Genomic DNA, 144,179 nt, shown 5'->3' with positions numbered 1-144,179 from the left:
ACTGAGCAGGCAAGGAATTACTAAAGAGATCTTCATCTCCTGCTAGGCAATAGAGGACTTTGATTTAGCCCACACCTGCGGGTCCCAATAGGCTATATACTTTGATGCTTTTTTAATCTCATAATGGCAATTAGATACGGATGATAGTAACAAAGTCCATCCCACAGATCTCTGATTCATGTCTTTCTCCAAGCAATGCCTGCTCAGCCCCATAAACTTTAAACAAGAAATCTCCGAATGGATATCCAGTGCAGTAACCCGCTAAGTGAACTATAAAAATAAGAAATACCACACAGGGACCTGCAGAGCAGCTCAAAGCTGCTAGCTTACTGAAAACTACAAACTGCGTGCATGTCTCTCACAATTCTTCATGCATCACACTGCTAAACGCTGCGTCTTAAAACATGATAACCACACCTTTGTGGTACTCATGCATGACATGCAAACATTTATCACACAGGAACAAAGACAACATCCTTCCAACCACACCCCTGCATGGTGTATCATGCTACCCATGTAGGAAAGCACTTCAGTGCTCCACATAGAGGCAGTAAGTGATATAGAAATGTTGCAGCACAACACAATACCTCAGTACACTGATAGACCTGCTTCAATAACTATCAGACAGAGAAACAGCCTACACACATATAGGGGAAAGATGTGCCGTGACTCTGCCTGTTACCAAGCAACACGGCAAAAAGAAGAAATGGATTATGTTAGAAAGGCCTCCTCTAAAGTTTTGATTAAGAGGTAGATATACATAAAACAATTCTAATGCAATGTTACTTACACTCTTAAATACAACTTGACAGTGCATCTGTCTGCAAGACGTACTGTTACCAATTCTTCATAATGCACACTGAGAGGGCTATTGATTCACACAGAGTGTTACTGTCTTACAACACTCCTATTGAGTGTTTGCTTTGCAGTGCCTGAAACATGACAATAAATTATTCATGTCACAGATGCAATGTATGCAATAAGCAATCGTTTTTTGTTTTATTCTTAATTGCAGCAAGTTTTATAATATTTTAGTCAGTAATCGAAATGCAAAGAAAAGTGTTGGCCTTGTTATTGTTTGTATTAAGTGTTATGGTGCATGAGAGTATAACATTTAAGGTTTGAAACATACTGTACAACAGTAAAGATGCATGAACAGTAACAAAACTCACTCTAAATGTGTTTCTAAAAGAATATGGTTCCACCTTGCAATTTTTGGGTGATAGAGCTATGTAAATATTGCTGAAGCGCTTGTTCTTGAGAGGAATCAGATTAACAGATGACTCCATACCACTGGGGCACTGTTAGACTTGGCATCCTTGACGTGGTCTCCCCTGACTTTTTGCCTCTGTTTCCCAGGTTGATGATGTGTGTTGGACTCTGCTTTTGCTGTTTTTGATATTCTGGGCAGTTTATCACTGCTATCCAGTGCAAACGTGCAAGTGCTCCTATGTAAAATGTATTCGTGATTGGGTTTCCATGATTGGCATATTTGATTTACTAGTAAGTCCCTAGTGCAGTGCACTAGAGGTGGCCAGGGCCTGTAAATCAAATGCTACTATTGGCCCTGCAGCACTGGTTGTGCCACCCACATTAGTAGCACTGTAAACATGGCTCAGACCTGCCAATGCAGTGTCTGTGGGTGCAGTTTTAAGCTGCCAATTTGACTTGGCAAGTATACCCACTTGCCAGGCCTAAACCTTCCCTTTTTAGACATGTAAGGCACCCCTAAGGTAGGCCCTAGGTAGCCCCATTGGCAGGGTGCAGTGTATGTTAAAGGTGGGACACGTACTTATGTGTTTTACATGTCCTGCCAGTGGAATACTGCCAAGTTCGGTTTTCACTGTTGCAAGGCCTATCTCTCTCATAGGTTAACATGTGGGCTACTTTTAGATATTATTAAAGCACAGATTCCCTTTGGGAGCAGATAGTCATGTGGAGTTTGGGGTCTCTGAACTCACAATTTAAAAATACATCTTTTAGTGAAGTTGGTTTTTAGATTGTGTGTTTGAAAATGCCACTTTTAGAAAGTAGGCATTTTCTTACTTAAACCATTCTGTGACTCTGCTTGATTGTGGATTCCCTGTCTGGGTCAGTTTGACAGTTGGGCTGTTTTCACCTCTCTCTAGACAGTGACACAAAGGGAGCTGGGGTGTAGCCTGCATATCCTGATGAGCCATCTGTGATGGGGGGGAGGAGTGGTCACTTACACCTGTAATTGCTGTGCCTGCCCTCACACAATGCAGTCTTCAACCCCCTGGTGTGTGTCTGGGACCTGGCCTGGGCAATGTAGGATCCTACAAACAAGAGAGACTTTCCTTTGAAGTTTCCCTACTTCAAAGGCAGAAAGGGGTATAAGAGGAGTACCCACAAACCCTGAAACTCAGATCACTTCTGGACTCAAGTGGAACCTCTGCCAAAGAGAGGAGCTATAGAGCTGAGGAGAAGTGCTGCCCCTGCGAGTGACTGTGCTTTGTTGGGCTATCCTGCAGTTGCTACTCATGCCTGTGAAAAGGGGGCAAAGTCTAGACTTTGCTGTGCATTCCTGCTTGAAGAAGAATCTCCATGGGCTTGAACTGAGCTTGCCTCCTGTTGTTGAAGTCTCAGGGCCATCAAAGATGTCCCCTGCCAGCACCTGGACTTTTTGCTGAGACTCCTGCCCTGCCAAGTGGTGCCCTTGAGAGGTGAAACTGGCAGCCAAGAACTGAAAATCCACGCACCGGACATTTTTTACACACCTTTCGTGTCGCGGCTGATAAATGAAGCACCGTCAGCTTCGTGGCTGAAATCAACGCTCCAACTGCATAGTGGCTGGAAGATCAATGCAACGTGGCTGGAGAAACGATGTGCAACACCCACTAATGGAAGCTGATACACACCCCATGCAGTGCGGTTTTGTAATACTGTGCGACTGGATTTCCAACACAACATCGCTGGGGGAGGAAAAACAGTGCAAAGCCTGCCTGGACCCGAGGTGCCCATCCGAACTGATGCATCGCTCTCTTCCGGGAGAGAAGAAACGACGCACTCTGACCCGACCGAAGGAGGAACAACAAATGATCTTGCTTGCGAGTGATAAATCGATGCATTGCTGGCTTTTTCTGATGCATACTCACCCGTGCCGTGTTGTTTTGACGTTACCCAGGTACTTTGTGTGCTAACTATGTTCTCACTCTTTTCTAAAGGATTAGGGCCCACATTAAACCCTGGCAGTCAGTTTTAAAGCGGCGGTAATACTGCCAACAGGCCGGCGGTAACAAAAATGGAATCATGTTCACCGTGGAAACCGCCAACACATACAGCCACTTTAACATTCTGACCGCCACGGCGGCAGCAACAAACACCGCAGCGGTCACCGCCAACAGCCAGGCGGAAGACAATGTACTGCCCACCCCATCACAACCCACCCATCCGCCAGCTTTTCCGCACGCCGGAAACAGTACTTTGAAGGGAAACCACTCACCTCTCGATCATCAAGGAAGAACCAGGACGCCATGTAGCCTGAACTACAGGTGTTACCCATGGTGGTGTATTTTCTCATCTACCAGGAGTACCAACGCTGGCGACGAAGACCACGGTGAGTACTGCACCTAGTATACAAGGGGGGAGGAAAAAGAGAGTGACACACACGCAACACGCAACACACCCACCCCCACCCCCACCCTCACCCCCAACACCATACACACAAACAGATGCAACAACATTACATATACACCCCGTAACCCTCAGGAATAACGCAAGGACAAAAGGAATGGAGTCAAATAAGTATAATATTAGAAATTTAGGGAAAACGTTCATAAATATACAAACAGTATGTACAATATATACACTATATACAAAATGATGGACAATGGCCACACAAAAATAGTCCGTGGCCCACTGGGCTATAACACATAGGCCAAGCCAACACTTGACTTCTGCCTCAAAATGGAGAGAACACTGCAGGGGCATCAGGTCGAAAACACACAGGCACCTCAAGGGGAAGGGGAAGGGGGGGCACCTCAGCCGGAAGATGGTACTACGTCACTGCTCCTGGAGGGGGCTCCATGCCCACTGTTTGTTCCTGGGGAGTGCAAAGCCACAGTTTCTAAAGTCTCTCAAGTGGGTGGTTTGCCCACTGCTTGGTCCTGGGGATTGCAAAGCCACAGTCTCTCAAGTCTCTCAAGTGGGTGGTTTGCCCACTGCTTGGTCCTGCGAAGTGCAAAGCCACAGTCTCTCAAGTGGGTGATGTGTTCCACTGGCTCTGGAGGGGTATTTGTGCCCAGTGTGCTTCATCCTGCCAAGGATAGGTTGAGTGGATGCCTTTCTCCACAGGCTCTGGAGGGGGCTTCGTGCCCAGTGTGCTTCATCCTGCCAAGGATAGCGTGAGTGAATGCCTTTCTCCACTGGTTCTGGAGGGGGCATGGTGCCCAGTGATGCAGCACATGGGGGGTGCCAGGTCACAGTCCCTCACCTGGGTGTCAGAGCCACAAGATTTGTAGTGGCTAGGATGCATGATAGTCTATGGAGGGAGGGCTACAGTCCATTGCCAGAGGCTACGGCTGCACAGTTTTGGTAGTGCCGGTGCTGGTGGTGGTGCTGCAAGTGGTAGGGGGAGGCTCCAGCCCTTCTCCTGCAGCGTCGGACAGCTGCCTACTAGGGGTTGCTGCTGCTGGCAGTGGTGCAACTGTCAGTAGTACAGGTGGTCATGCTTGCAGCGGTGCAGGTAGCGGTGCTGCCAGCGGTGCAGGTGCCAGTGCTACCAGTGGTGGGGGAGGCTCCAGCCCTTTTCCTGCAGCCTCGGGTGGCTCCCCACTGGGGCTGCTGCTGACAGTAGTGGTGCTTGGGGCGGTGCTTGCGGCAGTGCAGTTGGCGGTGCTTGCTGCAGTGCTTGCGGTGGTGCAGGTGGTGGTGCAGGTGCCGGTGCTGCCGGTTGTACTGGTAGCCACCAGGCCTTCACCTGCAGGCTCGGATGGCTGACATGGCTTGGCTGGTGTTTTGTGCCCCTTCCTGCCCTTGGCAGATGGTGGTGTCACCATGGGTCTGGCAACTGGAGTCTTTGAGGTGGCCTTGCTTTGTGGGTCCTTCCCCTTGCTGGGTGTTGTCCCTTTCTTCACCTTGCCAGGTGGCAGAATGTTCTTGCCCTTGGCAGGGCTTGGTGGCACACTGGCTGGGCTGACAGGTGCCCCCTTTGTGCCTCTGACAGCTGCAGACACCACAGCAGATGTGGATTTGGTGGCTGAGGTGCTGGGCTGGGTTTTGGCCACCGTGGCCCGAGGTGAAGGGGGGAGGTCAATGTTTGCTAGGAAGAGCTTCAAAGGAACATTGGGCAGGAAGGGGGAGAAGGTTTGGGAGTGAAAGAAGAGGGGGGGTTGTAGGAGGTGTCAGTCTGCTGTGTTTAGGTGCAGGTGCATGAGCTGGATGCTGTTGGGTGGGTATGTGCTTGCGTTTGTGTACTTTGGGAGGAGGGGTCACAGACACAGTGGGAGATGACACAGGGGACGTGTGCATGGATGTAGGGGTGGTGACTGCCAGTGAGGGGTGTCTAGTGATGGGCGTGCTGATGATGGAGGTAGTGGATGAGGATGTAGTGCATGCAGATGTGAGTGAAGACACAAATGGGAGGGAGGTGGACGAGGAGGAGGAGGGGGACACAGTGGAGGCAGTGGATGTTGGTGTGTTTGCATGGGGATGGTGCTTGTGTGAGTGCCGGTGAGATGAAGTGTGGTGCTTGTGTTTGCCTGAGCCACTTCAGTGTGTTGATTTGGGGGAATTTTGGTCTGAAGGTGTGCTTGGGATAGGCTGGAGTTGAGGGGATTGGGACTGGGTAGAGGAAGTTGGAGGGGGGAGGCTGGATACTGGGACAATGGCTGCAATCAGTCCGGAGGCCAGAGCCTGAAATGCTCTCTGTTGGGCCGCCACGCGAGAGTGAATGCCCTCTAGGTATGCATTTGTTTGTTGCAAATGCCTCTCGACTCCCTGGATGGCATTCAGAATGGTTGACTGCCCAACAGTGAGGGATCTCAGGAGGTCAATAGCTTCCTCACTGACGGTAGCAGGGCTGACTGGGGCCGGGCCGGGGCAAAGGAGATGCCCACCCTCCTGGGCACAGGAAACTCGCTGAGGGGCTGCTGGAGGGCGGTGCTGGTAGGGTGGGTGGCGCTGTACCTGTTGTTGGGGTGGGCACAGAGATGTCCGCCACCGCCAGGGAGCTTCCATCGGAGGAGGAGTCGCTGTCTGTAGTGTCCCCTCTGGTCTCCGTCGTGGTGCTCCCCTTGCCCTCCGTCCCACTGGTGCCCTCACCCTTGGTGGATTCGGCCTCCAGGCCCATGTGGGATGCAGCTCCCTCCGTCGCCAGTGCCTCTGCTCCTCCGCCAGATGATGCTAATGCACACATGGACAGGGTGACAAAACAAAAAGGGAGGGGAGAGACAGAGGATACACTTGGTCAATGCCAGCAAAAACACTACCTTTGGTGTACACAAAGCACAGGGAGCAGCCCTATGCACTAGGCCATGCACTATCAGTTACAAAGATAGTCACCAGCCCATGGGGTACCTAGAATAACGCCATCAGCTGCACACCTGAAACAAACAGGGCCCTGACTAGTTGGACATGCCCACTAACACCATTGGGGTTGGAGTGCTTCAGAGCCTGCCCAAAAAGGGACCTACCCAACCATGTTCGCCCTGGCCTAGGGGCACAAAAAGTCCACATCCCCACCCAGGTAAAACCTTAACGCATGCAAAGTCATGATTCTGAAATTGTACTCACCCCCTTGTGGCTGCTATGATGCCCTCAAGTGCCCATCCAACTATGGATAGGCCGCCGCCAGGATTCCTAACATCAGAGGGGTCAGGGTACGACAGGCACCCCTTCCTCATTGGGAGACCAGCCCCAGTTGGGCCTCCGCCGTCTTCCTTGCCCAGCGGCGCAGGTCCTCCCACCGTTAGCGACAGTGGGTGCACTGCCTGTCAAAGACCCCCAGGGTCCGCACCTCCTTGGTGATGGCACGCCAAATACCCTTTTTCTGATGGGCGCTGACCTGCAGGAAAAAGGCAGCAGAAAAGGGATTAGTCATACCGTCCGGACAGTCATACTCATGGCCCACCATATCCCACCCATCCCCTTACACACATACATTGACCACCATACATGCAGCACTCTGCCCAGGACACATCAGCACCCCCATAGATGTGGCTTACAGACACAGGAATCCATACATTCATGGGCCACTCATCATGCTCACAGTGTACTCACCTGTTTGTCTGGAGGGCCATAGAGTAAAGTGTACTGGGGTAGGACCCCATCCACCAGTCTCTCCAACTCCTCTGAATTGAAGGCAGGGGCCCTTTCCCCAGACACATGAGCCATTGTCGCTTCCAGACACAGGTCACAGAAGTGTAGGTCCTCTCCTGTTGAAGGTCAGGTAGCAATTGAGTGAACAGATAGAAAATGGCGTACCGTCACTGCGGGCGTACATCACCATTGGTTCCTGGAACCCACAGGGCCTAATGTTAACCAATGCGAAGTTGCACGGCAGTCATCGACCGCCGACCGCAATGGCGCACAACACCAGCAAAATTACTTCATTTCCACTTGTCCCTCCTCACAGGTCAGGCAGCCGCCATTTCAGGCCATGGCACCTAACTGCGTCACAGCAGACATTGGCACATCAACTGACTCTCGGATTCTCAAAGTGGTTCTGTAAATGATGAATATGAGATGGAGACATCCTCCAGTGTGCAGACCCCTGGTGGACCTGGCGACAATGGAGGACAGACACATTATCCTAACCTATAGACTTGATTGGGCCACAATCCAAAAACTGTGTGCCCAATTGGAGCCAGACCTGATTTCAGCTATCCGCCAACCCACAGGTATCTTCCCTCTAGTGCAGGCCCTGTCAGTGCTCCATTTCCTGGCAAGTGGTTCCTTCTAAACAACAGTGGCCATGGCATCAGGGATGTCTCAGCCAATGTTCTCCAATGTGTTTACCAGAGTGTTGTCTGTCCTGCCACTCTGGCTCCCGATGTGTTTACTGCTGCCCACTACAGGTCATACCAATGTATATATAACTGTACATATGAAATGCAATGTTTGCAGATTGTTGAGCCAATACATTTTTCAATCAATTGACAGACTCCAGACTTGTATTTGTTCCAAGGGTGTTTATTTAAGAGGTTGAGGGGGATGTGCAATGTGCTTGGGTGATGGTGGAAGAATGTCCAGTTAGAGTCTAGTCTCTTTGTATCACAGGTGCATTGTCCAAGGGGGCATAAGAAGGGGAGCAATGGCAGTTCAAGGTCGACAGGGTGACAGAGTGGGACACAGTGGTAACAATCAGGAGAGTGGTATTTCCTGGCAGGGTCTTGGCAATGTTCTCTGGCTTCTGCCTGGATTGCAGGGACTGTTTGAGGGGTTGTTCTCCTTCTGCAGGGAGTGGGATCCTGGTGGCCTGTTGTTCCAGTTGCAGGGCCTCCTGTCCACTAGCGCCGGCGGAGGTGGAGGACTGTTCTTCGGTTTGGCTAGTGTCAGGGGCCTGTTGGTGTGCCACTGCCTCCCTCATGGTGTTGGCCATGTCAGCCAGCACCCCTGCAATGGTGACTAGGATGTTGTGGATGTGTTTGAGTTCCTCCCTGATCCCCAGGTACTGTCCCTCCTGCAGCCGCTGTGTCTCCTGCAACTTGGCCAGTATCTGGCCCACGGTTTCCTGGGAATGGTGGTATGCTCCCAGGGCCTGTCCTCCCCCTGTCGCACAGCAGTCCTCCCAGCTTACCTTTTGTCCTGTGCCACTGGCCCCTGAACCGTGTGTCCACTACCACTGACCCCATGTCCCTGATTGTCTTGGGTTTGTGGGTTTCCTGGGGTTCCTTTAGTGGTGGACACCCTGCTGATTGACATGTCCTGGGGACAGTGGTATGGGCCCTCTGGGTGGGTGCTGTGCTGGTGTTTCCTGAGGGGGGAGGGTCTGTGGTGGCATGGGACTGTGCCTGGGTACCCGACTGTCCAGAGGTCCCTGATGGGCCAGGTTGGTCATCGTGATCCAGGCGTGCAGAGCTGCTGTCATCACTGTGGGCCTCTTCTATGGGGGACGGATGTTGGTTTCACCTCCTCTCCGGTGACGTTGAGTGGGGGTCCTGTGGGGATGTAAATGCAGTGTTATTGTATCTGTGTGTGCCATCTTGTGCATGGGTGTGTTTCCCTGTATGGTTGTGATGACCCTGTCAGCTTTGCATTGTGTGCGTGGTGATTTTGTGGGCTAGGTGATTCTCTCTATTGGGCATGCTTTAGTGATGGGTGTCCATGCAGGTCTGTGATGGGTGTTCATGCATAGGTGTTGCATACAGGGCTTGGTATTGAAATGGGTGGGTTGTGATGGTGGGGTATATGTGAGGTGGTGGAGTGATGGGGGTGAGGGTAGGGGTAGGAGTTTGTGATGGCATGCAGGTAGGGTGGGGGATATAGTAGTTAAGATTTGACTTACCAGAGTCCAGTCCTCCTGCTACTCCTGCCAGGCCCTCAGGATGCATTATTGCCAAGACTTGCTCTTCCCATGTTGTTAGTTGTGGGGGAGGAGGCGGGGGTCCACCGCCAGTCCTCTGTATGGCTACCTGGTGTCTTGCAACCACAGAACGCACCTTTCCAGGAAGGTCGTTCCACCTCTTCCTGATGTCATCCCTTGTTCTGGAGTGCTGTCCCACGGTGTTGACCCTGTCCACGACTCTGCCATAGCTCCATCTTCCTTGCAATGGACGTCTGCTGCACCTGTGACCCGAATAGTTGTGGCTCTACCCGGATGATTTCCTCCACCATGACCCTTAGCTCCTCCTCTGAAAACCTAGGGTGTCTTTGGGGTACTATGGATGTGGTGTGAGTGGTATGTGTGAGGATGTGTGGGGTGATGTGTTGTGGTGTGTGCTGTGAGGTGCGTGGATGGTGTTTGGGTGATGGTCAATCTGTGGCTCAGATTGAGTGGGTGCTCCTGGCTTGCCTCTCTCTCTGTTAGCTATCTTTGTTTTTCATTGAAAGGGTTGTGGGTAATGTGGGTGTGTGTTTTGTAGTGGTGTGGGTGTGTGGGTGTGGTGGGTGTATGTGTGTCAGGTGTGTGTAGTTTGAATTGTCCAATGTGGTGGAGTTTTGTAAGTTTGTGTGTATTATGAGCGCAGCGGTGTGTACTGCCAATGGTTTACCGCAGTTGAAAGACCGCCGCGGTGATTCATGGGTCCTGATACTGTGGGCGTATTCCTGTTGGCGTAACGGTGTGGGTTTTGGTACCTCCAGTTTATCAGTGACCTTTGGTCTGGCAGACTTGTGTGGGTGTCGGTATAGTGGTGGGTTTCTCTGTGTGGGTCATAATAACCGTACGGTCACGGTATATTGACGGCTGTCAGCAAGGCAGTAGGCGGCATTTACCGCTAATTTTGTAATGAGGGCCTAAGACTCGTATTCTTTTACAAATTCATATCTTGACTTGTGTAAGTTGGATTTTTGTTGTTTTGATCTTGTTTTGTTTAGATAAATAGTGCCTATTTTTCAAAACCTGTGTTGTGTCCTTTTGTTATGTTTTCACTGAGTTACTGTGTGTGTTGGTACAAATACTTTACAAATTGCTTCTGAAGTTAAGCCTGCCTGCTGGTGCCAAGCTACCAAGGGAGTGAGCGGGGGTTAACTGAGGGTGGTTCTCCTTTACCCTGACTAGAGTGAGGGTCCTTGCTTAGACAGGGGTAACCTGACTGCCAACCAAAGACCCCATTTCTAACAGGCACTAATCTTTTAAACCTGGGCTTTAAAAAGACATTACTTAGAGGTAGAGTGCAACTCCGATATTGTGCCAATCGTTTTGATCAGAGGCCAGAACTGGAAATATACAGTCCTCTAGTAGCCCCATGCAGGAATTTGATAGAGTGTTGTTTTACCTTGATTAAGATTTAATTTTAGGAGAAGGTTTTGTTGGCCTGACTACACGTTTATCTTTTTTATTTACCATTAGGTATTGTGATTTTATTTGCAAGTGGGATATAAAAGTACAACCACTTCTCATAAGCAATTGATTCCATTTGTGTGAGTGCTAGAAATGAACTACAAACACCATGTAGCAGTAAGACTTCATCATGTTCCTGAATATGAATTCAAGTGAATCACAAAGGACATCTGGTCTCTAGTTGGCATAGTTATGCAACCTGTCCAAGTTTGGACTGCAGTCCTCATCAGGATAAGTCAGATATGCACCCTAAATTAACCTGTGCACACTCTCTGGTAGCTTGGCACAGAGCAGTCAGGTTTAACTTAAGAGACAATGTGAAAAGTATTTGTGCAACACTTAATTACAGTAATACAGCTAAATTAATCAATCAATCATTAGTTTTATAGAGCGTGGCTTATCACACCTGGGGGTACCCAGGCACTTGGAGTACTTGCTGCAAGCTGGTAACTATTCCTCTAAGAGCTATGTTTTGAGCTTCTACTGAAGTCGTTGGGGGTGTGTGTGGGATGTCGATCGGAGCTCCCTGGTGGGCTGGTGGAAGGAAAGACTGTGGTTACTGAGACTGGGTCCGATGCTGTGGAGGGCTTAGTATGCGATGGTGAGGACCTTGAATTTGTAACTTATGTGCATGGCCAGTGGAGATCCCTGAGGTGGGGGGGCAACAGAGGTCCACCTGGGGAGATCCAGGATGAGTCATGCAGCTGTATTCTGGATGGTCTTGAGGAGGTGAAGGAATAGGACGTAGAGGGCATTTCCATAGTTTAGTGTGCTAGTGATGAAGGCTTGGGTTACTGTCTTTCTGGTTTTGATGGGGATCCATCTGAAAATCTTCCATAAAATGCAGAGGTTATGGAAGCTGGCAAAGGCCACTGCGTTTATCTGTCATTTGAAGGTGAGTTTGCTGTTGATGATGATGCCGAGGTTGCGGGCATCATCAGTTGGCGTGGGAGGTTGTCTGAGCATGGAGGCCTGCCAGGAGTCATCCCAGGGGGAGGAGTTGTTTCTGAAGATGTTCAGCTCAGCCTTGTTTGTCTTCAGTTTTAGGCAGTTGGATTTTATCCATTGTGTGTCATGGGTCATGGCATCGCTGAAGTTGTCTCTAGGGGAGGCACAGTCTTCAGAGAGGGAGAGTTTGAGTTGAGTGTCATCTGTGTATGAGATGATGGTGAGTCCATGGGAACGCACAATCTCAGCTAGGGGCATCATGTAGGTGTTAAAAAAGGTGGGGCTGAGTGAGAATACCTGGGGGATGCCCCAAATGTGCTCTTTGGTTCTGAGGTAAAAGGTGGGAGGGGGACACTCTGGTGAATCATGTGATGAAGGTGTGGATTCATATGAGGATGTTGCTTTGGATCCAGATGTGGTGGAGGCTTGCGGTGAAGGTGCATTGAGAGATGGTGTTGAACGCTGCCGAAAGGTCGAGGAGGATCAAGCCAGCCTTCTCTCCATGGTCTAGGAGAGAGCTGATGTCGTCTGTTGAGGCAATGAGGGCAGTCCCGGTGCTGTAGTTGGTGCAGAAACCACATTGGGTGGTGTCCAGTAGGTTGTGTCTTTCCAGGTGTTCGGAGAGCTGTTTGTTAATGGCTTTTTCCAGGACTTTAGCTGGAAAGGGGGACAGAAAAGTGGGGTAATAATATTTGAGTTTATTGGGGTCTGTGGATGGTTTCTTGAGGAGTGGCTTGACATCTGCTTGCTTCCAGGCTTCGGGGATGGTGGCATGTCCTGATGGAGATGTTGAGGATGGGAGTGAGGATGCTGCCGATTTCCTTCTGGCCCAGTTTGAAGATGTAGTGCGGCATTGGTCGTTAGGTGAGCCAGAGTGGGTCGAGCTCATGAAGACTACTGTTTCTGGGATAGAAAGACACCACAAAAAGACTCAATACCAAATTAGAAGAATAGATAACACTTATCTGATTAAAACAATACAAAAATAACAACAATTCAAGAAGTAGAAGTCGAAATATAAATTTCTAAAGAGTAAATGTGAAAACAGTGCTTAGAAGTCACTAGTGGTCAAAACGTTATTTGCGGTCACAAGGGACTGGTGCAAATCCAACATGCATGCCGACCGTGACGGAGGGTAGGCCAGCTACAGAACCCATGCAGGGTCTGCTGAACAGTACCTTTGATGGAGCAATGTGTTTGAAGGCGGGGACACAATGCGTTGGTAATATTAAGGTACTCTGGGCACGGTGTCATTGTCGAGCTCTGTGTAAGTGAAGGGGATGTGTCATCATTAGGCCATGCAGAGTGTCTTTGTCAGGCTGTTATAGCTATGAATTCTTCATGGTCGGGCAGCCACTGTATCGCCGTCGGGGATGTCATGGCATTGTTCTGCCACACTTTGAAGACTTTAGCTGCAGAACCCGCTTCTGAGACCCAGGACTGGAGTGGGCACCGGAGGCAAGGGCAAGGCTTACAGATGGCAGAGTCAAGTGGCACCAAGAGAGTTGCAAGAAGTCTTTGATGTCCCTGAGACTGCAGAAGAACAGGGGACAAGCCAGCAATCCCTTGGAAATTCTTGGGTTCAAGGAGGTAGAGAACAAGCCCAGTCCCTCTCACTGCAGGCAAGAGGCAGCAGGCCAACACAGCAAAGCAAATAGCAAAGTGGCAGTCCCTCCCACAGCAGCAGCAGTAGGCCAACACAGCAATGTAGTTGCAGAGTGACAGTCCCTCCTGGCAGTTCAGTATTCCTGGCAGAACTTCTTTGGTTCCAGTAGAGATCTGATTTGCTGGGTGTGGGGTCCAGTACTTACACCCAAAAAGGCAGTTAAAGGAGTCTTCTGAAGTGCACAAGAGTCCCTTTCATCCTATCCCAGTCTGCCATGCTATCTGTGGGGGGTAATCAGTCCTTTGTGTGGAGGAAGGACACTAACTATTGATGTATAAGTGTCAATCCTTCCCCTTCCATCTGTCCAAGTAGACCCATCAATATGCAGACAATTGCAGATGCAGCTGAGTGTCCTGTGTTTGTGGCTGTTTAGAGGGAATTCACAAAGTGTAGCTTTCATCCAGCCCAACCCATACATGTATTCAATGACAGGCTAAGACACATAAAGGTTAACATAAGAAGATGCCAACTTTCTAAAAGTAGCATTTTCAGGGTACAATTTAAAATCTGACTTCACCATAAGTTGTGTTTTGACATTGTGAGTCCAGAGATACCAAACTCTACATTTCTATCTTTTCTGAATTAGAAATTACACTTAAAAGATCTTTTAAGGTAATCCCAATGCTATCCTGTAGAAGAGATAGTCCTTGCCATAGTGAAAAGGAATGTAAGAGTTTTTCACTATCTGGAAATGCTAAACTTAAAATTACATGTCCAACCTTTTAGATACATTGCACCCTGCACTTGGGGCTAACTAAGGAAGACATATGTTATAGAAAGGAAGGTTTGGACCTGGCAAATGGTTAAACTTGCAAAGTCGAAATGGCAGTTTAATCTGCACACACAGGCTCTTCAGTGGTGAGACATGTTGAAAAGGCTACCATAGTGGGTGGCACAATTAATGCTGCAGGCCCACTAGTGGCATTCCAATAACAGGCCCTGGGCACTTATAGTGCACTTTACTAGGGACTTGCAGGTAAATTAAATATGCCAATTGTGGAAAAGCCAATGTTACCATGTTTTAGAGTGGAGACCACCTGTGATTTAGCACTGGTCAGCAGTGGTGAAGTGCCAAGGATCGTAAAAGTCAGCAAAAATGAAGTCAGAACACAGGAGGCCAGAAGGAAAAAAGTTAGAGGAAACCACACCACGGACGTCAGGTCTACCACCGGGTAGCAACGGTTCCAAAAGAGAGAACCTGGCATTCACAAGTATCTAACGAAACTTGCCTCCTTACCTTCGCAACGCAGTTCAGCAGTACATACATGGGGAATGCATCTACATAGCTTCGTGAGAGTTTGAAATGGATGCTGAAAGTAGGCAGAACAGCATTACAATTAATTACAGTAACCGCATCAGAAGGGCTTTTTCAGATTACAGAGTTGAATTTGAACAAAGTCAGCCCAAAAGACGTCTGCTCAGCATGTTCCTGGATAAGTTCAACCCCTAGGAGGTAACTGTTATCCATAGTTTGCCCTGTCGTAAGGGACCCTCTGGGTGCAGCGCTTCTTTTTTCTGACACTGAAGTTAAAGTCGGTGATGATGTATTGTCACAGTGAGGTTGGGTTCTGGAAAAGGGTTCCGATTTCAACTTCTACTCTGTGCAAAAACACATGTCCAAACTTAGTGAAATCTTTTGAAGCTTTGTCCACACCAGCAACTCGGAAATCCATTAATTTACAATTAAATGTGCACCTCTTTGAATTGGTCACCACCCCTACATCCCTCATCCTTGTCCCACTCATTACAATATCAGGTGATGCCACTTCATGACAGGCTATTTACAGGAGGAGTCAGGAGTGCCAGCTCCATTTATGGCACCCAGGTTGGGTGGATGGGGCTAGCCTTCAGGATCCTATTGTTTTTTGTTCTTTTTGAGAGGTGACATCACTTAACATTGTAATGACTGTGATGAGGACGAGATGGACTAAAGGTAATGAAGACTACTGGTAAGTTACCAAGCATTACCCCTAAGTCTCCTGTCTACATCCCAGTCATTACAATGTGAGGTATACCAAAGCCAAACATGAGAACAAAGTGATTATAATGCAAAGTTCAAAACACCTGTACCCAAACTCAAATGCAAATGAGAAACATTATTATTGTGATAATGCTTGACAAAAGTATGCTCTGAGGTCCAAGAGGCCACCCAAGACATTCAGTTGTGGAAGGTCAGCACAAGGGCATGCACATAACAGTCTTCATTGATGCAGCACATGCCTTTTTTGATACAAAAATATCAGAATACATCATCAGGGGCAGGGCAGCGAAGACAATGTGCGTCCACTGCCATCCCCATGTGATTGAACTGTAAAGGGGTGCAGTATAACCTGTGTAGGAATTTATAATATATTAGTCGCAGCCTGTAGTTAGGGGAGAGGGTCCCCGTAGGACCATTGATTGGGGGGACTAGTGTCTGTTTCCCAGGCCGTAAGTGTACCCGGCCTCCGGACGGCCACCATGGCTTGCATGATGGAGTAAAGGCATGTGACCAGTTTGTGAGGTGAGGGGTTTGTGAGTATGTGTTCTAGAGCTTGTAGCATGGGAGGAGGGTCAGAAAAAGTGTTGTGTATTACATGGCAGGTAGCTAATAGTTGGTGGTATAAGAGGATCTCAAGCACAGTAGGGTGTTGTTTCAGAGGCCTCAAACAAGGGTATGAAGTGGTCTTCTGGGTATGATTGGCAAAGGTTATGAAGCCTCACCCACGCTCCCTCATCCTGGCACCTTTGGTAGAAGGGGGGTATGCCCGATGGTAACAGAGGGTGTATAAAGGCATGGGGGACTGGTGTGCTGTCTCATGACATCCATGGCCCAGTGCAAGCACTCCATAGTGTCTACTTCAATCAATCAAAAAATACTTTATTCAATTGTATCTCACAATCATAAAAGCAAGTAAAATATACAAGATAGCACCAATCGACATCGACATAGTATACATAAAAAAAAGTGAATCAAAACATACAACAATTAATACCATGTAATAAAATTCACTACAAAAACTAAATCCAGTTATTATTCTAAAAACCAATATAAGATCAATAAAAGCAGACATTTGGAGAACAAGAAACTATTATCCTAGCTAAAAACATTTTAAGATGGAAGGCCTCCTCAATTTTGCCTAGAGATATAATCTGGCCTTCATTACTGCGCACAGATATACAGCTAGACCATTACAGATTTTGATTGATGGGAGAGACAACAAATAAATAAAGGCAGGGCGGCACTGTTTAAAATGCAGAGATTTTAAGAGTGGAATCACAAATACTTTCCTTAAATCAGAGTAAAATGTGCAGAACAAAACTATATGCATTGTGTTTTGGACTGACACTGAGTCACAGGGACATTTTTACAAGACTGGACTCCAGTCGTTGGTAAGCGGAAAGCTAACAAGTCGATGAAATGTCTCTAGTCTTAGGCGTGTGAGGACATATCAATGCCTTAGGTTCAATACATATTTTAAATATGGTTCCATGCCATCTGATTGCTGCAGCAGAAGATTCCTCCTTACACTAGATTTCTTTGACTCAGTAGCCCACCTCAGGTCAGCCAGGTGGGTAAGGCAGATATTTTTCAAGTCTTTCCTGGAAAGTGTTTCCATTTTTTCTGGTGTAATGTAAAACTCAGGATGGCCCAGGTCCGTAAAAAAATCTTTATATAATCCAGCCATGGAATTTGCAACGAATGACTTAGTGATTGAGTGTCTTCTATAATGGCCCTATTCAGGCTAGCAAATTCAGAGGTCCATACTTTATGCCAAAGTAAAATTGGTTGCATGTTTATGAAATCTGTGATGTATGTTACTCCCATTTCTGAATGGCACGCCAAGGTTGAGGTAGATTTTGGCACACTTAGGATGGACTTTAAAAAATCATTTTCAGCTATCTGTAGGGCATCACATTTCCTATATCCCCATAAGCCTGCCCCATACAGTGCAACAGAGACACATTTTGCGTTATAAGTTGTCATCATGTCTTTGGGAGTGGCCCTACCAACCTTTTTAGAATTTTTTTTTACAGCCATAATAGTTTTTGTGAAGAGTAATTTCATAGACCTAATGGCTTGCAGCCAGGTGCCTTTGTTATCAAACATAATAGATAAGAGGTATGAAAAAGTTTCTATGTCGTCTAATGTGACACACTTTAAAATGACATGTTTTTTTTTTGCAGATTTTCTACCACAGGTTATCATGAAGGTTTTAGAATGATTGATTTTAAGGCCTAAGTCTTCCATATAGTTGTCAAAGGTTGCCAGTAGTCGCTGCAAAGCTACTGGGGTACGTGCCATCAAAACAGCGTCATCCGCATACATAAGTGCTGGAATCTTTCGGAAACCAACTTGTGGAAGATTTCCACAAGCAGTAGATATAACAGCCTCTAATTTAATAATGTATAGGGAGAACAGTAGGGGAGCTAGAACACAGCCTTGGTGTACCCCCTGCTTTACAAGAAAGAAGGAGGTACACTCCCCCTGAGACCTGTAACACATCCTAGCTTTAGCTCCAGAATATAGTTCCCTGATAAAGTGAACTATTGTATTGTCTACCCCCATATGCAGCAAAATGGGCCAAAGTTTGCTGTGAATTACACAGTCAAACACCAAGGTCAGGTCTACAAATACAAGGTGTAGAGCTTCTGTCTTAGCCTTCGTGTATTGACCAATCAAAATATCTAAGTTCAGGGCCTGTTCCACAGTCCCTATCCCAGCCCTGAAGCCATATTGTAGGTCTGTTAGTGTATTATTAGCTTCCGTCCATTCCCACAACCTTTAGGACAACGTGTCCTGCAATCTTTGTGAGGGTGTCAAGCAGTGAAATTGGCCTGTAACATGCTGGATTTTGACGGTCGCCTTTTTTAAATATTGGAACAATAATGGACTCTGCCCAGGTAGGGATAAAGGCTGTGGCACAACAGGCCCGTAAGACCTGTGTCAATAAAGGGCCCAAAAGTGAAACATTAGACTTATAGATATCAATTGGTACTCAATCTGGTCCTGATGCTTTCCCACTCTTGCTGGTGTTAATGGCATCAATGACCTTGTTTAAACTGAATGGTGGAATAATAGGCTGAAAGTCTGCTCTATGGGCATTTGGATCTGGGACTACATTTTTTGAGGAGTATATTTTGGAAAAATAGGTAACCCACTCCTCTTCCTTGATGGCTATTTCGATACTTGGTGACGTTCCATCACCCAGGAGAGGGGAGTTCACTATCTTCCAGAATTTGGCATTGTTGTTCTGGAAGCTTGCATTATAGAGGGTATGCCACGCATCATCTTTTAGATTTTTTTTCCTGTTTTTTTTGGCCTTTTTATACTCATGTCTAAGAGTGATGATCTCGTGCTTGTGAGGGTTTTGTCTATGTAGATGCTGTTTAAGTCTCTTATGGGCCCGTGTACATTCAGTATCAAACCACCCTTTGTTTCCCCATGGTCTGGATTTACCTGTGCCTACTGTAAGAGACTGCTTGATTCCCGTGGTGGTTACTGTAAATGCTTTACAAGGCAGGTTTCAATCTCATTAGCATATTCCCTCAACAGTTGTTCCATAAAACCTATCAGTTCAATCTGTGACCAACAAATAGAGTCACCATTTCTTGAACCAAATTCAATGTTCGCTGCCTTATCTACTACTCTCTTGTGTTTGTTTATGGCTTGAGGCAATGCAAGGCAGAAGCTTTGAGGATAGTGATCGCTGAAAGCGATATCATGAATTTTGTACTCAGAGGTGCAAAAAACAAGATTATTAGATATTAATATAAAATCAATTATAGTATTTGCACATCTGCCATTAAAGGTAGGTTTAAGCTGTGAATTACTGTCATTTACACCATTGCAGAAAAAGAGATCGAATTTGAATAGTACATCATTCAACAAATTACCGTAATAGTTGTGAGTGAAATGAAATAGCTTGTCGTTTTCACCTACACCACAAGAACAAACTTTCTCATCTGTTTGGGAGCACAGGTGGGTGTTAAAATCTCCTCCCCACACAATAAAGGACTCTTCATGTGAGGAATTACATGCGCGATCCAAATCGTCCTGCAGTTGCCTGAGTGTATATGAGATTTTTTGTAAGGGGGCGTTATTATAGAAATTGATAATCACTAGGTGCGCTCCATTTTTTAATTCGCATAGTGTCAATTGATGAAACGTATTAGAAATTAGGCTGGTCACCTTTATTGAATCATACTTATTGGAGATAAATGTGCACAGTCCACCTTTCGCCCTGCCCTGTAGACAAGGGATTGCGGGGGTATAGAATGTCCTGAAACCATTTATATGAATGGGATCTACGGACCAAGTCTCCTGTAAACACACACAAGAAAAGGAACTAATGAATTCTAACCAATCCTCGTTCTTACTTTTGTTACGCAGACCTGCCACGTTCCAGAATAGGAGTTTGTCTCCCGATGTAATTGCGCCCAAACCCGGAGGATCGTGTTGCCCTACTTTCCTTGTTAGTGTGGAGATATTAGTCTCCATCTCTATGTGGAGTGTAGATATTGGTATGGGAGTGGCCAGATGGGCAGGAAGTCTGCCTGCTGATGTTTCATCAATAAAAACCTGTCAAGCTCTTTTTCCCCTTACCGCCGTTTCGTCCCCTTTGCTCCCCACCAGGCCGTCACCGCCTTTCAGTAGATCAGGAGCGGTACTCATCGATATAGACCTTATCTTGCCCGCAACCTGATCTATTGTCAGTCAATCAACTTCCTCCAAAGAGAGGGCATGAAATCTATTCTTAGTAGGGACCATATAATTTCTTTTGAGCCTACTTTGTTGATTTGAAGGGTCTGTGCTGAGTTGGTCATGCCTCCCATGAAAATTATAAAAAAAGCCTTGGGGGAGCAATGAAATGCCATGGTCAGAGATCTGTCGCAGGCTTAAGTTTCTCAAAATGTCCTTGACCAATTTTGGAGTTTTAAACGAAAGTACCACACAGTCACCTCTTAGTGTTTTATCGTTCCTGCCCACCCATTTAACCCTCCTGACCATTTTAATATCTTCAAAAAGTGTATCTATCATGCCAGGTTTCATCCGGGTCCCTATCCAGTTCAGGGATTTGTTTCTCAGGGCCGTCCATGTTTCCCTGTTGTCCATGGGTAAGGTGGGAACATTTGCAAGAACTACTACATAAGGAGTTACAGCAGGAGGGAGGTCTAGTGTATCTCTTGATGTTTGTAATATATCCAAATAAATTTTCGATCTATTCTGTGGTTCCGAACCATTTATATTCACATTTGATTGTTGGGAACTTCTGGTGCTAGTTAGAGAAGTACAGGGTTCTACATGAGGTTGGTAAACACGGGGAATGATTAGTGTGTATTGTCGCTCTTTAGGGGGATGTAAATTTCGATTTGGATCTATATCGCCACAATGTTGAGGAATTAAAGGCGGTGGGCCTAAAGTCCGAGCCTTCACTAAATTGAGTATTGATTCCACGTTTTCCTCCACTTGGGTTAGACGCTTTGTCAATAACTCAAAGGACATCTTAACTAGATGTTCCAGGGTGATAAAGGTATCTAAGGTGTTAGTTTTTGCTTTAACTATAGTTTGAGTAAACTTCTGACAGGATTTTATGTTGTCGAGATTAATTTGAGTTTGTACCGTGGGTTGAATTCCAGTGTTGCCATGTCTTCTTATGACAAATGGCTCTTGGCTGGATGCTCTACCCTTTATGGCTACTTTAGGTTTCCTTGTGCGTTTGGGTGGAGGTGGGTAGCTATCGGCCTCTGAGATAGACTCATTTAGATGGTGGATGCATCCATTTGGGCCTTTTATTTGGTCCCCACTTTCCAATAACTGGAGAGGATAATACTAGTAGTGGGGGGTTATTATTATTAGATGAAAATCCCAGCGGGCCCTTCTGGGTTGATATCCTTTCCTCGACATTAGTAAGCTGTTTGTCGATAGCACCCATTCCTCCTGAGATAAATTTTAGTATTGAGGAATGATCTTTATGGGAAGATATATCTTTTGCACTAAGTTGCTTCCTCTTACCCATTTTTAATACTCTCAGAGGTTCAGCTGATACTACTCTAGGACACGTCTAGCCAATGTCTAGGATTAGAAAAACAAACACAACAAGGACGAACTACAATGACCTTGTGACAGCACAGAAGTGAAAATAACCTTGCCAGGATTCAAATGGTAAAACTGTTAATGGAATAGCCTGTAGTAATGTGCAGCAGTTCACTCAATGGCAAAAAACAAGGAGCAAGAGTACCTGCCAAATTTCCTGCTGAACACACGTTCTCAGGTCCCGATGTACGAGTAGAGATTTCAGGAGGGGGGCATCGGCGCTATTTCACAGTTTTATCCCAATCATCGGGGCCCCCAAAGAAAAAAGATTGAAGGGGGGGCCCAGCCCAACCTCTTCCTGATGATGACGGGCCCGCCCTTGGCCCGGGCTTCGCCCGCACGCGTCCCGCGAGGCGGGATCACAATACCAAATTTAAAAGGGCTCTGCTCCTGCCGCCAGCCGGCAAATGCAGTCCAGCGCGTCCCGCGAGGCGGGAGCGCAATACCAAATTTAAAGGGGCTCTGCTCCCGCCCCCAGCCGCCAACCTCAGTCCAGCGCGTCCCGCGAGGCGGGAGTGCGATACCAAATTTAAAGGGGCTCTGCTCCTGCCCCCAGCCGCCAACCGCAGTCCAGCGCGTCCCCAATGTCTACTTAAGTTTGAGGCAGCTTGTAGGATAAATAGAGTGCTGTGACCAGAGGGCAGGGTGCTGCATGATCCGCCATGATGGCCGTGTGTGGTTGAAATTGCATGGGATAGAACCAGAAGTGAGTGTTTTGTGCGTGCGAGCTGAGAGGATACAGAGCCACATCAGGCATGCCCAAGCCCCCCCTGCTCTAGAGGTAAGGTGAGTATTTGTATTTTCAGGAAATCCTGGGTTGTCTGCCAGCCCAGATCAATGCAACAAGGTTAGTGCACAGCCACCACAGGAAATGAGCAGTGAGTGGGAGAGGTATGCTTGAAAAGAAGTACAAGAACTTAGGAACGATGACTATTTTTGCAATAGCTGTCCGTCCCATCACGGATTATGGCAGGTAGGACCATACCGGGACCCTGTCCTCCAGCCACACCATGGTGCAGTCATAATAGACCCTTCAAAGTTCCTCTGGGTCTCGGCTGAGCCAGTAGTGAAACAGATCGGATGCCCACTGCAGTAGGTATTCAGAGGCAAAAGACTGCGTGTAGTCAGTAAGGGGGAAAAGTGTGGACAGTATCCTCCAAAGTGTATGACCTCACGGATAACTGAGGCTACATTCTCCTGAGGCTTGTGGATGTATAAGGTCACATCATCTGCGTAGATTGATACCACCAGGCCTCTGCTGTAAAACCGAGTCAGCCATGGATCTGGTGCTATTATAGCTGGGCTGCAAGAGGCTCCAGCACCACAGCGAATAATATCGGAGACAGTGGGCATCCCTAGTGTGTCTCACAAGTTCTTAGGAAAAGTTCAGATATCACTCCTTTAAGTTGAAGGAGGGCAGTGGGGGGATAGAGAGAAGCTGGATCTGGCAGATAAATTGAGGCCTAAGGCTGAGTCACACAAGTAGCAGGAGGAGCTACAGTCATTCAAGATAATCCAAGTCCTTTATTGTTTCTAGTAATGCAGCGGCAAGTTGAGGGTTCAGAGTATGCATGAGGGCAAATGCTGTGCTGAGGTTATGTGAGGTACACAGGCCCAGAACAAATCTAGACAGATCTGGTCAAACAATAGTGGACATCAGGGGGAGGAGGCAGTTCGCTAACAGTTTGGCAAATATTTTTTTGTGGACTTTGAGCATAGAGAGCAGCCGGAATGAGTTTCATCAGTCTGTGGGCTTATCAGGTTTTAGAAATGGCACTATGACTACTTCTCACAGGTATGGTGGAAGAACCCCGTTCTCCAGAGATACCTATACATTGCTAGCAGGTGGTATGGATGCATATTCTTTGTAGAAGAAGGTGGTCAGTACTGCGAGACTCTGAATAACCTGTACAACTTCCTCTACTGTTTGGGGTTTGTGGAGCATGCCACAAGTGTCTTGCCAGGGTGTATTCCCTCCCCATATCAGCGCGCCATTATGTTGCAGACAGGATAGCTCACCTTGCTTGCAGCTTCCTCTTCTAACTTGGTTATTTGTGACTGAATAGCAGTCATGGTGGCTGTGCTTTTAAATGTGTAGTAGTCCTGCTTCAGGGATGAAAGTTCCCATTCCAGCCTAGTAGGCCTCCAGCATATTGCCCTGTAGATGCCAGATTGTTTCATGATACATGTTCCCCGGGTGACTAGATTGAAAGCTTCCCACAGAGTTGATGGGAAAGTTACTGATCCTTTGTCATTACTTGAAATAGTCAACAATCGCTGTGTGGAATGTGTTGCGGAATACTGCGTCCCGAAGAGACCCAGGCAGCAGATGTTAGCTGAAGGTCCGAGGGGCCACCTGTGGCAGAACGAGCTCCAATAAGATGAGTGCATGGTCAGAGAGGGTGCAGGGCAGATGTACCACCAATGTAGACCAGGTTTGGGGGTCTCAAGAAAATAACCAGAAATCAATATGTGACCACGCATTGTGGAAGGCGGTGACACAGGTGTCCTCTATGCCAGTTGTGTGAGTGAGCCATAAATGTCATTAAGGTGGTTGTCCTGTATTCCTGTATTTGCGTGTTGAGTTGTGTGGCAGCATTGGGGTTGGGGTGCCTAGAGGCGCTAGATGGGTCCACTATCAGATGCCTAACCTGGAACATCCGGGGACTGAAGACTTAAAACCACATAAAAGCCCAGTTGTCCATATGTACCTCAACAGGCACGACATAGACATTTGCTACCCTCAAATACAGTCCACAGCTCCAAGGCTACACACAGGCTGGCGCGAGGATGCCTACACCTCCCTATACTGTACCTATTCCAGGGGTGAAGCAATACTGATGCACTAAGGCTTGCCATGACAAATGCGACAAAGCCCTCTGTGATGATAAAGAATGATACATCTGCCTAGCTGATAATCTGCACAGACACCCCGTAATATTAGCTGCAATCTCTGGCCCTAGCAAATACAGCCCAGATTTTTTTCCTGAGGTCTGGAGACTGATTTACAACCTGGGCCCCGGAGCCATCCTTTGGGGAGGGGACTTCAATGTGACCGAAGATGACAGGCTGGACCGATCTGGTGCCCCTTGGCACCCCAACACCAAATGGGAAGTGGAACTTTCCTTCAGACTTCTTCAGGTCAGCGGAACACTGATTTCCAGCCCCAGATAGTTTTTTAAGTTAATAAGCATTAAAGTGAACCCCAGATCAGACTTTGTGCCCAGAAGCTGCGTTCTAGAGTGCAGCACTCAGGGACTTCCATTCACAACACATAGGAAAAGGTTTTGTCCTGTTTGGGAATGTGTTCAAGGCACAACTTTCCAATTCAATTTTCCTTATTTTTTTTTTTATTTGACGTTGTGTAATATGGCTATAAATGCTACTGTTTCCTCCAGATTGTTGTAGTATAAACTGATGGATTGATTTAGCTACTTAAATAACTATCCCAGTCCTACACTCTTTCTATTTTACTGATTGGTTTCAATGCACAAGATTTAGGCCCTCATTACAACCCTTGCGGTTGGTGTTAAAGTGGTGGTAATACCACCAATGGGCCGGCGACAATTACTGCCAAATTATTACCATGGCGGTGTTATCTCTGATAGACAGCCAATGTACCACACTGACCGCAAGGGCGGAAACAACAGACACCACGGCGGTAGCCGTCTACAGTCAGGCGGAAGTCAATGTTTTGCTCACCAAATTAAGACCCTGGAAATCGCCACCTTTTGCTGGGCAGTACCAATGACATCAAAAGCCTGGTGGAAACACTGCACAGAAGTGAAAGGACTCACTATTGGACACACAGGGAACAACCATGCCGCCATAAAGCCCGAGCTGCATGTCTTCCCCATGATTTTCTACGTGCTGGTTCCTAGCACACAAGGGAGGGAGGGAGGAAAAAGAGAGTGACACACACACACAACACACCCCCAACACCATACACACAGTCAGCTGCATCACAAAAACATTTGTACCCCGTACCTCAGATGAATAATGCAAGGACAAAACGATTTTGAGAAAGTGAATGTAATGAAACACATCAAGATAAATAAGTGAGGCAAGACAAGAGATATATACATATGTACACAAAAAGGTACACAGCCCAGTCCACAATCTATGAAGTCCACATGGCCACAGGCCAAAGTCCAAGGCCAAACATGGCACCTGCCTCAACACGGAGAAAACACTGCAGGGGCATCTGTTGTTAAATAGGCAGGCACCTCTGGGGGACAGGGTACGGGGGGTCACCTCAGCCGGGAGTCTGGAGGGGGAAACACGCCCTGTGCTTGGTCCTGGGGAGTGCAAGGCCACAGTCTCTTGAGTGGGTGACTTGCCCACTTGCTCTGGAGGGGGCAACATGACCTGTGCTTGGTCCTGGGGAGTGCAAGGCCACAGTCTCTCGAGTGGGTGCCTTACCCACTGGTTCTGGAGGGGGCATCGTGCCCTGTGCTCTTGATCCTGGGTAGGCTAGGGTAGGTGGGTGTCATACCCACTGGTTCTGGAGGGAGCATCGTGCCCTGTGCTCTTGATCCTGGAGACTGCAAGGTCACTATCTCTCAGGTGGGTGTCATCCCACTGGATTTGCAGGAGGCAGGCCGCACAGCAGCTCATGGAGGCAGGATTATACAGCGTCCGCCGGCGGTAATGTCTGCTCAGTGGTGGTGCTGCTGCTGGTGGGGGGAGGCTCCTGCCCATCCCCAGCAACCTTAGACGGCTGCTCACTGAAGGAGGTGGTGGTGGTGCTGCTGGGGGTAGGCTCCTGCCCATCCCCTGCAACCTCAGACGGCTGCACAACCATGGTTGGTGGTGGGGGCTCCATCACAGTTCCTGCTCCAGGCCCCTTGCTCTTACAGCCTGCTGGTGCAGGCCCCTTTCCCTTCTTGGCAGCAGGTTGGGCAGGCTCCTTTCCCTTTTTGGCAGCAGCTTTGGCAGGCTCCTATCCCTTTTTGGCAGCAGCTTGGGCAGGCTCCTTCACCCTCAGGACATATGCTCTGGATCCTTTTCTACCACGAATGGATGGGGTGACGACTGGGCTCGTTGACTGGGTGGCTGAGGCCCTTCCCACTCTGGCAAGACGTGCAGGACAGGGGGGTGGGTAGGGAAGAGGTCAATGGTGGATAGGAACAGGGCGGGAAGAGGGAGAAGGTTTGGGAGTGGAGGAAGAGGGAGTGGTTGTTGGAGGTGTCTGTCTGCTGATTTTGGGTGCAGGCGCATGGGCTGGATGCTGTTGTGAGGTTTATGGCGGTTGGGTGTCTGAGTGCTTGCTTTTGTGTACCTTAGGAGGGGTGGTAGATACAGTGGGAGAGGACACAGGGGAAGTGTGCATGGCTGTTGTGGAGGTGTCTGCCAGTGAGGTGTGTGTTCTGCTTGGTGTGGTGATGCTGGTATTGGATGATGATGTAGTGCATGCAGGTGTGAGTGTGGACGGAACTGGGTGTGAGGTGGATGAGGAGGAGCAGGGAGACAGTGGAAGTAGTGGATGTTGGTATGTCTGCAACTGGATGGTGTTTGTGTGAGTGCCTGTGGGATAAAGTGTGATGATCGTGTTTGCCTGAACCACTCTTGTGTGTTGTCTTGTGTGCATGCTCATCTGCCTGTATGCTTGGGATGGGTTGGGGTTGAGGAGAATGGGACGGGGAAGTGGAAGTTGGAGGGGGTACGGTAGAAACAGGGACAATGGCTGTCATCAGAGAGGAGGCCAGAGCCTCGATTGATCTCTGTTCGGCCGCCAATCCGGTGTGAATGCCCTCCAGGAATGCAATTAGTCTGTTGTATCTGGGCTGCCAGCCCCTGGATGGCATTCACAATGGTTGACTGCCCTACAGAGATGGATCTCAGGAGGTCAATAGCTTCCTCACTCAGGGCAGCAGGGTTCACTGGGCCAGGGCCTGAGGTGCCTTGGGTGTAGGAGATGCGCACCCACCTGGGTAAGTGGGTACAGGCAACCTGATGAGGGACTGCTTAGAAGGTGGTGCTGGTACGGGGTGGAGGCTGTACCTGTAGCTGGGGTGGTCACAGAGGTGTCCGTCACTACCAGGGAGCTTCCATCGGAGGAGGTATCTGTGTCTGAACTGTCCCATCCAGTCCCCGCCATGGTGCTCTCCTCGCCGACCGTCCCACTGGTGCCCTCAGCGTCGGTGGACTGCTTCCTGGGTCCTGTGGGATGCAGCTCCCTCCAACGCCGGTGCCTCTGCTTCTCTGCCAGATGATGCTAATGCACACAAGGACAGGATGACAAAACAATAAGGGGGGGAAGAGACAAAGGATACACTTGATCAATGGCTGCATCAACACCACAGTTGGCGTATACAGCACCCTCACACACAGGGAACAGGCCTACGCAATATGCCATAGCATTACCAGAGAAAAAGTTAGCTTCCAAGGCATTGGGAGGGGCACACACCGCCAAATGCAGCACACCTGGGACCCACGCAGTACTGGATGTTTACAAGCTAGGTAGCAGGATTATCCCCTCAGCACCCTAACTACCAGGAGATATACACTGTAATGTCAGGCCTTGCCTAGGGGCACCCACTGACACACAACCCCCAACCGGATACCACCATACCATGCGTAAATTGTAATGATGGGCACTGTACTCACCCCTTTGTGGCTGCTGTGATGCCCTCAAGTGCCCATCCAGCTCTGGATAGGCCACTGTCAGTATGTGGGCCATCGGGGGGTCAGGGTTCGACAGGTACCCCTTCCTCGTTGGGAGGCCATCCCCAGCTGGCCTCTGCCGTCTTCCGTGCCCAGCGTCTCAGGTCCTCCCACCGTTTCCAACAGTGGGTGCTCTTCCTGCCATAGACCCCTGGGTCCGCAAGTCCTTGGCGATGGCACGCCATTTACCCTTCTTTTGATGGGCGCTGACCTGCAGAGGCAATACAAACAGGGAAAAACCATTAGACAACGAGTCCAGCCTGTTACACATACGGCCCACCAAACCCGTTTCCATCACCATTGGCACACACATAGCCCAGCACACAACCTGTACACCGCCAAGAGGACTTTCACCCACCCCCGTTACATGAGGCCTTCACACACACCACTCCATGCATTCATGCCACATGCATTGTGCCCACAGTGTACTCACCTGTTGGTCTGGAGGACCATACAGTAGTCCGTACTGGGGTAGGACCAAATCCACCAGTCTCTCCAACTCCGCTGAACTGAAGGTAGGGGCCCTTTCCCCAGTCACACGGGCCATGGTAGGTTCCAGACACAGGTCACAGCAGCACATGCAGTGTGGGTCCTCTTCTGTGGATGATCAGGTAGCAAGTAAGGAATATGATAGAAAATGGCGGACACGTCCCCGGAGGTGCATACTGTCACGGCCAGCATAGATCCCCATTGGCCACTGTACCCCATAGGGCCCAATGTTACCCAATGAGGAGTTGCAAGGCATTCCCGGCTGCCTCCCGCAATGGCGCACAACGTCAGCGGAATTACCTCACTTCCACCTGTCCCTCCACACAGGACAGGCGGACGACATTTCAGGGTGTGGGGGGCAGGCCCTGGAAATTTCTGCATTACTGTTGAAAATTGGACATACTATACTAGTCACACTTACCCAGTGCAAGTTAACAGCATGCAAAGTTCTGTTGTAGCCCCATTGTTCATTTTGTGACCGGCTTCTCACTGTTTTGCCCCATAGATTGATACCACTGCAGATGAATAGGAGATGGAGACATACCCCTGTGTACAGACCCCTGGTGGACTTGGCAACAATGGAGGACAGGCACATTATCCTCACCTTTAGGTTTCACAGGGCCACAATCACAGAGCTGGAGTGGCCAATTGGAGCCTGACCAGATATCTACTATCCGTCACCCCACTGGGATCCCCCCTCTTATTCAAGTTCTATCAGTGCTCCATTTCCTGGCAACTGGTTCTTTCCAAGTGACTGTGGGCTTAGCAGCAGGAATGTCACAGCCAATGTTCTCAATAGTGCTAACCAGAGTGTTGTCTGCCCTGATTAAACACATGTGCAGCTACATTGTTTTCCCCCAGGTTGAAGATTTGGCCACAGTAAAGGCCGACTTCTATGCAATGGGACATATCCCCAACATAATTGGGGTGTTTGATGGAACACATACTGCATGTGTCACCCCCTGTCAAAATGAACAGGTGTTCAGAAATCATAAGAGTTTCCACTCTATGGATGTACAGATGGTGTGCTTGGCGGACCAGTACATCTCCCATGTCAATGCTAAGTATCCTGGGTCGGTGCATGATGCCTTTCTCCTGAGGAATAGCAGCACCCCTCATGTGATGGCCCAACTACAGAAACACAGAGTGTGGCTAATAAGTGAGCCCTGGTCCCCACCCAGTATATGTTGGTGTATGGGTATTGTGTGGGCCATATATGATAGTGTGTGGCTAAATGTTGTCCCTCAACATTTCAGGTGGCTCTGATTACCTAAACCTATCATGGCTGCTGACCCCTGTGAGGAATGCCAGGACAAGGCAGAAGAACGTTATAATGAGGCCCGTGGGCGAACCAGAAGGATAATAGAAAGGACCTTTGGCCTCCTGAAGGCCAGGTTCCGGTGCCTCCAACAGTTGGATCCCTGTGCTACTCACCCAAGAAAGTCTGCCAGATTATAGTGGCATGCTGCATGTTGTACAACCTTGAGACGCCATTTGTCTTTTCTGCAGGAGGAGGCTGGAGATGCCTGTGTGGCAGCAGTGGACCCTGTGGACAGTGAGGATGAGGAGGCAGAGGATGAGGACAACAGAACATCAGTCATCAGGAGTACTTCTAATGACATACAGGTAAGACAGTGTTACTTCACATTTAAATTACATTTCTTTAAATTTCTTTTGTACCGGCATGCTGTTATTTCACACTTCTATGCCCACTTACTGTACCCTTTGTCAATTCATTTTACAGATGTTGGTGACCTCACATATACTCCTGGTGTGATAATTGCAGCCAGCTACAGGGCCTAATCCTATGTTCATTTTCTATACAGTTGAATAGCAATGTCTGCACCTGTTGAAATGAATACATACTTTAAAAAATTGACATACTCCAAAGTTATTTATTTTCCAATGGTGTTTCTTGAAGTGCTAAAATTTGGAGGGGCAAGTGAAATGGGATGGAAGTGATGATGGAGGAAAGTCCAGGGTATAGTTCCAGTCTATTTGGAGCACAGGTGCATTGTCCAAGGGGACAAAGGAAGGGGAACAATGACAGTTCAAGGTGGACAGTGTGACATAGTGGGACACAAGGGTGACAATCAGGAGAGTCTCACTTCCTGGTGGGGGTCTTGGCAAGTGTTTCTGGCTTCTGTCTGGATCGCAGGAAACGTTTACGGGGTGGTTCACCTTCTGCAGGGAGAAAGGTGCTGGTGGCCTGTTGGTCCTGTGGTGGGGCGTGATAGAGGCAGCGGAGGTGGAAGGCTGTTCAGATATGTGGCTAGTGGCAGGGGCCCGCTGGTGTGAGACTGCCTCCATCATAATTTTGGCCATGTCTGTCAGTACCCCTGCAATGGAGACCATGGTGTTGTTAATGGCCAGCAAGTCCTCCCAGATCCCATGGTACTGTCCCTCCTGCAGCCATTGTGTCCTGGGAATGTTGATATGCTCCCAGGATCTCTGCAAGTGCCAACAGGAGAGTTGGATCCCTGTGCCTGGGCCTGTCCTCCCCCTGGTGCACAGCACTCCTCCCAGTTTCCCTGTTGGCCTGTGCCTCTGTCCCCTGAATCGTATGTCCACTGCCACTGACCGCAGGTCCCTGATTGTCTTGGGTATGAGGGGTAGCCTGGGGTCCCTGTAGCGGTGGACACACTGATGATTGGTGTGTCCTGGGACAGAGGTGTGGGTACGCTGGGTGGGTCCTGTGGTGGTGTTTCCTGATGGGGGAGGCTCTGTGGTGGTGTCTGACTGGGCCTGGGAAACTGGCTGTCCAGAGGTCCTTGATGGGGCAGGTTTGTCATCCAGATCCAGAAGACCAGAGTTGCTGTCATCACTGTGGGCCTCTTCTGTGGAGGGACTGGATACTGCTGGCACCTCCTCCCCGCTGACATTGGCTGGAGTACCTGTGGGGATGTAAATGCTGTGTTATTGTTTCTGTGTCTGACATATTGTGCATCCGTATCTTACCCGCTTTGGTTGCATTTGTCCTGTCAGGTTTCACTTGTCTAAGTTGGTATATGGTGGGTTAGCTGATTCTCTGTAGTGTGCATGCTTTAGTGATAGGTGTCCATGCAGGTCTGTGAGTGGTGTCATGCATTGGTATGGCATGCAGGGCTTGGCATTGGGATAAGTGTGATGAGATGGTGTGCTGCGTGGAAAGTGGTCGAGTGATGGGAGTGAGGGTGGGGGTATGTTTAGGATTGTGGGTTGCGGGGTAGTAGTAGTAGAGAGTTGACTTACCAGAGTCCAATCCTCCTCCTACTCTGGTCAGGCCCTCAGGATGCATGATTGCCAAGACTTGCTCCTCCCATGTTGTTAGTTGTGGGGGAGGATGTCGGGCTCCACCGCCAGTCCTCTGCACAGCGAGTTGGTGTCTTGCTGCAACGGAACGTACCTTCTCCCGTAGGTCGTTCCACCTCTTCCTGATCTCATCCCTAATTCATGGGTGCTGTCCCACGGCATTGACCCTGTCCACGATTCTCCGCCATAGATCCATCTTCCTAGCTATTGATATCTGTTGCACCTGTGCTCCAAATAGCTGTGGCTCTACCCTGATGATTTCCTGCACCATGACCCTTAGCTCCTCCTCTGTGAATCAGGGGTGTCTTTGTGGTGCCATGGGTGTTGTGTGAGCTGTGTAGGTGAGGGTGTGTAGGGTGATGTGTTGGGGTGTGTGATGTGGGGTGCGTGAGTGGTGTATTGGTGTAAGTAGTGTGTGGCTCTGGTTTTGTCTTTGGTGTCTGTCTTGGGTCTTGGTGTCTGTCTTGGGCCAATGGTTTGGAATGGTAAAGGATTGTGGGTAATGTGTGTGTGTTTTATAGTGGTGTGGGTGTGATGGGTGTATGGGTTTCAGGTGTGTGTTGTTTGAATTGTCCAATGTGGTGTTGTTTTGTATGAGTGTCTGTATTTTGAGCGCGATGGTATGTACCGCCAATAGTTTACCGCCTTTCAATGTCCGCCATGGTGATTTGTGGGTCATAATGTGATGGGCGTAGTTCTGTTGCCGTAATGGTGTGGGTTTTGAGACGGCCAGTTTATCACTAATCTTTGGTCTGGCGGATTTGTTTATGTGGCTGTATAGTGACAGATTGGTGTATGTGTGTCATAATATGGTGAACGGATATCCGCCGCCATGGCGGTATGTTGGCGGCAGTCAGCGTGGCCATAAGTGGGATTTATCAGCAATGTCATAATGAGGATCTTAATGTCTACTCCAACAACAGCGTTATTATCAGAACTTGGTAAAGAAATAGTTGGATAATGTATTAAATGTCTTTGGTAACAAAGACAGTAGCTGCTACTGTCAATCAAGGGTGGTGGGGCAGGGGGTGTTGGAGGCCGATGCCAGGTAGGGGGGTATACAAATAAAAAAAAACTTACCCGCTGCTCAGTTCCTCGGCTGCTCCCGGTCCCACTGCCAGCCGCTCTGTATCTTCCAAGCAGCAACCACAGGCTCCCAATCCAGACACTGCTCTCATGCTAAAGCAAGCATGAGAGCAACGCTAGGGTTAGCCTGAGCAGATTCGTTTGATGCTCGCTCAGGCACAGGGACCCTGTGCCATTTCTCCAGGCCAGCTGTGTAACACACCCGTGTTGGAGAAATGGAAGTGTGCATGTCGGTTTGGCTGGACTAAGATGGCCGGCCACACTGACCTGCGCACTTACAGTACCCACCACTCCTCCCTATGGCCCAGCCCCGCCCTGTATTACACATTTCAAGCTGTCAGAGAGATAGCAAAAAATGAAATGACAATAAATTAATGTTATTATCATTCCATTTGTCACTGCTTGCTGCCTCTGCACAGGGGGGTGACGTTCCTCCGCTATTACAGAGGAGCCACCCCCGAATAAGGAGTTTGTCCCAAAAAATAGTTCCCCATGTATAGGTTAAGATAAATACGAAGAAAAATAAATTGCATTATCCTGCTATGCTGTTGTAGATGCCTATTGTAATTAGTTAAATATAGCCATTCAATTTGGTTTTATAAATGTAATGAAGGTCAGTGGTGTAAGCTGGCAGGTAGCACGGATCAGGAACTTGGAAATTATTGTGTTAAGTTCTATTTCTAAATTTACATTTATTACTGTTGCAGGCAAACTGAGAAAAGAAGAATTCCATGCTCAAAACATGATACTGCTTCTCGTTTTTTCTACTAAATTTGGAACATTTCATACATTATAAATAACATCCTCTGATGAGATGTTTAGAGCCACTGCCAGTACAGAACATCTGTGGGGATTTTAGATTTGTAACTATTATTTGAGTCCTTCATTTGATTAAATGAACTCACTGCGTGAATTGTGCACTTCTCACCAGGCAAAATGTCTTTACTCACAGTGCAAGACAACTAATGAATGAAGTGAGCTGACCCTATGTGTGAGAAAGCAGGGCTGATTGCAGAGGCCCCCTAACATTTTGCCCCCATTTTTCACTTTTTGATGGTGTTTTCCTGACTCTGATGGTGCCCTGGATACTGCTAACCAGCCCCAGGGCCTGTGGTCTGTATCAAATAATGTGCAAATTAGGGAAATATGATTGGCTAAGTCAACCTACCTATATGTTCCTAGTATATGGTAGGGCATGTAGGTTTAGGGACCCCAGCATAGGTGGTGCCCCCATAGCTGCACCACTGAGGTGCCTAGTGTCATTTTAAAGGCAGGCCTGCCTTTCTGGCTGCTTTTAAACTGAAGTTATATGCAAATTCGACTTTGGAATTAAAAGTACTTTCAAAGTCTTAAATTGCCTTATTTTTACATAAAAGTCACCCCTAAGGTGTGCCCTATGTGTCTCATGATGGGTGCCATGTAACTATAAGCAGGGGCCTTATAACAATAGTTTTATAAGCCCCGGTGAGGTAAAATAGCCACATTTGTTTTTCCCTCACTGTAGTGTATGGCCTCCATAGGCAAAAATGGGGAGAATTTATTTTAATTAACAAAGTCCCCTTAAGTGTCAGATACATTGAGTTTGGTATCAAATTAATTGTTATAATAAATCCCACAACTTACAATAACTAGTTCAGGTAAAGAGTTTTAAACTCTACCTAAAAAGTTGCCAACTTCAGCTCTGTAGTACCATTCTCTGATTGGTCAGCCTCTGGCAGCTTGACCAGGCTGCCTTGATGAGGTGTGAAGTGGCCTGGGCTGAACACAAAAGATGTGCCTGGGGGGGAAATCTGCCTCCACAGATGGGGAAGCAGGAAGTGGGGAGGGCTGCCAAAATGGTCTTCAAAGACAGGGAAGGACATTTGGAGCAACCCACCACCTCCCTCACATTCTGCAACCCCAGACAATTGGGTGTTCTCTTGATTAGATTAGGAGAGGGCAGGAGAGGTGTGTGTTTAGGATTTTTAGCCACACCAGTGGGTGGGCTCAGCCAGATGTAACCTCCAAAAATCAGTTTCAGCCATGGTGGATTTTTGAAGAATGTTGCTCCCTGGGATTGATTTTTGACACACTTCCCAGGAAGTTGTCATCAAAGGGGGAAGGATCCTGCCTGTGATTGATACCGAGGACCCCCTGTTTTTCTCCCAGGGGCAAGGATTAATATGGCAGCGCTGCACCCACACCTCAGATACATGGAAGAAGAAAAAGAAGAAAAAGGACTGCCCTGTTGGACCCCTGACCTGCACCTGGACACTGCACTCTGAAGGACTGCACCAGCTTCACACTTGGGCTTCACCAATAATAGGACTTTTACTGTCTTCTACTGCTTCAAAAAGGGACTCCCTGTTTGCTACAGGTACAAAGGAGCTGCCCAGAGTCCCCTGCATAAAGTCCTGCAAGCAGAGCCCAGCTGACCAGTGTCCAGTGGCCATTTGAGGATTCTGACAAGGTTCATTCTGGGAATTGTAGTCCCAACTCCTAAGGAGTACCTCAGAGCTTCTTGAGCCTTGGATCAAGATGTGGACACTTAAAGGACCCAAAAAGGACCTCTGGAAGAAGATCCAGAAGTTTGGAGACGGTTGGAGAAACTCCATAAGTTGTAGAGGTGCATTGTGGGAGTTGTAGTGCTAAACCCCAAGGGGCAGGCCAAAGCCTCTGACCCCTTTGCTGGTGCTGTGGACCACTTTCCTGAATCAAGAAACACTTCTGAAAGTAAGTGTGACAGTGTTGCCTCATGGGTGGCCTGAACTCTGGACCGTCCCATTCCAGTGTGACCTTTTTTAACCCTTTAAGTGTTAGTTGCTTCTGTGCGCTAGATAGGCTCAATGGCCTATACTTTTCAAACTCTACATGAAGCCATTACCGGCATTTATCAATGAATCTCAGCACACATGCGAAAACTATGAGAATACACAAAAATACGTCTTAAACAGAAAGGCCCCAAAGACATTAAAAACTCAAAACTCTTCAGTTGCCTCACAGCTGTTAATCCATGGATGATATGGAGTCTTCTGAAATTGAATGCTTCCAAAACTGAAATAGTCAATGTGATAAAACTTATGGCCCACTCTGTCCTGACCTAGCGATCTGGGACCTCCTCCTAAAGTATCTAAGGAAGTAAGAAATTACCATGGACACCAAGTTATCAATGAATGCCCAAGTGGACAAATTAGCAATATCAAGCTTCATTAGTAAGAAAAGTCTGCAACACATCTTGCGCCCACTTAGAATTTCCACACAAGGTCTAGGCTGTTATCTCTTTTGTACTGTCTAAACTTGATTACATCAATGGCCTCTACCACGGATCATCTTTATCAACTATGAAATGACTTAAATGAATTCAGAACTCTGCTGCCAGACCACTCCTGCATGTAGAGACACAATCCCATATCTCCACTGCCTTGAGGGCCCTAAATTGATTAACAGTTGCCAGAAGATCTACCTCCAAGCTGCTTTCTACCACCCACAAAGCAATACATGGAACAGGACCGCTTTTCATCAGGAATAAAATCACTAAACACATAAATTGTTTTTTTTTTAAGATACACAAATTAGCTTCACTTTACAGCAACTCTTGAAAGTCTGAGTGCCTGATTCACAAAGATAAAGTTAGACTTTTGGTCTAAGTTTACACTAAAAGTCTAACTTTATGACTTTTTTGTACTCAGAAAGGTGAGATATGAGTCACATCTTTACATCTTCCCTCAGGGTGGAATTTCCAAACTGAGGACAGAATCCAGTTCAGAGTTCAGAGACTCTGCCCTGAGGGCAGGTGTAAAGATACAACTCATATCTTCCCTTTCTGAATAGTGCAAATTCATAAAGTTAGACTTCTGGCCTAAACGTAGACCAAAAGTCTAACTTTACCTTTGTGAATTGGGCCCTCAGTTTCTAACTATAGATCTACACATGCAAATATGGGACTTTTTACAATACAACCATAAACCTCAATATATTATCTTCTTTATACATATACACCCTTTCTATGTTGTTATTTATCTACATATTTATTAACTCACTCCTCTTGTAGAATAAAAAAACCTACAACTCTCTCCAATGCACTACTCTTTGTCTCATCCTACACCTCTCTCAATATATCCTCTAACTCCAGTCTCTGACTCAACCCAAACCTCATTCTACTACTATGAGCTCCCAAATAAACCTTTCCAGACTCTTCACTCTTCTATCTGTCCTTGGCTCACCCGAAACCTCATGTTGATACTATGACCCCCTATGTAACCCTTTTTAGAATCTTCCCTCATGTATTCCCACTTTGACTCATTAGAAAACTCTTTTAAATACTATGATCTCCCTAATCCATTTCTAGACCCTTCTCTCCTTTATCCCTGCTTTGACTCATCCTAAAAAACCTCATCTTACTAATATGATCCTCCAAATAGCACTTTCTTGACTTTTCTCTCCTCTGCCCCTCCATTATCCTATTCAATCAAACCAACAGACTCACATGTCCACCTTTCAATTCAACATCTTATATTTCCCTATACTAATCCGCCACTAATACTTTTTGGGATCTAGAAAAGCGAACCACTTGCCAAAAAGCGCTTCCACCTCTTGTCAGATGTAGTAAGCACTATGTAAATACAATTACAATATAATTATATTTTACAGTACTTTGTTGATGTATTGAACTTATTCTTATTAACCATTTCCAGAAAATCTTTAGTAAAAACTGTCGCATTTTCTATCTTTGTGCTCATATAGCTGTGTGAATTGCATATATACTAAATTGTCTCTTCTAAAAAAGTTTCTACATTCCAAGTGGTAATCTAATTTACATTGGATTTTTTCAACCACTACTATAATATTCCCCTTGATATGCTCACTTTTTTATTAAAATGCACTTGTGTGTAATCTTTACACACATTCATTGTAGAAAATTGGGTTACAGGTTGAGGGGGGTGAAACCCTACTCAGCAGCAACCACAATGTTTGTCCCGGTGAAACACAAGCAAACCCAAATTAACTCATGCTTAACCCTCTAGTAGCTTGGCACGAAAGCAGTCAGGCTTAACTTAGAGGCATGTGCAAAGTATTTGTGCAGCACTTCAAACAGTAATAAAGTGAAAACACAACACAAGAAAAATCCCACAATTTAGAAAGGTAGAGTAAAATGTAAAAAATAATTTGTGATCAAATCAGCAAAAATCCAATCAATAGGAGATATGCATTTTGCAAAGGCTAGTGAGGATAGTGCTAAAAGCACAAATCCTCAACTCTGGTTACCTGTTTGCGCCCGAACCTCACAAAGTCACAAGTTCAGGCCAACTGCGATGGGAGACTGTGGGCTGTGATGGGAGATCCAGCTCCAGGGATGCGTCTCCCTGGTTCTGATGCAGTTGCTAGAAGATGCATTGTGCTGCATTGGTTCTCCTCACGGGACCGCAGTTGTGCTGGCAGAGCACCTTCAACCTGCTTCCAAGGGCCCAGGCCTTGGGTGGCAACACGTAGGGTGTAGGACACACAGCAGACAGAGTACAAGTGCTGTGTTTAAGGTGGTTGGAGCCTTTTCTGTTCCTGAACGTTGACCAGGAGGCCAGCTAACTAGCCCTTGGAGTCACTCAGGTGGTCCTGGGATCAAGATGTCAATTGAGTCCTGTCACTCAGGCAGTAGGGCAGCAGGGAAACAGGACACAAGAATGCCAGTCCTTCTGAGTCTTTTACTGGCCTAGAAGTGTAATGAAGAGTTGGGTCTGAGGGTCTAAAATGTATACCTGGTGCCACTTTAAAGTAGAATAGGTTCTAGAGGTTCCCACACACAGAGGAGCCTGGAATTTCCTGCCTCCCTGCCATGACCCTAGCTTGTCTGAGGTCACAAAAGACTAGTGCAAACCCTTTATGAGTGTGCTCAGTCAGAGTGTTTGTGATGTGCAAGTGTGGAAGACGGCCCTCCTTCCCCTCATTAAGTCAGAGATGGCCCCTCCCACCAACACCTATTCCCCTCTGTCTCACTGTCTCTGAGCAATACACTGAGACCAATTGTGAACGACACCTAGTCATGTGACCCAGAATGCAGGCTGCAGGCACACAATGGTTAGGGCAAGAAAAAGCCAACTTTCTTAAAGTTGCATTTTCAGATTTGTGATTTAAAATACAACTTTAGCATTAAAGAGGGCTTTCAATTACAATTCCTTAGACACCAAACTCAAACTTAGCACTTACTAAATGTAATAAGGTAATCCAATGTTATTCTACTGGAGAGGTAGGCCTTGCAGTTGCTCTGCTCCCTGCCCTCTCGGCTACCCTAGGGGTGACTTATACGTATTAAAAAGGAAGGCTAAGACCTGGAAAAAGTTTTACTTTGCCAGGTTGAAATGGCAATTTACAGCTGCACACACAGGATGCAATGACGGGCCTGAGACATGTTTAAAGGGCTACTTAAGTGGATGGCACAATCAGTGCTGTGACCCACTAGTAGCATTAATTTAGAGTCCCTGCATAAATGTAGTATCATTTATTAGGGACATACATGTAAAACAAATGTGCCAATTGGGTGTGAGACAATTTTACTAGGTTTAAAGGAGAGAGCACAAGCACTTTAGCAGTGGTTAGCAGTGGTAAAGTGCTCAGAGTATTAAAAGCAGACCTAAATTAGTTCAGAAAACAGGAGGGTGAAGGGGAAAAGTTTGGGGCTGACCTTGCAGGAAGAGCTGAGTGCCACATATGTTAACATTTGTAAATGAAATGTAATGTACACATGCATAGATTACAACATTTTCCTGGTTTTTATATACCATAAGCCTGGGGTAAGCTTTCTGAATTGTCCCAAACAAATTACTTAAAATTGTAGACATGAAAAGACATATGTGTCAAAAAACGAACGGAAAATGAATATGTATAGAGCTTTTACAATTTGGTTTTTAAAAAAACATAATAAACTTTTATTCGAGTGGTAAAGGTGCAATTCATACTCTGCTAGGTGGCATTGTCCATGGATATGCCTCAGCGCCCACAGACAGAAATGCTGTAATATGCGCTGAGCACATTTCAGTGTTTCAGGATGTCATACATACTACCTCTTACAGTGCAGAGATTGTTTTCATGTCGCTGTGCTACCCTTTGATTTTTGCTAATAGTATATATGAATTAATTTATTTTCACTGTAACCACTAAAATCTTCCTTATGCTTCATTACATTTCATTTTCTATGACGAGAATTCAATTATATGTTACTTCATATTTATTCCACAATAGGAAGGGAAGTAGACATTTTCATTGTCCAATCCAGGCCCTGGAGGTTGTGTTTTAAGACCTGTATTTTTAAACATTTATAACACATAAGGTTGTCAGAAATACTGAAGAACGTAAATGATGATCCCACATTTATCTACATTAAATTTTCATTTCAACCTATTAGTCATGAAATGATCCATGTGATCCTCTAATTGGGGCCGTTCTTACTCATTATCTTGTGTCTTTACCCCTTCTCTTTTGTAGTAATTCTACACAAATCCGCTTTAACTTTCAGGGTCAAATGCAAAAATGATGAACCATCGTTTCATGTATGAAGCTCTTGACATGCTCTGACTGTAATGATTCACGCATAAGGGAATCTATGTAAAACGTTTCTATACATAAAGTGCACCTTTTTGATGTGCTTTCATCTTTGCTGCTCATCACGTGTAAACATCTCGCACTGCTTCCGAATTTTGAACATATCCTTTAGAATGGAAAGTAACCTACATTTTACAGTAAAGTTAACTCATCCATAAGGGATTGCTGTCGTGCCAAGATAAGATACAGACTCAAAGAAAGTTACTAGTGACAGATTTGCATTTGTTCCCTTGGCGGCTCTCAATATTTTAACAGGTAAGCCATTGAGGCTGGAAATGCAAAACACCCATTACACACCATTCAAAACATGTGTGCCTGACATAACATGTAGCATACCTACTCCTCCATCTGCGGAAACCCAGAGAATCAATATTCAGTCCAGTAGATAGCAAATGATTAAGCCTGTTATTTCGTTCCTTTTTCATAACAAAATAGCATTTTATCTGGAATCCATCACAACATTGGATTAAATCTGCTATCCTGCATAGGATTTTCTCTTCATCCATCTTCAGCAGAGCCTCTAACTCGAGATTGCTTAGTTGTGGAACACAGCTTTTCACTTACCAGAATAAAATTAAAAAATGTTAATTCAACAGTTGCATTAGTTATAAAAAGAATTAAATAAAAACAGAAGACTTGATTTAGATCTTGGTGGTAATGATTCTGCCATTGACGTTTGTGCTGTTGGCGGTCCCATAGATGAAAGCCTGCATTTGGACTGCTGTCCCTGCCAAGAAACACCGCCTGCGTCAAAGGCGGAGAGGGAAAAGTGGCTGATAGCGGACCCCCAGACACCCTTCCTGCTGTGCGGATTTGGATGTGTCTTACCGCCAAGAAAAAAGTTGTGGTCCAACCTCCATGTTTGAGTTGGTGGATTCGAGGGGGAAAAGGGGTAAAAAGTCACCTGCTTCCCCCATTCCACCCCTCGTTTTCAACTGCACACGACTGGACAACACCTGTCTTAACTGCCGCTATCAACCCATGGAGAAAACACATCCCCCGCTAGGGCCAGACCCGGAGGTAAGAGACACCGTATTGCCAGGGTATATTGAGTGGGCATTGCAGGGGAGGTCAGGACCTCAGCAGTCAGTATTTTTTTTAATTACTCTGACATGCATATGTGGGGTACACTAGGGTGCTACACATGACTGGGGACCCACTTACACAGCGCGCGTATCGCACGCATTCACAACTGTCATTGTGGTGTCATCATTCATTGCAAAATGAATGCTGACACCACAATGACGGTACACTCACACTGGACAACGGTGTTCCTTGTGTGCACTGCAAGGGGATCTGTATGGGTAGGTTTGTGCCATCTGTTGTATATGTGAATGAATATGTGTGTGTGTGTGTGTGTGTGTGGATTGGCTGATTGAGGTGGAGGGAGCTGGAGTGGGTGATATGGTTATGTCTGTATGTGTGTCACTTGCATGTGAGATTGTATATTGTGTTGCTGGGAGACACATTCAGGTGAATGTGATTGTTGTGTGGTGGATGTTGTCATGATGTGTGCAGTTGAGCATGTGGGTGCGAGTGTGTTTGTGTAGCCAATGTTGTAGTTGTGTTGGTTGTTGTGGCAGTGTTGTGTGTGGGTGGATTGTCAATGATGAGTGTATGTTGTGTCATGGATGTATGGCAATGTGTGTTTTCGGCATGTACAGATTGTGTTGTGTCAGAATGGCAATGGGTTATTGTGTGAATGTGGTGTGTTGTGTAGTGTTTAGTGCGGGGGTACACCTATGGCTAAGGGACAGTGTATGTGTGTCACTTACCTGTATTCCATAGCCACTGTCAGTGTACAATGGCCATTGGGTCCCGCTGCAGTCTCCTTTTATCAGCAATCAGTTGACAGTCCGCCACTTGCAGAGCTGTAACATCTAAATACAACAGGTGGAAGACCGTTGACTTGATGGTCTTTTCGGGCCATCAACAGATACGGCGCAAAGATGTAAACCAGGTCCACAGTCATTTGTGGCATGTGCGTCTGTATAAGGGAGAGATAAAGTGAAACTATATGTGCTAAACATTTGAAAAGGGTTGGAAATAACAGGAGGCTCAGTGAGAAGGAGGTTGTTTATGTGTGAGAAGAGTGAGCAATAAGGTATGTGAGAAGGGCAGCAAGGGGGGGTTCACAATAAAAAGGAGGATTTGAGAGGGGAAAAGCTCAGTGTGTGTGGCTAGTGTAGTTTGTCTGAGAGAGGAGAGTGTGAACATATGAGTCAGAGTGGGATGGTAAGTGGAGTGCTAAGAAGACTCACCTCTTTAATGAACACTACATCATAATGCATTAACAATCCACAAACCAGCTTCTGACTAGGGTTGTACCACACACATATATATATGTAAAGAAGAGAGGCTGATTTTGAGGGTGACAAGGAAAGAGGCAACATTTTAAAGGGAAGATATTGCAAGGCAGATGCATAGGATGGAAACACAGGGAGTATTATATCACCAGTACAAGCAGTAAATGTGACACTATTGCAATGGGGGTGGCACAAATATTTTGCATTGCCCTAGGTTGTGGAGAGGGATCTAGACATAGGTGATGGGAGAAGTAAGACTTATTGCAGGTTAAAGATAAAGAGTTGTGGGTAAAAACAAGAAGAGTTTGACAGAGTATGTATAAGAAAGAAAGAAATTATGGTGGGGGTGTGGCCAAACAAGATGGTTGACTTGACACTTTTATCAGTGCTCCCACTGACATCTACATGATCCTGCTTCATCCTGCAGTACGCTGCATGCTACATTCCCCAAATCCATCTAGGAAAGCAGTGGGGACTTGCAGCGTTGCATAAAACAACCCTTCCTGTCCCAGGATGTGACATCTTAGGGGGGTGGGCCTGTTGCCGCCACTGCCTCAATTTGGCAGTGAAGGCCATCTTGCCGCCTGGAGGCTGGTGCCAGCTCAGAGAGCTGAGCTACATGTCTTGGAGGCTCCCTTGGGGCACCGACTGCCCCTGCCCATGCAGTGTACACTGATGAGTGGGGGCACTTTGGCTCCCCCAGGGTGTTCCTGGTCCGTGGATAGTGCACCCTTATGCTGCGGCTCTCTGCTCCTTCCCTGGCCACTGCAGACTATACGACACCCCGGCGTGAGGTGGGCCTCAGTTTTTTAAAGCCGCTGGAGCAAACAGGCAGAGTCCCACTCCCATGCTACCAGTTGCAGCACTTCCACTGGGCCCAGGGCTCTGATTGGAGCTGAGGATTTAACATATCTGTGGTGCGCTCACCCTTTATGGCTCTCTGCTCCTCTCCTGGTCCCAGCGTCTCAGCAGCGGGTGGGTCTCAGTTTCCTGAAGCTGCAGGAGCAGATAGATAGAGTCACACTCCTGCGCTATTTGTTGGGAGCAGAGACTAAACTTACCTGCAGGTTCTGTCTCCCATCGGACTTCATTTATAAGGTGACTGGACAGAGGTGGCAACACTGGCAAGGTGGGTCAGGCAGCCGCCCTGCAACTGGCAATTTGCAAGGGTCCCATTAGTCTGATCTGCCTCCCTACAAAATATTTAAGCTGGGCATGGATGAGAGGGCCGGAATAAGATAGGCCCAGCACATAGCCACTGTCACATTCACTGGGTCGGCTGTCAGCCATCACTCTGTGGGGATGAGGCCCGGCAGACTTTATGTAAAAAGAGGAACAATCAGTGAAGGCTCAGAATTAAAAGTATGGTCAGGGGCCGCATGTTTGTGATGTTTGTGATGTTGTTAAAACGGATCTTCTCTTTCGAATACCACTCAGTACTGTGCTCCTCAAATGCATAGTCAACTGAAACTGCTCTTCATCTTCCCCACCCTCTGGCTTATCCTGATGCGAGGGAGACAGTAACCCACCCAGCATAATCACCTAACTGTTGCAATATGCTAGTTTACAGTCTCCTTGTGGCAACTGGAGGCTGGGGCTCTTGCTTGGACTCTGGACATTGTGATAGCTGGTATTGTACATTATGGGAAAAGATAAAAGGAATAAACCTGCCCTAGCCCAAAAAATCCTAGGCTACACACACCCAGTCCCCCTGTCAGAGCAATCACAGGTAGAAACTCTATCGTCGGAGATGGACACTCCGGGAGAGGTCGACCCATCCTTGGTAGACCTGATGGAGGTGATACGCAGTTCAGGGGAGGAGCTGGCCAATAATATTGACTCCATTGCTGTGGATGCCACCCTACTCCGGGCCAATCTGCACAAATTGACTGAATGCGTGACCTCCAAGGAACAGTCAGTCAGCACATCACAGCAGGAGGTTCATGCAGTCTGGGACACCATGCTTTGACTGCAGGAACAAGCCACACATCTTGATGACAGATTAGCAGACTCGGACGGGAGGTTGTGCAGAAACAACCTCAGATTTTTGGGTTTCCTGAAGCACACAGAGGGCCTGTCCGCTGAACTTTTCCTGGAGGACTAGATAACAACAGTTCTTTTATCCAAGTGAATATGATCGTTCAGTCCACTCGCATGACATGGCACCTCTTGTTTGTCAGACATCCCATTTCCGTCTACCCTGATTACACCCAAAGGGTGCAAGAACAGAGGAAAACTTTTTTATCGGATAAAAAGAGACTTTGGGAACTCGACCTGAAATATAGCCTAATGTTCCCTGCAAAGCTGGGAATGCAGGACGGTGGGAAGGCTCTCTTCTTCTTCACAGTGCCAGTGGCCAGTGACTGGCTTGATTAGAGAGGACACGGAACTTCCCATGACTTAACCCAAACAACCTTTCTCTGACAGAATGCGCCCGGCCCATCGTTGCATTCTCGCAGTGGACATGGCTGGTGGAGTACTAATGACATTGAGGGACCAAATAAAAAAAATCATAGTGTGTCCAGATGATACCCTGAGAGCAAGAGACATATGTGGTCATTATGAACATGGTGATAAACACCGCACCGCTGGCGGTGGCAGTAACTACCGCCAGTAGGTTGGCCATCCACCCACCGCAATTTTGGTAGTCCCGCCGACGACGGGGGGAGACCATCTTCAGCCCGGTGGAAAGGCCATACCCGCCTACCAAATAATTAAACTCCACACTGTCATCAGTTCTGGGGCGGGAAACACAGCCATGCAAACCTTGGCGGAAACGACCCATGTAAAGGAAAACACACACCGGAGACACAGAGAACACGCCGATGCCGACATGGAGCAAGAGTTGGAAATAATCCCAGTGCTACTCCTTGCCATATTTCTCCAGGACTGTGACTGACGACAAAGACGATGACGGTAAGTACCACAGCCTAGTACACATGGGAGGAAAGTGCACAGTTACACAACCACCCACCCCGCAATGCACTCCCAACCCCTCCCACCATCTCAAGCCATACATGCCATAACAAGATGTACTTACCAGACACAAGCCAACAAATACCTGTACCAATGCACACACCTGTGCTCACCACACCCCCACAGTGAAACGCTGCACAATGGGTCAATAGTGTGCCAACAGGACTGCTGGGCACTAAAATTTACTCCAACTAGATTAACATTAAATGTACAAACAAGGCCATAGGCCAGCCCCCATGTGCAAGTCCTGCAAGGGCAAATATAGGCTACACTTGTCTCTTACGATTGCAAAGGAAACTCCACTGAGAAGGGGCATCTATGGGGCAGCCAGGCACCTCAGGGATCAGGGGGAGGGGGTGGCGGAGTTGGTGAGTCAGGTTTTGAAGGGGGGGTCTTGGTCTTAGGATTAGGAGCTGGAGGTGGAGAGAGTTTGAGCTTGCCTTTGGAAGGAGGGGGAGTGGGCCTGGACTGGGGGTGGCAGAGGGACCATGGGCAACACGGGCTTCTTCCTCCCTAGGGAAGGTGCACAGGAATGGGAAGGGCGGACTGGTGAGGACGTTGAAGAGGAAGGAGTGGACTTTGCGAGGGCATGGGAACGTTTAGGGACAAGACAGGGGGGGGTAGTGGGTTCAAACAGGTCAACACGGGAGAGGAAAAGCTTCTTAGGTTCAGTTGGAGGGGTTTAGGGGCCAGATCTGGGAGTGGAGGTTGAGGGAGTGGTGGTACGAGGTGTAGGTGTGCTGGACGTGGATGCAGGTGCCTGTTTAGTCTTCTTATGTATGGTGGATGTGTGTGGTGTTGATGTGTGTAAGCGTTTGAGTTTTTTGGAAGGGGGTGGACACAGTGGGAGAAGAGATGCTACTAGTGTATATGGATGTTGTGTGGTTGTCTACAGGTCTGGTGAGTGTGCTGGAAGTGCCTGTGAATGTAGCCCTGGTGAGTGCAGGTGTGGTGTCTGGGTTGCATGACTGGATGTCAGCTGTTGTGGTGACTGCAAGAATGGGGGCAGCAGTAGTGACTGAGGGTGCAGTGCATGTGGGTGTGCATGATGAGGTGACAGACAGGGAGGTGGGGGAGGTTGACACAGTGGGGGAGATGGATGTTGGAGTGTCTTCTTTGGTATGTTGCGTGTGTGCCTGCTTGTGGTGGGAAGTGTGGTGCTTGTGTTTCTCTGTGTGCTTTTTGTGTGTTGATCTGTGTGCATAGCTGTCTGTATGTGTGCTTGGGATGGGTGAACCGGAAAGACCAGGGACACTGGCTGCCGTCAAAGAGGAGGCCAGAGCCTGAAAAGATCTCTGTAGGCCAGACATGGTACAGTGAATGCCTTCCAGGTATGCATTGCATTGCATTGCTGCATCTGGGATGCTAGGCCCTGGATGGCATTCATGATGGCTGTCTGCCCTACAGAGATGGTTCTCAGGAGGTCATTAGGCTCCTCCGTAAGGGCAGCAGGGCTGACTGGGGCAGGAGATGAGGTGCCTGGGGCGAAGGGTACGCCCACCCGCTTGGGTGAGCAGGCACGGGCAACTCAGTGGGGAGCTACTGGGAGGGCAGGGATGGTATGGAGGGTGCCGGAAGATGGCAATGAATGGACGTGCCCAGTAGGGTCTGCCACAACAAGGTAGCTTCCATTGGAGGAGGTATCGGAGTCACTACCTCCAGTGGTAGTTGCCTCCCCGTGGTATTTCCCTCACCCTCCAACCCACCGGTCCCCTTGGCGTCGGTGGACTCTGCCACATGGGTCGTGTGGGCTGCAGCATCCCCACTTGGTGGTGCCTCAGCTTCCTCGCCAGATGATGCTAAAGTACACAAAAATGTCAACTCCAGGAAATATGTACATATTGGGACACATACACTCCCACCCAGCTCAGGCACTAACCCTCAGCCGACACAATACATGTTATGAATGTGCCCCTGACTAGTCGGCATGATCCCACAGTACACTACATTCCCATCCTGCCCCACTGTCCTGATACTCTTTGCAAAGTGAAATAATGAGCGACGATGCCAAGCCAACACATCTGCAAGTCCATGAGGCTACATTGCATACAATGGCCCAAACAGGGGATCCCTCACAGGCCTACAGACCCAGCCAAAACTACCTAGGACACTATCCCACAGACATGGAGGGGGCAGGACTGAAGGGACACACCTACCTATGTGCCTGGCACTACTATGTATGCACCCCTTAGCACCTACCTACACTCATCATAGTGGCATCACAACAGTGTTGGTATTGACCCCTTTGTGGCTGCTGTGCTGCCTTCAAGCGCCCATCCAAATCCGGATAGGCTACTGGCAGAATGCGGGCCATTAAGGGGGTCAGGGTCCGACGGACACCCCTCCCTTGTTGGGAGGCCTTCCCCAGCTGGGCCTCGCCGGTCTTCCTGGCCCAGCGCCTCGGCCTTCCACCGCTTCCTGCAGTGGGTGCTCTGCCAGTTGTAGACCCCCAGGGTCCGCATTTCCTTGGTGATGGCTTGCCACATTCCCCTCTTCTGATGGGCGCTGACCTGCATGGGACACACAGAGTGAAGAAACAGACATCAGTGTGGGTGCCCCATACACAAATGCCATGCTCGTTCAACCTGACATGGCCCATGGAGACATACATATGGACAATTTCCAAGCCAAAAACTGCCAGACACGCTATGGGTGAGCATTCACACAGCCAACGAAAACGCATACAGGCATCCACCACATTCATACACATCTAAGGAGGACAAATAACAACTCACCTGCTCCTCTGGTCGCCCATACAGCTTGGCATACAGAGGTAGGACCCCCTCCACCAGCTAATCCAGCTCCTCTGCAGTGAAGCTGGGGCCCGTTCCCCTGTAACACATGCCATCTTAGGGACCAGAGTCAGGACATAGCAGCACACGCAGTGGAGTTCTTCCCTTCTCGTAGTGCAGGAGTCAAATGTCAAGGGCATGTCAAAATGGTGGTAGATACCGTAGTGGTGTGCACCGTCACTGCCGTCAGGGATCATGATTGGCCCTGCTTCCCCATCGACAACCATGTTCTCCAATGATCAGGTGCACAGCGGTGAACACCGCGTACCGCCATGACAATTAACGCCAGTGGAATTAAGTCATTTCACACTCAATACCTGTATGGCAGGAGGCTGCCATTTTGCATCCACCATGCCTCCATAGCCTGGCCGGGGGCCTCATCCATGGCTCCATTCCATCTCCCCTTTGTCGAGTACTGACATGATTACTGGGCCTCCACATGGAATCATGGTGGAAAGTGTGTCTACACTGTGATGCCATTATGACTAAGACCGCTGACCACACATTAGCCTGACAGGATTACTTCCTTCTTTGTGTCTGTGTGAGATACATTTGTGTTGCATGTAAAACATGAATTCTGTCACCATGTGAAGCAAGTGTATGTCCCAACTCAATGTGTCTTCCTTCCTCCCCCATAGGTACAGACTCATGTCGTGAGGGAGGGCCCCATCTGTTTACAGACCCCTGGTAGATCTGGCAACCATGGAGGAACGTGACATCCTCATAATTTACCGCCGGAATCGAGCTACAATCCTGGAACTCTGTGAAGAAATGGAGCCTGTTCTGATGCCAGCTAATAGGAATCCCCATGCCATTCCTACAACGGTGCAGGTACTATCTGTGCTACATTTTTTGGCCACAGGCGCATTCCAAGTGACAGTGGGCATGGCTGCCGGGGTATCTCAGCCAATGTTCAGCCACATCCTGTCTAATTTCCTGAATGCATTCGTGCAACACCTGAAAAGTTATGGCCAGTTTCCCCAAAGGGCTGATCTCACCGCCGTCAAATCTGGATTCTATGATTTTGCACACATTCCCATTTGATAGGTGCTATTGATGGTACCCACATAGCCCTAATACCCCCAAGAATAAATGAACAGGTGTTTCAGAATCATAAAAACTGTCACACCATGAATGTCCAATTGGTGTGTACTGATGATCAGTACATTTCACATGTCAGTGCAAGGTTCCTGAGAAACAGCAGTGTGCCACACATGATGGGACAACTACAGGGGAACAAAGTTTGGCTCATAGGTGAGTGTGTATGATACTGGATCAGTTACATAGTTGACAGGCAGGCTGTATGCATGTAGATAGTGCCTGTAGAGGTTTCAACCCTCTTTCACCCACTTTTGCAGGGGATTCTGGCTACCCAAACATGCAATGGCTCCTGACACCTGTGAGAAATCCAAAGGCAGGTGCAGAAAGGCATTATAATGAGGCACATGTTTGAACTAGGAGGGTGATTGCGCAGACCCTATGACTCCTGAAGCAAGATTTTGTTGCCTGCATCACTCTGGAGGATCTCTGTGCTATGTCCCTGACAAGGTTTGTCAGATAGTGGTGGCCTGCTGCATGCTGCACAACTTGACTCTGAGGAAAGCTATCCCACTTCTGGAAGAGGAAGATGCTGTCCAATCTGCCCTGACACCTCAGACGAGGGATGAGAGTGATGGTGAAGAAGAGGGGGGGACATCAACTCCAGGACCCAGCTAATCCGGCTATACTTCCAGTGACTCTCAGGTACATTTCCTTTGATGCTGATGGCTTCACTGCCTTGTTTCAGGGTGACTCATGTAGTGAGTGCTGTGGTGTCCCCTACCAGTGATGTGGCTACATCATGACTGAAGTGGCAGATGTGAGTTAACGCAATGGAATGTACAGTGTGACATACTTCAGACACTACAGTCGGTTAAACCCCCTCTTGAAATGCAAACGGCATCATGATGGTACTTGGCTACTGCACACACAAACACATTTGATTGCTCATAAAGAATAAGGACAGCGATTTAGGATGCACAAGTGTATTTATTCCAAGTTGTAGGAGGCTGGCCTGGTTTGTAGTGATACCTTGGGTACTTACACCTTATACCAGGTCCAGTTATCCCTTATTAGTGAAATGGAGTAGTGTTCTAGCAGCTTAGGCTGATAGATGTAGCTATAGCAGAGCAGCCTAGGGTGAACTAGGAGACATGCATAGATCATGCAATACCACTTATAGTTACACAGTACTTATACACAAGTAAAGACAATACTCAATGTTACCAAAAATAAAGGAATTTATTTGGGTGACACAGTACCAAAAATATGTTAGAGACAATACTCCTTCTGTAGGTAAGTATTATACACAATATATACACTAAACACCAAAATTAGACAAGTAAATAGTCATAGAACAATGCAAACAGTAGGAAATCCTATAGAATGCAATGGGAGAAAATAGGTCTAGGGGCAACACAAACCATATACTAAAAAAGTAGAATGTGAATCACAAATTCCCCCCTAGACAAGTGTAGTGTGTGCAGAATCACTGGGAGAGTAAGAATACAGTAAAGGTAAGTAAATTACCCCACCCCAGAGCCCAGAAGAGCAGGAGTAAAGTACTGCAAGTTTCCTTAGGACACACTACACCTCGTTTTTTAAGGATTTTGCAGCAGCCAACCAAGTCTGTAAAGAACAACTGCTGGATTATTGGACCTGAAGACCTGAAAAGGAAGGGGACCAAGTCCAGAAGTCGAAATAAGTTCCAGGAAGGACAGGAGCCCCGGCCAACCCAGAAGAGGGTGCAAAAGAAGAGTCCCCGGTTAGTTGAAGACTGCAGAAATGCACCCTAGGAAGATGCCAGCGGGTTCCTGTATGATGCAAAAGATGTCCCACGGCGTAAAGATCGTTGCAGATGAGATTTCATGTTAGAAGGAGCCAACAAGCCTTGGCTACGGCAAAAGTGCATTTTTCATCAAAATGGCGCTGGATGGACCCAGGAGGGACCTGAGGACCTCAACTCTGTGTGAGGGGGAATAGGGGGTCCTCATTACTTTAGAGAGCCCTCAGGATGCCAGCCAACACCCTCAGAAGCCACAGGATCTGGGTTCAAAGGAGGTGCAAAACGCAGTTGATGCAGCACAACAAAAGAAGGTCCCACGCCGCCAGAGAACATGTCAGTGAGTTGAGCATCGCAGGGTGGAGTGCTGGGGACCTGGGCCAGGCTGTGCACAAAGGGATTTTGCGAAGAGTGCACAGAGGCCTCAGGAGGCGAAGAAGACACAAAACACAGGGGTACCGTCGTTCTCGGGGAAGGCAAGGTCTTACCTCCTCCAAATTGCATCAGCAGGACCTCAGGACAGTCTATGTTGATGATGTCCACCCTCTGTGTCCTTAGGAGCATGCTTGTCACTGTGAGAGGAGTCCTAGGGTACCGGTCGTCACCTAGAAAGGTGCCTGCTTGGAGCAGGGGAGTCACTCCGCAGGAGATTTCTTCGGTCCTTCTGGTGCAGGATGACGACAGGGAGTCCCCAGACCATGCACACAGGAGAGACCCTAAATAGCCCTGAGAGGGGGATTGGCTACCTCATCAGGTATGGACCTATCAGGAGGGGTCTCTGATGTCACCTGCTGGCACTGGCCACTCAGAGCCCTCCAGAGTGCCCCCACACCTTACAAAGCAAGATGGCTGAAGTCTGGGACACACTGGAGGAGCTCTGAGCACCATCCCTGGGGTGCTGATGGACAGGGGAGTTGTCACTCACCTTTCCTTGGTCCAGTTTCCCGCCAGAGCAGGGGAGAAGGGGTCCCTGAATTGGTGTAGACTGGTTTATGCAAGGAGGGCATCATCTGTGCTCTTCAAAGCATTTCCAGAGGCTGGGGGAGGCTACCCCTCACCAGCCTGTAACACCTATTTCCAAAGGAAGAGGGTGTAACACCCTGCTCTCAGAGGAAATGCTTTGTTCTGCCTTCCTTGGACTGGGCTGCCCAGACCCAAGGAGGACAGAACCCTGTGTGTGAGGTGGCAGCAGCTGTAGCTGCAGTGCAAGCCTCAGAGAGCTGGTTTGGCAGCACTGGGGGTCCACAGTGGAGCCTCCAGGATGCATGGAATTGGTTCCCCAATACTAGATTTGGAATGGGGGGACAATTCCATGATCTTAGGCATGCTACATGACCATATCTGGAGTTACCATTGTGAATCTACATATAGGTATTGACCTATATGTATTCCACGCCTGTAATGGTGTCCCAACACTCACAATGTCTGGGGAAATGGCCCTGAACTATGTGGGGGCATCTTTGCTAGTGCAAGAGTGCCCTCACACTTAGTAACTTTGCACCTAACCTTCAGCAAGTGTAGGTTAGACATATAGGTGACATAAGTTAATTAAGTGCTGTGAAATGACTGTGAAATAGTGTGTGCACTATTTCACGCAGGCTGCAGTGGCAGTCCTGTGTAAGGGTTTGTCTGAGCTTCCTATGGGTGGCAAAAGAAATGCTGCAGCCCATATGGCTCTCCTGGAACCCCAATGCCCTGGGTAGCTAGGTACCATATACCAGGGACTTATAAGGGGAGTCCAGTATGCCAATTGAAATTGGTAAATGAAGTAACTGGCCTACAGTGACACATTTAAAAGCAGAGAGGGCATAAGCACTGAGGTTCTGGTTAGCAGAACCTCAGTGACACAGTTAGGCACTCCACAGGCATACACATTAGGCCACAAACTATGAGCACTGGCTGGGGTCCTGGCTAGCAGGATCTCAGTGGGACAGGCAAAACATACTGACATATAGGTGTTTATCTATGAGCACTGTGGTCCTGGCTAGCAGGATCCCAGTGACACAGTAAAAACACGCTGACACACACTCACAAAGAGGCCAAAAGTGGGGGTAACCATGCTATAAAGAGTCTACTTTCTCACACAAGTCAAAACATCCATGAGTGATTGGACAGTGGAAGGGAGTGAACACATGGTGAACAACATTCTGAGGTACATTTGCACAGCTGTTGGTAGCACAGGGGCAACCAAGGGAGACAGTTCAGGGCAGAGTCACTTTCTGGCGGTGGGCTTGTTCTTGGCTGGTGTTTCAGTGGGTTGTCTGGGTCTGAGGCCACGTTTGTGAGAGTGAAGCTCGGCTGCAGGGGAAGGGGTGCTGGTGTCCTTTGAGTCCTCTGGAAGTGCCACCAGTCCAGTAGCTGCTGCACATATAGATGACCGGGCAGTGTACTGGCTAGTGGAAGGGGCCTGCAGGTGAGTGTAGGACTCAGGCTGAATGTTTGTCTGGTGCTGCAGCACCGCTGCAATCGTGGCCATGGTAGCACTGAGCTGTTTCCATTGCTACATTGCCTCCTGGGGGTGTGCCACCTACAACCTCTGATTCTCCTCCAAGGTGGCCAGGATCTGGCCCACCCTGTCCTGGGAATGGTGATATGCTCCCAAGACCTCAGTAATGGCCTCCTGGAAAGCAGCATTCCTCCTTGGGATACCCTCTGGGCAACTGATACCCTCCCACGGGCCCTAGCCCGCTGTGCCTATGTCCCCTGCACAGGTCCGGCAGTCCCACTTGCACTGGGCCATTCATCATCCTGCATGGTGGGAACTCAGGCCTCTGTACATGTGGGCAGCCAGTCTGTGGCCTGGGGGCACTGGAGTTTGGGCATTGGGCCAGAGCTGATGGTAGTTGCTGAGTGGTAGGAGTGTCAGTGGTGTCCTGGGTGGAGCTTCTGGAGGGTGACTGTCCAGGGGTGTGGGATGGGCCAGGGATTTCCTCTGTGTCTAGATATCCATCTGCACTCTTCTGAGTGGGGCATTCGTCTTCAAGTGGAGGACTGGCACTCCTTAACGTCTCCGTCTGGGTAGCATGGGTGGTGCTTCTTTTGTGTGAGAGAATAGAGATGTGGGTGTCCTACACATTCTTGTCAATTGCAGCACTGGTTAGCAGTGATTAATGGTTGGATTCCCATGTAGTGGCAAGCAGGGTTCCTTCATGTTTTTTTTTTAATGCATTTATGAGGGGCGTGGTGCTTTGTGGGTGTTGTGGTGCTCCTGAGATTACATGCATGGGTTGGTGACTGTGCACAGGTGGCTGGATGGTGATTTGTATGGGGGATTGTGGGCATTCAGGTGACATGGATATGAGTGTTTGGGTGTTGTGTACTGGGTAGGGGATGGGGTCCTGGTGGTAGTGAGAGGGATGGGGTAATACCCGCATTACAGGTGTGGTGACTGTTAGGGTATTGTAGTTGACTTACCTGAGTCCAGTCCTCAAGTGAGTCCAGTGAGGCCCTCCAGGTGCAGGATAGCCAAGACCTTCTTCTCCCAGTAGGTGTATTCGGGAGAGGAGGGGGTGGACCACCACCAGTCTTCTGTGTGGCAATGTTGTGCCTGGATGCCATGGAACGCACTTCCCCTGCAGGTCTGTCCATCTCTTCCTGAGGTCAGCCCTTGTGCATGGATGGTTTCCCACTGTGTTGACCTTGTTGACTATCCCCTGCCATAGCTCCATTTTCCTGGCCAACGGTGTCTGCTGCACCTGTGCCCCGAATAGGTGTGGCTCAACCCTGAGTATTTCGTCCACCATGGTCCTTAACTCCCTGTCAGTGAAGCGGGGGTGCTTAGGGGGTGCTGTTGTGTGTGTTGTGGGTGGTGTGTTGTAGGTGTGCTGGTGAGGGTGCTGTTGTGTGGCTGGGTGTGTGGCTTGTGATGGTGGGTGTGCAATGTTTGAGTTTTGGTGGTGTTTTTGTATGTGTGACTTGTGTGATGGTTAGTTCAGTGTTATGGTGTCAATATCTGTCGTGCTATTGGCATTGCAAAGGATTGTGGGGTATGTATGTGTGCGTTTTAAAGTGTTGTGGATGTGTGTCAGGTGTGTGATTTTCGAACTTGTTGGTGGGTCCCATTGCTGGCCATGATGGTCCGTACCGCCAATAGTCGTTCAGCATTCACTGTCCGCCGAGCTAATTTGTGCATCATTATTTGGTGGGCGGAGGATTTGTCTGCATTGTGGTGATGGGGTGAGGTGTACTGTCTTTCCACCATCGTTGGCCCTGGTGGTGGGTGGAGGTTGCAAGATTTTTGGAGGTTTGTCTTTTTGGCATCATTATTTGGTGGTGTGCACTGCCACTGGTGGTCTTTTTTTCACCATCAGCACGGCGACCGGCGATGATTGCTGCCAAGTTCACAATGAGGGCCATAGTGTCTGATTCAGTAGACCTGTCTCGTGACTTGCAAGATGGACTCTGCGAATGGTGAAACCCCCTGAACTTTTGGAATGGAATTTTAATAGGTGAATGGGTATGGGTACTGGGGGATCCCAACTTTGGATTGCATCTGTACTTTGGATGGTGGGTTGTGTCGGAGCCACCTTCCACTAGCCTCTAAACCCAGACTCACCACAGCACTTTGAGAATCTCTAGAGGGCCTAGGAGTCCATGATACCTGGCAGGAGAGACACCCTGTACAATGAACATACTCCTGCTATTTGCAGGCGACTGGTACCTTCAGTTGACTAGATTATTGCTTCCTCTCCCCGAGTTGACCCCACATGGCACACACATCACTTATTTTACTCAGTACCTTTCTGATCACTCCCCAATGCTGTTGACTCTGGGAAGTGGCTATGGCTGTCCACGTATACTGTTATGGCGCCTCAGAGCGGAGGCCCTCGACGACCCGCCGTATGCCCAGTTCGTGAAACACTGATAAATTACTTTGAAGTGAACTGGAGATCGGCGAGCTCCATGGCAATCAACTGGAGGGCAATGAAGGTGGTGGTTAGAGGGGTGTGCATCAAGATGTGTTAGGGTGTCTGACAACAACCAGAAAGGGATATAGAGGCTCAAGAGAAAGATCTGGGAAAACTGGAGGAAACACCCCACGCAACCCCAATACGTTAACCGCCTGGTACAAGGTGAGACCTGAACTTCTGGAGAATTGGCATAGATTAGAGAAACTTGACTGTAAAGCCTCTAGACAATGTTTGCACAGGGAGGGGGATAAGACAGGTATCTTCTTGGCCCATTTAGTATGACTGAGACTATTACCCTTTTGTTATGCACATCGACTGGCATTGGGGTTTATACCCAGCAAGCAATCAACAAGTTGTTTCAGGATCACCTGCAGAATGTGTATATGAGCTGGACACGACCACAACCTGGTGTGTTAGAGGAACTCTTGGAGGGGATACAGCTACCCTGCGTTGCACCCACCACTGCAGAGCCTTTGACTGCTCAAATCTCCAAAGACAAAATTGCCCTGGCGTTTAGACATGTTAACTCTAAGAAATCACTGGTCTACCTTTACGCTGACACTCTTGCCGATCAGCTTTTAGAGGCATATAATGAGCCATTGGAAAGAGACTCTCTTCCTAATTCTAATTCTGTGCGAGAAGTGCTAGTGGTAATGATACCCAAACCGTGTCACGACCTCGAGTCAGTTGCGGCCTATTGCCCAATATCGCTGCTAAATCTCAATGTCAAGATACTCTGTGGGGTATTGGCAGCCAGACTACTTCCCCATATGAATACCTTGGTACACGCAGACCAATCGGGGTTTATCCCAAAATGCAACACTTTGCATAACCTGTGCTTTCTAACCCATGTCCATCATGCTCCGGTGCTCCAAACTGGTAACTATACATTGGCGCTACTGACCATAGCTCAAGCTTTGGATTCCCTCAACTGGACATACTGTTGGTACATGCTGAATGTAACTGGCCTAGGCTCTGGTTTCATAGCATGGATCTGGCTCGTATACGTGGAACCATATGCTTGTGTATGATCTGGAGGGCTAGTTTCAGAGCCCATACATTTGGAGAGGAGCACGTGACAGGGTTGTCCTCTGACACTGCTTCTTTTTGCCATTGCCTTGGAGCCCTTGGTGTAATTGCTGCACCGTGTGCTGGGTCCATGGGGGCTAAGATTGGGTGAGACCAATCACATGGTTTCCCTGTACGCTGTTGGGGTGCTGATATACTTGCGTCAACCAACCTATTCAGTGCCTATACTCCTCAATCCCCTTTGGTCATTTGGTGAGGTTGCAGGTCTCTGTGTTAATTATGATAATTGTAAACTGTTCCCTTTGGGGCAGCTGGTTGGTGTACCAGTGTATAAGCTGCCCCAAGTGAGGATACCTTGAACGCTGAAGGCTACCTGCTATTTGGGAGTCCAACTAACTCATACAACCCTGACATATCATGAGCATAACATAGGAACTGTGGTGGAAGGATTGTGGACTTCATGCCGGTTTTGGAGAGAACTGCCTCATGTCTCTTATGGGTAGGATAGCTCTTGTAAAAATGATAATATTGCCCTGTTTTTTGTACACCTTGCTAAATACACTCTATGCGATCCATAGCTCTTACTTTTGCACCATAGATAAACTGTTTGTTGACCCCCTGTAGGGCTCCAGCCATTGAAGAGTGGAGCTTACCCCTCCGCTATGACCCTGGAATAGAGGGGGATTGGAGGTCCTATGCTTGGAGCTTTACTAAATGGCAGCCCGGCTCCAAAATGCCATCCATTGGTTTGGCGAGACTGATAACTGGGAGAACCGGCTGCTCCGAGGTACGCATGGTGATACAGATTTGCCCGTTCTAATGATGTCCAGCACCAGGATGCCTCAGGAAATGCCCTATGTTATCCGACGTGGTGGCACAAGTCTGAGAGAGGGTGGTCCAACAGGTGCCCCACAGGGCTCAATATGCTCTGGTTACGCCTATCTGGGTGGTGTAGCTCTTCTGGAGGAGTGGTGGGTGTGAAGTCTGGGTGGATCTATCCCCAGAACAGCATTTTGTTACTGGAGAAGAAGCTATGGAGACCTTTTCCTTAGGGGAGGGACAAAATATTCTGTATTTGAAGATTTCACACAGAGCACGTGAAATCTGGCCATCCTTCCTGGGGGAACCAGTTAAATCTGTCACATTAACCACTATATTAGAAACGGCCCAGGGCAGTCATCTAATCACTCATTTATATTGTGCCCTGAGAGAAGATCGTACACAGACAGGTCTACTAGTGCAGGCCGGATGTGATGTGATCCTTGAGAGACCCTTTACTCCCAGGGAATGGGAAAAATCCATGAAGGAGTACAGAAGGTCAGCTCTAATGCACGTTTTAAGCTTTTTGTATATAATTTTGGTCATCAAACGTATCTTACTTATGAAACCTTAAATACGATCTATGAGGCCCGTCCGGACACCTGTTCAAGGCGTAACTTTCAACCAGCAGACTTTTTGCATATGGCCTGGTCCTGTCAATCTTTAACCTACCATTGGCGGACAGTTATCAATAGTCTTAGTAGGGAAATGGGATGGGATGTACAGCTTGAAGCTCATCAGATATTCTTGGGCCTGATCCCATTCTATGCTAAGAAGCAGTTGTTGTGTCGCTTTTTATTATTAGGCCTTGTCCTCACAAAGCACTGCCTCGCTACCGGATGGCTGCGCTCCACGCTACCCACGGTTATGACATGGCTGCAGGATGTCCTCAAATGGGCCGGAGCGGCTGAGGTACGAATATGCCATTTTTGGACAAATGATAGGCTGGAAGATGACTTGATTATTGATATGCAAGTAATAATAGACGAGAGGGAGGGTGGGATGAGCGAGGGGACCACAAATCCTCAACTCTCGGAGGGCACAACACACACTTATGCAGATCTCTGAGCCTTCCCTGCACAGATTGGGGTGATCCTCCTATCCACGCATATCCCATCATTCCATCAATGAGACCTACACACAGAAGCAGAGACAGGGAGACGAAGAGGGGGCGAGAGGCGTTTTGTTGTACACAAGTGAATAGAGATCCAGACAACTGTGTGTGTCACATGTAGCTCTGATTGAAGTGCGCATGTGGGCAAGATGGTCTCTGAGTAGACGGTTGTTGGCCCCTCCCCATGGACGGCAAGCGGATGGACGCCGGATCGCAGTGAGCACGAAGCCGCGGAGCGGTGGAGACGGCGTTTGCGCCTGGCCGATCTGCGCTCCGTGTATCTCATGGCCCCCACTAATTTGGCTACTTGGGAGATCTTTGGATGGTTCGCGGCACGGAGGAGCCAGCGCTTAATGAATGGGACGAGAGTCAGTGGCAGCCGGCGGCAGCATATATTCCCCTGAACCTCCTATGTATCATATAACGGTAACCTTCAGCATAACATGCGGCAATACAGACGTAGAAGGTAAGGGTATCTAAATGCAGACTGGCTTTAAAGGGGCGCCCGAGGGGGCGAGGTTAAGCCTTATATGGGCATTAAATAGGGCACTGAAAAGCACTCTTACACTTTTAGTAAGAGAAGTTGTGTACTGGCAAAAGACAATTAGAAGAATAGGGGAATCGATCGGAGCTTGGCCTCGGCTTGTGGTGACAGAAATGACGCCAAAAAGTATACGAAATATGGCAGACAAAACAGAGGGGGCACGTCAAACACGTACGGCAAAAGAAGGCAGTAACGGTCACTTGGCCAGGAAGCGGCCTACTGGAGGACCAACTAAGATAAGTTGCAAAGTCAGTGCTGGGACTGTGAAAGATGGTAAGGATTTGTCTAGGGGGGTCTAGCCTGACAACAAAGAAAGAGACAGAACACAGAACAAAATACAACCAAATTACAACTATTTTTTTGACTCATGGGGCACAAAGGAACAGCACGGTGAATCCTATTCTCCTCTCTAAGGATGTGCCAACCACTATGCAGGAGGCTTTGGGGGGAATAATCAAGCTGTTGCGAAATGCTTTTCCAGAACTTGTAAACTGGGAATGGGAGGCGGAAATTCAAAGACCCCATAGATTTCCACTGGGCAGGCGAGGGGGAGATCGCAACCCCGCGTTTATACATCCTAGAGCCATCTTGGTCTTTTTTGGTAATTTCCTGCTGAGGCAAACTATTTTTGAAAAAGCCCGCCCCAATGCCCCTCGCTGTGCTGAGAATATCACCTTTTTCACATGACCAGATTATTGCCACGTAGAGCGAAGGTGGTGGTTGCGACAGCTGATTAAGCCTTTTCACGACAGGGGAGGGGAGGCTTTTCTGTTGGCTCCAGCAAGACTGAAGATGGTGGTTAATGGGAAAATTAGAATATTTACATCTGAAGTTCAAGCAAATGAATACTTGATGGAGCTGAAAGTACAGAACGTGTAGGAAAATGTTCAGAGATAAAAGCGTTCCCCCCCCTCTTTTTTTCCCCTTTCTTCCTCTCAAAACTGCATCATGGGTGGGGGAGCAAATACGAATGGTTGAAGCGCAGTCGACCGGCATCAAGGGATACCATCATTCAGGCCACTGGTGGTCTGATTGCTCATTTGGTGGGGGGGTGGGGGAGGAGGGGAGGAGAGGGTGGGAGGGGGATTGTGGAGGGGAGGAGAGGAATTGGGGGAAGGGAGATAGGGACGGAGTGGGAGTTTGGGGGGAGGCGTAAAGAAAAAAGAAAAAGAAAGAGGAGACGGGATGCTCAAGATTAAAGGAGATGAAAGAGAAGGAAGAAAGAGGGATGATCAAGTTTCAAAAAGGCAGATGGATGTCATTTGAGATATAAAAGATGGAATCCCGAAAAGGCAAAATGTGTATATCAATTGATAAGGGGGGAGGAGCTTGACTGCCTAAGATGGCGGCCGCTTAGAGCTGGAGCTCTGAGCCGGCCCGCCTAGAATCCTGATAATCCCAGGCTGTTTGGGGGCCCCCCGCAGCACCACTAGCCAGAGGAGACCTGTGAGATGGAGTCTCTAGAGGAGTCGGGTGCTGCCGTGGGCGGCGCAGACGGGCAGGTGCCCTGGCCAGGCCTCCCGCGTGGGACGCGGGACCAAGGAGTGGCTGACTGTGCGGAAACACTGGCGGTGCACATGTGCGCTACTGAGCTCGGCGACCGCCTGGGAGCTGCAGCGGAGCAGTGGGGAGCAGTGCGCAGCCCCCGGCTGCGATTGGAGAGGCGCTGGTTGAGAGGCCCGGCTAATACCCGGAGGGCCCCTGGGACTCCGGGGGCCATTGCAGATGCCGCAAGCCGAGTGGGCGCATCAAGGACTGGCGCAGCACTGGCAGGAGACGCTCTGTGCCACCCTGTGCGGGGCTAAAGAGGCAAAGGAAGTGCGGCCCGGATAGAATCCATTTATTAAGCACTGGTGGTGCTGCAGTGGAAGGCGGCCCCTGACAGGAGCGGAAGCGAGGAGCGAGGGGAGCCTGAACTGAGGTGAGGAGACAGTGAGGTGGTTGAGGGAGACCCCTGGATTCTGTGGCCCCTGTGCAGGTGGGTGCTGGTGGCAGAGGGCCCCGAGGAGTGTGAACAGTGGGGGGTGTCCCATGCCCCACCCTACCCTACAGACATTGGAGGGACTGATCTGGGGGTACCTGAATTGGAGCCCGTGCTGTGGATGCCCCAATAGCATCCCTCACATGGTGGGCAGTCCCGTCCAGGTGGAGCTAGGAGATGCTGGTGTGGAAATGGCTGGGATGATGCAGACCTGACCCTCATGTGAAGAATTGACTGGGGGAACTACTTTGCTGTGCACGGGGGTCTGCCAATGAAGGGCCGTCGGTGCTCTACGTTGCGAGGCTCAACCACACTGCTGGACATTGGGTGGAGGTGGATCCCGGCTGCTTCCAGAGCATATCTGACTATGGGAAAACGCAGGCACAAAATACAGGGAAGGCCCCAAGCAGAGCAGGGTTATGTCTGCCAGTTGGCCAGTGATAAACCGGAGGAGGGTGCAGTGCCCACCACGATGCAGGATACCCTGAATAAGATCCTTGGGGAGATTGAAGACACCAAGCTAACTCTGAGTCAGGAAGTTTGGAAGGTTTCCTCTGAACTAAGTCACTTACACACTGCTCACCACAAACTGGCAGACAGGGTAGAAGCTACTGAAACATCCCTGGAGGAGCTGCAGCCCGTGCACCGGGCCCTCCAGGCTCAGTTCACCTGCCTATCTGAGTGGGTTCAGGTATTGGAGCGCCGTGCAGAGGACGCAGAGGGCCGCAGCCAGTGCAATAACATATGAATTGTTGGACTGCCAGAAGGCGTTGAGGGCACTGATGCAGTGGCCTACTTAGAAACTTGGCTGTGCACCATTATGAATGAACGCCCTCTCACGCTCTTCTTTGCCCTGGAGAGGGCGCACTGAGTCCCGACTCATAGGTCAGAGCCAGGAAGACTGCCCCGACCGATAGTAGCAAAGCTTCTACATTACAGAGACCACGACCTGCAGCTACAGACTGTCAGCGAGAAGGGCCCCTTCCAGCTGGAGGGTAGCTGTGCCACCTTTTTCCCAGGCTTTACGTTGGCGGTCCAAGCTCAATGTGCCACCTTCCTGGAGGGGAAGCGGGCCCTGCGGGAAGAGGGGCTCCGTTATTCCTTGCTGTTCCCATCTAAATTGAAGATTATGCTAGATGGCGCCACACACTTCTTCCAGGAACCTGATGAGGTGTGGACATGGCTGGAGTCCTACCGTGCGGGCTCTACACACCTCAAACAAGTGGAGCGCAAAGAACCTCGATGTCATGGCAAGAGACGGCACACCAAAGACTCTCTGGGCGACCGCCTGGTGACAAAGCCCACAAGCCAACAGGCGCACCAGGGGAAGAGAGCCGCGCTGCGGTCTCCCTGACAGAGGCAAGAAGCACTGAGGATGGCCAGAGATCAGAGCCTGAATCTTTGAACGGAGAAGACTCCACGGATGTAGAATCAATGCCCAGTGTGGCGTAGGGTCTCCCCCACGTGACACCATAGACATCAGACAACATTGTTTAAGATCGGGGGCCTATATACTTTCAGCTCTGTTTCTCCTATACGGCTCAGTGGCGGGCCGGCGGGGCACTGGTGGACCGCTTTTGTGCTCTGTGCCCGCCCCCACATCACCCACCGAACGATCCAGTCTGATGATGACATCACTTGTTCATATACTGGTTATTATGATTTGGGTGGGCAGCAGTTGCTTGTCTGCTCTTGCGACGGGGAGTTGGGGAATGTTAATATTGTCTGTTTTAGCCTGTAGTACCTTAGACATGTGTGATGTGCCACTGCAATGGTCATTAGGGAGCTGCGTGGGAGGGGGGTACGAGCTCCCTGATGGACCTCTTGGAAGATATGGCTTCAACACATCCTTCTTCTAAAATACTGTCTTGGAATGTCAGGGGTATGGGTTCTATTGCGAAACATCACAAGATACTTTCCTATATGAAGCGCAGGGGGGTACAAATTGCCATGTTGCAGGAATCTCACCTCACCCAGGTGGAAGCGGACCGCCTATGTTGGCGCTGGCGGGGGCAGCTGTTTGCAACCACATACTCGGCCTATGCAAGAGGGGTGGCGGTATGGGTGAGAGCAGGGGTCCCCTTTGAGGCCATCAATATTGACACAGATAACGAGGGTCGATATATATTAGTGGAGGGGCGACTGTATGGCAGACCGCTGGTCCTGGGCAGTATATACGCCCGAATCAGGATCAGCTTCAGTTCCTACACACATTATCTGCCCAGCTGGCACGTTTGGTTAATGTTCCGTTCCTACTTGGAGGGGACTTCAATGGGGTACTGGACCCTGACTTGGAACGTTCTGACGCCCTGCTGCGAGAGGCAGCTGCTGTCAGAGTGGTCAAGGGCATATCAACCTGGATCTCACATTTGGACCTGGTAGATATCTGGCGCTTCCAGAACCCTATTGGCAGAGACTACTCATACTATTCCCACCTCTACCATGTGCACACTAGAATAGATAGAATGCTCTGCTCAACCTCTCTTAGTGATTTGGCAACGCACTCTGAATTTCTGGGCCAGACTGTATCTGATCATAGCCCGCTGTTGATCCATCTAACCACGATGGAGACTCGCCAGCCCATTCCGACGTGGCGCTTGCACTCAACAGCATTCGTGGATGACGTATTCTGCACAGCACTCCTCAATAGGTTGTCGGAATATTTGACACTGAACCCGAGCTTAACAACCAGTAGGGGCATTGAATGGGAGGCCTTAAAGATAGTGGTGCAGGGCCATTACCTTGGGCAGACGGTGGGCATCCGCTGGGACCTTGATCAGGACATTTCCCACTTAGAGGACGACTTACATAGAAGCAACAGTGACCTAGATGGTTTACCAGAGGCACAGGCAAATCTGCTGGAGCTCAGGGAGAAATACTCATTGGCGCTAGAACGCCTTAGATGTCATGACTACAGGACCTATCTGGCCAAAGTGCACGACGAGGAGGGGAGGGCTGGGAGGCTACTGGCGTGGCTGATTTGTCCAGAGCCTGGGGGGAAACCGATCACCCGCCTACTGACTAGGGAGGGAGATGTTATTTACAGACCTACTCAGATCAATGCTGAATTCATGGCTTACTATAAATCCTTGTACAACTCCATTCATGTGGACCCAGCTATCATAAGGGAGGGCTTTCTATCTCTACTGCCTCGGACTGTTCTGTCTGACAAGGATAGGGATGGGCTGGGTGTACAGATCTCTGTAGGTGAGATTAAGGCAGCCATTAAAATGCTAGCGGTGGGTAAGACTCCGGGTGCTGACGGCTTGCCCTCTGAGTTCTATAGACTGGGCTGTGATGTCCTAGCCCCTAGGTTGGCGGAGATGTATGCCGAAGCCTATGAGACCAAACTGTTGCCGGCCACAACCAGAGAGGCCATAGTGATCCCATTACCCAAGACTAAGCAGGTTGACAGATGGGTTAATGACTTTCAGGCCTCGGTCCATGCTCAAAATTGACTTCAAGATCCTTAGCAAAGCTCTTGCCACACAACTGCTGCCCCACATGTGCGCTCTCATACAGGGGGACCAGTGCGGGTTCATTCCTATCCTCAGTACCTACAATAACCTCCGCAGGTTATATTCCCTGCTCTATGATGATGCTCAACCCCCCCCCCATTCCAGCAGAAATGATCGTGTCCGTGGATTTTGAAAAAGCCTTTGACACAGTGAGCTGGGAATTTTTGGATGCGGCTGGGATTGGGCGGGGCCTGGGGTGCCTGGGTTAGGCTACTTTACACACTCAACCTACGGCCCGAGTCAGGAAGGGACAAATGATCTCCTGTAGCTATGGTAAACATAGAGAAACACGGCAGGGATGCCCTCTATCCCCCTTGCTATTCGCCATTGCCATAGAACCCTTGGCGCCGAGACTCCGAGATAAGGCCCAAGAATGGAGCATTTGTCGACTGTGAAGTTTCCATATAGTCTCCCTGTATGCAGATGATCTACTTATCTACCTCCACAATGGACTGGAATCCCTACCCCAGGTGTTCCAGCTGTTAGTTGAGTTCGGGGCCTGTTCTAGTCTCCGCCTCAATAAACAGAAGACTTATGTCTTCCCGGCTGTCCGTGGAACAAGCCAACCGCTTTCTTGTCTGGAGGATGTATCCTGGGCACCACATACCTTCCGTTATCTGTGCATACGGATCTACCATGAGACGCGGGACCTCAGGGAAGGCAACTTGGGTCCAGCGATTAGGGTTTTGCAGACCAATGTCACTTTCTGGCGCTCCCTGCGCTTGCCGACTATGGCCCGCGTATCTCTTATCAAGATGGTCATGCTGCCCAGACTGCTATATTATTTTGCTAATTTGCCTATCGCCTTTCCATCCTCCTGGTTTCGACCGCTGGACACGCTGTTAGGGAACTGATATGGGATGGGGGAAGACAACGAGTGGCACTGACCACTCTGAGACTGCCCCGGGATTCCAGGGAACTCGGAGTCCCCAACTTTGAGTTTTACTTCCTGGCAGCCCAGTTACAATGGCTGGCGCGGTGGCTTAGTGGAGTGGGACTAACGGAGCTGACAGCAGAAGGGGGAGACCCCAGTGGTACTGGACTGGTGGCTGGGCTGCTCTTGCCTGCTGCGCGTGGCATTAAGAGGGAAGTGTTCCTGACGACAGCTCTTGCCAACTGGGGGAGAGTCCTTAGAAGAACACACACGGAGGTGCCTTACGCGCCAGCCATTCCCCTAGTGGGAATGCCTCGTAGCGATCCCCTCTCTTGTTTTGCACAACGACAACTACGCTGTTGTACGGCCGCGGATCTGCACACGCTGGGCGCATTGTACAGTCAGGGATCGCTGATCCCGTTTGACGACCTTACGGAACAGACTGGTCTGCCTCGTGGGCAGTTCCTGATATACGAGGCGATAATGGGATCTATCTGTACCCTCTGGAAAGGGGTAGAGGGTGAACCTCCCACACAAAAGGTCCTACAGACTATGCTTTCCATTGGGGGGGGGCTCGCATTTGGTCTCTTGGCTTTACAGGTCATTGCTGGCTATGGTACATGACCCGATGGATGCTCTGCAGGTTAGGTGGGAGACAGACCTAGATAGACACCTCACTGATGGAGAATGGGACAGGATTCTTGCATATGCCCCCTTGGTCTCCCGAAACACCAGGCTAAAATATATACAATATAACTACACATATAGGACTTAACCCCACGGCGGCTGACGCTCATCTATGGGTGGGCTGGGGTGGGTTGTCCACAGTGCTGATTATTGGACGTAGGATTTGGTCACATGACATGGGGATGTCCACAGTTGCAAGAATTTTGGAGGGGGCTCATCCATAGCATTAACCATGCACTACATAGACGACTGGAGCCTACAATGGAAACATGCCTCCTGGGGTTATTCACTCGACCACGCCCCAAAAAAGTGGGCAACAGATTTGTGGCTATGGCCCTGGTGTTGGCTAAGCGCCGAGTGTCAAGGGCATGGAAAAAAGCTGAGGGTCCCAGCCTACAGGTTTGGACAGAGGATGTCACAAGGTGGGGTAGATCGGAGGAGACAGCCCTGAAGAGGGAGGAAGGCAAAGGGATGAGACATAGGCCACTGGCCCCACTGTGGTCAGAGGTGATAGATAGCTGGGAGGACAGTGCCGCGGGACTAGACTCTGATCATGAGAGTGACACCGGAAGCACTACAGTGAGTACAGTACAGTAAGGGATGCAGGGAGTGTACCCTTGTAGTGGCTCCAGGACTCCCAGGGGAATGACACATGGGTGGGTGGCTCCCCCCCTGCACACTTTACCCACGTACAGACTCCGGGACAGTACTTGAATGAAGATTTTCAAGATTTCCCCGTTTATTGTCACCACACAGCTCGCTTCTACACATATGAGGCCCACGGGCAGATTGTTTATTTTGTTTCTCTTGGTTTTGTTATATTATTGGCTTCATTTCTGATTGTCTCTCTTGATAAGCATTGCAGAGTTTGAATTTGATGGGTATTCCCTAGAGAGAATGAACACGCACTGCTGAAGGCATTAGAAAATAGACTTAAGGGGTGCAAACACTGCCTCCTCCACCCCCCCACTACACTAAAGTACAGTTAAAAACCACTGAACAACTGAGTACTGCTGCCATATTAACAAAGGGGTGAGAACATTTGCAATTAAACAGACCTACTATGCTATGCTGTAAGTTCACTTTGCCTGTGAAACCTACATGTGTCATTTGTACAAATGTCAAGAAATATGTCATACAGAGTATTAGGCATTATGTTATACCTGCTTGAACTTCAATTGAAATGCCAATAAAATAAAAGTAAAAAAAAAAAAATCAATTGATAAGGAGATGCAACGGATAAATGACTAGATTGCGAATTGCATCGATTAATATATGTGGGTTAAATAATCCCCGGAACAGGCAAATAATTGCTGAAGACTTGAATATCCTCAGGGCAGATGTATATTGCCTACATGAGACGCATGTAGAATACAGCAAAAGATCGATTTTGGGTTCATTAGGTATGAAGATAGTAGCTTGCACTGAACAGAATGTCAAGACCAAGGCGGTTGTGATATTAGATGGGAGCAACAAGTTGAAGTTTACAAGGCAGATGTCAGACAGAAATGGAAGATGGGAGGCCGTAGAGTGCCATTATAGCAAAGGATGTTTTACCCTGTGTTCTGTTTACGGTGCAGTAGTGGATGATCCAACCCTGATGGATTATCTGTCAGTGGAGCTAGCAGAATGGCCCTCCCCCTATATTCTTTGTGGAAATTTGAACTTTAATGGTTCCTGGGATGGGTTAATTGATTTGCTAAATACCACCCCTAAGAGGTATCATGGTCGCAAACCACGGGTTTATGAGGCTTTGTCTAGTTTGCAGAAAGAAGTAGGGCTGGTGGATGCTTGGGTAAAGCTTTGTGACCCAGATCCTGGCTATACGTATTATTCCGCCACCCATGATTATTTTTTAATCTCCCCCAAATTATTAATAGGGGCTGGCATGGAATTATATCCACGCTTTATGGCAAACCATATCCAATTAATATTGGAAGTAGATCTGGAAGGCTTCGAATATAAGAAGAGGAAGTGGACTTTTGAGAGAGGGCTTCTCAACGATCTAGAATATCATAGCCATATGAATATTTGGATAAAGGAATTTTTGAAAATAAACCAGGGGACTGCTCCAGTGGAGATTGTCTGGGACACTCTAAAGGCTGGGATACAGGGAAAACTTTGAGCTTTAGCCTCAGAAGACAGAAGCATGTCCAAGCTCTGATTAAAGAGGCATACTCAAAGCTCAGAGAAGCAGAAAACCAGCTGATCTCGGTTATCGAGGGGGGGGGATACGAATAACCCCCTGGAGCAGATTCCTATTGCAAAGGCAGCAATGAATGAAATCTCAGCAAAAAAAAGCAGCGGAAAAAATACTTTGCCAAGTGTTCTGAAAGCTATGAATATAGCAAGAGGACCGGTCGCCTATTGGGAGTATGCGCATGCCACAAGGCGGCTGCTGGGGTTATTAGGGAAATTAGAGATCAACAAGGACGGACCATAGCAGACACTGAAGGGATGTGAGAGGTTTTTCGCAGGCATTATGTTGAGCTTTACAAACCTACCTCCTCCCTAGTGGAAGAAGTAATGCTTGGGTTGTTAAGTACTATTAAGATCGGTAAACTCTCAGAAAAGGTACAGGAGGTTCTGGGGGATCGAATTAGTATAGGGGAGTTGGAAGAGGCAATGCGGGGACTCTCTATGGGAAAAGCTGCCGGCCCTGATGCAATTCCTCTAGAATTTTATAAATGTTTTAGAGCACTATTGCCACCCTTGATGCTGGAACTATTTACTCAGGTGCAAAATGGTAGTAAAGCCCCTCCATCTTGGGCTTCTGCCGATATAGTAGTGTTTTTGAAGAAAAGGAAGATACCGCAGAATCCGGGCTCATACCGACCAATCACATTAATAAATAAATAGTGATGTAAAAATGTATTCTAAAATTTTTGCAGCTCGGCTTTCTACGGTTATTGAGAAGTTAGTGGTACAAAACAAGCATGTGTTTATTCTCGGGAAAGACACCACTGATCATATTAGAAGGGTCATTACGCTTTTTGATGCAACAGATGTGGCAGAAGAGCCTATGGCAGTAGTGCTGCTGGATGTGGAGAAGGCTTTCATTAGGGTGTACTGGGATTACCTATGGCAGATATTGGAAATTTATGCCCTTGGGGGAACATTTCTGCTGGCAATCAAAGACATTTATAAATTTCCAATCGCTCGGATACAGTTAATGGGAGGGCAATCTGATTGTGTTCAAATTGAGTGAGGCACTAGGCAGGGGTGTCCACGTTCTCCATTGTTGTTCGCAATATATATTGATCCCCTGCTCAGACAGTTAGAAGGGAATTCTGATATCTCGCCAGTCCACAGAATGAAACACGAAGGTTTTGGCGTATGTGGATGATATAGCCGTTATAACTGCCAATCCCGATGAAGCGTTGAGAGAAATAGAGAAGGAGACAAGCAAATTTGGGACGTTTTCCGGGTATTTATTAAATAGAGAGAAAACCCAGCTGTTGGTGAATAAACATGCGATCTCACAAGATTCCTGCAAGGTGGACCATGCTGTGTATTTAGGTATTGACATTGCCCCTAGGGTGGAAGAGATAGTATTAATCTGGACCCGATTTTAGGGTAAACTAAGCAGGTGGAATAATTTGCATATGTCTGCAATGGGGAGATGCAATATGGTCAAAATGATCTTTTTACCCAAGGTGTTGTATCTCTTTCGGGCAATCCCACTGGTTTTTGGTAAATCTCGGTTTATAGAGATGGATCAGTTAGTAACGAGATTTATATGGGCATATGGTAAGTGCAGAAGGGCGAGTAAACTAATGTCTTTCCCTAGAGTGAAGGGGGCTTGGTGTCTCCCGAATTTAAAACTGTTTCAGATGGCAGTGGTTTTTCAATATATGCGCCCATTGATGGTGGGGAAATATGGTAAGACAGGGGCAGAATACTATCGAAATATTTATGATTTATTGGTCAGTCTGATAGCTAATGGGGGATTGCTGGCCTTTGCGGAACCTGGTTATAATAAGAAAGTTCGGTTCAAGGTACTGGAAGCTGCTTTTAAATGTTGGCGGCCGTGGAGAAAATGCAGGACTTGGGAGGTTTAATCGCTACACGTTAATAGATAATAATCCTTCCCTGCCAGTGATATTTAAAGATGATCATTTTGCTAATCGGGCCCTTCTAGGGGTACGAAGACTTGGAGATTTTAATGAGGGGTCAGGGCCCAGATCGTTTGAGGATCTCCGGGAGCAGTCGGACTGGAGCGGAGGGATTTTTTCAAGTACCTTCAGATAAGAGATTTTTTGAGTAAAATAGCTGGGGGGATACAGGGGTTTGCAAAGAATCTTCTTTTGGAGAATGTAATAGAAAGGATTCGTGTATCAATAAGATCCATATACTCAACGTTTATGTCAGAACAATCTAATGATCTCGAGAAATATAGCAAGAAGTGGGAAAGCAATTTTAATAAGGGAGGTATCAAATTTCACGAATCCCTGGAGTTTATCTATATTATGTTATCGTCTTCATTATTACAGGCACAGCATTATAAGACATTATGGCCCTCATTACAACTCTGGTGGACGGCGGAAAAAGGGCGCTAAGACCGCAAACAGGCCGGCGGTCATTACCGCCCCATTATGACATTGGGTCCCGCACCGTCCGCCATGGCGGTAACGACCCGTCACTAGACCGCCGGTGGTATCAGGACCCCGCATACCGCCATGGATTTCGTGGGGATTTGTACCGCCAGGAAATCCATGGCGGTATGTACCATCAGTGCCAGGGAATTTGTTCCCTGGAACTGATTGGGGTCTCTGCCTCCCCACTCCCCCTTCCCTGAGTCCGCCCTCAACACCCATGACCCCCTTACCACCCCCCAAAGGTGGTAGGATCCCCTGTGCACCCCCCTCCCCTGAGTCCTCCACCAACAGCCACGACCCCCCTACTATCCCCCCAAAGGTGGTAGGACCCCCTCCCCACCCCTGCCCCCACCCCCATTAAAACCCCCACACATACCCCCCACACCCCTTACATGCACGCTCACACCACTCACACACATGCATGCGCACATACATGCACACATGCACACATACATACACGTTACATTTCCCTTACACACATTACACTCCCGCATGCATACACGCACTCACACAACCCCTCTACACACGCACATGCAAACCCCCATGCACGCACACACCACACAACACCCCCCTCCCCTAATGGACGATCTCCTTATCTGTTCCGGTGATCCTCCGGGAGGGAACGGGATCCATGGGGTCTGCTCTGCCGCCAGCACCCCATCACCAGAACACCGCCAGGCCAAATACTGGGTCGTATTACTGTGGGAGGTATTCTGATGATATGGCGTGAAGGTGGAGCACCCTCCACTTCACCGCCCACCGCCAGTAGGGCTGCTGGCGGCTCTCCATCCAAAAAAGGGTGGAGGGTTGCCAGCATTCATAATATGGTTGGCAGAAGACCGCCAACACTGGTGGTCTTCAGCCCGGCAGAACCTTGGCGGTCTTGTGAAAATACCGCTGAGGTTGAAATGAGGGCCTAAATTATTTATATTACACCCCCGCTCAAATAGCTAAATGGGGTAGACTTGAGGTGTAGGAAGGTAGCCTCTTTCTAGCCTTGTTACCCCCCACTTTTGGCCTGTTTGTGAGTATATGTCAGGGTGTTTTTACTGTCTCACTGGGATCCTGCTAGCCAGGGCCCCAGTGCTCATAGTGGAAACCCTATTTGTCAGTGTGTTTGATATGTGTCACTGGGACCCTGCTAGCCAGGACCCCAGTGCTCATAGTTTGTGGCCTATATGTGTTCCCTGTGTGGTGCCTAACTGTATCACTGAGGCTCTGCTAACTAGAACCTCAGTGTTTATGCTCTCTCTGCTTTTAAAATTGTCACTGAAGGCTAGTGACCATTTTCACCAATTCTGATTGCCACACTGGAACACCCTTATAATTCCCTAGTATATGGTACCTAGGTACCCAGGGTGTTGATCGTCCAGGAGATCCCTATGGGCTGTAGCATTTCTTTTGCCACACATAGGGAGCTCAGACAATTCTTACACAGGACTGCCACTGCAGCCTGAGTGAAATAACGTCCACATTATTTCACAGCCATTTTACACTGCACTTAAGTAACTTATAAATCACCTATACGTCTAACCCTCACCTGGTGAAGGTTAGGTGCAAAGTTACTAAGTGTGAGGGCACCCTGGCACTAGCCAAAGTGCCCCCACATTGTTCAGGGCAATTTCCCAGGACTTTGTGAGTGCGGGGACACTATTACACACGTGCACCACATATGGGTCAATACCTATATGCAGCTTCACAATGATAACTCCGAACATGGCCATGAAACATGTCTAAGATCATGGAATTGTCCCCCCAATCTGGTACTGGGGTGCCAATTCCATGCATCCCCGGGGCTCCAGCATGGACCCCGGGTACTGCCAAACTAACTCTCTGGGGTTTTCTCTGCAGCTACCGCTGCTGCCATTCCTCAGACAGGTTTCTGCCCTCCTGGGGTCTGGGCAACCCAGTCCCAGGAAGGCAGAACAAAGGATTTCCTCTGAGAGAGGGTGTTACACCCTCTTCCTTTGGAAATAGGTGTTAATGGCCTGAGAGGAGTAGCCTCTCCTGGCCTCCAGGAATGCTTTGAAGGGCACAGATGGTGCCCGCCTTGCATAAACCAGTCTACACCGGTTCAGGGATCCCCCAGCCCCTGCTCTGGTGCGAAACTGGACAAAGGAAAGGGGAGTGACCACTCCCCTGTCCATCACCAACCCAGGGGTGGTGCCCAGAGCTCTTCCAGTGTGTCCCAGACCTCTGCCATCTTGAATAAAGAGGTGTGAGGGCACAATGGAGACCTTTGAGTGGCCAGTGCCAGCAGGTGACGTCAGAGACACCTCCTGATAGGCTCTTACCTGGTAAGGTGGCCAATCCTTCTCTGAGGGCTATTAGGGTCTCTCCTGTGGGTTTCTCTTTAGATAACGAATGCAAGAGCTCACCAGAGATCCTTTGCATCTCCCTCTTCGACTTCTGCCAAGGATCGACCGCTGACTGCTCCAGGACGCCTGCAAAACTGCAACAAAGTAGCAAGAAGACTGCCAGTAACATTGAAGCGCCTAATCCTGCTGGCTTTCTTGACTGTTTCCTGGTGGTGCATGCTCTGAGGGCTGTCTGCCTTCATCCTGCACTGGAAGCCAAGAAGAAATGTCCCGTGGGTCGCCGGAATCTTGCCCCTGCTAAGGCAGGCAGCAAACTTCTGCATCACCAGTCCTCTGGGTCCCCTCTCATCTTGATGAGCGTGGTCCCTGGAACACAGGAGCTGGACCCAACTGACCCCGACAGTCCAGTTGTCCTTCTGTCCAAATTTGGTGGGGGTAAGTCCTTGCCTCCCCACGCCAGACAGTAATCCTGTGTGCTGTGTGATCTGCAGCTGCTAGGGCTTCTGTGCACTTTTGCAAGGATTCCTCCATGCACAGCACAGCACAGCCCAGGCCCCCAGCACTCCGTCCTGCATTGCTCAACTCGCTGATCTTCGCCGTGCTCAGATTTCTTGAATGCCTGTTCAAGTGCTTCTGCAGGTGCTGTCTGGTTCTGCATGGACTCTCTCTGTTGCTGAGTGCCCCCTCTGTCTCTTCATCCAAGGGGAAACTTCCTGGTCCTTTCTGGGCCTGGGCAGCACCCATTATCTTCAACAGTGACTCTTGCAGCAAGCAAGGCTTGTTTGCGGTCTTCTTGAGTGGAAACAACTCTGCATCCTCTAGCATGCTGTGGGACATCTTCTGACCAAAGGAGAAGTTCCTGGCACCTTCCGTTGTTGCAGAATCTTTTGCTTCTTCCACCCAGAGGCATCCCTTTTTCACCTTCATCCGGGGTTTAGTGGGCTCCTGCCCCCCCCGGACACTTACATGACTCTTGGACTTGGTCCCCTTCCTTTACAGGACCTCAGGTCCAGGAATCCGTCTTCAGTGCTTTGCAGTCAGTTGTTGCCTTTGCAGAATCCCCTATTTCGACTTTACTGTCTTTCTGAGGTAGTAGGGTAACTTTACTCCTACTTTTCAGGGTCTTGGGGTGGGGTATCTTGGACACCCTTAGTGTTTTCTTACACTCCCAGTGACCCTCTACACACTACACTAGGCCTGGGGTCCATTTGTGATTTGCATTCCACATTTAGAGTATATGGCTTGTGCTGCCCCTAGGCCTATAGCATACTATTGTGTTCTATAGTGTTTGCACTATTTTTCTAACTGTTTACTTACCTGATTTTGGTTTGTGTGTATATTTTGTGTATATTACTTACCTCCTAAGGGAGTATAACCTCTGAGATACTTTTGGCATATTGTCACTAAAATAAAGTACCTTTATTTTTAGTAACTCTGAGTATTGTGTTTCTTGTGATATAGTGCGAGATGATATAAGTGGTATGGTAGGAGCTTTGCATGTCTCCTAGTTCAGCCTAAGCTGCTCTGCTATAGCTACCTCTATCAGCCTAAGCTGCTAGAGCACTACTGATCTATTAATAAGAGATAACTGGACCTGGCACAAGGTGTAAATACCATAAGGTACCCACTATAAGCCAGGCCAGCCTCCTACAGGAGGGAACCCACTGCCCGAGATGTGGAGTATTTGGAGCAGATATCATACATATGTTTGCTACTTGTGGGAAACTGGCATCTGTGAAAGATCCAGCAGGTGCTAAAGGGGATGGTAGGATATGAGGTAGAGCTTATCCCTGACATTATGGTTTTAGGGATTTTAGAGAAAGGGGGGGAAATGCATAGGGCTTTTATATTTGTGGCAATGGCGGTATACCGATTATGAGTAGCATATGCATGGCTAGATCCATGGCCCCCCTGTCTGTCAGCAGTGGCTGGGCAAACTTTTATCTATCTATCATCTGGAGGTAGCCCTATATGAGCGCAAGGGGAACCGGGCAAGATGTAAGGGGCAGAAAATATGGGGGCTCTTTGGAGATTGGGTTCGGACACGTTAATGGTTTATTGAAAAAAATATGTAAGGTATTTTTGAATTGTTATGAATTGGAATGTGTTTTTTTCTTTTCTTTTGAACTCTCTGCTCCTCACTGCATATGTTTTCTGGTGCATATACTATGCCTTTTCCATATGATTAGATGATGCAATGTGTACACAGTTGAAATTGCTGTTCATGTCACACATGAGGAGATGCATATGTGGTCAGCCCTTTATTCGTACAATGCTAACTGTGATATTGTACAATACTCCAAAGATCAGAGCCATTGTCTTTGTGTCATTGATTTGAACACCAACAAAACTCAATAAAGTTTCTTTAAAAAAAGAAAGTATAGTGGGAAGAAAAAGACGATGGCAGTAGATGTGAAAGACACTTGAGAGGGTTGAGTAAAGGAAGATGGTGAAAAGACAAAGTTGAAATGAGGAGTATTTGGGAAGAGCTTGAGAAAAAGAGAGAAATGAAAGTTGAGAGAAGAGCAATAGAGAGCAAGAGAGAGGGAAATAGACAAAAAGGGAGGAAGGCAGACAATGGATAGACAAATAGGAGAAATACTGAGTGAGAAGGGAGTACTTAATAGACAGTGGAGGAATTTAGATATCAGTAGGAGTAAGAGCAGTAGAAACATATGTCTTTCCATTTTAACTTTGAATGGCCATACTGGGCACCACATTTTATCTCCTCCCCCTTTCCCACCATGAGTAGGGAATGTTTTGTATAGGTGGAGTAAGGCCTGAGAATTCTAACTTTCATTGATAAATGGGCAAGTGAATGACAGATGTTGCACCTATATTTTTCTTTGCTGTTTTGTACTTGTTTCCCTCGTTTTCTTTCCTTATTAGTTCAAGGGACCCCTTTTTGTGTGTTTCACCTACAGAAGGTAACAGCAGGACAGTTTTAGAACAGAGCAACAACAAGTATTGCAGCACTGATGGAAGGACTCAGATTGATTACCATGAGAGCATTAGGAGAAGGTGAGAGACAGCACATAGGGGCAAGACTTGAATATTGATTTACTCTTCAACATATACACTCACTTCAGTTGATTACCATCTGCTTCAGAGAAATTTGTGTACTCTACATATCCTAAATGTCTTTTAAAATGCATGTTCTTTGGGTGATGGAATGTTTTACTACTGCTGCAGTGTTGAATGTTTTCTACATGGAACTGGCATTATAGCTGTCTTCTTTGACAGATGAAGCTTTGTTTTTCTGCTGCCCTCCTACACCTGTTCTGCAAGGAAGTAATTTTGCTATTTTGTTGCCTGATCTATACCTTTCCTGCCTGTTAGGAGGAAGCTTGTATCGCTGTAGATGAAGAGACTGATAACAGAAAGATTATCAAGTATCTCAAAAAGATTACTGGTGATGGTGTGAAAGAAATCATAAAGAAAATGCTGACAATTGAAAAAATCACATACAATTCCAGAAAACCCATTTTGGGTAGCTGTGTGCTCTACAATGCTACAATATTAATAATAATATTGTCATATTAAAGAAGGGTTTAATCTCAAATTTGCGTCAGTACCAACCAATGATTATGAAAGATAAATTTTCACTCAAGAATTACAAAGGGTTGGTGAAATGAATTTGTGGAGAGACTCAATACACTCATCAAGAACAGTAAGTTCAATTAATGTTTTGATGAAGAAGCTATGGCCCTCATTATGACATTGGTGGTAAATCCCGCTTACCGCCGCAGTGACGGTCACCAACACACACACCAATCTGACAGAAAACTGCCACATACACAAGTCCACCAGCCCAAAGGTCAGTGCTAAAGTGGTGGTACCAACACCCATATCGTTATCCCAACAGAACAACGCTCACCACATTATGACCCACAAATTACCACGGCGGACATTCAGTGGCGGTAAACCATTGGCGGTACATACCATTGTACTCAGAATGGACACCCACATACAAAACAACACCACATTGGCCAATACTAAAAACACACACGTGACACTCATGAACACACCACAACCACCCAATGTATCCACACCTCTGTCCACCAGGACACGTCAATCAGCAATGTGCCCACCTGTACCGGGACCCCAGGCCACACCTCATACCCAAGACAATCAGGGACCTGGGGTCACTGGCAGTGGGCACACCGTTAAGGGGATAGAGGCACAGGCCAGCAGGGACACTGGGAGGACTGCCGTGTGCCAGGAGGAGGACAGGCCCAGGGAACCGATTCTTCAGGAGGCCCTCACCGAGATCCTGGGAGCTTACCAACATTCCCAGGGCACGATGGGCCAGATCCTTGACAACGTGCAGGAGAACAGGCGGCTGCAGGAGGTAAAGTATCAGGGGATCAGAGAGGACTTGCAGGCCATTAACGCCACCCTGATCTCCACAGCATGGGTGCTGACAGACATGGCCAACATCATGAGGGAGGCAACAGCAGAGCAGCGGGCCCCTATCACTAGCCAGTCCATTGACCTCCCCTCCACCTCCAATGCAGCTAGTGGGCAGGAGGCCTTGCCACAGGACCCACAAGCCACCAGCACCCCTCTCTCTGCAGAAGGTGAACCACCCTGCAAACATTCCCTGAGAACCAAACGGAATCCAGAGGCACTTGCCAAGACAACCGCCAGGAAATGAGACTCTCCTGATTGTCCCCATTGTGTCTCACACAGTCATCTTGTCCACTTTGAACTGCTTTGCTCCCCTTCCTAAGGCCCCTTGGACACTGGACCTGTGCTACAAACAGCTTAGAACAATACCCTGGACTTTCCTCCATCCTCATCCCATTCCATTGCACTTTTCCCTTAATTTCATAGCACTACAATAAACACCCTTAAACACAACTTGACTATTAGTATTTTATGTTTTGAAAATGTGCATTTTATGGAAACAGTCACATCTAGTGCAAATGATCAGAACACCGTGAGAGCATGGAAATAAGGACCTGAAGCTGTCTGTAGTCATCACATCATTACACAGTTATTATATCACCAACATCCGTACAATGACAAGCCATAGGTGACAGTAATTTGAGATGCAAAGGAAGTTAATGCCATCATGCTACAGCCACACAGAATAAATCAATAGTCAGAGAAATGATCAGTTGCACTGTCTCACCTGTGTGGCATTGGAAGTATTGACGGATAGCTGCTGTTCTGTTGTCCTCATCCTCAGCCTCCTCATCCTCACTGTCATTAGGGTTCACTGCTGCCACAGGGCATCTCTAGTCTCCTCCTCCTGCAGAAAGGGTACATGCTGTCTGAGGGCCAGGTTGTGCAAAATGCAGCATGCCACTACTATCTGGCAGACCTTCCCCGGTGAGTAGCACAGGGATCCACCGGTCAGATGGAGGCACCTGAACCTGGCCTTTAGGAGCCCAGAGTCCTCTCGATGATCCTTCTGGTTCGCCCAGGTGCCTCATTATAACGTTCCTCAGCCCCTGTCCAGGCATTCCTCACAAGGGTCAGCAGCCACAATAGGTTGGGTAGCCAGAGTCACCTTCAAGTATTGAGGAACAGCATTTAGCCTCTCACAATGCTATGGAGATGACACCTGAAGACATACACTAACATACAGTAGGTATTAGTCACACCCTGTGCCTCTGTAGATGAGCCATTACATTTGTGATGCTGCTATTCCTCAGAACAAGGGCATCATGCACCGACCCAGGATACTTAGCTTTGACGTGGGAGATGTACTGGTCCGCCGGGCACACCATCTGCACATTCAGTGAGTGGAAACTCTTCGATTCCTGAACACCTGTTCACTCTGGCGGGCAGGGGTCAAACACAATATGTGTTCCATCAATAGGTTCCAAATGATGATAACCTTTATTTAAATCAAGGAGAGAGAGTGTCTTTACATTATTTTTTTTTTGGCATGTTCAGTTGGCCAGTTACTGTGTTTGCTAGTACAAGTTTGTCCCAAACAGAACATGCTTACTCACAGTCTGAGAACGAAAGTATGGGCTGGTAAACACATCCTTGTATTCCTGTACAGAAACCCTTTTATGCTGAGAACTAATCATCAGGCTTTACTGATTATCTGTGGCAATCCAAAAACTAGGATGCCTCCTTGCATTGAAAAATGGGGACTATGATTGCAAGAGCACCATTATACCATTGTGCATCGTCCAGGGAAGGATCAAAACCCTGTTGACAATTTTTCTAGAGTGCCTATACAAAGTCAACGTACTCCATATAAGACGGCTGAAGCCTACATTATTTAATTGTACAACCAAATACACAATCTGCTATTTTGTTAGTCCAGATCATTACTGCCACAGGCCATAATAGTGACATGCTCAAGTTAAAAGACAAAGGCCCTCATTATGACACTGGTGGTAAATCCTGCTTACTGCCACGCTGACGGCCGCCAACTTACCGCCGCGGTGGCGGATATTCGTCCACTACATTATGACACAAACACACCAATCCGACAGAATACAGCCACATACACAAATCCGCCAGACCAAAGGTCAGTGATAAACTGGCGGTCCCAAAACCCATACTGTTACGCCAACAAAACAATGCCCGTCACGTTATGACCCACGAATCACCACAGCGGACATTCAACTGCGGTAAACCATTGGCAGTACATATTGCTGGGGTCAGAATGGACACCCATAGACAAAACAACACTCCATTGGCCAATACGAAAAATACACAACTGACAACCATACACACACCACACCACACCCACCCACCCACACCACTGTAAAACACACACCCACATTACCCACAACCCTTTACCAACAACAATTAGTGCCAGGAGACCGAGAAGAAGAGCACAGAGACAACTAGACACACAGAACACATATACCCCTCACGCACTCCACATCACACACCCCATCAAATTACTCAACACACCCTCACCAACACATATCACACAAAACCCATGGCACCAAAAAGGCTCCCCTGTTTCACTGAGGAGGAGTTAAGGGTCATGGTGGACGAAATTGTCAGAGTAGAGCCACAGGTTTGGAGCACAGGTACAGCAGATATCTGTAACTAGGAAGATGGAGCTATGGCGGAGAATCATGGACATGGTCAATGCCGTGGGACAGCACCCACGAACAAGGGATGACATCAGGAAGAGGTGGAACGACCTATGGGGCAAGGTACATTCCATAGCAGCAAGACACCAGCTCGCCATACAGAGGACTGGCGGTGGACCCCCACCTCCTACCAGAGAGCTTACAGCATGGGAGGAGCAGGTATTGGCAATACTACATCCTTAGGGATTCACTGGAGTAGCTGGAGGACTGGACACTGGTAATTCAACATTTACCACTTATCACCCCCCAAACCTGCATGCCATTACACCGCCTCACCCTCACTCCCATCACTCCACAACATCCCACACACTGCACCTACACATATGACTAACCACAATGCCCAGCCCTGCATGCCATACCAATGCATGGACAGCCCTCCCAGCCCTGCATGGACACCTATCACCAAAGCATGTACTGCATAGGGTAACTAATAATCACTCAATACATCATCATACACAAGCAAAAGCTGGAAGGGCAACACCATCTCTAGAGGGGAAGCTACAGAAGTTCAAATGTCACGCACATGAAGCATACTACATCATTTACATCCCCACAGGTACCCCAGCCAATGTCAGTGGAGAGGAGGTGTCACCACTATTGAGTCCCCAACAGACGAGGCCACCAGTGATGACAGTATCGCTGGACTTCTGGATCTGGAGGACCAACCTGACCCATCAGGGACCACTGGACAGCTAGTCATCCAAGCCAACTCACAGACCACCACAGAGCCTCCCCCTTCAATATCCCACACCACAACACCCACACCTCTGTCCCCAGGACACGTCAATCAGCAGTGTGCCCACCTGTACAGGGACACCATGCCACACCTCGCCCACAAGACAGGGAACTGGGGTCAGTGGCCATGAGCACACCCTTCAGGGTACAGGGGCACAGGCCAAAAGGGACACTGGGAGGAATGCTGTGCTCCAGGGGGAGGACAGGAGTAGGGAACCAACTCCCCAGGAGGCACTATCCAAGTTCCTGGTAGCCTATCAAAATTCCCAAGACACAATGGGCCAGATCCTTGACAACATGCAAGAGAACAAGCGGCTGCAGGAGGGACAGTATCAGGGGATCAGGGGATCAGGGAGGGCTTGCAGGCCATTAACAACACCCTGATCTCCATTGCAGGGGTGCTGGCAAACATGGCCAACATCATGAGGGAGGCAGTGTCACACCAGCGGGTCCCTACCACTAGCCAGTCAACTGAACAGCCCTCCACTTCTGCTGCCCCTAGTGGCCAGGAGGCCCCGCCACAGGACCCACAGGCCACCAGCATCCCTCCCCCTGCAGACGGTGAACCATCCCGCAAACGTTCCCTGCGACCCAGACAGAAGCCAGAGACACTTGCGAAGACCACAGGCAGGAAATGAGACACTCCTGATTGTCCCCCTTGTGTCCCACCCTGTCACCTTGTCCACCTTGTACTGCCATTGCTCCCCTTCCTATGTCCCTTTTGGACACTACACCTGTACTACAAACAGACTGGAACAATACCCTGGACTTTTCCCCATCATCACTCCATTCCATTGCACTTCCCCCTCAATTTATTAGCACTACAATAAACACACTTGGATAAAACTCTACTACTAGTATTTCATGTTTAGAAAATTTGTATTGATTGGAACAGCTACATCCATTGCAAATATACTGTACATAGTGAGAGCATAGAATGAATGACCTGTTGCTGGCTGTTGTGATCACATCATGACATTGTTGTCATATCACCAACATCTGTAAAATGATAATCCATAGGTGACAGTAAGTAGAGAAAACAAGTGGGTATTGCCAGCATGCCAATGCCACACAGAATACAACAATAGTCATAGAAATGTGAAGTTGCACTGTCTCACGTGTGTGTCAATCGAAGTACTGACGGATCGCTAACGTGCTGTTGTCCACATCCTCATCCTCTGCTTCCTCATCCTCACTGTCCTCAGGGTCTACTGCTGCCATAGGGGCATCTCCAGTTGCCTCCTCCTGCAGAAAAGGTCCATGGCGTGAAGGCCAGGTTGTGTAACATGCAGGATGCCACTATTATCTGGCAGACCTTCCCAGGTGAGTAGCACAGGGATCCACCTGTCAGATGGAGGCACCTGAACCTGGCCTTCAGGAGGTCGAAGGTCCTTTCAATTATCCTTCCGGTTCACCCATGTGCCTCATTATAATGTTCTTCAGGCATTGTCCTGGCATTTTCTCACAGGGGTCAGCAGCCACAAAAGGTTTGGGTAGCCAGAGTCACCTGCAAGTATTGAGGGACAACATTTAACCACACAATATCCTATTTTGCTAACAGCAGAGGCATACACCAACATACACTGGGTGGGGACCAAGGCTCACCTATAAGCCACACCCTGTGCCTCTGTAGTTGGGCCGTCACATTTGGGATGCTGCTATTCCTCAGGATAAAGGCATCATGCACCTACCTAAAATACTTAGCATTGACGTGGGAGATGTACTGGTCCACCAGGCACACCACCTGCACATTCATGGAGTGGAAACTCTTACGATTCCTGTGCACCTGTTCATTCTGGTGGGGGGGGGAAACGCAGTATGTGTACTGTCAATTGCCCCAATGTTATTGGGCATATGTCCCATTGCATAAAATTCGGCCTTCACAGAGGCCAAATCTTCCACCTGGGGAAAAGAAATGTAGCTGCACATGTGTTTCACCAGGGCAGACAAGACTCTTGCCAGCACGATTGAGAACATTGGCTGTGACATTCCTGCTGCCAAGCCCACTGTCACTTGGAAAGAACCTGTCACCAGAAAATGGAGCACTGATAGAACCTGCACAAGTGGGGGGATCCCAGTTGGATGACGGATAGCTGAGATCAGGTCAGGCTCCAACTGGGCACAGAGCTGTGATTGTGGCCCTGTCCAGTCTATGGTGAGTATTATGTGCCTGTCCTCCAGTGTAGATAAGTCCACCAGGGGTCTGTACATGGGGGTATGTCACCCTCTCCCATTCATCCGCAGCGGTAAGAATCTAAGGGACACACGAGAGAGTAGGCTGCCACAATTTGAACAACTATACCACAACACCAGTCCACATCATGCAATCATGTTTTGGGACAGTGTAATTTAAAAGTATGTGCCTATCTATCCTGAGACGCAGAAATTATTGATAGGCCTGTTCAACCCCACTGAAATGGCGACCGCCTGTCCTGTGTGGAGGGATAGGTGGAAGTGAGGTAATTCCGCCGACATTGTGCGCTGTGGCGGCAGGCAGTCGTGAACTGCTGTGCAATTCCTCATTGGATTATACTGGGCCCTATGGGGTACAGCGGCTCATGCAGATCTACGCCGGCGGTGAAAGTGTACAAGGCTGTGGACGTGACCGCCATTTTCTATCTCAATCCTCATTTGTTTCCTGACCTTCCGCAGGAGAAAACCTACACTGCATGTGCTGCTGCGACCTGTGTCTGGATCCTACCATTGCCCGTGTGACAGGGGAAAAGGGCCCCAGCCTTCACTTCAGAGGAGTTGGAAAGACTGGTGATGGGCTATATTGGCCTCCAAACCATCAGGTGAGTACACTGTGGGCACGATGCATGTGGTATGAATGCATAGAGATGTGTGTGAAGGCATCGTGTAAGGGTGGGTGGGGGAATGTCTGTAGGCAGTGTACTTGTTGTGAACTGGCCTATGTGTGTTGCAATGGTGATGGGATCGGGTATGGTGGGCCATGTGTGTGACAGGCTGGACTGTTTGTTTAATGGAGTTCTCCTGTATGTTTTACCTCTGCAGGTCAGCGCCCACCAAAATATGGGATTATGGCGTGCCATCGCCAAGGACGTGCAGACCCTGTGGGTCTATGGAAGGCAGAGCACCCACTGTCAGAAACGGTGGGAGGACCTGAGACGCTGGGCACGGAAGACTGCGGAGGCCCAGCTGGGGATGGCCTCCAAAGGAGGAAGGGGTGCCCATCAGACCCTAACCCCCCCTGATGGCCCGCATACTGGTGGTGGCCTACCCTGAGCTTGGTGGGTGCTTGAGGGAACCACAGCAGCCATAAGGGGGGAGTATAGTGGCTATCATTACAACTTATGGCTGGTGGGGTGATATCTGGGTGGTGGTTGTGTGTTAGTGGGTGCCCCTAAGGCCAGGCCAGACATAGCAGCGTAGGACCTCAGCAGGGTAATGGTTGCATGGCAAATACAGGTAACCTAGCTTGTTAGTATTCACTTCTAGGCAAGGCTGCATGGGGCCGAGTTGTGCTGCAGTTGGCGGTGTGTGCTCCTCTTCATGCCTTGGTTACTAGCCATTTCACTGGTAGTGCAAGGCATAGTGCGTAGGCCTGTTCCCTGTTTGTGAGGGTGCTGTATATGCCAACGGTGGTGTTGGCACAGTCAATGACCCAGTGTATCCTTTGTCTCTCTCTCTCCCTCCCTTTTTTTGTTTTGGCATCCTGTCCTTCTGTGCATTAGCATCATCTGGAGGAGGAGCAGAGGCACTAGCGACAGAGGGAGCTGGATCCCACAGGACTCTGGAGGCAGAGTCTACCGACGCCGGGGGAACAAGTGGGACGGAGGGCGAGGGGAGCACCATGGCAGAGACTGGAGGAGACAACACAGACTCCGATACCTCCTCCGATGGGAGCTCCCTGGTGGTGGACACCTCTGTGACCACCCCAGCTACAGGTACAGCCATCACCCCCGTACCAGCACCGCTCTCCAAGTAGCCCCTCAGCGAGTTGCCTGGGCCCGCTCACCTAGGAGGGTGGCATCTCCTTCGCCGCAGGCACCTCAGGCCCTGCCCCAGTGAGCTTTGCTGCCCTGAGTGAGGAAGTTATTGACCTCCTGAGATCCATCTCCGTAGGGCAGTCAACCATTGTGAATGCCATCCAGGGGCTGGCATCCCAGATGCAGCAATGCAATGCATTCCTGGAGGGCATTCATGGTGGTTTGGCAGCCCAACAGTGATCGATTCAGGCTCTGGCCTTCTATCCGATGGCAGCCATTGTCCCTGTTTCTACTGTCCCACCTCCAACTTCCACTTCCCAGTCCTATTCTCCTCAACCCCAACCCATCTAAAGCACACAGACAGACGAGCATGCACACAAGGCAACACACAAGAGTCGCACAGGCAAACACAAGCACCACACTTCATGCCACAGGCACTGACACAAACAACATACTGTTGCAGATACCACATCCACAGTCTCCAATTTCTCCCCTTCATTCCTCCTCCTCCATCTCCCTCCCAGTTATGTCCACCTGCATGCACTACATCTACATCCACTATCAGCATCACCACACCAAACAGGTCCCCTGTGTCCTCCCCCACTGTGTCTGTCCCCCATCCTAAAGGACACAAACGAAAGCACTCAGACACCCAACAGCCATCCACCTTACATCAGCATACAGCCCATACACCTGCACCCAAATCCAGCAGACATACACCTCCAACAACCACTCCCTCATCCTCCACTCCCATTACTCCTCCCTCCTCAAACTCCAATGTCCCTAAAAAGCTTTTCCTTTCCCAAATTGACCTCTTCCCTACCCCTCCCCCATCCTGCACGTATGGGCAGGGTTCCAAGGACACAACCCAGCACCTCAGCCAAACAGTCCATGGGGACAGTGGTGACACCACCTACACATGCTGGTAAGGATACCAGACCCACAACACTGAAGGGGAAGGAGCCAGCACCACCAGGGATGAAAGGAAAGAGTTCTGCACCAGCTGTGAGGAAGGGAAAGAGGCCTGCACCAGCTGTGAGGAAGGGGAAGGAGCCAGCACCACCAGGCAGAGAGGGGAAGAGCCCATCCACCCCTGCCAGAAAGAGTAAGGGATCCCCAACCATTGAACAGGAGAAGACGGGATACTCTACGCCGCGGCAAACAGTGCCACCACCACCAGCTGTCACAGGCCCCCACCACCAGCTGTGGATGTGCAGCCATCAGTGAGTGCAGGGGCTGCCGAGGAGCCTCTTCCAACAACCACCAACATGCAGCCATCAGTTAGTGCAGGGACTGCCTAGGGGCCTCCTCCAACCACCTCCACACTGCACCCGTCACTGCCAGTGGATGCCATGTAGGCCACCCTTCAGGGGCTGCTGTGCGGGCTGCCCCCTCCAGCACCAGTGGGCAAGTCACCCACTCCAGAGAGTGTAGCCTTGCACTCCCCAGGACAAAGCAATGGGCATGCTGCCCTCTCCAGGACCAATGGGAAAGACATTCACTCCAGAGACTGTGTCCTTGCACTCCCCAGGACAAAGCAATGGGCATGTTGCCCCCTCCAGAACCACTGGGAAAGTCACCACTCCAGAGACCGGCATGTTGCCCCCTCCAGAACCAGTAGGCAAGTCACCCACTCAGGAGACTGTGGCCTTTTACTCCCCAGGACAAAGCAATGGGCATGTTGCCTCCTCCAGAACCAGTGGGCAAGTCACCCACCTGAGAGAGTGGGGCCTTGCACTCCCCAGGACAAAGTAATGGGCATGTTGCCCCCTCCAGAACCAATGAGCTTGTTCCTGCATCTGGCTGAGGTGCCCCTCCCATCCCCTAAGGTACCTGCCATTTTGCAAACTGATGCCCCTGCAGTGTACTATCAGATGTGGTCAGGACTCAAGTTGGGCCTTAGACTGTGCCCTGTGGCCATGTGGTCCCTTTGAACAATGGACTGGGCAGTGGCCCTTTGTGTACATGTGTACATATCTGTTTAATTGACAAATCAAAATATTGATTTTGATTTTGATCTGATTACAGTCACTTTCGTCCATTCCTGTTGTCCCTGGATTATTCTGTCATTTTTAGGGGACAAATTTGTTTTCCATGTGCAGCTGGTTGTATGTATGGTGTGCGTGTGTCAGGTGTGTGTTGTGCGTGTGGGTGTCACTCTTGTTTTCCCCCACCCTCCCTTGTGTGCTAGGCAGCTGTACTCACTGTTGTTGTCTTCGTCGGCGTTGGTGTTCCAGATGGAGCATAACGTAGAAAATCATCAGGAAAACATGCAGTTCGGGTTCCATGGCAGCGTGGTTCTTCCCTGTGTCTCCAATGGTGAGTCCTTTCACTTCTGAGCTCTGTTTCCGCCAGGCTTTTGTTGGCGTTGGTACCGCCCCAGAAAACGTGGAGGTTTTGTGTGTCTTAATATGGTGGGCAGTACTTTGTCTCCTGCATGGATGTTGGCGGCTACCGCCGTGGTGGCTGTTGTTTCCGCCCTGGCAGTTGGTTTGTTACATTGGCTGTCTGTGGGAGTTATCACTGCCATGGTCATAATTTGGCGGTAATTACCGCAAGCCTGTTGGCGGTATTACCGCCACTTTGTCACCCCCGCCAGAGTCGTAATGAGGGCCACAATTACAAATCAGTCAAGGAACCAATACACTCAACCCCTCTCCAATGATAGTGAATATAAAAAATACGGAAATTTCAAAGATGAACTATTCATAATTCAGGAGAAAGTTATACTGCGAAGGTCGGGAATCCTGATTTCGGAGAGTCTGTGACAAAAAAGTAATTGAAGTGGGTCATTGAGGACATTGTGGTATCGTTGCCACAAAAAGAGCTCTCTGAGACTGAGTTTGGTTTCATATTTAGATGAAAGGGGAGAAAAAGCACTCAAGGCCTGACATCTATACAACTGCTTTTCTCCAAATGTTACTCTACATGCGCTGAACATGTCAGAACTCCTCAAGCATGCATGAGAGAGAATAGCCATCAACTTCTTTGGTCCTCTCGACATGGACATCACCTGATGGTGATGCGGACGAATATTCAAGTTTTCCTTTGGTCAAATATTTTTTATCCACAATTTATGCGAGTCATTGAGAGACTAAATGGCATCTTTGCAGCATTCCAGCTATTTTGAAGTCTGATAATGGCCACCTTATAACAGTTGAGAATTAAAAAAGTTCTTGGAGCATCCAAACATAAGGCATCAAAAAAGTACACCTTTGTGGCCACAGGCTAATGGACTCATTGAGAGTTTTATGAGTACGCTAAAGAAAGGAATATAGGTGGTCATTCCAACCTCGGCTGTAAAAGGCGCTTACCGCCGTTCAGAAGACCGCCATAACACTGCCGCGGTAAACCGCCACAGTCATTCTGACCCACAACAGGCAAACCGCCAAAATCCAGACATCCACAAAAGTCCGCCACACCAAAGGGCAGCGAGAAACTGGCAATGACCAAACCTCCACCGTCACGCCAACAGAAATACGCCCACACTATCACGACACACGAATCCACGCGGCGGTCTTTCAACCGCGGTATTTCATTGGCGGTACACACCGCCGCGGTCAAAATACACACACACTTACAAAATACAACCACATTGGACAATTCAAAATACACACACCTGAGACACATACACACACCACTCCCACACACCCGATTAAATATAAAATACACACCCACATCACCCACAAACCTCCACTCCTAGAGATTCGTGAACACGCACTGAGAAAAGACATCCGAGCACCCAGACGCCCAATTCACTGTCACCCAGCAATATTTGCACGCACTTCACACAACACAACAATACACATCACCACACTTAGCACCACACAATCCACCCTACACATCACCCACACCACCCCATGGCACCGCAAAGACACCCCAGGTTCTCTGATGATGAACTCAGGGTCATGGTAGAGGAAATTGTACGAGTAGAGCCTCAGCTGTTCGGGGCACAGGTGCAGCACACCACCATTGCCAGGAAGATGGAGCTATGGAGCAGAATAGTGGACAGGGTCAACGCTGTGGGACAGCACCCAAGAAATCGGGACGACATCAGGAAGAGGTGGAACGACCTACGGGGGAAGGTGCGTTCCATGGTATCCAGACACAACATCGCAGTGCAGAAGACTGGTGGTGGACCCCCACCTCCTCCCCCAGAATTTACAACATGGGAGGAGCAAGTCTTGAACATCCTGCATCCTGAGGGCCTCGCAGGAGTAGGCGGAGGAATGGACTCTGGTAAGGCAAATCTTAACTACTTCTTCCCCCCACCCCACTTGCATGCCTACTCATACCCCCACCCTCACCCTCACCCCCATCACATCCTACTCCTTGCAACTGTCTCACCATCACAACCCACCCATCCCAACACCTAGCCCTGCATGCGTCCACAAAGCATGGGCACCCATCACCTAAGCATGCCCACTGCACATACACATACAACCCCCCCCCCAACCACCGTCACAACAGCCCCCACAAAGGAATGCCAGCACTGGGGTACACGGGCACCCACCCATTGCACGCTATGACACACACAGAAGCAATAACCATACTTTTATACCCCTGCATGACCCGAATGCCACGTCACCGCGCAGGAGGGTCCACAAATGTCCACTCCACCCCCAGAAGAGGCCCACAGTGAGGACAGCAGCTCTGTCTCCCTGGATCTAGATGACCAGCCCGGTCCATCGGGAACCTCGGGACAGTCGGTTCCCCTCACACAGTCACAGGCCACAGTAGACCTTTACCCCTCTGGGAACACCAGCACAGCACCCACCCAGCGGGCCCATACCTCTGTCCCAGGACATGTCAATCAGCGGTGTGTCCACCACTACAGGGAACAAAGGCTAACCCACCACCCCAACAACAACAGGGACCTGGGGGCAGTGGTAGTGGGCACACGGTCCAAGGGACAGAGGCCCAGGGAAACAGGGGAACTGGGAGGGCTGCTGTGCGACAGGGGGGGGACAGGTCCAGGGAACCCACTCTCCACGAGGCCCTCTCCTCCATCATGGGAGCATACCACCGCTCCCAGGAGACGATGGCGACGGTCCTGGCCAGGTTTCAGGAGATCCAGCTTCTGCAGGAGCAACAGTATATGGGGTTCAGAGAGGAACTAAGAAACATCAGTTCCGCCATGGGTACCATCGTAGTGGCCCTGAATGAGGTAGTCACGACATTGCGGGACACTGTGGCACCTCAAAGGGCCCCTGACACTAGCATGCACCAAGAACTGCCTACCACCTCCGCCGGCGCTAGTGGACAGGAGGCCCAGACACAAGACCAACAGGCCACCAGAACTCCACCTCCTGCAGAAGGAGAACCACCCCGCAAGCGGGCCCTGAGATCCAGGAAGAAGACAGAGTAAGATGTCAAGACCCCCGCCAGCAAAGGATACCGCCCTGATTGTCATCCCACTGTCCCACATTGTCACCCTGTCCAACCTTAAACTGCCCCTGCTCCACTTCCCACAGGCATTTGGACAATGCACCTGTGAAACTGATAGTCTGGACTCTGCCATGGACAATCCTCCACCATCACCCCTCACCGATTTGCAACCACCCATCCAATTTAGAGCACTTGAATAAAAACACTTATTGCACAAAACAATCTGGAGACTGGCTGTGATTTAGAACAAATGTATTAGACATGACCGTGCCAAAATGTTCATTCACATTGTGATGCTAACAAACCGCTGTCACACAGCTGTAGTCCATGGGGAAACAAAGCAGATGTCATGCCGTGGGGCCCACATCTCTGAAAACGGAAGGGAAAGTCACAACACAGTTACCATACACTGGGGGAAAAAGTCAGACAGTAGAGAGGTAGGAGTCATTAAGTAAATGTAATATGCCGGTGTCTACTCTTACCTGTGTGTCACTGAAAATACTGCTGTATTACTGTGTTCCTGTTCTCTATGTCGTCCTCTTCGGCTTCCTCCTCTTCACTCTCCACAGGCTCCACATCTGCTACAACACCACCATCTGGACCATCCTCCTGCAGAAAAGGCACATGGCGGCGTAAAGCCAGGTTGTGAAGCATACAGCAGGCCACGATGATCTGGCACACCTTCTTTGGTGAGTACATTAGGGATCCACCTGTCATATGGAGGCACCTGAACCTGGCCTTCAGGAGGCCAAAGGTTCGCTCGATCACCCTCCTAGTCCGCCCATTAGCCTCATTGTACCGTTCCTCTGCCCTTGTCCTGGGATTCCTCACTGGGGTCAGTAGCCAGGACAGGTTGGGGTAACCAGAGTCCCCTAATAGCCACACCCGGTGCCTCTGGAGTTGACCCATCACATACGGGATGCTGCTATTCCGCAGGATGGAGGCGTCATGCACTGACCCAGGGAACTTGGCATTAACATGGGAGATGTACTGGACAGCCAAACACACCATCTGTACATTCATGGAATGATAACTCTTCCGGTTCCTGTACACCTGTTCACTCCTGCTGGGGGGGACCAAAGCAACATGTGTCCCATCAATGGCACCTATGATGTTGGGAATATGTCCAAGGGCATAGAAATCACCCTTCACTGTAGGCAAATCCCCCACCTCAGGGAAAACGATGTAGCTCCGCATGTGTTTCAGCAGGGCAGACAACACTCTGGACAACACCTTGGAAAACATAGGCTGGGACATCCCTGATGATATGGCCACTGTTGTTTGAAATGGCCCACTTGCTAAGAAATGGAGTACTGACAGCACCTGCACTAGAGGGGGGATCCCTGTGGGTTGGCGGAAGGGTGATATCAGGTTTGGCTCCAGCTGGGCACACAGTTCCTGTATAGTGGCTCGGTCAAGCCTGTATGTCAGTATGACATGTCATTCCTCCATTGTCGACAGGTCCACCAGCGGTCTGTACACGTGAAGATTCCTCCATCTCCTCGCATGTCCCAGCGGACGGTGCCTATGAAGGACAACAGCGAGCACAGAGTCAAGCAACCCACAGGTACGTAACCACAGCTTGCACATAACACGATTCCAATGCATTGAATGGCTTGTATGAGTGTTGGTGCATGGCCTAGGTATGTGTGATGCAGTTGGTAATTAGGTCATGTGGGCCCTTGAAATGGCGGCTGCCTGACCTGTGAAGTGCGACAGTGGGATGTGGGGTCAATGCGCTGGCGTGGCACACCGCAGCGGTAGGCGGTCGAAGACCGCGGCGCTAAGCCGCATTGGTTAACATTGAACCCTATGGGTTTCAGGAGCCAATGACGATGTGCGCCGGCGGTCGCGGTACGCACCGCCGCGGGCGTGACCGCCATTTTCTATCTGCTTAATCACTCGATACCTGATCTTCGACAGGAGAGGACCTACACTGCAAGTGCTGCTGTGACCTCGGTCTGGAAGAGACAATGGCTCATGCGACTGGGGAAAGGGCCCCTGCCTTCACTGCGGAGGAGTTGGAGAAACTTGTGGATGGGGTCCTCCCCCAGTATGCGCTACTATATGGTTCTCCAGACCAACAGGTAAGTACACTGGGACCATGCTTATGTGGGCAATGCCTTGGTTGAGTCGGGTGGATGAAAGATGGTGGGGAGAGGAGAGATTGAGGCATGCATCAAACGACAGATGAGAGCATGTGCCACATGGCAAGGGTGGGGATGGGGGGCCACTCACATCGAGCATGCAGAAGGTGATGACAATTTTTCTCTCCCTGTACTTGTCACATAGGTCAGCGCCCACCAGAAAGTCGTGATTTGGCGTGCCATCGCCAAGGACGTCCGGACCCTGGGGGTCCACAACAGACGGGGCACCCACTGCCGGAAGAGGTGGGAGGACATCCGATGCTGGAGCAGGAAGACGGCGGAGGCTCAGCTGGGGATGGCCTCCCAACGTAGGAGGGGTGCCAGTCGTCATTTGACCCCCCTGATGTCCCGGATCCTGGCGGTGGCCTACCCCGATTTGGATGGGCGCGTGAGAACATCACAGCAGACACAAGGGGGTGAGTACAAATACATTCTGCTGACTTTGCGCACAGTGGAGGTGTCTGGGTGGGGGAGGAGGGCTGTGGGTATCCCTAGGCCAGGGCGATTTCTGTAAGCTAGGCCCCTCCGTAAGGCATGGCCCTGTGCCCCCACCCCCCACCTCTGTAGGGTGCCAAGTACAGGTATCCATGGCCCTGTGTCATCTATGTGTGCAGTTGTCGTCCATAGGCTTGTAGGCCATGTCCCACGGATTGCGTAGTGGACCCCAAGTGCGCGGCGTAGTGCAGGGGGCTTCTGTGTCTGTCTTGTCCGCCAACGGTAGCGGTAATCCATGTACTCAACATGTCTTTATTTCTCCTCCCCCCCTTTTTTGTGGTCTTTCTGTTCATGTGTGCATTAGCATCATCAGGCGGAGGAGAAGTGGCATTGGAGCATGAGGGAGCTGCATCACACATGGCCATGGCGGGCCATGCAACTGACTCGGATTTCACCAGTGAGACGGAGGGCGAGGGGAGCTCCACAGCGGGGACTCGTGCTGATGTCAGTGACAGCGACTCGTCCTCTGAAGGGAGCTCCCTTGTGGTGGCGGCAACATCCGTGCCCCCCGCAACAACAGGTACAGCCGCCACCCAGCGCACCAGCACCAACCTCCCAGCAGCCCCTCAGCGTTTGCCCCGTGCCCACTCACCCAGGAAGGTGGGTATCTCCTTCACCCCAGGCATCTCAGGCCCTGCCCCTGTCGCCCCTGCTGCCCTCAGTGAGGAGAATATTGACCTCCTGAGGACCATCATTGTTGGGCAGTCTACCCTTTTGAATGCCATCCAGGGTGTACAAAGGGAGGTGCACCAGAGTAATGCATACCTGGAGGGCATTCATTCGAGTCAGGCTGCCCATCAGCGATCATTCAACGCTCTGGCCTCAGCACTGACGGCAGCAATTGTCCCTGTCTCTAGCCTCCCCCCTCCAACTCCCTCCACCCAGACCCAATCCCCTGTACCTCTGCCTATCCCAGACACACCATCAGACCAGCCTGCACACACCTCAACACCCAAGGGAAGCTCATCCAGACATAAGCACCACACATCACACAAGCATTCACATAAGCAACATCCACATGCAGACATACCAACAGCCACTGCCTCCACTGTGTCCCCCTCCTCCTCGTCCCCCTCCTCCCTCCCTGTCACGTCTCCACTCACACTTGCATGCACAACATCTTCAGCCACTACGTCCATCACCAGCACACCCACCAGAACACTCCGCACACGTGCAGTCACCACCCCCACTACCATTTACACGTCCCCTGCGACCAAATACCCCAGGGACAAAAATCCCTACATTGGCTCCGGCAGGAAGTCGGGTGCCACCTGGCACACCGCCAAAGGTGGGAAAGGGCCACAAGCGTGCAGGGAAGGGTGGGAAGGGCAGCACGCCCGATAAGTCCGGCAGCAGGCCAGCTGGCCAGGAGGGCCCCACCAGCCCCATCCCAGGTGTGCAGGAGGACACACACAGGCCCGGTACTGCAGCCCAGGAGGGCCCCGCAACCCACGTCCCAGGTGGGCAGGAGGACACCCACAGGCCGAGAACTGCAGCCCAGGAGGGCCCCGCAAGCCACCAGACAGATGGGCAGGAAGGCCCCGCCAGCCACATGTCAGGTGGCGAGTGACATCCATGCCTGGGCCGGATCCGCTGACCAGGACACTCATCTCAAGCACCGCTCCTCTGGGCACCGCTGTCTCAGGAACCGCTGAACTGGGCCCTTCATCTCAAGCACCGCTGAACAGGGCACCGCTGTCTCAAGCACCGCTGAACAGGGCCCTTCATCTCAAGCACCGCTGAACAGGGCACCGCCGTCTCAAGCACCGCTGAACAGGGCCCTTCATCTCAAGCACCGCTCCGCTGGGCACCGCCGTCTCAGGAACCGCTGAACTGGGCCCTTCATCTCAAGCACCGCTGGCCCATTGGCGGAAGGGGCAGGCCCGCATCTGTGTCGGGCAGGGCTGCACGAAGCACTCTGGGCACTAGTCCCCCTTCAGTACCAGTGGAGACTGTTATCCACTTGAGAGACTGTGGCTTTGCACTCCCCAGGATGGCACAGTGGGCAACCCACCCACTGTAGAGACTTGAGAGACTGTGGCTTTGCACTCCCCAGGATATGGCAGTGAGCAATCCACCCACTGTAGAGACTTGAGAGACTGTGGCTTTGCACTCCCCAGGATGGCACAGTGGGCACCCCACCCACTGTAGAGACTTGAGAGACTGTGGCTTTGCACTCCCCAGGATGGCACAGTGGGCAACCCAACCACTGTAGAGACTTGTGAGACTGTGGCTTTGCACTCCCCAGGATGGCACAGTGGCCATGGAGGCCCCTCGTGGATCTGGTGTCGTGGACTCATCTGGCTGAGGTGCCCCCCCTTCCCTTCCCCCTGAGGTGCCTGTAGTTTTCCTATCTGATGCCCCTGCAGTGTTATCTCCGTTGGAGGCAGGTATCCTGTGTGGGCTTTGCTCATGTGTTTTGGCCCAGTGGCCCACGAACAATGGCTGATAGACATATCGGACTGGACAATTTATGTATATAAAGTTATAGATGTGTGATATATTTTATACTCAGTCTTACAATATAATTCTATATTTATAATCATTTCCTTTTGCCTTTGCATTCTTCCGGGGGGTTTGGGGTTGTAACTGTGATGTGTTGCTATGCATTGATGTGTGTGTTGTAGTGGTTGAGGGTGAGGGTGGGTGTGCCGCATATGTGTGTCCCGTAATTTTTTGCCTCCCCCTCCCCTGTGTCGTAGGTGTAGTACTCACCGTTGTCTTCTGCGCCGGCGTTCGTGCTTCTGGTAGAGGAACAGGAAAACAATGGCTGTAGGATGTGTAGTTCGGGTTCCATGCTGTCCAGATTCCTCGTGGGTTGTATGGAGGTGAGCGTTTTCCATTTGAAATGGCTGTTTCCGCCGTGTTTTTATCGGCGGGGCTACCGCCCCGGAAAAGGTGGCGGATTGGTGGGTTGTGATAGGGTGGGCGCTACATTGTCTCCCGCCTGTCTGTTGGCGGTGACCGCAGCGCTGTTTGTTTGTCCCGCCGTGGCGGGCGGTGTGTTAAAGTGGCGGTCTCTGTTGGCGGTTTCCGCCAGGGTCGGAATTGCATTTTTTTTACCGCCAGCCTGTTGGCGTTTTGACCGCCGCTTTAACACCGACCGCAAGGGTTGGAATGACCCCCATAGAGTGCAACTCTACAGAAGCTAGTTTTGAAGAATGTATTAAATTCTACCCCACAACCTATCATTCAACACCTCACTCGACTACAGGCGAAAGTCTTGCAACTTTGATGTTCGGAAAAACAATGACAATTGGTCTTGCTTATGGGCCAATAAGAGAGAAAGTAGTGAGAACATGATTCGCACAAGGGACTTGGTTAACAAGCAGAAGATGAAAGCCTATGTGGACAAGAGGCGACATGCAAAGAATACCACTTTTAAGAGAGGAGATTTAGTGATTGTCCAATAGATGTGAAGAAGGAAACCTCTGTGCTCCATATGATGATGAACCGTTCCACGTGAGGTCTAACAAGGGACACATGGTGACTGCCCAGCGTCCTAGGAAATCTGTTACCAGAAACTTTTCCCACTTTAGGATTTTCATTCATCGGTCTTCAGATCAAGATGGTGAAGGAAAAAGCAGAGAACTCAGTAACTGCTTTTATCTCTTCACCTTCTTAAAAAATCTCTGACACTGAAGATGACAGGTTCTAGTAATCAGATCAGGGGTACTGATCAAAGCACCAAGAATGTTGATTGAAGGAGATACAAAGGTTACAGGGACATTATAGTTAGGAAATAGAATAAAAAAAATAAAAGGTTACAGAGACTTCATAGTTAGAAAATAGAATTAAAAAAACATTAGAAATTCACTGAAAAAAACAAAGGTTACCTGGACGTTATAGTTAGATACTGAATTTACTCACACAAAACCATAGAAATTCAGCAGTTATAGTTACCAGCCCTGACTAACTTACACACCCGCAATGCACTGCTTATGACCTCACATATTACATCACTCATGACATGGTCAATGACATTACTGATGACATCTCAAATGACATCACTCATGACATCATTTAGTCTGCGTAAGTGTAAAAAAACCTTTACATGAGTTAAAGATACATACTAAGGTACTGCATAATTTCAACTAGCGGTCTTTCAGAGATATTGATCAATGATAGTATTTGTAATGTATGTCATCTGAGTGGATATGTGTGTGTGTGTGTGCGTTTGCATATGAGTGGTTGTGTGAGGGCCTGTACAGGTGTGTCAGTTGTCATTTCTCAGCTTTAGAATCTTTTCAGCTTCAAATATTTAAGGTACATACAGAAAGGTGATCTTATTCTTTGTACTTATCAGATATATTTTTTTTCAATTCATCAGAACATTTCTCATTCTAAGTGGCACAGGGTTGGGTGGTTGTAAGGGGTTGGCCACAGGCCAGGCCCTGGGACAAAGCTACGTTGCATGCCAAATGCCGTGCGTGGCACAGGGTTGGGTCGTTATAGGGGGTTGGCCACAAGGTCTGGCCACAGCGCAGGTCCTGCAACCAACCTCTGCCACGCCCGCCAAAGCAGTGGTTGGATTAACGTATAGTGAGTGAAATTACTTTAGGTTAAAAAAAAACATAGAAATTCACTGAAAAAAATGAAAGTCACATGGGACATTATAGTTAGGTTCTGAATTTGCTCGCACAAAACAATAGAAATTCACCAGTTATAGTTAAAGTTATTTCAAGTAACCATAACTTGTGCCCTAAGGTAACTACAACTCATGCCCTCAGCATGCACTGCTAATTACCCCAAATATTAAGGCACTCACAACAACTTTAATAACATCATAAATATATCAATGAAACATTAGCAGTCAAATTATTGAAGAGGATACTGTGCATGGCGGGGGTGTGAGTTATAGTTACCTTAGGGTCCGAGTTATAGTTACTTGAAATAACTAACTATAACTGCTGAATTTCTATGATTTTGTGCGAATACATTCAGAACTATAAAGTCCCTGTAACCTTTTATTTACACATATATGTATGTATGATTGGACTTATTGTGACACCCCATATGTTGTCTATATCTTGGAATGCATATCTGGTAAACAATACATAGGGAGCACCATCAATAAACTGAAACTCCAAATATTGCAACATCTTAGAGCAGTTAGTTCAAAATAAAGAAATTACATATGCAATTGATAAACATATCTGGGAAAATCATGGTGGAGATGTGACAGGGTTACCCTATTTTGGTATTCAACATATCAACAGGAAACCAAGAGTAGAACGTTCTTTGAGGCAGTCAGAATCAAAGTGGATAATGCTATTAAATATAAAGATTCCATGTGGGCTGAACCATGATGCTGAACTTCATGTGTTTTTATAAGTCATAATCATGTGACATGGAATTACAGATTCATTGAGAGGAGATAACGGGTGGACAAATAAATTTAGAATTAGAATATGTAGTTTATCAAAAAAAATTTATTCAAAATGTAATTGAAGATAGGTACTCATAAGAAAGCTTAGAGTAACAGACATAGGTTCTTGTTGGAGGATGTATTAGTAATCAGTACTCCTGAAAAACAATAGTACCTCAATAAGAATGATGAGTATCTTGTACCTTATAATAGGTAATATTTAGGAGTTGCAGATATGTGAACCTGATGTAGTCATGAAAACTATGAATATTGGTTCCCTAGGTACATTCACAACAGATAATGGTCACCTCTTGAACTAGATTAGCACTTTTTGGACTTACATTTGGATCGGTACGACAGTGTTAGAAATGATGATTATTGTAAGTACTGTAACTAGAATATATGATCTGTTATTAATAAGTAGAGAAAAAATTATCCCAAAAATAACTTACAAACCACTATAAGAAAATTATTCTGATGTAGATCGCATTCTTAAAAATGTGTGATTTAGTTATAGATCTATGAAAAAAAATAGTTGTCATTCTGTCAAAAAAATCGTTGTGAAATTATAAATTGTTGTCTTTAGATATACTTACTGTGGAATACTCTTACTGCAGTACTTATTTATTGAAGACATTAGAAAAACAGCTGTATCCGTCAAGAAATGATTGTACTCATGTGTGTCCCCTTTAAGTTAGAACATGGGAGAAGGGTTGTGCATCTTTTTAAACTGCACTTGCACTTTGTATAGTTTCATGGCCATTGAAAGGCTACAGCTGAAACGCGTCGCCATGAGATTCCATTGTGCACAAAAGTAAATGAAATATAGAAAAGAACCTGAATCTGCTGCCATCATCTGTGATCCCCATCTGGCCTGGGAAGAGGTAGTGTGCCCCCTTGGAGAGACATAGGTGATAAGAAGATAATATATGTATATGTATACATACATATATATATATTTGCTACAATGTGGTCTTCCTCTTTTGGATAGGGAGAGGGAGAGAGAGACGGTTTGAATTTTTTTTTTCATTTTTTGTTTAACAAAAGGAAGAGATGTAGGGCCTGATGTAAGAAAGTGGCACTGCACTGGGTGCAGCACCACTTTTCTTGTGCCCCTTAGCGCCCCCTTAGCACCATCCTAATGCCACCATGTGTTCGCCCTATCTAAGATACGGCATACCATGGTTTGGGGAATTAGCATCAAAATGTTTGACACTAGGTTGGAGCTTTGTAGGATTAGTGTAAAAAATATTGATGCTAATCCTGCAAAGCCCATTGAGGCCCATTGAAAACAATGGCATGCATCCTTTTAACGCCTGCTCTGAGCAGGCGTTAAAAGTGCTGAAAAAAATGAGGCAAAGAAATCTTTTAGATTTCTTTGAACCATTTTTGTTGCACCCCCTAATGGGGGAATGCCGCCTTTGCATACATAATGCCTGGAGCAGGCATAATGAAGCGCAAAGGGTTACACAGTGGCACAATGCATGCATTGCCCCACTTTGTAAATTTGGCGTGGCAATTTTGGCCTCATTGGGCCACATTAGCGTAAAAAAATGACAATAATGTGCCACATGGAGGCGCTAGGGACTCTTAAATCTACCTTGTAGTGTCTTGCGAGTTTTATGACGGAACCCTTTTGGCTCCAAACAGACTCCATAGCACTGTGATGTAGTTGTTTGAGTGGAATGCAATGAAAGGTTGATTTAGAATGTTAGTTCACCTGCGTTGATGGTTAGTGGAGGTTGGTAAAAAATCTTCCATTATACACAAACAACACGTTTATAACTGTTAGTTTTAATGGATGAAGTAAATGAAAGATCAAGCCCTCCCTAAATATGTGCTGAAGATTACTTTTGAATTTGCACATGAAACAAGCCTTTGGGCATATTTAGGAGCCCTTATAGCCATTCCAATGCCACATTAGCATCATTTTTGTGGTGCTAATGTGGTGTTAGAAGGCCAAAAATGCAGCGCCATATTTACAAAGTAGAGCAATGCATGCATTGCACCACTTTGTAACCTTTTGTGCTACATCATGCCTGCGCCAGGCATAATGTACACAAAGAGGAAAATGGTGTAAGTAAATCTAAGCGATTGCGGCATTTTGTTCAGCACTTTTAACACCTGCTCAGAGCAGATGTTAAAAGGAGGCTTCCTTTGGTTCCAATGGGCCTCTGAGTGCTTTGAAGTACTAGCGTCAGAAATGTTTATGCTAATCCGGCAAAGTCTTTTAAATATGGTGCACACATGGTGGAGTTAGGGGGACTCTAAGGAGTGCAAGAAAAGTGGCGCTGCATTGTGTGTCACTTTTCTTAAATATGCCCCCAAATGCCTTTGGCTTATAAACCAGGACTGGCCGATAATATCACAAATTCTCAAGCTACTTTGTAGCCTTGTAGAAAGCAACTAACATTCAGTGTATGTTCTCTGTTTTCATCGGATCCAATCAAGAGTTAGAAATCCAAGAAAGGGAAAGGAAGGAGAGATCTCTAAGGTGTTGAGGTTAACATTGTTCTGCTGATAGACTAACAATAACATTTCTCTAAAGAGACACCAAAGAAGATTTATCTAGTAGTAGGAACTGAACATGCCTGAACAGACACGAAAATGAAGCCTCCTGCTCTGAACAGGTGCAACACATGTTACATGTCTTGATGGCTGCCAGGGTAAGAAAGCAAAAGGTTGCAATTTAGACACATTGCAAAAGCACAACTAAGCACCTGAACAGCTTTGGTTTGAGTACTCTTTCCCAGGATGTGCTGCTTTGCACAATCAGGAATGCATGTAAATACATGCTCATTACTGTGGCAACACATGTGCTCTTTGTTCCGCATCCCTTTCTTCCATGCATGACATTTGTTCATCCTAGTTAGGTCAAAGGTTTGTCCTTATTACAGTGTAGTATCATGAACAGCTCAGTTAATACATCTGAGTCTAACATGTGCACACTTTGCCAGGCATTACAACCCTGGCGATCTTCAGACTGCCAAGGCCACAGTGGTGGTCGGACTGCCGCCAATGTGAATGTCCAGCAGCCACATTACAACCTTGGCAGTTGTGCCATGGTCGGACTGCCAGCACTGGCACTTTTTGGCCACCCGACGGCCTGGTGGTGCTGGCCACAAGCAGCACTGGCCTGGGGATCACGACCCCCCTCTGGCGTTTACATGATGGTTGCCCTGCCATGTAAAGATTGGCAGAGACAGGGTGCAGGGAGCCCCTGGGGGCCCTTGCAGGGCCCATGCTCTTGACATGGGCAGTGCAGGGGCCCCTATGGCCAGCACATCATGCTTTTCACTGTCTGCTTAGCAGACAGTAAAAAACACGACAGATGCTGGTGGACCCTATGCACCGCAATATTGTCGCCAGCTCAATTATGAGCCAGTTTTACTGTTGTGGGATGTGTCCCGCTGGGCCAGTGGGCAGAAACTCTGTTTCTGCCAGCTGACCCAGCGGAAAATTCATAATGGGGCCCGTGGGAAGGGGACCGCACTGGTGGTAACCTGACCGCAGGAGTTTGGCGGACGGCCTTTTCCGTCTGCCAAACTCTTAATGACCCCCTTCATATTCATGAATGCGGGTATGTCACCTGCCTTCCTCATCACCTTTGCCTTTACACTCCTGAGCCTTTACTGACCCTCAACCAATAGAAGCCAGGCAATTAATGTGTTACTGGTAGTAGGCCAACTGGTATATTTAGGAAAAGTGAACCAGCTGACTCCCACACATTCCATGAAAAATATGAGCAGGATGCAAAAGTAATAGCTGCGGACAAAGTGAAAAGGTGGATCCTAGATATGAACTCTTGTATCTGAGTTGCCACATGGAATCGGCTCGAGAACAGGAAGCCATCCTAAGTCTGTGTTCTTATATCCTCTGATGAAAATTATTTGTTTTACTAGTTCAACAGTTTGAAAAAAAATAGATTTGTCTTGGGCTAAATGGATAAAATAGATCTGGGATTAGTTGTTTGGTCTTAAGAACTTTCTTATGGTCATATTTTAGCAGCTATTTATTGTTCAACAAAAACATTGAAAAGGCTTTCAACATTTAATGCTTATGCTTTCAACATTTAATGCTTACTGTGAAAAAACTGTTAATACAAAACAAATGTAACCTTCATTCCAAAATGTAATCATCAATTTTTTCAGGATGTTTACTCTCCTAGTATCTTTAATCCCCATAATTATCAGCAGCATGACTTTCTACAGCAGAATGGTTATTATTATTATCATTAATAGGGCATTCAAAAACAGAGTTCTTTTTTACAAAAACCTTAACCACACATGCAAAGGTCCACCATTGCCCATTGCTTGGTTTGATAGCTCATTGATAATCACTAACCTCATCTATTAGATAAGGAGGGCTGAACCTCAGTGTCCCTTTCATGACCTTCGACTGTCGTGATTTCACACAGACCGAATAACCTTTTTTTTTAAAAAACACATTTGGTTCTCTTCATAACATCATAACTACTTTTACTTTTTTCATTACTTGCTTAAAATTTTTTTATGAGCATCGCTCACTCACTGATCTTGTCACTACCTTTTGACAGACATGACACTCTTGTATTTATCCATTCAGGCTTTGACAATCACATGAACATCTACCTCTCAAAACTTTGAAAGGAGAAAATCCAGTGACAGAATGAGGTGTGTTATAATATGACCAAAGCATTGCTCGAACAGCATCATTTACATCAACACCTTCCACAATTGCTAGGCTGACACAATCAATAATCACTCTATTCACTTTTTTCACTTGTCCATTAGTGGTTGATATAAACTGCATGCCTTGTGTTTGATCCCTGCAGCCCCCAATATTTTTTTCATATTACAGATGTGAACTGCATACCATTATCAGACAAAGGTCAGAAGGAAACCATACTCTTGCAAAAACATCATTAAGAAATTAGATAACTGATTTAGCATTGACTTCTCATACAAATTTGACTTCAGCCATTAGACTGTTGAAAATTGGGTTTCTGGTTGACTGGTCAGTATACCAGGAGGTATGAGTTTTTAAACAATAAACTGTACAATAGTGCCTAGGGACAGTACACGCCATCCACGGCTACCTGGTCATGCCTAGAGACAGCATGCACCAACCCCCACTATCAGGTCAAAGTAAAAAAATGCAAGCCGACTGTAATGGAGTGTGGTTTGGATACTGTTGTAGATGAGTCCCATTGAAGTTTCACCTTGTCAAGAATTTGGCCAAGGGTCCTGTTCTTGGGGAGAAAGTTTGGTTATGGTTGGTGCAGCATGAAGAGATGGTTGGGCATCGTGGACAGGCTAGATGGAGCCTCACGGCTGCAGGTCCAATTATTCCTCTCCAGTCAAGAGGCAGCAGGTCAGCAAAGGAAGGCAGCAACACCTTCAGAGTGGCAGTCTAGCAGACTGACAGTCGGTTTAGCAGCACAGTAGTCCTTCTTCCTAGCAGAGTAACCACAGGTCCTAAAGTGTACTGACGTAGCGGTGTCTAAGGCCCATTTCTTATACCCAGGGATGCCTTGGCTCCTGGCTCACTACAGGGGGGTATGCAGCCCTTTGTGTGTGGACAGAATACAGGCTATTCAAGTGCAAGTGAGGCTGTGCCCAGTTCCTCCCTCCCATCCTGCCAGGATGGATCAAGTCACACCTAAGCTCCCATTGTGTGAGCTTCCTAAAAGGAATACATAAATCCCAGCTGTCACCCACCACAGACATGTGATTAGAGACAGGAAGTAGACACCAAGGCCCTGGCAGTCGGTGATAAAGTGGTGGTAATACCGCCAACAGGCCGGCGGTAACAAAAATGGAATTATGACCACAGCAGAAACCACTCAAACAGCCACTTTAACACACTGACCGCCACAGCAGTAGCAACAAACACCACGGCGGTAATCGCCAACAGCCAGACGGAAGACACACTATAACAACAGGCCTATCCGCCACCTTTTCTGGGGAGGTACCAACGACATCAAAAGCACAGTGGAAACAGAACACAGAAGTCAAAGGACTCAGCTCTGGAGACTTAGGGAACAACCACGACGCCATAGAGCTCGAGCTACACATATTTCCGATGCTCGTCTAAATTTTTCCTGCATTATGAACACCAACGCCGACGAAGACGACCACGGTGAGTACTGCCGCCTAGCACACAAGGTAGGGGGAGGAAAAAGTGAGTGACACACACATGCAACAGCCCCACCCCAACACCATACACACAACCAGATGCACAAACATTACATATCCACCCCGTACTTCTCAGGAATAGTGCAAGGACAAAATGATTTGGAAGAAAGTGAGTGTAATACGATAAAATAACATGAATAAGTACATCAAAATACAAACGTATATACATAGCTACAAATGTAGGGACACTGGCCAGTCCTCAATGTCAGTGGGCCACAGGGCCACATCACATAGGCGAAGGCCCACCTCACTCCTGCAACAACATGGAGAGAACACTGCAGGGGCATCAAGTCGAAAATACACAGGCACCTCAGGGGGACGGGTTATGGGGGGCACCTCAGCCGGAAGATGGTACAATACCACTGGTCCTGGAGGGGGATTCATGCCCTCAATCAATCAATCAATCAATCACATTTATAAAGCGCGCTACTCACCCATAAGGGTCTCAAGGCGCTGGGGGGGAGGGGGTCAGTGCTCGAAGAGCCAGGTCTTGAGCTGCCTTCTGAAGGGGAGGTGTTCGGGTAAGGCGCGAAGGTGACTGGGCAGGGAGTTCCAGGTCTTCGCTGCCAGAAAAGAGAAGGATTTTCCTCCGGCGGTGGTTTTGCGGATGCGGGGAACGGCTGCCAAGGCCTGACCGGTGGAGTGCAGAGTGCGCGGAGGAGTGTAGAAGGAGACGCGGGAGTTGATGAGTTTGGGTCCGAGGTTGTAGAGGGCTTTGTGTGCGTGGGTGAGGAGTCTGAAGGTGATCCTCTTGTTGACCGGGAGCCAATGGAGTTTTCTCAGGTGTCCGGAGATGTGGTGGTGGCGATGTATGTCCAGGATGAGTCGTGCTGCGGCGTTCTGGATCCGTTGAAGTTTCCTCTGCAGCTTGGTGGTGATGCCGGCGTACAGAGTGTTCCCGTAGTCCCGGCTGGTGACGAGGGCGTGGGTGACGGTCTTCCTGGTGTCGATGGGGATCCAGCGGAAGATCTTGCGGAGCATGCGGAGGGTGTTGAAGCACGCTGAGGTCACCGAGTTGACCTGTCTGGTCATCGAGAGGGAGGAGTCCAGGATGAAGCCGAGGTTGCGTGCGTGGTTGGTCGGTTGGGGAGTGCTGCCTAGGGCGGGGGGCCACCAGGAGTCGTCCCATGCGGAGGGGGTAGGGCCGAGGATGAGGACCTCCGTTTTATCTGTGTTCAGTTTCAGTCGGCTGTCTGTCATCCAGGTCGCTACTTCCTTCATGCCGTCGTGCAGTCTGGTCCTTGCTGATGTGGGGTTGTTGGTGAGGGATAAGATGAGCTGGGTGTCGTCGGCGTAGGATATGATGTTGAGTCCGTGTTTGCGTGCGATGTTTGCCAGGGGGGTCATGTAGACGTTGAATAGGGTGGGGCTGAGGGAGGATCCTTGGGGTACGCCCTGTGTGATGTCCTGGGGCGTGCAAGGCCACAATCTCTCAAGTGGGTGGTTTGCCCACTGCTTGGTCCTGGGGAGTGCATGGCCACAGTCTCTCAAGTGGATGGTTTGCCTACTGCTTAGTCCCGGGGAGTGCAAGGCCACAGTCTCTCAAGTGGGTGGGTTGCCCACTGCTTGGTCCTGGGGAGTGCAAGGCCACGGTCTCTCAAGTGGGTGGTTTGTACACTGCTTGGTCCTGGGGAATGCAAGGCCACGATCTCTCAAGTTAGTGGTTTGCCCACTGCTTGGTCCTGGGGAGTGCAAGGCCACAGTCTCTCTAGTGGATGGCTTCTTCCACTGGTTCTGGAGGGGCCTTGTGCCCAGTGTGCTTCATTCGGGGAGGGATGGGGTGAGTGGATGGCACCTCCACTGGTTCTGGAGGGATACATTGTGCCCTGTGATGCAGAGCTTGGGGAGTGCAAGGTCACAGTCTCTCACCTGGGTGTCAGACCCACAGGATTTGCTAGTGCCAGGATTCACAACAGCCCATGGAGGCAGGACTACACACTGTCCGCCGGCAGTGACGGCTGCTCAGTGGTGGCAGTGGCTGGGCTGGTGTCAGTGCTAGCTGTGGTGGGGGGAGGCTCCAGCCCATCCCCTGCAGCCTCGGATGGCTGCCCACTGGGGCTGCTGCTGCTGGCAGTGGTGCTGGTGGTGGTGGTGGTGCTAGCAGTCGTGAGTGGAGGCTCCAGCCCTTCCCCTGCAGCCTTGGACGGCTGGACCACCATGGTTGGTGGTTGGGGCTCCAAATGAGTCCCAACACCAGGCCTCCTGTCCTTCCTGCCTGCTGGTGCAGGCCCCTTGCCCTTCCTGGCAGCAGCCGGGGATTGCCACTTGCCCTTCCCTGTCGCAGCTGGTGGTGCCTTCTTGCCCTTCCTTGTTGTACCTGGTGCAGGCACCCTGTCAGTGTTGCTCCCTGGTGCCCGGGATCCTCTCCCACCTGCAGTAGCTGTGGACACTACTGTGGCTGTGGACTAGGTGGCTGGGGTGCTCGCCTGGTTTCTGACCACCCAGGCCAGACGTGAAGGACGGGGGGAGTGGTAGGGAAGGGGTCAACAGTGGAGAGGAAAAGCTTCTTAGGGACATTGGGGCAGGAAGATGGTGTATGTTTGGGAGTGGAGGAAGAGGAAGTGTTGTAGGAGGTGTTTGTTTGCTGTATTTTGGTGCAGGTGCATGGGCTGGATGCTGTTGTGAGGTGTCTGAGTGCTTGTGTTTGTGTACTTTGAGAGGAGGGGCAACAGACACAGTGGGGGAGGACACAGGGGACGTGTGCATGGATGTGGGGGTGGTGACTGCCAGTGAGGGTCATGTAGTGATAGGCGTGATGGTGGTAGTGGATGAGGATGTAGTACATGCAGGTGTGAGTGTAGACGCTACTGGGAGGGAGGTGGACAACAAGGAGGAGGGGGACACAGTGGAGGCAGTGGATGTTGGTATGTCTGCATCTGGATGTGTGCTTGGGAAAGGCTGGGGTTGAGGGGAATAGAATGGGGTAGAGAAAGTTGGAGGGGGAGGCTAGAAACAGGGACAATGGCTGCCATCAGGGAGGAGGCCAGAGCCTGGATTGATCTCTGTTGAGCCACAATGCCAGTGTAAATGCCCTCTGGGAATGCATTTGCTTGTTGCAAATAAGTTGCCAGCCCCTGGATGGCATACACAATGGTTGACTGCCCAAGAGACATGGATCGCAGGAGGTCAACAGCCTCCTCACTCAGGGCAGCAGGGCTACCTGGGTCAGGGCCTGAGGTGCCTGGGGCGAAGGAGATACCCACCCTCCTGGGTGAGCGGGCACGGGAAACACGCTGAGGGGCTGTTGGGAGTGCGGTGCTGGTAGGGGGGTGGCATCTGCACCTGTAGTTGGGGTGGGCACAGAGGTGTCTGCTACCACCAGGGAGCTCCCATCAGAGGAGGTATCACTATCAGAACTCCCCTCCGGTCTCCGCCGTGGTGCTCCCCTCACCCTCGGTCCCACTGGTGCCCTCACTGTCGGTGAATTCGGCCTCCTGGAACCTGTGAGATGCATCTGCCTCTCCACCAGATTATGTTAACGCACATAAGGACAGGGTGACAAAACAAAAGGGGGAGAAAGACAAAGGATACCCTGGGTCAATGGCGGCAACAACACCACCGTTGGCAAACACAACACACACACACACAAGGAACAGTCCTACGCACTAGGCAATGCACTAACAGTCACAATGCTAGTCACCAGCCCATGGACAGGGATACCTAACGTCAATTGCAGCATACCTGAGACCCACAGACCCCTTCCCAGTAGTGAATGCCTACCAGCTTTGTTGGAGGAGGTTTACATCAGATCCTGCCCAACATGGGCCCTACCCTGCAAAGTCTGGCCTGGCCTAGGGGCACCCACAGGCCCACATCCTCCGCCCGATGCCACCCCACCACGTGCAAGTAGTATATTAGGGCACTGTACTCACCCCCTTGTGGCTGCTGTGATGCCCTCAAGCACCCATCCAGCTCCGGATAGGCCACCGCCAGTATGCAGGCCATCGGGGGGTCAGGGTTTGACGGGCACCCCTTCCTCGTTGGGAGGCCATCCCGAGCTGGGCCTCTGCCGTCTTACGTGCCCAGCATCTCAGGTCCTCTCACCGTTTCCGACAGTGGGTGCTCCACCTGCCATAGACCCCCAGGGTCCACACTTCTTTGGCGATGGCATACCATATACCCTTTTTTTGATGGGCGCTAACCTGCAGAGAAATACACATAGGAAAAGGTATCAGTCAGACCGTCCTGCCTGTTACACTCATGGCCCACCATAGCCCTCACATCCCGTTATGCACAGACATTGCCCCCCAAAGATGCAGCACACTGCCCAGGGCCCTTCCACAACTCCCCCACACGAGGCCCTCACACACAGCATGCCCCATGCATCGTGCTCACAGTGTACTGACCTGATGGTCAGGAGCCCATACAGCATTCAGCACTGGGGTAGGACCCCATCCACCACTCTCTCCAACTCTGCAGTGGTGAAGGCAGGGGCCCTTGCCCCAGGGACACGAGCCATGGTCAGTTCCAGACACAGTTCACAGCAGCACTTGCAGTGTAGGTCATCTCCTGTTGAAGGTCAGGTAGAAAGTGAGTGAACAGATAGAAAATGGTGGTCATGTCTGCAGCGGTGCGTACCATCACCGGCGGCGTACAACACCATTGGCCACTGTAACCCATAGGGCCCAATGGTATCCAATGAGGAGTTGCACGGTGGCTCTCGACTGCCTCCCGCAACAGCACACAACATCAGCGGAATTACCTCATTTCTACATGTCCCTCCATACAGGACAGGCAGATGCCATTTCGGGGGGGGGGCACGCATTGGCACCTAACTGTGTCACAGTACACATAGGCACCATTTGGGCCTATCCAACAATATACTGTTACAGCCACAACCTGCAATGCAGTGTAGTATTTGGTAATAAGAGATAATGACCAGCTGCTCACCTTTTGCCCCCTAGATTGCAACCGCTGCAGATGAATAGGAGATGGAGACATCCCCCGTGTACTGGCCCAGGTGGACTTGGCAACAATGGAGGACAGGCACATTATCATCACCTGTAGACTGGACAGGGTCACAATAGCAGAGCTTTGTGCCCAATTGGAACCTGACCTGATTTCTGATATCCGTCAGCACGCCGGGATCCCCTCTCTTGTGCAAGTCCTATCAGTGCTCCATTTCCTGGCTCCTTCCAAGTGACAGTGGGCATGGCAGCAGGAATGTCTCCGCCAATGTTCTCAGTAGTGCTGACCAGAGTGTCGTCTGCCCTGATTAAACACATGCGCAGCTACATCATTTTCCCCCATGTGGAGGATTTGGCCAGAGTGAAAGCTGATTTCTATACAATAAGACATATCCCAAAAATTACTGGGGCAATAGATGGTACACGTATTGCATTTGTCCCGCCCCTCTGAAGAAATGAACAGGTGTTCAGAAATCAAAAGAGCTTTCACTCCATGAATGTGCAGATGGTGTGCCTGGTGGACCAGTACATCTCCCACATCAATGCAAAGTATCCTGGGTCTGTGCATGATGCCTTTACCTTTAGGTATAGCAGCATCCCTTATGCGATGGCTCAACTCCAGAGGCCCTGGGTGTGGCTAATAGGTGAGCCCTGGTTCCCACCGACTAGGTGTTGGTGTATGAGTATGGTGTGGGCCCTAAGGGTTAGTGTGTGGCTAACAGTTCTCCCTCAATATTTACCGGTGACTCTGGTTATCCCAACCTCTCATGGCTACTGACCCCTGTGAGAAATGCCAGGACAAGGGCAGAAGAACGTTACAATGAGGCACATGGGCGAACAAGAAGAATAATAGAAAGCACATTTGTCCTTCTGAAGGCAAGGTTTAGTTGCATCCATCTAACAGGTGGATCCCTATACTACTCACCCAATAAGGTAATCGTGGCATGCTGTATGTTGCACAGCCTTGCCTTACATCGCCATGTGCCTTTTCTGCAGGAGGATGAGTCTGGAGATGGGTGTGTGGCAGCAGTGGACCCTGTGGACAGTGAAAAAGAGGAGGCAGAGGATGAGGATGAGGAAAACAGAAGTGCAATAATACGACAATACTTCCAATGACACACAGGTAAGACACTGTAAATTCACTTTACATTGACAGTTTTGTGTTTGACATTGTCAGTGGCAGGCTGATTTTCCCACTTCTTTGACCACTTACTGTACCCTTTGGCATCTCTATTTTCAGATATTTGTGCCCCACTATTGCTCCTGGTGTGTTGACTGCAGCCAACTACAGGTCATTCCTATGTATACATTACTGTACCGTTGTCTTGAGGTGTTTAATTCTTGTTAAACAAATACATAGTTCAATCATTTGACAGACTACATACTTGTATTTATTCAAATGGTGTTTATTTAAGTGCTGATAAGTAGAGGAGGATGTGCAATGGGCTGGGTGATGGTGGAGGAAGGTCCAGGAAAGAGTCCAGTCTATGTAGTTCACAGGTGCATTGTTCAAGGGGGCATAGGAAGTTGAGCAATGGCAGTTAAAGGTGGACAGGGTGACAGAGTGGGACACAAGGGTGACAATCAGGAGAGTCTTATTTCCTGGCGGGTTCTTGGCAATAGTCTCTAGCTTCTGCCTGGATCGCAGGGACAGTTTGCGGGGTGGTTCTCCTTCTGCAGGGGTTGGAGTGCTGCTGGCCATTGTTCCTTTGGAGTAGCCTCTTGTCGACTAGCGGCAGCAGTGGTGGAAGGCTGTTCATCGGTTTGGCTAGTGTTCGGGGCCCGCTGGTGTGCCACTGCCTCCCCATGATGTTGGCCATGTCTTCCAGCACCCCTGCAATGGTGTCCAGGGTGGTGTTGATGTCCTTCAAGTCCTCCCTGATCCCCAGATACTGTCCCTCCTGCAGCCACTGGGTCTCCTGCAACTTGTCCAGTATCTGGCCCATCGTCTCCTGGGAATGGTGGTATGCTCCCAGGATGTTGGTGAGTGCCTCCTGGAGAGTCCGTTCCCTGCGCCTGTCCCCCTCCTGTCACCCAGCAGTCCTGCTAGCTTTCAGCTTCCATGTTGTCCTGTGCCTCTGTCCCCTGAACCGTATGCCCACTGCCACTGACCCCAGGTCCCTGATGGTCCTGTGTTTGTGGGTTGTCCTGGGGTCCCTGTAGTGGTGGACACACTGCTGATTGCCATGTCCAGGGGACAGAAGTATGGACCATCTGGGTGGGTACTGTGCTGGTGTTTCCTGCGGGGGAGGCTCTGTGGTGGTATGGGACTGTGCCTGGAATACCGACTGTCTGGAGATCCCTGATGGGCCAGGTTGGTCATTCAGATCCAGGCGTCCAGAGCTGCTGTCATCACTGTGGGCCTCTTCTGAGGGTAGACTGGATGTTGCTGGCACCTCCTCTCCAGTGATATTGAGTGGGGGACCTGTGGGGATGTAAATGCAGTGTTATTGTTTCTGTGTGTGTAATCTTGTGCATGGGTGTGTTGCTCTCTAAGGTTGTTATTGCCCTGGCAGCTTTGCCTTGTGTGATTAGTTATTTAGTGGGCTAGGTGATTCTCTCTAGTGTGCGTGCTTTAGTGATGGGTGTCCATGCAGGTCTGTGATGGGGGTCCGTGCATTAGTGTTACATGCAGGGCTTAGTATTAGGAGGGGTGGGTTCTGATGGTGGGGTGTGTGTGAGGTGGTAGAGTGATGGGAGGTGAGGTTAAGGGTGGGAGTTTGTGAAGGCATGCAGGTAGTGGGGGTGATAGTAATAGATATTTGACTTACCAGAGCCCAGTCCTCCTCCTACTCCTGCCAGGCCCTCAGGATGCATGATTGCCAAGACTTGCTCCTCCCATGTTGTTAGTTGTGGGGGAGGTGGTGGGGGTCCACCGCCAGTCCTCTGTATAGCTTTTTGGTGTCTTGGTGCTGTGGAACGTACCTTCCCCCATAGGTCATTCCACCTCTTTCTAATGTCATCCCTTGTTCTGGGGTGTTGTCCCACGGTGTTGACCCTGTCCACGATTCTCCGCCATAGCTCCATCTTCCTAGCCATGGATGTCTGTTGCACCTGTGATCCGAATAGCTGTGGCTCTACCCAGATGATTTACTCCACCATGACCCTTAGCTCCTCTTCAGAGAACTTGGGGTGTCGTTGTGGTGCCATGGGTGTAGTGTGAGTGGTGTGGGTGAGGGTGTGTGGGGTGATGTGTTGGGGTGTGTGATGTAAGGTGCGTGGATTGTGTATAGGTGATGGTGGTGTGTGGCTGTGGTCTTGTCTGTGTTCGTGGTGTCTGTCTCGTGCCAATCGTTTGTAGTCGTAAAGGGTTGTGGGTAATGTGGGTGTGTGTTTTACAGTGGTATGGGTGTGGTGTGTGTATGTGTGTCAGGTGTGTGTTATTTAAACTATCCAATGTGGTGTTGTTTTGTTTGTGTGTGTGTATTTTGATCATGGCTGTATATCCCGCCAATGGTTTAGTGCCATTGAATGTTTGGCACTGTGATTCGTGGGTCACAATGTGATGGGCGTAGTTTTGTTGGCGTAACGGTGTGGGTTTTGCTACCGCCAGTTTATCACTGACCTTTGGGCTGTCTGACTTGTGTGTTTTTGGCTGTATAGTGACAGATTGCTATGAGTGTGTCATAATATGGGTAGCGGTAATCTGCTGCGCCGGCGGTATGTTGGCGACAGTCAGCATGGCGGTAAGCGGTACTTACCCCCAATGTCATAATGAGGGCCCAAATGTCTAAAGTAAAAAAATGCCAACTTTCAAAAAAGTGGCATTTTCAGAAATGCTATATAAAATCCGACTTCAGCAAAAGTTTGGATTTTAATTTATGTTTCCAGAGACAACAAACTTGAAAAGTCTACCTCTTTACACTTGGGAATTACACTTAAATAATGTAATAAGTCCCCCCCCCAATGTTATCATATTGGAGGGGTAGGCCTCGCAGGAGTGAAACATGACTTGGGAGTTTGTCACTACCACGACAGGTAAAACTTAACAGTGCATGTCCTGTCTTTTAAATACATTGGACCTTGCTTACTGGATTGCCCAGGGTCTACTTTAGGGTTTACTTAAATATACAGGGAGTGCAGAATTATTAGGCAAATGAGTATTTTGACCACATCATCCTCTTTATGCATGTTGTCTTACTCCAAGCTGTATAGGCTCGAAAGCCTACTACCAATTAAGCATATTAGGTGATGTGCATCTCTGTAATGAGAAGGGGTGTGGTCTAATGACATCAACACCCTATATCAGGTGTGCATAATTATTAGGCAACTTCCTTTCCTTTGGCAAAATGGGTCAAAAGAAGGACTTGACAGGCTCAGAAAAGTCAAAAATAGTGAGATATCTTGCAGAGGGATGCAGCACTCTTAAAATTGCAAAGCTTCTGAAGCGTGATCATCGAACAATCAAGCGGTTCATTCAAAATAGTCAACAGGGTCGCAAGAAGCGTGTGGAAAAACCAAGGCGCAAAATAACTGCCCATGAACTGAGAAAAGTCAAGCGTGCAGCTGCCACGATGCCACTTGCCACCAGTTTGGCCATATTTCAGAGCTGCAACATCACTGGAGTGCCCAAAAGCACAAGGTGTGCAATACTCAGAGACATGGCCAAGGTAAGAAAGGCTGAAAGACGACCACCACTGAACAAGACACACAAGCTGAAACGTCAAGACTGGGCCAAGAAATATCTCAAGACTGATTTTCTAAGGTTTTATGGACTGATGAAATGAGAGTGAGTCTTGATGGGCCAGATGGATGGGCCCGTGGCTGGATTGGTAAAGGGCAGAGAGCTCCAGTCCGACTCAGACGCCAGCAAGGTGGAGGTGGAGTACTGGTTTGGGCTGGTATCATCAAAGATGAGCTTGTGGGGCCTTTTCGGGTTGAGGATGGAGTCAAGCTCAACTCCCAGTCCTACTGCCAGTTCCTGGTAGACACCTTCTTCAAGCAGTGGTACAGGAAGAAGTCTGCATCCTTCAAGAAAAACATGATTTTCATGCAGGACAATGCTCCATCACACGCGTCCAAGTACTCCACAGCGTGGCTGGCAAGAAAGGGTATAAAAGAAGGAAATCTAATGACATGGCCTCCTTGTTCACCTGATCTGAACCCCATTGAGAACCTGTGGTCCATCATCAAATGTGAGATTTACAAGGAGGGAAAACAGTACACCTCTCTGAACAGTGTCTGGGAGGCTGTGGTTGCTGCTGCACGCAATGTTGATGGTGAACAGATCAAAACACTGACAGAATCCATGGATGGCAGGCTTTTGAGTGTCCTTGCAAAGAAAGGTGGCTATATTGGTCACTGATTTGTTTTTGTTTTGTTTTTGAATGTCAGAAATGTATATTTGTGAATGTTGAGATGTTATATTGGTTTCACTGGTAATAATAAATAATTGAAATGGGTATATATTTGTTTTTTGTTAAGTTGCCTAATAATTATGCACAGTAATAGTCACCTGCACACACAGATATCCCCCTAACATAGCTAAAACTAAAAACAAACTAAAAACTACTTCCAAAAATATTCAGCTTTGATATTAATGAGTTTTTTGGGTTCATTGAGAACATGGTTGTTGTTCAATAATAAAATTAATCCTCAAAAATACAACTTGCCTAATAATTCTGCACTCCCTCATTTGGGACTAGCAAAAACGTTATTTACCATGTCAAGATGGAAGTGTAAAACTGCACACACATGGTCCACAATGGCAGGCCTGGGGAATGGTTAAGGGGTTATTTAAGTGGGTGGCACAATCAGTGCTGCAGGCCCGCTAGTAGCATTTAATTTACAGGACTTAGATACACATGTAATGCACTTTACTAGGGACTTATAAGTATCTCAAATCTGTGAATTGGTGATAAGCAAATATTACCATATTTATTGGAGAGATCATAAGTACTCCACATGCAGAGAGTCCTGATGCAAGTAATAGCAGCAAAAATAAGGTCAGAAAAATAGAGGAGACAGAAAGTTGGGGGGGAGACCACATTTAGGCTGTGAAGTCTAAAAAGGAGTATCTATTGTTACAATAACATACCACTGAATGGTAGGTAATAGTTGGAAAGGGGCAAGAAACTCAATACACCTTCTCTTCCAGACTGTTCTTGGAGTCTCTACTTCTGGAATGGGAGGTGTGTTGCACTTGAAATGTTTATCACTCTGTGTACGTCACACACTTATCATTCCACTCTTCAACATCCCTATTCATACCTGGCCACAAGCATGCTTCTTTCAACCTTTTCTAGTTAAGTGTCATTCTCATGTGGCCTCAATGATTAAATCCAAGAAGAACATTCCTGATTATGCAAGGCAGAATAAGTATCAATCAATCCAGCATTTATAGAGCACAGCAAGTCACCCGTGAGGCTCTTGCGGAACTGGAGCTGTATGCTGCTGCATGGAAGAATATCATTCGAACATTCAGGTCTTAAGTTTTCTTCTGAACTACTGGAGTGATGGTGCTGTCCTGAGATGCAAGGGGAGGTTGTTCCAATCTTGGCTGCCGAGTGTGATAAGGAGCATCCTCCGCAGTTGGCTCAGTGGCTCAGTGGATCCATGGGGTGTCTGAGAGGAAGAGGGAAGCTGATTGCAGGTGACTGGTCGATTGGTGGAAGATGAGGCATTTGTTGATATATGCTGATCCTTTGTTGAGCTGGACCTTGAAGGCATGCGTCAGCATCTTGAATGAGCATCTCTTCTGAATCAGGAGCCAGTATCGTTTTTTTAGATGGGGTGCGATGTGGGTCCTTCTGAGGAGGTCGAGTACGGGTCTTGCAGTTGAGTTCTGTATTGTCAGGAGTCTCTTCAGGAGGTGTGCTGTGATTCCTACATAGACAGTGTTTCCGTAATTCAGTCTGCTGGTCCTTCTGGTGTCTGCTGGGAGGCACCTGAAGATCTTGTGGAGCATGAGAAGAGTGTGGAAGCTGGCTGATGAGACTGCTTTAACTTGTTTCTTCATGAATAGTTTGCTCTCAAGGATGATGTTGAGGTTGCAGGTGTGGTCTGTTAGGATGGGGATGTGCTGGGCTCTGTGGGCCACAATGTGTCTGTCCATGGCAAGGTGTTTTTCCCACAGAGAAAGACTTCCGTGTTTTTTAGATGAGTTTGACACAATTATCCTTCGTCCAGTCTGCTATGTTCATCATGCCACAGTGGAAGTTAGCTTTTGTGGTGGAGGGGTCTTCAGACAGTGAGAGGATGAGCTGTGTATTGTCGGAGTAGGAGATGATGTTGAGTCCATGTGATCTGATGGTGACGGCCGTTGGGGTCATGTAGGTGTTGACGAGGGTCAGAGTGAGGGACAATCCTTGGGGTACTCCACAGATGATTTGCTTGGGCTCTGAGGTGAATAGTGGGAGACTGACCCTTTGGGTTCTGCCGGTGAGGTATGAGGTGATCCATTTGAGGGCATTTCCTTGAATCCCTATGTGGTGTAGTCTGTTGATCAGGGTATTGTGGGAGACAGTGTCAAGCACGGAGGACAGGTCCAGGAGGATGACAGCTGCTCTTTCCCCATGGTCCAGGAGGGCTCTAAAGCCATCTGTGTCTGCAATTAGGGCTGTCTCGGTGTTGTGGTTAGCTTGAAATCTAGATTAGGAGCGAGCCAGGTGTTTGTGGTCTTCTAGGTGTTCGGAGAGTTGCTGGTTGGTCACTTACTGGGATGGCGGATGTTTTTTTCAGGAGAGGCCTGTCTTCAGCATGTGTCCAGACCTCGGGAAAGGAGGCCGTAGTGATGGAGGTATTCAGGACCTTCCTGAGCGTTGTGGATTGTCTTGCTTCTGAGGTTGAAGACGTGGTAGGGGCAAGGATCCGTGGGTGCTCCGAGTGTGTGGAGTTCATGATGGAGATAGTGTCTTTGGTGGTGAGGAGTTCTGTGTGGGTGAGAAAGTATTTGTGTTTGTGCATGTGAGCTGGTTGATGCTGCCTGCGGTGGAGGTTTGGCATTAAAAGTTTTGGAGATAGCTTAGATCTTTTTGTGGACAAAGTCTGTGAGATTGTCGCACAGTTCCTGGGGTGGAGTGATGTTGTTTTCTTTGGCTGTGGGATTGGTGAGCACTTTCACAATGGCAAAGAGTTCTTTCCTATGATTTGTGCTAGCTTTGATGTAGTCTGCCAATGTGCTGCCTTGTGTTGCACTGCCTAAAAAAAATCCATCTTCTACATTTAGTTCAGTTTAAATCATACTGTATGATTGTAAATCTGTAGGGTTACTTTCCCTCGGCCACCCCAAGATGGAATTCTCCATAGCCTTGTATAACACCAAATCGCTATTAAGAGCTTTTCCCCCAACTACCCTTATTCACACATTTCTCAGGTATTCCATATTACTTTTCTTACAAAACAATCAACGTTTTGTTGTTCACCATCACTTTTTGTCTTCACATCTGAAGAAAATTGTGCAACAGGAGGAAGAAATTCCCTCCTAGAATATATTTGACATTAAAGTGATGTTCCAGAAGTTTCACACTCCGTCTAGTTAATCTGGCAGTGGCTTTAGTGGAATGCATATTAGTACCTCATAAAATGGGAACCAGAGGTTTGTGGTCAGTGGTCAGAATCCTGGCTCTTCAAACATAAGTCTTAAAATGCTCACCAGCCCAAATGTAAGCAAGTATTTCCCTTTCAATGACTAAATAGGATTGTTTTCTAATATAAGTATGTGAAGTAAATGCCACAATGTCTCCTTCACCTTGAGAAAGAACATCCACTAAACATACACCACTGGCATCAAAAGTGATACACAAAAGCTTGCCAGGGGAAAATGGACTAAAAATGGAGCAGTGGTCTATTCTGTTTTTAACTTTCTGCAAGCTAAATCCTGTTCCTCACATCCACAAAATTCACATTTTTCTTAAGCCAAGAATAAAATGGTTCTGCTTTTGTTATAATTTCACGTCCTACTGACACATCCCTAAAGATGTCTGAAGTTGCTCATATTTTAAAATTGGTTCATTACATTGCATTAAATGAAGTAGTAAAGTGCATGGCTACTCTAGGGATTCCCTGGGCTGAAGAGATAATAGTGGCACACTGAAGAGGAAACTGCCAGGAGTAATTAGTGGGAGAAGAGCCATGCCTTAACCTTTTTCCTGAATTGAAGCTCATTGCCTAGGCGTCTTAACTCAATAGGTAGCAAATTCCAAAGTTTAGGAATGAGATTTGAAAAGGACTTTCCACCCCACCTGGATTTGTGAATTCTGGACACCTTCAGGAGCCACCCTGTGGTAGACCTTAAGGACCTAGAGGGCATGTAAGGGGTCAGGAGATTCTTGATCATGAGAGAAAATTTGGAGTTAAGCTCTTTGTGTGCCAGGCACAATGTTTTGAATGTTATCCTCACTTCAAAGGCAAGCCAATATAGCAAGGCCATAGCCTCCATTACTGAGGCAGATTTAGGGCTCCTGTACAGGGTCCTGGCAGTGGAATTTCGGACCACGGGTAGCCTTTAAGTAACATACTTTTGGGAGCCTATATAAAGTGAGCTGTTGTAGTCCAACTGTGACAAAACGAGGGATTGGGTATAGTTCTTCTAGGAATACTCGGTATGACATCTTAAGTTTTACATAACAGTCTAATAGTACCAAAGCAGATTGTGGCAAGCTTTTCTGCCTGTCCATTAACATTCCATCTACTATGGCTTTCAGTAAACCAGGATGTGGGTACCTTTTCCTGAAAGCACATGTTCTAGATACTCTACTTCCTGTACAGCAAGCACAAATTTATCTGTTATTAACGTTCACCTGTTAACTCTAAGTGTATCCTCCAATCTGCAAGAAGACCCTTCAATATATTACTGATGACTCACTTAAAAACAGCAGCAGCTGAAGAGAATCCAAAAGACATTTACAGTATTGGAATGCTCCAAAATAAGTGCTAAAAGTGTGAGATGTCTGTGTATTGTTCAGCCACTTGATGATATGATGAACGCATATCTAACTTAGAGAAAACAATCTGCTCTAGCTGAAGTAGCAATATTTTTGTCAATTTTAGGTAACCGATGACCATTTACCCACATTGCCTTGTTGAGGATCCTAAGACTGATGGACATGCTTAATTAATTTTTTTCATGCAACCACAATAGGCGAGAACCATAACAAAGACTATTCAGGTTCAATGACTTCTTCTAAACACAACTGCTGAATGAGCTTCTTCAATACTACCTTCACAGACATGGATACATACTGTAATTTATGTTTCACTGGCATGCTCCCATCCTTCAGTCAGATGACATGTTCGAAATCCTAAAGTTTCTTGAGTTTCTCTTCAAAAACTTTGGAGTCGTTGTCTAAAATACTTAGGACAACTGATTTTTCCATTACTACATGAACATCATCAACCCCCGAAGTCTGCAGATCACAATCAGGTTTAAAAATTATGCTTAAACAAACTTGATTATGCCAACCAAGAATGTCAGAACCATAATGAGAAACAACACTTTCCTAGAACATCTTGTACATTAAATTTGAAAGCAGAATCAAAATATCCCTCAAGTTCAATCTTGGTATCCTCATACTATGAATAATTACATGAGGAGAACATAACACTTTTTGCAATTTATTTTGATTAATTGTATTCCTAGAAATAATGGTTATTTTCAATCCAGATCTAAATGTATTTATATATCTCTTACAAGAAAAGTTTTAATAGGATCTTTGTATTTAGAAATTGGTTCCCGTGCGCTTGTGCATATGGCACCAAATAGACCATGGTAGTCATGCAATAATCCTCAGCTCCTGTTTCTCAGTGATAATGCTGACATCAGATGGTTTATTACTCATCCAATAAATTCTGGTAAAACTACCAATGGTGACACATGGAACACACTGTTTACCCACTGAAGGACACTGTTTAAACATAGAAACATGATATTTTGATCCCCAAAGGAAACATGATCCGTTGGTGTTTTTTCGTCGCGTAAATAGGTTTATTGAACTTATCACCTTTCACAACACAAACTGCATTCTCAGCTTCTTTGTTCAAAACTTTGGCCTATTCTCTAGAGGTGAGTATATGGTTGGCTATTTGAAATTATTCCTCAAGCTTTCTTTATTCTTTTTTATTAAAGTATCTCACAACCAATTGGTCTCTGATTGGTTTATCTATGAATGAATATACATTTTACATTTAGATGCCAAACCTCTAAGAGAAGCCTCTTACATATCAGTAGTTTCAGTGCAAATTATTTTCTTGAAAAAAACTTGTGAGTTCTGACTATCAAATTAGGTGATGTTGAAAAATGCTTTTCTGATCTCCTTCTAGCTTCCTCATATTCATCAAAGTGTTCATCTTCTATAATCCAAATAGGTAAATGTTCGAAAATCACCTGGCCTTCCATTCCTAAGGAATGTTTGAGCAAACATCTTTTCCTGTCAGGTTTGAACTTAAAACCATGTATGCCAACCAGGAAGCCATTACATGATCTGAACCACTCCTTCACTGAATTGGTGGTTCTCCTGATAATTGCAGGAAATCTGATGGAGGAATAATTGCTTGCATTGTAGCAAAACCTCAACTGAAGTGTACATATCCAGAAATCAGTTAATCAGCAATTTGTAAAATGGCAATTAAAAGTATTTTAGTAGAAGGTCAGGTATAACATTTTGTGACACAATGGTTATGAGAAGTACGGGGCCAGGCACTAAGTAGCAGTTTCAAACAGGTTAGGCAGGAACTTCCTGTGACACGATGGCTGAGAAAGGTCAGGCACTGGGACATTGAGTTGTATGCGAAAGTAAGGAATTTCTTGCAGAGACAAAATGTCCTCTCAACATTCTCATGCTGATGCGCATGCGTGTGATGTCAGCGAAACAAGAGGTATGTTCTCTTTTTTAGCCCAGAAGGCAATAGTACCTGCTGTTCTTCACCCCACAGTTTTCATCAGCACTTTATTTTTAGTGGAGAAGAAGGATAAAGTTCAATAATGAGTAATCAACTGGAAAGAATCCAATAAATGGGAAGTATACTGCCACCTCATAATGGAGGGCATGCATCGTCACAGAGATACCCTCCATTTGAATGATTGTTTAATAAGACTCGATTTGAAGGATGCCTACATTACTATCTCAGGTTTTCCACTTCATCAGCATTTTCTGAAGTTCGAGTGGAAATGTCCTGTCCTCTGCTCTGTGGTACTTCTCCAAAGGATTTAGTCAGCCATGAAATGGCTACAGATGCGACTGGTCAGGCTTATTGTCTACTTCAACAACATACTTTTCATGCATCAGGATCCGGGTCAACTACTGGAACAGCTTCAATTAGAAGTATCCCTTTCTTCAGGACCTCAGATTAGTCATAAATAAACAGGAGACCAAAGTCACTCTCTTTCAATACATAGGCCCTCATTACAAACCTGGCTGTCGGTGTAAAAGCAGTAGTAATAATGCCAACAGGCCGGCGGATTTTTTTTTTAATTACGACCATGGCGGTTACCGCCGTGCAAAACCGCCACTTTTACACATTGACCGCCGAGGTGGTAACGACAGCTGGGCTGGAGACTTCAGTCTCCAGCCCGGCAGCCGTCACTATACCGCCGGTGGTATCAGGACCCCACATACCACCATGGATTTCGTGGGGTTTTCAACCGCCATGAAATCCATGCCGGTAGGAACTATCAGTGCCAGGGAATTCGTTTCCTGGCACTGATTGGGGTCTCCCCTTCCCCTGAGTCCTCCCCCAAAACACACAGCCCCCCATCACCCCCCAAAGGTGGTAGAACCCCCTCCCCACCCGCACCTCCCCGACCCCCACAGAAACACCCACCCCCACACCCCCACACCTCCTACACGCACACTCACACCACTCATACACATACAGGCACACATACATGCACACATACATGCAGACATGCACACAGACATATATATCACATTTCCCGTACACACAATACACCCCCGCATGCATACACGTACTCACACAACCCCTCTACACACTCACACGCACACCCCCATGCACGCACTCAACACACGACACACCCCCACCCCTCTCCCCTAACAGAGGATCACCTTACCTGTTCCGGTGAGCCTCCGGGAGGGAACGGGATCCATGGGGCTTGCTCCGCCACCAGCCAAGCCGAATCCTGGGACGTGAGTCTCTCATTATCTTAATGAGACTACTGGATTTTGAGCAGCAAGATCGTTCACAATGTAGGGGACTGACTCTGACCCACTGTGGATGACGCTTGTCACTCCAAATCAGGGTTTTGCTCCGGCTAACTAGCAGTGCCTCATCTCTCCCAAATGGCAGAGACAATTGGGCAGCTGAGCGCATGACATATCAGTACTTCTCAGGGAAGTCGTGGTGACTCAGGTCACAACTGGTTCTCTTATACACAATGCGGTCTCATATATAAATGACAATAGAGGTGGTATAAGTTTTAAAGATTGGTTTAATAAAACAACTGCATTTTGGATAGCAAAGCGTGAGCTGCAATAACCAGAACTACACAACACAGTAATATTAAAATAGTGATGATGAGAGTGAAATACAAGAATAAGGCTATCATGGTGCTGCTATTTATCAACCAAGGCGGCATCCCGTGCAGTGCCGTTAACAAGTTGATGGTAACTTCCTCCTGGAAGGGTAGCTCGTAATCAGCTTCTCTTAGAAAACGCAGCCGCAGTGCGCATGTCTGGTAATGAACCCTCAACGAGAACATCAACAGATCAGCATCAATCACTGAGGGGCATTGCTGTGAAAGACAAACTTCCAGTGCATATTCAAAAGAGCACCAAAGGCACTGAAACACGGGCTGCACACAATCCAAAACCGGTCTGAATGACAAAGACCCGTCACACCCCAAATGTTCCAGGAGTTCTGCTCCAAATTGATGCATCATACCTTCACGACGCAGCTGTGCTGACGGGAGCACCTTCATTTGTCCTTGTTGCGGCGGGACAGCCATTGCGGAAAAACAACAGCAACAGCAAAATGGTGGCTACTAAAGCCAAAGTTATTGGAAATCCCCCAAAAAAACTTCTGAAAATTGAGTGAATGGCTGAAGGTATCAAACCGAATATAGAGGAAAAGGTGTGAACAAAACCAATACCAACAGCTTTGAATAAATTTGCTAATCCAGCCATGCTGGATGCATTAAATATACGTCCCACGAGTTCATATCTGCATACCGGAACGTGTTTCAAGCAAGAAGTGAATTGTAATGTTGAAATAGGCAGATTAATAACCCCGTGTATCAAACATTCTGCCGAAGGAATCTCGGCCACAGTAAAAGGCAGTCTTTCTATTTTCTCAATGTTAAGCATGACAGAAGTCGCTTCTTTCTTTTCTATTAGTTGTTGTTGCCGCGTTAAATTAAAGGAAAAATAATATTTCCCTGGCACTGATGTGCTGCCACGGAACGCGACCTGCCTTTGAAGTGTCCAACCCAACTGCATGCATAACGGACCTGGTCTGACTCTGTCCATGGTATAAAGAAGACAAATCAAATTGTATAAGGTCTATAGCAGAAGAAAAAATGTTGTTAATTGTATATATCCGGTCGGATAAAGTGTGAATCCCATTATCCACAACAGCTAATGCCTTTTTCAAATTTTCCTGGTCTATTTGCTTTAATCTGGCTGCAGCCTCTTGTTGAGAAAGTTTCTATATTTCATTGTATACTTCATACAAGAAACACTTCCTACGTGTAATCTTGGGGCCTGACAAAAAATCTTGTAAGTCAGTGTTGTTAGACAAGAGATTGAGGTGCGCTTTAACCGCATCAAGTGAGGACGATTTAAGCCACTGTTGGCACAATTTTCCTACACTATATGTTGTAATTATGTCAGCATGTTCTGGTGATATATAGCGAGGGTCTGACCTACTCATATGGAAACCCCCCGAGGAGGTGACAAAACGCTGATGACACCCGTTGGTATCTATGGGCCACAATAACCACCCACCTGGACATGTCAGTGAAGCATTAAACGTGCCATTCTGGACCCACTCATTGAGCTCGTGTATGGTTGCATTTGTGTATTGTTGCTAATTGCTAAATTTTGCAGGGGTAGGTATACTGGGCATATTTAATTCTCTGATTGTTGCTAAGCCTAGAAAACTTGTTTGTTGCACTGTTTCATTTAAAAAGATCATTTGAACAGGGATGAGACATGCTCTAAACAATGTTTCTATACCCTTTCTCTGCCAACTTTTTGTTCCCCAAACACTTTTCAAATCAATATATTTGGACCAATATTCATAACCTTCAAATGATAACCGGGAAACAAAGGATTCCGAATATATAAATTTTGTGTTGGTCAAAAACATATGTATGTCCTGAGTAGGAGTTACTTTAAAATAATATGACTCAGCATTTTTTTGACGATGTCCAGAAAAATAAGCAAACTTTTCAGTATACGTTTTTGTACTCCCTTGCGGCGGAGTTGGACAGTGTTCCCATTGTGTGTAATTAAATATAGTTTTTGGACTCCTCGCTCTATGTATGAAGTCGTGCCCATTATAATTATAGCAAAACATATCACCATAATTTTTCTAAATTGGTAAACTTCTTCGTTTTCATAGACAGTGTAATATTGCAATTCTGTCATCATAGAATCAACTGTTTTCACATCCCAGTCATCAGACACAATGCCTGGTATGACTATATCATTCATAGATAATTTTAACACATACGGTATTTGAACAATTTCAGTGGGACCATATAAATCAAACATTACTTTGTCCCACACAATCCCACCAGGAATAGGTACTGCTGAAATGTTCACAAAGGACAAGTCTCTTAGAATCTTATGTGATGAAAAATGTGGTTTCAAAACCTCCTCCACCTGTTCAACCGCTGATCTCTCGGGAAGAAAATTACCATGTATTAACAAGAAAAAGGTAATGACAAAACCAATCCAAAGCAGAAAGGCTAGGACCGTCAAAGAAAGCCATACATAGTTCCATGGAAAAATGAAATATGTGTCTTTAAGCCAATGTATTAGCTTACGTGCACCTTCCAGGTCAGCTGTTGAAGAGGCGAACAAATCCGATAGATGGTCGTCAAAGTCGGCAAAATAACCAGAGGCAGTTCGTGCAAATGGCGTAGCCGTGGTCAACGGTGGAGTTGGTGTTTCCTGTGGTGGCACACTGTAGACAGCGTCATCCGTCTGGCTTGTAGTTAAGGTGACTTGATCAAATGTTTCTAAATTGCTTGTTGTTAGTGGAACTAATGCAAGATCATCATCCACCCTCCCCAAGCTCAGAGAGGTGTCAGTGTTGGTATAAACAACTTGAAGCGTAACTTCTTTTCCAGTAGTGAGAAGGATTGGGGAACTACTGGATGTTCCTCTTGGTCGGCTGTGCAGAATCGGCCACATGTTGTAGTTTGACATTGTCAATTGAAACAGAATGATTTTCTTTGGCACCTGGCAACGGAGGTAAAATAACAGTTCTGGTACCGTGTATCCCCAGTACAGGGACTGGTGCCCGATAAGAAGGGCCAAATTATTTTTTCACTGTGACCTTTTCACGTACAAGATACCCAATCCTGGGAATCCAGCCGGTAGATGTTACTGGCACGTCCTTAATTCCTGTGGATGCAGTACTTTTAGAAGAGTTATCTTCACGGAACTGCTGTAATTCCTGTAAGACAGTGACACGATCATTTATGTCAAAAGGTGTTTCTGCTGCCTCCACGCCAGGACCATCAAGATCCGGAACAAACAGTCGAGTTTCAAACAGGCACTCATATGATGTACGACCCCCCAGGGACCTTCTAGGCAGGTTATTTAGTGCTCTCTGAACTCCATACAAGTGTGTTAGCCAACTATGACCCGTACCTAAGACTCTGGCTGTTAAGGATTGCTTTAAATCGCGGTTTAATCGCTCCATGACACTATTTCCCTCGGGATGAAATGGATACGAGTACTGCAGTTGGACCCCCAATGAAGCCATAGTGTCCCTGAATGCCCTTGAGGCAAAAGCAGGGCCCTGGTCCGATAGGAACGCCACAACTGCATATGTACCGATAAAGACTCACAAATCTTTAATAACAGTCAGAGCGTCAGCCGATCGTTGTGGCCACACCCATATAAATCTGGAGCATAAATCAACAGCGACTGATATGTATTTGTATGCACTATCAGGAGTTAGTGGACCGCAGTGGTCCAAGTACACACACTGTAATGGTCTATTGGAAATTAAGAGGGGTGTCTGCGGCGGGCGCTTGGCTGTAGAAACTTTAATTTGTTGACAGATGTCACAACAAAGGACATACTGCTTAGTCTCTTTGTAAAGACCGGGCCACCAATAACGGGCCTGCAAGAGTGAAATTGTAGCCGCCACACCAGCATGTGCAGATGTCAACCCCTCATGCACTGCTTTGATCAATTGTGGTCTTATATCTTTATTGGGGATGTCACGTACGAATACGCCTGGAATTTTAACGGCAGCATTCAGCATACTTCCCATATAGTATTGATATTTGTTAGGAAACCCTTTAGGATAAGGCGTACCATCAACCGTAGCTTTTATGGCAGCCAAAGTGTCTGTGTCTGGTTTAGAACTCAAACGAGTCACTGCAGCTACAGTGGCTTCTGCCACTGCCGACTTTGCGGCTTCATCTGCCAAAGTATTTCCAGCAACGTGCATTCCAACGCGCTGGTGTCCAACTGTATGCACAACATGGACTTTCAGTAGCGTCTCTTTCACGTCTGCTACCTTCCCCCACAGGAGTCTGTGTTTTATGGTGTTGCCTTTGGAATCTCTGAACCCATTCTGATGCCAGTAATGCAGATATTCATTAAAGGACTGGACACAGTAATATGAATCACAAACAATCAGTATGGACTGCACTGGATCCGTATGTTCTAGTGCCATCAGCAGAGCTTTTAGCTCAGCCAATTGTGCTGTACAATCCTCTAAGGTCTTTGTATAGGTATGTAGGGGACAGAATTTCTCCCCCTCCATATAGCCACTTACGACTGCGCAAGCAGAAGAATATTGATGTTTAGTTCCAATCGCTGGTTGCGCAGAGCCATCGGTGTACATGACTCTATGATATTGATCAATAGGCAAGGTATTCGCTGGAACCGGATATTCTTGAGTTTGTAACTTTGGATCGAAAATGTAGTCTACATCAGTGGCTGTTAGAGACGCAACCCATTGTATCCAACGTGGATGAAGTGCTTTTGCGTTCGGAACGCTAGCTTTTGTAACAGCCTCTAGGGCTGGAATTGGAGAAACAACAATGATGCGTTTCCCTTGGGCAAGAGGTTTTTCTTTAATAACAGCCATCTGTACAGCAGTCAGAATTTTCTTCGTGGGTGCAAAGGGTTGTTCAGCAGCTGAATACAAATGTGATTTGTATGCAATCGGGACTGTCTCACCTTCATTAAATGTTACATAGGTGAAACCAATGGCCCCAGCTATTACCCTGATGACCAAATGTGTTTTGTTGTCCCTTGTGTGTAAATGTTTTGCTGCTAGCATGTCTGTCTGCAATTCTCGAAGAGTGCGTGTATGTTCAACTGTCAAGAATTTACTTTAAAAATCAGGACGTATTAAGTCATATAAAGGTTTTATGCACGTTGCATAATCAGGAATGTATGTTCTGCCAAAATTTTGAAAACCCAACAAAGATTGCATTTTTTTTATCGTATTCGGTGGTTGTAATTGTGCAAATCTTTCTAAAAATTGGGGCGCTGCGCCCTTCCCTTCACTCGACAGCTCATATCCCAGGAATAGGACGCTGAGGAAGGCAATTTTTGATTTTTTAAAGTTAAATTTGTAGCCAAGTTTGGCAAACCCTACAACAATGCAGGCTACCCGTCTTAAATGTTGTAGTAATTCGTCATCTGTGAGATATATATCATCCACATATGACAATGTTTCAGGGTCTATCTTATGTAAAATAGCAGTCACACGAGCCGCAAACAGTCCTGGGCTGTTCTTATACCCCTGAGGCAAACAACAGAATTTTTTCTGAGAGCCTAATGCGCTAAAGCTTTTTAAGTCCCTGCTTTCAGGCGCTATATTCTGGCAGAAGAACCCATTCTAGATGTCTAAAGTTGTTTTGTATTTTTTCCGCACTATGTTACTCATTAGTGCAGTGCTATGTGAGTTTTGTATAGCATATGTACGTGTATGTCCGTTTAAATGTCTGTAGTCTAAGACTATTCTGTATGAATGGTCCGGCTTAGCTACAGGGAATAAAGGGTTATTCATCGGTGAGACACAGGGTTCAATCACACCCTGGTATTCTAATTGTGTAAGTACTTCTCTCACCAGTGCCCTTGCTTCATGTTTTATGGGATACTGCGGTTGTAGCTGAGGTTTACTTTTAATAGGAATGACATGGTAGGGAGAGTCCCTATCCCACCCCACGGGATTTCTATATAACGTGGGTGCCTGTACTAGAGCCCATTCTATAGAACAGGACTCGGCGAGTTCCTCCGGAACAAGTGGTGAGAAAGAAGGTTTAATGACCTCTTCTCCATATGGGCAGGTGCGGACAAAATCAGGCGGCCAATCTTGTTCAGCCAACAAGATATCGTATACTTTGACTACTCCCAAAGGATTGCGTTTATCGTGCGTTCAATGTCTCCTTCTAATTGTAGTGTTACTTTGTACACCCTATCAGGCTAGGAGACACGCATGTCCTCTGTTTCTACTTGTATAAAGTCATCAGTTGCTTTCACCTCCAGATGGTCTAGAAGATTCTGGCGAACTATTGTGACCTCTGCCGCGCTATCTAGTATGATGAGATACTGGATTTTGAGCAGCAAGATCGTCCACAATGTGGGGGACTGAGTCTGACCCACTGTGGATGATGCTTGTCACTCCAAATCCGGGTTTTTCTCCGGCTAACTAGCAGTGCCTCATCTCTCCCAAATGGCAGAGACAATTGGGCAGCCGAGCGCATGACATATCAGTACTTCTCAGCGAAGTCGTGGTCACTCAGGTCACAACCGGTTCTCTCATACACAATGCGGTCTCATATATAAATGACAATAAAGGCAGTATAAGTTTTAAAGATTGGTTTAATAAAATTACTGCATTTTGGATAGCAAAGCGTGAGCTGCAATAACCAGAACTACACAACACAGTAATATTAAAATAGTGACAATGAGAGTGAAACACAAGAATAAGCTATCATGGTGCCACTATTTTATTCTCTCTCTAAGTTATATTTTGAGTACAGCATGTTAAGTTCTAAGCCTGCCTTTCAGGTTCCCCGAGGAGGACATCAACCCTTACACCTGAGCAAAGGCCTGTAACCTGCATCAGCATCTGCAAAGGGGCATTCAGCATACAGTTGTAGTTCCCTGGCTGGAATCTCCCTCTTGACGTGTACTAGGACTAGAAGGTGTTTTTATAACTAACACGCAGATGTTCTAAGAAAAATGTCCCTATGTAAGGATGTGTATTTTCTACGAATGCTGGAGACTAAACTTCTTCCACGTTTACCGGCAATGTACCAGACTGTAGCCTTGACTGAAGCACAGGGCGATCAAGAATGCATTATTTGAGAACACAGTGCTGAACTAAGCTAAACAGAGTGATAGAAGAAATTAAAACAAAACAGTAAAAACTGGTTATTGTAAAATAACAGTGCAAAGCTGAAAAAAATATATCTAGGGCAAAGTGCACAGTGGCCTAGTATGTTAAACTAATGTGCATGGAGCTATACATAAAATGGCTACACAACAATTCGGTGGGCGGTGTTCTGATGATGTGGCAGTGTAGGTGGTGCAGCCTCCACTTCACCGCTAGTATGGCTGCTGGCGGCTCTCCATCCAAAAAAGGGCGGAGGGCTGCTAGCAGTCATGATATGGTTGGAGGGATACGGTTCTTCGGCCCAGAGTAACCTCGCGTCTTTAAAAAAGACCGCTGAGATTAAATGAGGGCCATAGTATTTTTGGGATTTGTAAAAGATTCAGTTTAACAATCCCTAAGGATACCTCAGAAGACAATGACGCTCATTATGAGAGTTGCAATCTCAAGACCGCCACACTTGCGATAGAGGTCGGGCCACCGCAGACAGGGCAGTCCGACTGCCCTATTATAACCGTGGCAGAGCCACCATGGTCCAACTGCCAACATTGCCAGGTTGTAATCCACTAGGGCAGTGCTGCATGCAGCGCTGCCCTAGGGATTATGAATCCCCACCTGCCAGCCTTTGCATGGAGGTTTACACATCCATGGAAAAGCTGGCAGAATGGGGTCATCAGGAGGGTTCCTGGAGGCCCCTGCACTGCCCATGCACTTGTCATGGGCAGAGCAGGGTCCCCTATGCACGGCCAAGTTGTGCATTCCACTGTCCGAATTACAGGCAGTGGAATGCACGACTGGTGCTGCTGCACCTGCCACACCACCATATTGCAGCCGGCTCAATTATGAGCCGGGCACAATGTTATGGCTCTGTTCCCTGCTGGGCCGGCAGGTGGAAACACTGTTTCCATCCGCCAGCCCAGGAAGAAACTCAAAATAGGGACGGGGGGTTAGCACACAATCGTGGTGTAGTGGCGTTATGAGTTTGGGGGCGGCTCATACTGAGGCTCAATGTTTCTGATATGCAGAGAATTGCACAATTCTTGGAGAAAGAATAATTATCTCTCAAACACTTGGTCAAGATTGTGGGATAACTGGCATCCTCCATTCAGGCAGTCTTCCCAGGTCCGTTGCTCTAAAAGAGCACTTCAGAGGCTGAAGGCGATGCACCTCAGATGAGGGTTAATGTATGCTGAAGAGGTGTTCCTCACCCAGGAAACCGAGAAGGCACTCCAGTGATGGCTGGATCACATGCATACTTGAAATGGTAGAGACATATTTGGTACAGTTCCAGACCTCATTATAGAATCAGAAGCAAGCTGCCTAGGATGGGGAGCCCATAGTGGAGATACTACGACAGAAGTCTGTGGTCAGAAAATGAGGAACCTCCATATCAACTGCCTTTAGCTTCTAGTGGGCTCCTTCGCTGTAAAGAGCTAGGCAGCAAACATGTATATTGCTTCATCCTTCTCAAAATGGACAATATGTTGGCAGTCCTATACATAAACCACTTAGGAGGGACACGGGCCAAGGCTCTGGGGAACCTGGCCAAGGATTCTCGGAACTATTGCCTGCAGCACAACATCTCAGCGACGGTGGAATACTTGCAGTCGAGACTGAATCAAGCAGCAGACTGGCATTACTGAGACCTGAGGGATTCCAGTGACTGACAATTGGATCCAAGTCTATTTCAAAGACTGATGCTGAAATTAGGCCTGTGAAAAATAGATGTAATTGCCTTTGAGTTGAATTATCCGCTCCTGTGCTTCTTCATCTGCTGCTTGGATAATCTGCAGGAGGCCAATGATGTGTACCATCAGGACAGGAGCAACAGAGAAGGGTACAGCATCCCATGCTTCTCGTTGATCGTCAGACTGATCAGAAATCAGAAGGCAATAGGCAGAGATGGTACTGGTGACACAGCTCTGGAGATAGTAGGATTAGTGTCCAGTTGTTCAGGAGTGTTCCATGGATAATCCAATCCTTCTTAAGCAAGACTCAGAACCTTCTGAGGCATACTCACAGCAACTTACACCACTCGATGCAAGAAGGGACTCTGCTTCTCATGGCATGGAAGATTAAAGGGCATGCTGGGAAATCCCAGGTCTCTGAAAATAGGCTGCTAGCCTCATTAAGAGACTGTGGGACGACTCTATTGGCAAGTGCTACAGGTTGGCAAGGTGCAGGTGATCACCCCTTGTCTGTGAAGGGATTTTGATCCACTGGGGTATGTACAGTGAATTTCTATTTAAATTAGTCTTATTTGAATTGGCATACAGGAAGATGAACACCTTTAGTATGCAGTCAATTCCAGGGGGTCAGACTGTCTTGCCCCCTGGAACATAGGTGCTGAATGCTTTGGGATGTAAATATTGTCCTCCAATTGTTTATATCTCTCAAGGGACTATCAGATAAGCTGGCAAGTTAATTATGCCTTATATCATGTAAATCACTCTCAGATGTGTGAGCATTGGATAACACTGCGAGAATGTTCACCCCAGAAGGGGTGTTTTCCACCATTTTCAGAAAAAACATATCTAATACAAGGATAGAGCAATTTCCAGCATTTCCTCACACCCTAAACTGTGAGTGATACGTGGCTTCCGGGCTTACGAATCTATGACGGAGGAATTAAGATCTCCAGTGCCCTAAAGAAACCTTTAAAGGGGGTCTTCTCCCCTACAATAGCTCAGTGGGTAAAGTAGGTAATGCAAGAAGCAGACATCAGCACATCTCTGTTTGGGGCACTCTGAACCAGGGGGGCGATGGCATCAAATGCTTTTTTCACTAAGGGGGTCACCTGTGGGATAATCTTAATGCAGCTGACTGGCCTTCTGACTCTTCTTTTAAGATGTTCTATGTTCAGCCAGTGGTGGGAGTTGTCTCACTGGTGGTCATTCAGCTTCGAACCTGCATAATCTGAGCCTCTCGTCCTGAAATAAAATGTAAAATATACTAGCTATTGTGAAGGAAAGTTTCAATTTTATTAGGACACAGAGGCAAGGATTATCGCACTCTTTTATATTATGGTTCGTAATATTCCCTCCCAGGATTTTTAAAGATGGATTACAAATGTCAGGATGAGTAACTTTACTAGTAATGTTCACCTTACTTAGATTATTGATCTAAGTCATCTACATTGTTGCCTATTGTCTAATATGGCGAGTATATAGGATTTACATCTTCAAGATACGATTTTTGTTCAGTGAATGTTAGCTTATCAGTTTGCACGAAGAAATAGGAAGTGCCTTTCCCTTATGATGACTGTTTTGGACTGGGAGCAATACTATCGGTGGATGTTAATGTTGATGTTGAAATTGACTCATGGGATATGCAGTCTTTCTTGTTATTGGTTGTATTTGTGCTGTTGGCTGTTGTGCTAAGTAAATGGAAAACAAAATGCATAATCCTCGCCTACTGTGTCCCTAATAGAACTGAAGTTTTCCTTCATGTTAGCCAATACATTTTACATCACACCTCTCCCACACCAGCACCCTGGTGGGCCATGTCAGAGGGCATTAGAGATTACTAAAGAAAAAGGAGGTCCCTGTTGCGTCACTCTTAAACCACCCCTGCGGTAGCATAGGCTTTTGACGCATTCCCAAGTTTACAAAACCTTCTAAATCTGGGAATGTGTCAAAATCCATAGATGTTGTGTGGGAACACCCACGCAACCCCCAAAGAAACACTTCCCTGATGCTTTGCTTGTCTTACTCCATATCTACAAGGCCATGAAAAGCCACGCAGAGTGGCTTTGCATGGCCTTGTATATATGGGTCAGTGCCCTGCGCCACTGGTGCATCACTAAAAGCATGGGATAGCAGGAGCTGGTCCTGGGTGTGCCGGTCCCCAGGGCCAATAAAAGCTCCAGGAAGGGGCTGTGTGTTCCCCTTCTTGAAATAGCACGGGCCAGCCCCAGAGAATTGGTTCATGCCCGAGGCAGTATGTGGCACGGGAGGGGGGCTGAATGGCACCCACTCCCTGTCTTCATTTTGAATTTGGCCACGGGGAGGTTGTGGTCCCCAGAGCATAATAAAGCCTTGCACGACCCCCTGCTTCTTTTTATCTAAAGCCCTGGGAATGAGGTGGTCCCCAGGGCTCAATGAACCCAATTAAGGGGGAACCCATGTGCCTCCTCCTTCTTTTATTAAATTCCATCATGTCCCGGGGATGTGGCCTACCTGGGGGCTAAATTGAAAGCACACTTGTCTTTTTTTTAAATAATTTTCCCTGGATTCAAAGATTTTCTGAGTTTCAGGGAACATGTGTTTTTTGCCCATCGTGGGGTACCAGGGAGCCCCAGTATCAAAGCTAGGGGGTCAGGGTATTCTTACCCTGCCCCCTTTTCTTTTTTTATGTTTTTTTATGGGAGTCCACTGATGCCAAGTCCCAAAATGGCTGACTACATTCCCTGGTTGAAGTGTTGGCAGCCAATCAGACATCAGCACGAGGACCGTTGGATCCACGGAGGATACCTATGTTTATATCTATATCTCTTTTTATTTTAGTATCTCAAAAACTACTGAACAGATTTACACCAAATCACAAAAGCATGATCTGCGTAATCAAGCTTCCTGCTAAATTTGGTGTAATTACTTTCAGATGTTCGGGCTGTAGTTGTGTCTAAAGACCCTATGAGAAAATACATGAGGAAAACGAGTTTTGGGACTCCACCTTTTTTTCTCAACCCCTGCTTGATGGACACCCCAAAACTTTAAAGACAGCAATTGAACTAATTGTTTTTATTAGTTTTGAAGGTTTTGTGAGGATTTGTAAAACGATGGCAAAGTTATTGGCAAAACAAAAACGCTTTTCCTATGAAAACTGAGTCCCAGCAATAACTACTTACTGGCAACCACATAAACATACGTACATAAACATACACATATATACATGTATGTATTTTTATATAAGTATATATTTATCGTCTAAGCAAATGGAACCTCTCTGGAGAGAAGCAATTATTTTTAATTCTAATTTGACTAGACAAATAAGAAGGGTCCTCGAAATTTGCTGAAAACCCATGTTAAAGACCCAGCTACAAGGCCTCTGATGGGTGGTGTCTCTCACTGAAAAGTTACCCCTGCAATTGGAATGGATAGAGTAAATTAGTGCAGTCCATTTGACATGGCAGACCATAGGGGTTCCAGATGCATGATGGCCCAAGAGCATCTTAAACCCACAGGACACTGAATAGAGATAGAAAAAGAAAAGAAACTGTGAGATACTAGGGATTCAAAATAACAAATTCACCCAAAATATCTGAATCACAAGCAAAATGCAGACTGAGGCAATCACCTATTGCAAGTAAAAAAAGGCCCTCAGGCCAGCCTGTAAAAGAGAAGAAAATGCCTGGTGTTTATCTAAAAACAAACCCCCTAAACTTTCCTAATTCTGGCAGAGGAGAGGAATAAATGCATTAAAATTGCAGAGAACACAATGCTGCTGTATAAAAAATGGTAAACGCAGGGGCAGCTCCTCCATTTGGCGGAGGAGTGTCACCCCCTACCAGCAGCGGCAGCTGCAAACCTTTACAAAGAAACAATAATAAACAGTGTTTACTATTGTTTCCTCATAAAGGGGTGGGGCCACGGGGTGACGAGGAATGAGGGGGAGTGCACACTCCCCCTCAGAGGGCATGTGTGTTTGGCCTGCCATCTCGGGCCGGCCAAACACACATGCACGGTAGGCTCTTCCCAGCCCAGCAAAACAGTTGCCGGGCTGGAGAGAGCCTGCATAGGCTTCCCGACTGCCTGCGAGCGCCCTGGCTGTGTGCCCCCAGCCAGTCCTGATGCTGCTCTGAGCAGCGTCAGGATTGGCCGCAGGGCAGGTTGGGAGCCTGTGCCTGCCTGTAGCGACGGAGGAGAGGAGTGGCGCGGCGAGGAGCAGGGTAGTGTTTTTTTATTTTATTTTTAAAATTGTATTTATTTTCCTATCGGAACCCCCCAACCCCCCTGCGCCCCGCAGAAGAGCCACGACTGGGTGAATGCAGTGTCTCAACAATCATAAACCTAAATGCCTTTGAATCCAGAGGCAGCTTGTTTGGACAGAAACTCTTACTATTTCTCCCCACATGGCTTGTCACCTGTGTAAAGCAGGAATGTGCTACAGACCAAATAATAAAATGTGACTTGCCAAGGATCTATTGACACCTAACCCATGAAATGCTGGTCAATGACTTGCTTGTTACATAGAACGTTAGATTTAACCTTCTCAGATTTGGACCAACCTTGCATCTCTCCACAAGATAAACATTTCCCTTATTCCAGTATCCATGGGGTCTAGAAACGTTGTAAATGGATGACAAAACTCATACCAAACATGACCAACAGACCTCCATCTGGCATAAATCTAAAGCTATGCAGAAAGAAAAAGACCTCTTCAACAGACATAAAGATTTTTAGGGCCATATGTATGAAAACAGTGGCTTGTGAATCGCAAATAGCGATTTTTAAGAAATCGCTATTTCCGAGTCGCAATTGGCCATGTAACAATATTGCGATTCGGAAATAGATATTTCATAAAAATCGCTATTTGTGATTTGCGAGGCCCATTTACTGAATCGCAATTTGCATTTTCGTAAATTGCAATTTTTTAGCGATTCGGTAACAAATCGCAAATTGCGATAAAGTTCGATAAAGCACACCTGGAGGAGCCTGATGACATCACCAGCAGGAAATGAGTCATCCCAGGCAGTTTCAGGTGCCACACCCAAACCAGCATCCTGAGAGAGAGCAGCCCAGCCACACAGAGCAGCACTCAGAAGGAGCCAGCACACCTGAGCAAGGATGAATACCCCAGGCCAAGCACAGGAGAAGGGTGAAAGAAAGCGCAAGCTGAAATTCAGCGAGCAGGAGCTTGAGGTGCTGACTGAGGAGGTGGTCAGGATCCATGACCGCCTTTTTGGAAAAAGCTCACTCCAGGTGCCTGAGAGTGAGAAGAGGAGACTATGGGCGGACATACAGTCAAAAATATGCGCAATTGGAGTGGCACAGCGCTCCATTGAAGAGATCAAGAAGAGGTCGTATAACCTGCGGTCCTGTGCGAAGGAGAGGGTGGCAAGGAGACTTGCGGAGGCCAGGGGCACAGGAGCCGGTCCACCCACAGAGGCACCATCCACACCTTTGGAGGACCTAGTCGAGTCCACACTCCTCCCTGAAGCTGTGACTGGGGTCACAGAGATCGACACCTCCGGCACACCAATTACCAGCCAAGGTAAGTGCAATATTGATTTGCAACCACAAAGCACAAAAGCCCCTTAGGAATTAGCAAGTAATGTTATACAGTGTGAGAAGTAGTCCAGTCCACATCTTAGAAGCAGCACAACAATGCATTATGGGAGTGGCCGTCCACAACCCAGAACTGAAAGTAGCACATACAATTTATTTAAGTAGAGTGACACCCAGAGGAACACAACACACACAACACAGTGTAGAGAAGTACCTGTGCCTTTATTACCATTGTCTGACCGTAAATGTAACATACATAACTGACATGCTGCATATTGTTGTTGCAGGTGGGCCAGGCCCAGCAGCCACAGCATCAGCACGGGTAGGCGAGACAGACACCCATCTGGCCTCCGATTCAAACACCAGTGGGTCCCTCAACATTGTGACTGTCTGACGCAGGCCCAGGGCACTGCCACTGCCAGAGCTCAGCAACGACTCAGATGAGCAGCAGGAAGAGCCAAGTACCCCATCAGCAACAGGAAGGCGCAGCCAGATGCAGGAAGTCAGGTGTCATCAGACCACAGCACCACGCAGGATGGCGACAGATTCCTGGGCACAGCAGCATGAGGCAGGTGAGGGTCCCTCCTTATTAGGTGGCCTGGAAGCTGCTATGTTGCAGCAGCAGTGTCTACAAAATAAGCGGATCCTCAGATTAGATAAGAACTTCCGCAAACATAACCGCAACATGCTGGGCCTGCATCGCCAACTTGAATCCCTCAATAAAAACATTGTACAGCTGCGTGAGGGACAGGTGCAGGCATCACAGGACACCAGGGACCTCACAAGTGCTGTCCGTGAACTCTGCCAGGAGCTGCGCCATGAGAGGGTGAGCCAGCTCAGACAGGAGCGCAGATTTCGGAACATGTTTGGCAGCTTCTGTCGTTCGTCTAACAGGGTGGCAAATTCAACAGCACTGATTGCCTGTCGTGCAGTGGCTGCGCAAGTGGAGGCAGCACACAGCAGCAGGGACGTTGTGAATGGACTTGTGCAGATCACCAATGTGATCGAACACATTATGGGACCAAGGTCAGTCACTCCGAGTGAGCTTGCACTGGGGGACACTGAGGCCAGTTCCAGCCTCAGCAGTGTACCAGCAGCGGACCCCAGACGCCGCAGTGCCAGGCACAGCACTGCCACTGAGGGTGACAATAGAGGTGCCAGTGATGTAACTGGGCACCCGAGTGGTGTGCGTGGACGCAAAAAATGACTCTAGCTGCCAGTGGACTTCTGTTGACACTATGAAGTAATAGTGCATTCCTCTGGTCCTTCATTGTTTTGAGTTTCTCACATAACCTGCTTTTTGTTATTACTCACACATACATTACCTGACTTAAGGTAATACATTTATTTCACTACAGGTACAGTTGTCACAGGATTTGTGTCATTTATACTCACGTCTGAAATGGTTGTGTGTGATGTTGGCATGCCTTTGCCTTCCCTCTGCTGCACTGGTCCTGTCTGCTGGCTGTAGGGGTGGTATGGGATCATCATCCTCATCAGATTCAGTATCACCTATTTCTACAGGTATGCCCCTGGTGGTAGCTATATTGTGCAAGATTGCACAAGTAGCCACTATTCTACATGTCGTCTCTGGGCTGTACTGTAGTGCCTCTCCACTTTTGTGGAGGCACCGGAAGTGACTCTTAAGCAGTCCAAATGTGCGCTCCACAACATTGCAGGTTTCCCTGTGTGCTGCATTGTATCTCCGTTCATCTGGTGTTGCAGGATTGAGGTAGGGCGTCATCATGTAGGTGCGCACTGCATAAGCACTGTCTCCTGGAAGGGACAGAGGGTATGATGAGCAACTGAGCCATCTGACATCAGCACGCCATCAATGCGCCAGTGTACAGAGGGACAATACCTAGTAGATATCCTTCACCAAACTCCCCAGCTAGCAGTCGTGTGTGAATCCCGCTGTGGCGAAAGATGTACGAATCATGTGTGCTCCCTGGGTACCTGGCCACGAGATCAGTAATGATGTAGGAGGCATTGCATATCACCTGTATATTCATGGAATGTTGATATTTCCTGTTGTGCTACACATACTCTGTGGCTGATGGTGGACAGATTGCCACATGTGTCCCATCTATGGCACCTAGGACGTGGGGAACTGTGCTATCTGGTAAAAATCTATTTTGGTCTGCTGTAATTCCTGTGGGGTGTGAGGGAATCTGATGTACTGTTGTAGTTTGCTCAGCATGGCGTTGATGAATGCATTGAAAAATCTGGAGAGGGTGCTCTGTGAGACCCCTCCAGCTGCTGCTATGACCCCTTGATAGCTCCCTGAGGCAAGTAGGTGGAGGGAGCATAATACCTGCACATGGTGGGAATGCTGTGAGTCCTTAGTGTTCTGCGCAGGAGTATGGGTTGTAGCTCAGCTATCAGATAAAGTATCATGGCTGAGTTCAACCTATACCTCTCATATATTTCCTCCTCTGTCAGGTTAAAAAGTGTAATGCGCACTCTGAAAATGCGCTCCTGTCTCCTCCTCCCTCTCCTCAAACCTGCTAAGATCCTCATCCTCCTCGCCATGACGTAGAGTGCAGCCATTGTTGAAAAGAGTCTGAGGCATTCTGGGCCTCTTTATATAGGTTGCACCTGGTTACCACCTGGTTTCAGTTCATGGTATTTTGCATGTGCAAAATGCCATTCTGCGAAAAATCGCAATTTGCGATTTTTTGATGCATCGATTTGCGACTTGGATTTTGCGACTCGCAATTTCCTACTGGACATACTGAATCGCAAATTGCCGCAACGCACAAAATCGAAAATTTAGAGATTTCTTATTTTTGGTCTGCGAATGCCTTTCATGCATCGTAGACCACTTTTTTGCACTCGCAAACGGCCGATTTTTGCGATTCTCACCGTTTGCGAGTGCAAAAATGTTTCATACATCTGGCCCTTAGAGACAAGCCCTGATCCAGAAAACCAAACAAGTAACACCATTCGGTCCCATTAGTTAAACTGAAGGCATACATAGATAGTAGGCAGAGCATCCAAACTCACAATTCACCAGAAAGGGAAGTGGTGAACAGCTACAACCATGCTGCCAATAGTCATTTGTGAACCATCATTGGTGACATGGGAACGAATTAGACAAATATTCCCCTAAGGAATGCAACAAGAGTATCTGCCTCCCGCCAACTGTGGTGTCCAAAATAGTTGGACAATGGGAAAAGACAACCCACGAGCTCCTGAATAGACTTCCTATGCAAGACAGCGCCACCAATACAACTGTAATAAATTGACAGCCTGTAACATAGAATTATGCAAAAACGTGCTTCAATATTATGTTTTTCACTTCGCTATATAAATACCCTTAACCTGCGTGGAAGTCCAGAGAAATACAAACAGACAAACTCTTGAGAAGGCATCAAGTTCAAAACCAGTCAACACACAGGCCGAGAGTCCGCTACTTTACTGCCTTCATGGAAATCAGAGTCAACTCAAGAATAATAACTTGGCTTCTTCTGCTCTGCCTAAGAGAGGAAGTATTAAGGCAGGTACTGATTGTATCTTACTTCTTGAGCACAAACTAGAATGATAACTTTAGAAAAAAGACAGTTTAGTTATGTTCCCCACATTTTACTGGGTTGGCTTTGCTATAGTTTGAACACCTCAGTGGAGCCACACATAGATGCTAATGTGAACCCTTAGCATGCTATTTCAGATTTTCAGCTATATATTTGATAGGTACTTTTTCTATCATGACATGAGCAAGAACTTCAAACCAATCAATGTCAGGTATCCACATACCGTATTTAGAACAGCAGACCCTTTCTAAAATCTCTGGAAGGATGCAAAGCCAACTGGACCCACAAAACCTCAGGCACCTGAACATGTTTGGATCAAACACAAATGCATAGGGCGGATGCACCAGTCAGTCCAGCCACCAGAAGGTGAAGAGATTGGGTCTTAACTAACAATCTATCGATTTAAAACTTAGGGGCAGGTTTATGAAAAGTAGTGCTGCACCTAGTGCAGTGACACTTTTTTAGCGCCCCTTAGCTGCCGCCTAACGCCACCATGTGTGCGCCATCTTTAATATATGGCGCACCATGGATGTAGATACCGCACTAGTGTCATTTGTCTTGATGCTAGCTTGGCGCTTTGTAGGATCGGTGTCAAAAATGTGGACGCTAATCCTGCAAAGCACCCAGAGGCTTATTGAAACCAATGGAAGTCTTTTTTTAATGGCTTCTCTGAGTAGGTGTTGAAAATGCTAGAAAGAAATGACTCAAAGAAATATCTTTGATTTCTTTGCACCATTTGTTCACCCCCCCCTAACGCCTGAACATCTCCTTTGCATACATTATGTCTGGCACAGGCATAATGTGGTGCAAGGGGTTACAAAGTGGCATAATGCAAGCATTGCGCCACGTTCTAAATATGGCGCGGCCTTTTTGGCCATCTAACGCAACATTAGCATTGGTATATGGTGCTAGGCCCTCTTAAATTTGGGCCTTAGTTTTAACACCATACATGAGTGTGACAAAATCAGTTTGTTTTCTGCATTTAAGAGGGTCAGTAGGACTTAAAATTTTGATCTTCCAATTGTCAAAGTCAATAATTGAAAGGCACTCAGACCCATGCAAGCCACAAGCATACTGAGGCTATTAGAGATGTGTGAGGACCTTTACAGGCATTAAGAAAAAAGGAAAGCCCCTTATGGGCTTACCTAAAGTCAATGTAACTGAAAGAATTCAAAAGAGAGACATTGCACGACCTGAATACAATGGAAGGTCCATTTTCTTCTCATAACGTGTCTTGGAACTTCGCAGTTTCCAGCACAAAGGGAATACAATGTGGACCAACTGCATTGTCTCTTGTCTAAAAAGAAAAACAGAAAAAAATGGGTGTTATGCTATCAACTTTACTACTGAGCGGATGTGTGTGAAATTTTTATAAATGCACTCGCCAAATTCTAAAAAACAAGTGGGACCCCTGCACTACTGTCCGTAAATTAAATCGAATGTAGCGGACTCCACAGCAAGCTTAAAACAGTAGGGCTAAATTCATAGTGACTTCACTCACTGCTGCAGAGCTGAAGAAAGCCCCAGGGGGCTGAAGCACCGTCAGATAAAACATACAGGCCCATTCAATGCTCTCGTAGATCAAATGCTGGCTTTACTCACTGCTACAGTGTCCGAGAGCCTCATGGTGGGCTCAAGTATCACCAAATGAAACAGAGAGGACCATGAACTGTACACGCTGGTTACTTCACAGCTTGACTCATTACTACAGTGATTAAGACAACCTAATGCGGGCTGAATCATCATTAAACAAAACTCACAGGCCAATGCACTGCCATTCCTGACTTCATCCTGGCTTTGCTTCACTGTTGCAGAACTGAAGACAACCTCAAATTGGGCTGAAGCATCATTAAGCAAAACAGAGAGGCCCAAGCACAGCTATTGCTGGGTACTTCCTGGCTTTGCTTCACTGCTGCAGAGCTGAAGACAGACTCAAGGTGGGCTGAGACATCATCGAATGAAACAAACTGGTTTTCGCCCATATTTTATAAAGGAAAGAGAACCAGAAACACTCCAGCCCAGCCAGAGCACATGGATTCTATGTCAGGACATTCAGATTCAATGAAAATACAACACTACATTTCCCATTAATCATAAAACCACTTCCCCAATCAGAGTCCACCAATCAGACACCTATATGTCCCATAAAACAGTAAGGCGCCATCTTGACTGCCTCTTTCTTTGCTGCTTTGCTGAAGTGTTATGTGCTAATTGCTTTTATAGGGCCACAAAAGGCACGTTAAGGGAGAGTGGTTACAATCCCCTCCTTTTTTAAGGAAGTGTTGTAAAATAGAGTCTTTTCATACAAGGTGCTGTCTGGAAGAGGCGGGCCTCATGTAAATACTGGGACGATGAAGGAGGTGAGGAGGTAAATCATTACACCAATAATAACCTCCTCATTACTCTCCTCCAAGATTCCCACAACTAAAACAATTCATCAAGTACACACTAGGCTTTGGTCAATCTGCAGAACATATCACTCATCTGTTTTAGCTGGATTGCTGATTAGATTGAGTTAGCAACAATTAAATAATGTATATAAATTCTTAAGTGGCATAATATGAAGTTGTTTGATAACACACATCTTAACACACCTTAGGCAGGACTTTTCAGGCAGTTCCCCACAAACTGATTTAAGTCGTG

Source organism: Pleurodeles waltl, chromosome 1_2 (genome assembly GCF_031143425.1).
Source record: "Pleurodeles waltl isolate 20211129_DDA chromosome 1_2, aPleWal1.hap1.20221129, whole genome shotgun sequence".
NCBI lineage: Eukaryota > Metazoa > Chordata > Amphibia > Caudata > Salamandridae > Pleurodeles > Pleurodeles waltl.
Note: the sequence above shows the minus strand (reverse complement) of the source record.